Source organism: Nesoenas mayeri (assembly GCF_963082525.1).
Source record: "Nesoenas mayeri genome assembly, chromosome: 28".
Taxonomy (NCBI): Eukaryota; Metazoa; Chordata; class Aves; order Columbiformes; family Columbidae; genus Nesoenas; species Nesoenas mayeri.
In genome coordinates this window covers 1,241,796-1,378,144 of record NC_137558.1, presented here as the reverse complement: position 1 = coordinate 1,378,144, position 136,349 = coordinate 1,241,796, and the positions used below count along the sequence as shown (strand labels likewise).

General features: G+C 64.2%; 12 protein-coding genes across 21 annotated transcripts in view; 4 read left to right on the top strand and 8 right to left on the bottom strand.

The window, feature by feature from the left end:
* IKZF4 (IKAROS family zinc finger 4) overlaps positions 1–10,605 on the bottom strand; it is a 20,416-nt gene extending 9,811 nt beyond the window's left edge. The window contains 3 exon segments of the mRNA XM_080360466.1: positions 1,910–2,014; positions 6,090–6,144; positions 10,468–10,605. Of these exon segments, the coding sequence (XP_080216592.1) occupies positions 1,910–2,014; positions 6,090–6,129 (145 nt within the window). The 5' untranslated portion in view covers positions 6,130–6,144; positions 10,468–10,605.
* Positions 10,606–12,511: 1,906 nt separating this feature from the next.
* On the bottom strand, positions 12,512–16,630 carry SUOX (sulfite oxidase). Of its 4 annotated transcripts, XM_080360463.1 has the most exons (5): positions 16,518–16,630; positions 15,691–15,752; positions 14,980–15,022; positions 14,746–14,893; positions 12,512–14,078 (listed from the first exon to the last, which is right to left on the bottom strand). In XM_080360463.1, the coding sequence occupies exons 3-5, from the start codon at positions 15,009–15,011 to the stop codon at positions 12,648–12,650; spliced, it is 1,611 nt and encodes a 536-aa protein (XP_080216589.1). In that variant the 5' UTR covers positions 15,012–15,022; positions 15,691–15,752; positions 16,518–16,630; the 3' UTR covers positions 12,512–12,647. The 4 variants fall into 4 exon arrangements, with proteins under 4 accessions (XP_080216589.1, XP_080216590.1, XP_080216591.1 ...); XM_080360464.1 differs by lacking the exon at positions 14,746–14,893; XM_080360465.1 differs by lacking the exons at positions 15,691–15,752; positions 16,518–16,630 and adding an exon at positions 15,223–15,376.
* A 56-nt stretch (positions 16,631–16,686) lies between these two features.
* On the bottom strand, positions 16,687–24,962 carry RAB5B (RAB5B, member RAS oncogene family). The gene is made up of 6 exons (XM_080360467.1): positions 24,911–24,962; positions 22,186–22,457; positions 20,056–20,207; positions 19,332–19,454; positions 19,132–19,225; positions 16,687–16,815 (listed from the first exon to the last, which is right to left on the bottom strand). Exons 2-6 carry the CDS (start codon positions 22,346–22,348, stop codon positions 16,700–16,702), a joined length of 648 nt encoding a protein of 215 aa, XP_080216593.1. The 5' UTR covers positions 22,349–22,457; positions 24,911–24,962; the 3' UTR covers positions 16,687–16,699.
* Positions 24,963–26,037: 1,075 nt separating this feature from the next.
* Positions 26,038–28,727, bottom strand: CDK2 (cyclin dependent kinase 2; the record flags this gene model as incomplete). 2 transcript variants are annotated; one of them, XM_080360616.1, is made up of 7 exons in its annotated part: positions 26,038–26,379; positions 26,478–26,681; positions 27,109–27,210; positions 27,289–27,459; positions 27,541–27,661; positions 28,458–28,535; positions 28,612–28,727. In XM_080360616.1, 7 exons carry the CDS (start codon positions 28,725–28,727, stop codon positions 26,275–26,277), a joined length of 897 nt encoding a protein of 298 aa, XP_080216742.1. In that variant the 3' UTR covers positions 26,038–26,274. The 2 variants fall into 2 exon arrangements, with proteins under 2 accessions (XP_080216742.1, XP_080216743.1); XM_080360617.1 differs by lacking the exon at positions 28,458–28,535.
* Positions 28,728–29,972: 1,245 nt separating this feature from the next.
* Positions 29,973–38,373, top strand: PMEL (premelanosome protein; the record flags this gene model as incomplete). Its single annotated transcript, XM_080360564.1, has 12 exons — positions 29,973–30,036; positions 31,188–31,316; positions 32,519–32,665; positions 32,737–32,877; positions 32,948–33,109; positions 34,321–34,701; positions 34,790–35,041; positions 35,578–35,697; positions 35,808–35,901; positions 35,982–36,184; positions 36,268–36,355; positions 38,211–38,373. The coding sequence occupies 12 exons, from the start codon at positions 29,973–29,975 to the stop codon at positions 38,371–38,373; spliced, it is 1,944 nt and encodes a 647-aa protein (XP_080216690.1).
* A 170-nt stretch (positions 38,374–38,543) lies between these two features.
* On the bottom strand, positions 38,544–46,721 carry DGKA (diacylglycerol kinase alpha). 4 transcript variants are annotated; one of them, XM_080360591.1, is made up of 24 exons: positions 46,684–46,721; positions 45,727–45,823; positions 45,503–45,579; positions 45,317–45,428; positions 45,153–45,233; positions 44,519–44,568; positions 44,359–44,433; positions 44,140–44,259; positions 43,946–44,063; positions 42,799–42,887; positions 41,658–41,777; positions 41,480–41,578; positions 41,315–41,404; positions 41,164–41,237; positions 41,001–41,075; positions 40,828–40,913; positions 40,267–40,356; positions 40,011–40,171; positions 39,841–39,905; positions 39,657–39,747; positions 39,382–39,556; positions 39,182–39,302; positions 39,023–39,083; positions 38,544–38,890 (listed from the first exon to the last, which is right to left on the bottom strand). In XM_080360591.1, exons 2-24 carry the CDS (start codon positions 45,794–45,796, stop codon positions 38,792–38,794), a joined length of 2,199 nt encoding a protein of 732 aa, XP_080216717.1. In that variant the 5' UTR covers positions 45,797–45,823; positions 46,684–46,721; the 3' UTR covers positions 38,544–38,791. The 4 variants fall into 4 exon arrangements, with proteins under 4 accessions (XP_080216717.1, XP_080216718.1, XP_080216719.1 ...); XM_080360592.1 differs by lacking the exon at positions 41,001–41,075; XM_080360593.1 differs by lacking the exons at positions 41,480–41,578; positions 42,799–42,887 and having other exon boundaries at positions 41,001–41,095.
* Positions 46,722–48,909: 2,188 nt separating this feature from the next.
* On the bottom strand, positions 48,910–57,304 carry TESPA1 (thymocyte expressed, positive selection associated 1). 3 transcript variants are annotated; one of them, XM_080360408.1, is made up of 11 exons: positions 56,886–57,304; positions 54,451–54,688; positions 54,317–54,359; positions 53,964–54,001; positions 53,777–53,830; positions 53,543–53,575; positions 53,402–53,473; positions 52,318–52,527; positions 51,314–52,224; positions 50,928–51,030; positions 48,910–50,809 (listed from the first exon to the last, which is right to left on the bottom strand). In XM_080360408.1, the coding sequence occupies exons 2-11, from the start codon at positions 54,659–54,661 to the stop codon at positions 50,700–50,702; spliced, it is 1,785 nt and encodes a 594-aa protein (XP_080216534.1). In that variant the 5' UTR covers positions 54,662–54,688; positions 56,886–57,304; the 3' UTR covers positions 48,910–50,699. The 3 variants fall into 3 exon arrangements, with proteins under 3 accessions (XP_080216534.1, XP_080216536.1, XP_080216535.1); XM_080360410.1 differs by having other exon boundaries at positions 51,314–51,525; XM_080360409.1 differs by lacking the exons at positions 53,402–53,473; positions 53,543–53,575.
* A 3,616-nt stretch (positions 57,305–60,920) lies between these two features.
* On the top strand, positions 60,921–67,032 carry PPP1R1A (protein phosphatase 1 regulatory inhibitor subunit 1A). Its single transcript, XM_080360499.1, has 7 exons — positions 60,921–61,074; positions 64,094–64,154; positions 64,626–64,663; positions 64,746–64,809; positions 65,775–65,942; positions 66,021–66,115; positions 66,944–67,032. Exons 1-6 carry the CDS (start codon positions 60,994–60,996, stop codon positions 66,113–66,115), a joined length of 507 nt encoding a protein of 168 aa, XP_080216625.1. The 5' UTR covers positions 60,921–60,993; the 3' UTR covers positions 66,944–67,032.
* Positions 67,033–69,854: 2,822 nt separating this feature from the next.
* On the bottom strand, positions 69,855–75,948 carry PDE1B (phosphodiesterase 1B; the record flags this gene model as incomplete). The annotated part of the gene is made up of 13 exons (XM_080360563.1): positions 75,835–75,948; positions 75,572–75,757; positions 74,785–74,851; positions 73,783–73,899; positions 73,537–73,677; positions 73,102–73,202; positions 72,077–72,202; positions 71,889–71,990; positions 71,679–71,799; positions 71,524–71,605; positions 71,306–71,432; positions 70,138–70,274; positions 69,855–69,943 (listed from the first exon to the last, which is right to left on the bottom strand). Exons 1-13 carry the CDS (start codon positions 75,936–75,938, stop codon positions 69,855–69,857), a joined length of 1,500 nt encoding a protein of 499 aa, XP_080216689.1. The 5' UTR covers positions 75,939–75,948.
* A 9,051-nt stretch (positions 75,949–84,999) lies between these two features.
* NCKAP1L (NCK associated protein 1 like) lies at positions 85,000–103,000 on the bottom strand (the record flags this gene model as incomplete). The annotated part of the gene is made up of 31 exons (XM_080360702.1): positions 85,000–85,125; positions 86,448–86,537; positions 87,477–87,586; positions 88,693–88,809; positions 88,894–88,987; positions 89,187–89,267; positions 89,389–89,471; positions 89,561–89,654; positions 90,482–90,579; positions 90,666–90,796; positions 90,875–91,093; positions 91,417–91,548; positions 91,653–91,792; positions 93,915–94,034; positions 95,468–95,600; positions 95,683–95,828; positions 97,098–97,156; positions 97,695–97,776; positions 97,859–97,991; positions 98,076–98,185; positions 99,000–99,096; positions 99,320–99,376; positions 100,118–100,274; positions 101,224–101,272; positions 101,364–101,501; positions 101,580–101,670; positions 101,754–101,896; positions 101,980–102,036; positions 102,157–102,249; positions 102,552–102,662; positions 102,899–103,000. The coding sequence occupies 31 exons, from the start codon at positions 102,998–103,000 to the stop codon at positions 85,000–85,002; spliced, it is 3,393 nt and encodes a 1,130-aa protein (XP_080216828.1).
* Positions 103,001–104,459: 1,459 nt separating this feature from the next.
* Positions 104,460–105,552, top strand: GTSF1 (gametocyte specific factor 1; the record flags this gene model as incomplete). Its single annotated transcript, XM_080360562.1, has 5 exons — positions 104,460–104,625; positions 104,767–104,893; positions 104,983–105,072; positions 105,177–105,252; positions 105,351–105,552. The coding sequence occupies exons 1-5, from the start codon at positions 104,533–104,535 to the stop codon at positions 105,550–105,552; spliced, it is 588 nt and encodes a 195-aa protein (XP_080216688.1). The 5' UTR covers positions 104,460–104,532.
* An 8,006-nt stretch (positions 105,553–113,558) lies between these two features.
* ITGA5 (integrin subunit alpha 5) lies at positions 113,559–136,003 on the top strand (the record flags this gene model as incomplete). Its single annotated transcript, XM_080360713.1, has 30 exons — positions 113,559–113,764; positions 114,749–114,876; positions 115,427–115,539; positions 115,621–115,747; positions 116,405–116,466; positions 116,683–116,728; positions 118,030–118,155; positions 119,194–119,238; positions 119,337–119,380; positions 119,747–119,803; positions 120,392–120,444; positions 120,553–120,785; positions 121,470–121,661; positions 122,869–122,914; positions 122,993–123,100; positions 123,649–123,704; positions 123,829–123,998; positions 124,076–124,213; positions 125,942–126,009; positions 126,154–126,304; positions 127,288–127,380; positions 127,458–127,537; positions 128,534–128,614; positions 128,704–128,809; positions 130,819–130,971; positions 131,923–132,042; positions 132,893–133,006; positions 134,263–134,364; positions 135,483–135,602; positions 135,884–136,003. The coding sequence occupies 30 exons, from the start codon at positions 113,559–113,561 to the stop codon at positions 135,965–135,967; spliced, it is 3,222 nt and encodes a 1,073-aa protein (XP_080216839.1). The 3' UTR covers positions 135,968–136,003.
* Between the last annotated feature and the right edge of the window lie 346 nt (positions 136,004–136,349).

Genomic DNA, 136,349 nt, shown 5'->3' with positions numbered 1-136,349 from the left:
CACCCCAAGGCGTGAAGATATTTAGAGCGCTGCATTCAAAGAGCCACTCGTGCCCATAAATTGCAGCAGAGGAAGGGAAGACACCAAATTTTGACTCTCTGAAGCAATAAAAGCTCGAAAAGCAGCAGCACAAAGAGCCCAATGAGCGTCTTGCGGTTGGTCAGTGAATCTTGGCTCGCTAAGGACGTTGTTTCACAGTGAGTTTCCATCTTTGCTGCACGATCCGCTATGGAAAGGTATAAAAAGCCACTCATGGGGGTGGCTGGATGCACCGGTCGGTGCCTCCCCAGCTCCGTCCCCTCCGTCCCAAACCGGGGACAGCGATAAACCCTCGCTCGTCGCACAAAAGCGAAGTGAAAAGCTCCATCAACATTCACCGCGCTTCGATTCTTCTCATCGCATTTCTTTTTAAGCATCTTTCCCCCTCCTTGTTTCCCCGGGGACTTATTTCATTTTCCCGGGCGGGCAACTATTGTTCGGTGATTCTCTTTTCAGAAGGAGCGCGGTGAGGAGCCGGCGCGGAGCGGAACAGGTTATATAACCCTCCAGCTCCTCCGGGCACGACGTTGGCGGCCGGGGAGTCACGTCGGATCAGCGGCGCCGAGGGGAAGGGAGCGGAATTGTCCTCCCGGCCCCTTCGCTTCTCATCAAGCTCTCAGAAGCCAGAAACAAACACAAAGCGCCCGGGTCGCGTTTCTTTGCGGAGCGTCCGAGCGGCTTCGGGGGGCGGGTGGAAAGTAAAGGGGGGGAATGGCAGCGGAGATGATGCGGGGCTGGAAATGGAGTGGTTTTGGGGGGGTTTTTTAGGTTGGGTTGGAAGGAGCGAGCGTCAGGCGTTGGGGTTTAAGTGGGGGTGTCGCGAGTGTATGCGCTGGGCACATGTGGGGAGTGATGGTGGAGTTTCTGTGCTGTGGGAAAGGGGTGAATGGATGGGAAAGGGGTGGATGGATGGGAAAGGGGTGGATGGATGGGAAAAGCACAGTGGGAAAGGGATGGACAGATGGATGGGAAAGGAACAGATGGAAAAGGGATGGATGGATGGATGGAAAAGGGATGGATGGAAAAGGGATGGATGGAAAAGGGATGGATGGAAAAGGGACGGACGGATGGGAAGGGGACGGACGGATGGATGGGAAAGGGACACATGGAAAAGGGATGGATGGATGAGAAAGGGAGGGATGGGAAATGGACAGATGGGAAAAGGAACAGATGGGAAAAGGAACAGATGGATGGATAAGGGACGGATGGAAAAGGGACGGATGGAAAAGGGACGGATGGAAAAGGGACGGACGGATGGAAAAGGGACGGACGGATGGAAAAGGGACGGACGGATGGATGGGAAAGGAACAGATGGGAAAAGGACGGATGGATGGGGAAGGGACGGATGGATGGGAAAGGGACAGATGGATGGGAAGGGGACAGATGGATGGGAAGGGGACAGATGGATGGGAAGGGGACAGATGGAAAAGGGATGGATGGATGGATGGATGGATGGGAAAGGGAGGGATGGGAAATGGACAGATGGGAAAGGAACAGATGGGAAAAGGATGGATGGATGGAAAAGGGACGGATGGAAAAGGGGTGGATGGATGGAAAAGGGATGGATGGAAAAGGGATGGATGGAAAAGGGATGGATGGAAAAGGGATGGATGGAAAAGGGATGGATGGAAAAGGGATGGACGGATGGGAAAGGGAAGGACAGATGGAAAAGGGATGGATGGATGGGAAAGGGACGGATGGGAAATGGACAGATGGGAAAGGAACAGATGGGAAAAGGATGGATGGATGGAAAAGGGACAGACGGAAAAGGGACAGACGGAAAAGGGATGGATGAATGGATGGAAAAGGGACGGATGGATGGGAAAACGATGGGTTTTGGGGCGAAAACAGGGCTTTTTGGGGTACTCACCGCTGAGCGAGCGGCTCGGGGAGGAGTGCTGGCTGTTGGGGGTGCTCACCGTGGCCCCCACGATGGCCGAGCTGAACTCCTTCTCCAGCGAGGAATCCCCGCTGCCTTCGGGAGGGGAAACACACATCAGCGGCGCCCCAAAACCCCCGTGGGGCCCCCCAGGTTTAAAAGGGGGTGCTGCGGGGCCGGGGGACACAGCGTCACCCCCACCGCACCGTCCCTCCCGGAGCTCGGTGCCTTCTGGATCGCGCTCCTCCTGCCGCCACCACCCCCAGAACCCACCCCGGTGACAATGGTGACAATCCCAGGTGCCACTCGCACACAGGGACACCCCGATGGGCCCGTTCACACTAAAAGTGAATTCGGTTTGCGCGGCACCTCCGACTCATTCTTTCCCCCTCGGGGCGCAGCCGGTTTCTGTTCCGGTGACACCGTCTGGGGGGCCCCGCCAGCCCCCCCATGTCCCCAAGGTGCCGGGATGGGGACAGCGGGACTCACAGGGGCCCTCAGTGCAGCTGGGAACGTTATAGTGGAATATTCCCACCTGCAGAAACTCTTCTCCTGGGGTTCCCAGTTCAGCCCAGGGTCCCCAGTTCAGCCCAGTGCCCCCAGTTCAGCCCTGGGTCCCCACTTCAGCCCTGGGTCCCCAGTTTGGCCCAGGGCTCCCAGTTTGGTCCAGGGCCCCCAGTTTGGCCCAGTGCTCCCAGTTCAACCCTGGGTTCCCAGTTCAACCTGGGGCTCCCAGTTCAACCCGGGGCTCCCAGTTCAACCTGGGGCTCCCAGTTCAACCTGGGACCCCAGATCAGCCCAGTGCTCCCAGATCAGCCCAGTGCTCCCAGATCAGCCCAGTGCTCCTAGTTCAGCCCTGGGCTCCCAGTTCAGCCCTGGGTCTCCAGTTCAAGCCTGGGTCCCCAGTTCAACCCAGTGCCCCCAGTTCAGCCCAGTGCCCCCAGTTCAACCCTGGGTCCACAGTTCAACCCTGGGTCCCCAGTTCGGCCCAGTGCCCCCAGTTCGGCCCAGTGCCCCCAGTTCAGCCCAGTGCCCCCAGTTCAGCCCAGGGCTCGACGGCGACCGGGACGCTGAGCTCAGCAACCGTCTCCTCAAACCACAATTCAGTCGGGACCCCCAGCCCCATTCACCCCCCCGGGGGTTGTTCTTTCCTTCCGTGGTCACAGATTTGGTGACCCTCCCCCAGCCCGATGAATCTGAGTCTCCTGAAGCTGCCACGACACACACGGGGTTAACGAGAAAGCTGAGTAACGAGCTTCGTGGAGCGGGGGGAGAGCCCCTCTCCCCATCACTCCAGGGACCAAAACCCCCCCTAGGCGCCCACATTCAATTCCATAAGCACTGTGGGGGGGTCTGGGCTATTTCCCCGCTCCCCGCCAACACTGGGGGTTCAAACCCCCCAATATCGGCGGGATCGGCTCCCTGCGCATCCCCCTGCGTGCGGCACCGAGTTATCTCCATCTCCCCCCCCCAATGTTATGTGATTCTCCCCATACCTCGATGCCCCGGAGCGCTATCGCATTGAACTCCTTGGAAACCGGGGCCGCGGCGCTGCCGGGGCGCACGCAGCCGCGCACCTTCCAGGAAGAGCGGATTATTCCTGGAAACCAGGGAAAAACCGCCGCCGGTTTTACCGGCAGAGAGCACCGGGGAGCGGGAACCGTGCGGGGGACATGGGGGTTCAACGCAGGACCCGAAACGCGAGCGGGAAACGGAGGGTGCGACGGGTAACGCGACGACGGCACCGTCGACGGCTCCGGGAATGGAGGAGCCATCGGGACCCCCCCGGGATGCGGGGAGATGGTCGGGGGCAAAAAGAGGCGATGCCGGCAGCGGGAACCCCCGTTTGGCAGCCCGTTCCCCGTCCCGACGCCTCGGGGAGGGGTTCGGCACCCCAAACTTGAGCTGAAGTTCAGCGCTGAGAGGAATTGAAGCCGAAAAGTGGGATTTCGCCTCGGTTCTTTGGGGTGCAAAGGTTGGATGCAGTGGCGTGTTCTCTGCGCCAAACTCAGCTCCGCTACCCTCTGGATCCCAGAGGATCCCCCTCGGCACAAAGGATCCCTCTTGTAGCCCAAAGGATCCCTGTTTAACCCAAAGGATCCCCCTTTTCCCCAAAGGATCTCCCTTGTATCCCAAAGGATCCCTGTTTAACCCAAAGGATCCCTGTTTATCCCAAAGGATCCCCCTTGTATCCCAAAGGATCCCTGTTTAACCAAAAGGATCCCCCTAATCCCAAAGGTCCCTCTAACCCCAAAGGTTCCCCCTAATCCCAAAGGATCCCCCTTGTATCCCAAAGGATCCCCCAACCTCAAAGGTTCTCCCTAATCCCAAAGGTTCCCCCTATTCCCAAAGGATCCCCCTTGTATCCCAAAGGATCCCTGTTTATCCCAAAGGATCCCTGTTTAACCAAAAGGATCCCTCTTGTATCCCAAAGGATCCCCCTAACCCCAAAGGATCCCCCTTGTATCCCAAAGGATCCCTGTTTAACCCAAAATATCCCCCTTTTACCCCAAAGGATCTCCCTAACCCCAAAGGATCCCTGTTTAACCCAAAGGATCCCCCTTGTATCCCAAAGGATCCCTGTTTAACCCAAAGGATCCCTCTAACCCCAAAGGTTATCCCTAATCCCAAAGGTTCCCTCTATTCTCAAAGGATCTCCCTTGTATCCCAAAGGATCCCTGTTTATCCCAAAGGATCCCCCTTGTATCCCAAAGGATCCCCCTTTTACCCCAAAGGATCACCCTTGTATCCCAAAGGATCCCTGTTTACCTCAAAGGATCCCTGTTTAACTCAAAGGACCCCCCTTGTATCCGAAAGGATCCCTGTTTAACCCAAAATATCCCCCTTTTACCCCAAAGGATCCCACTAACCCCAAAGGTTCCCCCTATTCCCAAAGGATCCTTCTTGTATCCCAAAGGATCCCTGTTTAACCCAAAGGATCCCCCTTGTATCCCAAAGGATCCCTGTTTACCTCAAAGGATCCCTGTTTAATCCAAAGGATCCCCCTTGTATCCCAAAGGATCCCTGTTTACCTCAAAGGATCCCCCTAACCTCAAAGATTCCCCCTAATCCCAAAGGATCCCCCTAACTCCAAAGGATCCCCCTAACCCCAAAGGATCCCCTTTGATCCCAAAGGATCCCCCGGGGTATCCGAGCCGATCCCACCACCAAACCTCCCCAAATTCGGGCTCCCCCAGCAACTCCCCTCCCCAAAAACTCCTCAGACGCGGCAATTTCGGGCGACATTCGGTTCGCTCCCCAAGGAACACGCTCTGAGCGACCCCCGCACCCAAACTCCCTTTTTTTGGGGGGGGTTTTTTGGGGATCCCCCGCGCTACCGACTCCATCCCACCCCGAGCCATTTCAAAACCGCCCTGTTTTCCGGTGAAGAATTCAAAGGCAAAAACACCCCACGTTTCGCATGAGTTTCCGGGCTTTCAGTTGACGAGCTTTTTCTTAAGAGCTCGTTTAATTAAAACTCGTTTCGCAGAACCGAGTTTCGAGACTCCGCTCCGTTTCCTCCGCTCAGCCGCCAAAGCTTAATTAGCAGGCGCTGACCTAACGATGAGCTGAGCTTTGTTAGGCCGGTACCAACCTCTGGGGCGGGGGATTCGCTCCCCAAGCGCCACACAAGCGCAGGATCGTCGGGGAGACCCTTGAGCTCCTTCTGCCTTTGCCGCTTCTAAACCTGCGCCAAGTTTGACCCGAATCCTCCATTTTTAAGATGGACAAAGCGAAGGGTTCGCACCCCAAACAAGCCGATCAACCTAAATACCAAATTGCGGGCTCAACATCCCCAAGATTGGGACTGAACCCCCGTTTTGGGAGCCCCAAAGGACCAACCTCCCCGACACCTCCTGCTGTCGAGAGGGAAAATCAGGTTTTCTTCCCATTTCAGAACGTCCCCAAGGCACATAACCTGAGCCTAAACTTCCTAAGCTCAGCCTAAACTTCCTAGGCTCAGCCTAAACTTCCTAGGCTCAGCCTAAATACCGCTCCTTTCAAATGAGCTGTTTATTACGCTTCTCAGGTACTTAAGGAAAGATGCTGATGTCCTGAATGTTGTTCAACACTTAATCCGTGACGGCGAAGCGACCGAGATGGGGACAGATTGACAAACGCGAGCGTCACCGACCCGAAAACGCCGGTAAAACGGAGACGGGGGACGTACCAGATATGTAAGATCGGCCATTACAGTCTTCTATGTCCATCCTTCAGGTGCTTTGCTGAAAGAGAAAAGCAGAGCTGGGTCAGAGCTGCTTAAACTGCCCCCCCTTGAGTTAAAACCGGCTTTTGGAGCTGGTTTTTACACCAGGAAACACGGCGGGTCCGTCCCAAGGCGAAGGTTTTGGCTTATCTATGAGAAACCACAGGGTTTTGGGTATGAGATGCTGTCCCGACAGCAAAGAATCAGCCACATGTGTTGCTCGCCCCATTTGGGGAGATAACGAATGTTTTATGCATTGAAACAGGTTTTATTTGGTGATTATTGCGGCGGTTGAAGAACCAAAACAAGCCCGGTTTGAGAAACGAGGGGTTTGCTGTTGAGGGCGGGAAATGGAGGGTTTGCTGCGGAGAATAATTAAAAATGAAGCAATAATTAGCGGGGATGAATCTCCTCGTAAAGGGGAATCGTGTGGTGGCTCCTTTTCCCCATTTCTCCACCAGCCCCGGGGGGTTTTTGGGGTGTTTTGGTGCCTTTTTAGAATGGAAAGACACCGGTCGCTGCCTTTTGATGCCGCCCCTTTGAAACAAGGATTTACTCCTATAATAACTTCTTGAATGGTACAAACCACACCGCGGGGTAAGCACAGATGCAGACGAGGTGCCTTAAGCCGGGCTTAGCGCCCCTAAACTGGGCTTAGCGCCCCGGAATGTAAGATGAACGGAGACGACCGTAATTCAGGTCGGAATCTCTTAAACGTCGCACAATTTAAAGAGTAATAAAATAAAGAGCGAGGGCCAAGCGCCCGATGGGTGAACACGGAACAACCCGTCACAGCGGGACCTGAGAACACCGATAACGAGATGTTAATTTTCATAGAATCAGCCAATAATGACCCAAATCCAACGGAGCTGACGAGCCTGTTCCACACGCTCCTCCTCGTTAAAAGAGATCGATTCCGAACTCCTTTTGTATTTTAAAATGAAATAGTAATTAAATGAAGCACCGGGGTCGTTTCAGGATCCCCACGCCGGGTGTTATTTGGTATCACGACAGGGAGTTACAACTTGTGTGTGTGACGCCGATTGGGGTAGAACCTCCCGGTTTGGGGCCGAACGTCCTGGTTTGGGGTCGAACCTCCTGGTTTCGGGCTGAACGTCCCGGTTTGGGGTCGAACCTCCTGGTTTGGGGCTGAACCTCCTGGTTTGGGGTTGAACCTCCCGCTTTGGGGCTGAACCTCCTGGTTTAGGGTCGAACCTCCAGGTTTGGGGCTGAACCTCCAGGTTTGGGGCTGAACCTCCAGGTTTGGGGCTGAACCTCCTGGTTTGGGGCCGAACATCCCGGTTTGGGGTCGAACCTCCTGGTTTGGGGCTGAACCTCCTGGCTTGGGGCTGAACGTCCTGGTTTGGGGTTGAACCTCCTAGTTTGGGGCTGAACCTCCTGGTTTAGGGTCGAACCTCCTGGTTTGGGGCTGAACGTCCCGGTTTGGGGTTGAACGTCCTGGTTTGGGGCTGAACGTCCCGGTTTGGGGTTGAACCTCCTGGTTTGGGGCTGAACGTCCCGGTTTGGGGTTGAACCTCCTGGTTTGGGGCCGAACCTCCTGGTTTGGGGCTGAACGTCCCGGTTTGGGGTTGAACCTCCTGGTTTGGGGCCGAACCTCCTGGTTTGGGGCTGAACGTCCCGGTTTGGGGCTGAACCTCCTGGTTTAGGGTCGAACCTCCTGGTTTGGGGCCGAATGTCCTGGTTTGGGGTTGAACCTCCTGGTTTGGGGTCAAAACTCCCGGTTTGGGGCCATCTCAGGTTCTTCATCAGGTGGGATCATCAGCTTGGGAAGCGCAGCCTGAAACACGCAGGGAAATGAGAGCAGAACGGCGCCCTCCCCTCCAAAATCAGGACTTTGCCCCAAGTGGCGACGCTCAAGGAATAAGGAATAAAAAATAACTCCTCAGAATTAACCCAATTTATAAAAAACACGCTCCGTCTGGGCGGGATGTAATTAGCAAACGTCCTTCGTGCTAATAACGAGCTGTTAATAACGCGCTCCGAGCGATGGTAGAATACCCCAAAATGCCACGTTTTCCCCCTATTTTCCCATTTAGGGGATGACGCTCGACACGAGCATCGCCCGCTCGCTGATGTGATTCCGCTTCAAAGCCGCCGATGGCAAAAAGCACCACAAACCGTAATAAATGGCTCGTTTTAAAGATGTTTCCAAGGTCCGGCGGCCGCCACTGAGTTGGAATCACCGGCCAAGCGGGAATTTGGGCTTTGTTGGGTGTCACCAAATAACAAGCGGAGCCCCCAAGAGAGGGGAAGATGCGGGAGGATGGAGAAGCTGCTTCTTCTTCAGTGTTTGTTCAGACAGACAGACGGACGGAGGGATGGACGCGTTTGCTAACGATGCTCAGGTTTTAAATGGAATCGATTCGCTGGGAGTGGAGGAAAATTCCCCCCCCTGGGTTTGATGGTGAAATTCCCTGATCCTGAAATTGTGTGAATGCGGCGGGCGCTGGGGACACTGAGGGTTTGGGGACACTGAGGGTTTGGGGACACTGAGGGGTTTGGGGGACATTGAGGGGTTTGGGGGACATTGAGGGGTTTGGGGGACATTGAGGGTTTGGGGGACATTGAGGGTTTTGGGACACTGAGGGTTTGGGGGACACTGAGGGTTTGGGGGGACACTGAGGGGTTGGGGACACTGAGGGGTTGGGGGACACTGAGGGGTTGGGGGACACTGAGGGGTTTGGGGGACATTGAGGGGTTTGGGGACACTGAGGGTTTGGGGACACTGAGGGTTTGGGGGACACTGAGGGTTTGGGGGACACTGAGGGTTGTGGGGACACCGAGGGTTTAGGGGACACCGAGGGTCTGGGGGACATTGAGGGTTTGGGGGACATTGAGGGTTTGGGGACATTGAGGGTTTGGGGGACACCGAGGGTTTGGGGGACACCGAGGGTTTGGGGGACATTGAGGGTTTTGGGGACATTGAGGGTTTGAGGGCATTGAGGGTTTGGGGACACTGAGGGGTTTGGGGGACACTGAGGGTTTGGGGACACTGAGGGTTTAGGGACACCGAGGGTTTTGGGGACACTGGGGTGCCCCTGAGCGCTTGCAAGTAAAAGGTAAAATGGGGACAAACCCCATAATCTGGGGGCACCAGGGAGATGGGACCCACAAGTGTCCCCCCCAAAAAGTCGGTGTCCAAGGAGAGCCCCCCCACGTAAGCTGCACTTCAGGAAGGAGCAACGGGAGCCTCGTCCTGTCCCCTTTGGGGACCCCCCCCAGGGTTTGGGGGTGAGCAAATGGAGTGGGTTGGTGGCACCGGGGTTTTTGGGGGGGCCCCCACAATGTCCCCAGAGCTGCTGTGGAGCCAATAATGGGGGGGACACGTAGAAATGGGGGGGAACATATAGAAATGGGGGAGACACGTAGAAACGGGGGGGACACGTAGAAATGGGGGGGACACGTAGAAATGGGGGGGGACATGTAGAAACAGGGGGGACATGTAGAAATGGGGGGGAACATATAGAAATGGGGGGACATGCAGAAACGGGGGGGGGACACATAGAAATGGGTGGAACATATAGAAATGGGGGGGACACATAGAAATGGGGGGAACATATAGGAATGGGGGGGACACATAGAAATGGAAGGGAACACGTAGAAATAGGGGGGGACACGTAGAAATAGGGGGGGACATATAGAAACGGGGGGGACATATAGAAATGGGGGGGACATATAGAAACGGGGGGGACACGTAGAAATAGGGGGGAACACGTAGAAATAGGGGGGGATATATAGAAATGGGAGGAACATATAGAAATAGGGGGGACACGTAGAAATGGGGGGGAACACATAGAAATGGGGGGGGATATATAGAAATGGGGGGACACGTAGAAATGGGGGGGAACACATAGAAATGGGGGGGAACACATAGAAATGGGGGGAACATATAGAAATGGGGGGAACATATAGAAATGGGGGGACACGTAGAAATAGAGGGGGACACGTAGAAATGGGGGGGAACATATAGAAACGGGGGGGGACACGCAGAAACGGGGGGGACACGTAGAAACAGGGGGGGGACCCCACACCTGAGCACCTCCCCCACATCAGCGGGGGGGCAAGAGGACCCCCCCCCAAAACCCCAAGGCGGGAAACGCTGCCCAATGCAGACGGACAGACGGACCCCACCACAACCCCCCCCCGCGCTGGGGAAAGGGCTACGGGGGGATTTCAGGGCTCCCCCCCCCAAAAGCGACCCCGGGGTGGGGGTTGGGGCCTCCCCAAAGCCCTGACACCCCCAACACACGGGCCCAAAGCAGGACCCCCCCAACCCCCCCCGCGCCCTGACAGCCCCCCCCGCCGCCCCCCGTTGTCTCACCGGCGGGGCGCGGGGAGGCCCCCCCGGGCCGGCCCGGCCGCGGGGCTCAGGGAGCGGCGGGGGGGGCTCAGGGCCGCGGCGGCTCCAGCGGCGGCTCCATCGGCGGCTCCACCGGCGGCGGCTTCACCTGAGGAGCGCCCGGGCCCCCCCGAGCCACTTCCGGCCCCCGCGCGCCGCCAGCCCGCGCGGCCGAGCGCCGAGCGCCTCGAGCAGGGGGGCGCCGCCGCCGCCATGGGGGGGGGGAAGGGAGGGGGGGGGGAGGGGGGGGGGGGGCGGGAGGGCGCGCTCAGCCGAGCGCCGGCGCATCGAGCGGCCGCACAGGGGAGGGCAGCGGAGCGCCGAGTGGAGTACGGGGGAGCGCCGAGGGCATCGATGGAGGTGGGAGTTGGGGGTGTTGAGCGGGGGTGATCGATAGGCGGTGATCGATAGGCAGTGATTGATAGGCGGTGATTGATAGGCGGTGATCAATACGCGATGATCCATAGGCCATGATTGATAGGCGTGATCGATAGGTGGTGATCAATACGTGATGACCCATAGGCCATGATCGATAGGCGGTGATCGATAGGCGGTGATCAATACGCGATGATCCATAGGCCATGATCGATAGGCGGTGATCGATAGGCGGTGATTGATAGGCAGTGATCAATACGCGATGATCCATAGGCCATGATTGATAGGCGGTGATCGATAGGCGGTGATCAATACGCGATGATCCATAGGCCGTGATCGATAGGCGGTGATCAATACGCGATGATCCATAGGCCGTGATCGATAGGCGGTGATCAATACGGGATGATCAATATGCGATGATCCATAGGCCATGATCGATAGGCGGTGATCAATACACGATGATCAATACACGATGATCCATAGGCCATGATCGATAGGCGGTGATCAGTAGGCGGTGACTGATGCGTGTTGATCAAGTGGCGGTGATCAATAGGTGGTAATCGATAGGTGATAATTAGGCAATAATTGATAACAGATAAGGGTCCTATAAGGTCAGGGGGTCCCACGGGGTCAGGGGTTATATGAGGTCAGGGGGTCCCATAAGGTCAGGGGGTGCCATAGGGCCAGGGGTCATGTGGGGTCAGGGGTCCTGTGGGGTCACGTGGATCCCATAAGGTCAGGGGGGGTCCCATAGGGCCAGGGGGTCCTATAGGGCTGGGGGATCCTATAGGGTCAGAGGAGTCCCATAGGGTCAGGGGTTATATGGGGTGAGGGGGTCTTGTGGGGTCAAATGGGTCCCATAGGGTTGGGGGGATCCCACAAGGTCAGGGGGTCCCATAGGGTCAGGGGTTATATGGGGTCAGGGGGTCCCATAAGTCAGGGGGTCCCATAGAGTCAGGGGTTATATGGGGTCAGGGGGTCCCATAGGGACAGGGGTCATTTAGGGTCCCAGGGTCCCATAAGGTCAGGGAGGTCCCATAGGGCCAGGGGGTCCCATAGGGTCCCAGGGGTCAGGTGGTCCCATAAGGTCGAGGGGGTCCCATAGAGTCAGGGGTTATATGGGGTCAGGGGGTCCCATAGGGCCAGGGGTCACTTAGGGTCCCAGGGGTCAGGGGGTCCCATAAGGTCGAGAGGGTCCCATAGAGTCAGGGGTTATATGGGGTCAGGGGGTCCCATAAGGTCAGGGGTCACTTAGGGTCCCAGGGTCCCATGGGGTCAGGGGGTCCCATAAGGTCGAGGGGGCCCCATAGAGTCAGGGGTTATATGGGGTCAGTGGGTCCCATAAGTCAGGGGGGGTCCCAGGGCCAAGTGGGGTCAGGGGGTCCCACAGGCTCAGGGGCACTGTGGGGTCCCAGGGTCACCTGGGGACACCGGGGGGGTCCCAGTGGGGCTGTGGGGGCTCCCCGTGGCCACCCCCGTGTCCCCAACCCCCCTGTGTCCCCGTGTCCTCGTCCCCCCCACGGCCACCCCCATGTCCCCATCCCCCCTGTGTCCCCGTCCCCCCCAGGGCCACCCCCATGTCCCTGTCCCCCTGTCCCCCCCCGTGTCCCCGTCCCCCCCGTGTCCCCACGTTGCCCCCGGAAACCACCAAGTCAATAAACCCACAATCTTTATGGAGCCACTTTCACACATCGGGGACCATAAAACACGGCGACCTTTGAGCCGCCGAGCGGGCGGGGGGGCCAGACAGACAGCCGGACAGCCGGCCGGCCACGCACCGCGCGTGCTCAGCGGGTGACGGTGACCCGCACGCGGTGCCAGGCGTTGCTCAGCACCCCGCGCAGGTTCCAGATGGCGGCCACCCCGTCGGGCTGCACGTTGTAGCTCCCGTCCACCGCCTTGCACACGATCTCCAGCTCCGTCCCCGCCGCCACCGGCGCCCGCAGCTCCCACAGCCGCCAAGCCCACGCGCGCCCCGGCGCCGGCCGCTCGCCCGTCAGCCGCGCCACCCGCCAGCTGCGCCCGCCGTCCAGCGACACGTCCACCCGCACCACCTCCCGCCCGCCCCCGCTCCACGCGTAGCCCTTGACCGTCAGCTCCCCCGCCGGCACCGCGGCGCCGGGGCGCGGCTGCGTGATGGCCGACTGCACCGGCAGCTCCTGGATGGCCGGCGCCGTCGTGTAGTCCACGCTGTCCCAGTCCACGCAGGGGGAGAAGCCCTTGTAGTCGTTCTGCTGCCAGTGGCTGGGGCTCTCGGCCGCGCTCACGGCCACGCGCCGCAGCCACTTGACGCTGCGCGCGCCCACCACGCCGGGCACCACGACGCGCACCGGGAAGCCGTGGTCGCGCGGCAGCTCGCGCCCGTTCATCTCGTACGCCAGCAGCACGTCGGCGCCGGCGCTGAGCGCGCGGGCGTACGGGATGGACGCGCCGTACGGGGCCCCCCCGGCGTCGGCGTCCAGCCCTTCGAAGCAAACGTGCCACTCGCCGTCCCGCTCGGGCGGGAAGCCGGCGTGGAGCAGCACGTCGCGCAGCCGCGCCCCCCCCCAGCGCGCCGTGCCGATGGCGCCGATGTCCCACGGCAGCCCCTTGACGGGGCGCACGCGGCTCATCTCGGCGCGCCGGTTGCCGGCGCACTGCAGCGTGGCCGTCACCTCGTGCTTGGGGAAGCGGGTGCGGAGCTCCGGGAGGGACAGCGATAACGACGCCCCCCCCGGACCCTCCACCTGCAGCCGGTAGGTCTCGGGGTCCACGGCCGGCACCGGGAGGTGGTTGCGGGTGAAGAAGAGCTCGTTGGGCGTCAGGAATTGCTCGGCCAGCAGCTCGGCCGGCGGCTCCGCGTTGAACGGCTTCTGGCTGTTGACGTGCAAACCGGGGTGCCGCGGGGGGTCCCCGGCGAAGGGGTCCCGCGTGTCGGCGGGGGCCGGCGGCGCCTCGTTGGGGTCCAGCTCCCCCACTTTGTACTCGCGCAGCAGCTCCAGGACGTGGGGCTGGTTGTGGACGCCGTAGAGGGCCCAGAAGGGCTCGAGGGCTCCGCCGGCCGCCAGCAGCAGCTTGTCGGGCCCCCCCGGGTGCAGCTCCACGAAGTCGGTGACGTCGAAGACCTCGGTGCCGTGGGTCACCCAGACGCGGTCGCGGGGGGTGCGGTGCCGCCCCACCTCCTCCCGCGTGTACACGGGGAACCGGGGGGGCGGGGGGGCCTGGGCCGCCTGGGCGACCTGGGGGACCCCGTGATGTCAGTGGGGAAGCTGCACCCCAGGGACCCCCCCCATTACCATCACTCTGGGGTGACCAGGGGGATGTGGCACCCCCCGACCCCCCCACCCTGAGATATTGGGGGGGGGGTCCTAGACAACCTGGACACCCCAGTTCTGCCCCCCCAGTGCTGCACCCCGTGCACCCCATCTCTCCATGACTCTGGGGTGTCCCCCCCAAACCAGCACCCCCGGGGGGTCACGGGGGGATGTGCCCCCCCAGGTACCTCTGAGAAGAGTCATGGGGGTCCCAGAGGACCTGAACACCCCGGTTCTGCCCCCCCCCGGGACCTGCTGTCCTGGTTCCGCCCCCCCCCCGCCCCCCGAGCATTCAGCCCGTCCCCCTGGCCGGGATTCAAACCTTCCCCCCGGGACCCCCAAATCCCGGTGCTGCCCCCCCCGGGACCCCCAAATCCCGGCGCTGACCCCTCGGGACCCCCAAATCCCGGTGCTGCCCCCCCCGGGACCCTCCTATCCCGGTGCTGTCCCCCCGGGACCCCCAAATCCCGGTGCTGCCCCCCCCGGGACCCTCCTATCCCGGTGCTGTCCCCCCCCCCCCCCGAAATTCAGCCCCCCCCAGGGTATCCGCCCCCCTCGGAGGCATCCGGTGCCGCCCCCTGGTCCCGCTCACCCGCCGCCGCCGTTCTCCGTAGGCCAGCGCGGCCCCCAGGCCCAGCAGCGCCGCCAGCACCGGGGCCGCCCCCCGCCGCCCCCCCGCGGCCGGGCTGCCGGTGTGGGAGCGGGCGCAGGGCCGGCGGGGCGGCGGCAGCGGCGGGAGCCTGCGGGAGAACGGCGCTGAGACCGCGAACGGGCACCGGGGGTCGGCACCGCGCTCCGCGGGGACCCCCGAGGGGGCGGCTCGTACCTGCGCCCGGTAACGGCTCGGAGCAGCAGCATCGCGGCGGCACCTGCACGGGAGAGCGCGGCTGTGGCGGCCACCGGGGACCGGGCACCGTTATCGGGAAGCGGCACCGGCGGAGCCGTCGCTGCCCCGCGAAAAGCGGCCACCGGGACCCTCGCGGGGCATCCCCGCTCCTCGCCTCCCCCCCTTCGCTCCGGTGTCGCCGCCCCCAGCCCCGGCCCGGCCCCGGTTCGCCCCGTTACGCACCTGCGTTACGGCTCCGGTAGCGGCACCTCCCGCCGCTCCCTGCCTCTTTAAGAGAGGGGCGATGGGCGTGGCCTCGCCCGCTGGCCACGCCCCCTCCCGCGCCTGGAGGGGCTGTGTGGGCGTGGCTTAACCTCCGTGGTGGGGTCCGCCGGGGCGGGGCTTAAAGGGGCAACAGCGGCGAGCGGCTTAAAGGGGCAACGCGGCGGGGATTTAAAGGGCCAGCGCTGCCACGGGGACAAGGGGGAAACCGGGGCAAACCGGGGCCGGTCACGTTTTTCTCCCCGGTCGACCGAGGAGCCGCCGTCGAGCTGGAGGGACCGAAAAGCTTATCGGGGCGAGGCCGGGGCGTCTCAGCGGCTGGTGGCACCGGGCGGGAGGTGTCGCGAAGCCAAAGTCAACCCCCCCCCGCCCCCAAATCCAACAAGGACCTTGTTTTCCTTCCATTTTTTTTTTTCCTCGTTTACTTACATTAAATACAGCGGTTGTTGAGTTCTGTTATCATGATTTGTTATTTGAACGTGACGGAGGAGCTTTCTCAAAGAAACCAAAATTAAAACCCAAAGAGGAATTAATGATGGGAAAAAGAAGCGAGAAAGAGCGAGAAAAGCTGCAGCGTCCCCCGTTTGGTCCGGGGTGGGGGGGGCGCGGGAGGATGGGGGTCACCGCTTGGGGTCCCCATGCACCCTGGTTAACGAGTCATCAATATTATGGGAGTGGGGCTCCACCAACCGGACCCCACCCCAAAGCAAAACAAAGCCCAAACCGTTGCCTATAGGGGTGGGGAGGGGGGTTCTCTACCCACCCCCCCCCACCCGGGGAGGGGGTTTCATTGGGGACGGGTCCCTCCACCCCACAATCCCCCCCACCCCGCCCAGGACCAAAGGAAAAACCACCCAAAAATGGGGTATTTCCAGGAGTAAAGTGCAAACCAGAGATCGGGGAGGGGGGCACGGGGTACCCCCCCCCCCTAAATTAAACACCCCCAGGCACGTCCGATCCTCCAGCAAAAAACAACAAGAAAAAGGCCACCCGGGAAGAAATTGGGGACGCTGCAGCTTTTCTGCCCCCCCAGCAGCAAAATGGGAGAAACGTGGGGGGGAAACAAACCAAAAATAATACAAATTATAAAGGAATCCACACCAGGACCCCCCGAGTTTTTCGGGGTCTCCGGTTCGTCCAACATGAAAAAGCAGAGGGGGGGGGTGGGGAAGGGAAAATGATGGAGAAAAAAAAAACCCAACAAAAAGAACCCCAAAATGACCCAAAAATGAGAATATCGGGGGCGCTATTTGCACCTATAATACAAAGTGAAGAAGAGTTTGTCGTCCTCGGTTGGTTTCTCCACGTTAAGTCCCCGGCGGCTCTCGGTGCTGACGGTGTCTGGTGGCGGTTTCGAAGCGTTAAAAAGTGCCGTTAAAGGAGGGAGGTTGTATTTTTGGGGTGGGGGGGGATCGGGGGGGGCGCTTCGGGCTCTTCCTCAGTTGCTACAGCACTGGCTCCGGCTCTGCGGGTTCTGCTCGTGCAGGTCGACCCCCCGGCTGCGGCCCCCGGCGCCCCCCGTGCTCTGCGGCTCCGTCTTTGGCAGCTTCTTGGCTATAGGGGGGGGAAAAATGGGGGTGATGGGGATGGTGATGGTCACCGCGGTCATGGAGCGCCCCCCCCGGGGATGAGGAGCCGTCACCTTCGAGCTCTGGGAGGGAAAAGGCTCCGGCTCTGATCAGCCCCCCCAAAAAAACCCTCTGGAGCTCGGGTAGACCCCCCAAAAACCCCTCCCTGGTCCCTTATTGATGGCCAAGAGGTCATTGATGTCCATGGCCAACAAGCCCCCCTGGGGCTGAGGAGCCGTTACCTTCGAGCTCTGGGAGGGAAAAGGCTCCGGCTCTGTTCAGCCCCCCCCAAAAACCCCTCTGGAGCTCGGGTGGACCCCCCAAAACCCCTCCTTGGTCCCTCATTGATGGCCAACAAGATGTTGGTGAGTCCATGGCCAACAACCCCCCCTAGGGATTGAGAAGCTGTTTCCTTTGAGCTCTTGGAGGGAAAAGGCTCCAGCTCTGCTTGCCCCCTCAAAAATATCCCTCTGGACCCCCCCAAAACCCCTCTGGTAGACCCCCAAAAACCCCTCCCTGGTCCCTCATTGATGGCCAAGAGGTCATTGATGTTCATGGCCAACAACTCTCCCTGGGGATGAGGAGCTGTTTCCTTCAAGCTCTCAGAGGGAAGAGGCTCCAGTTCAGTTCAGCCCCCCCAAAAAACCCCTCTGGACTTCGGGTAGACCCCCCAAAACCCCTTCTTGGTTCCCCCCTGGCTCTCATTGATAGCCAAGAGGTCATTGATGTTCATGGCCAACAATCCTCCCTGGGGACAAGGAGCCGTTACCTTCGAGCTCTGGGAGGGAAAAGGCTCCAGCTCTGTTCAGCCCCCCCAAAAACCCCTCTGGAGCTTGGGTGGACCCCCCAAAACCCCTCCTTGGTCCCTCATTGATGGCCAAGAGGTCATTGATGGCCAACAAGATGTTGGTGAGTCCATGGCCAACAACCCCCTCTAGGGATTGAGAAGATGTTTCCTTTGAGCTCTTGGAGGGAAAAGTCTCCAGCTCTGCTTGGCCCCCCCCAAAAAACCCCTCTGGACCTCGGGTGGACCCCCCAAAAACCCCTCCCTGGTCCCTCATCGATGGCCAAGAGGTCATTGATGTCCATGGCCAACAACCCTCCCTGGGGACGAGGAGCTGTTTCCTTCTAGCTCTCAGAGGGAAGAAGCTCCAGTTCAGTTCAGCCACCCCAAAAACCCCTCTGGAGCTCAGGTGGGCCCCCCAAAACCCCTCCTTGGTCCCTCATTGATGGCCAAGAGGTCATTGATGGCCAACAAGATGTTGGTGATGTTCATGGACAACAACCCCCTCCAGGGATTGAGAAGCTGTTTCCTTTGAGCTCTTGGAGGGAAAAGGCTCCAGCTCTGCTTGGCCCCCCCAAAACCCCTCTGGACCTTGGGTAGACCCCCCAAAACCCCTCCTTGGGCCCTCATTGATGGCCAAGAGGCCACTGATGTCCATGGCCAACAACCCTCCCTGGGGACGAGGAGCTGTTTCCTTCCAGCTCTCAGAGGGAAGAAGCTCCAGTTCAGTTCAGCCACCCCAAAAACCCCTCTGGAGCTCAGGTGGGCCCCCCAAAACCCCTCCTTGGTCCCTCATTGATGGCCAAGAGGTCATTGATGGCCAACAAGATGTTGGTGATGTTCATGGTCAACAACCCCCTCTAGGGATTGAGAAGCTGTTTCCTTCCAGCTCTCAGAGGGAAGAGGCTCCAGCTCTGTTCAGCCCCCCCAAAAACCCCTCTGGACCTCGGGTGGACCCCCCAAAACCCCTCCTTGGTCCCTCAATGATGGCCAAGAGGCCACTGATGTCCATGGCCAACAACCCCCCTGGGGCTGAGGAGCTGTTACCTTCGAGCTCTTGGAGGGAAAAGGTTCCAGCTCTGCTTGTCCCCCCAAAAAAACCCCTCTGGACCCCCAAAACCCCTCTGGACTTTGGGTAGACCCCCCAAAACCCCTCCTTGGTCCCTCATTGATGGCCAAGAGGTCATTGATGTTCATGGCCAACAACTCTCCCTGGGGATGAGGAGCCGTTACCTTCGAGCTCTGGGAGGGAAAAGGCTCCAGCTCTGTTCAGCCCCCCCAAAAACCCCTCTGGACCTCGGGTAGACCCCCCAAAACCCCTCCTTGGTCCCTCATTGATGGCCAAGAGGCCATTGATGTCCATGGCCAACAACCCTCCCTGGGGATGAGGAGCCGTTTCCTTCAAACTCTTGGAGGGAAAAGGCTCCAGCTTTGCTTGGCCCCCCCAAAACCCCTATGGACCCTGTGCAGACCCCTCCCAAAACCTCACCCCTCCCCCTGACCCCTCCAGCCCCTCACCGATGGCCAAGAAGAGATCATTGACGTTCATGGCCGTCTTGGCCGACGTCTCCATGAACAAGAGGCTGTTGTCGTCGGCGTACGCCTGCGCCTCCTGCGAGAGATGGGCGAGGGGCCCGTTACCGAATTCCGCCCCCCCCATGGCGGGGACGGGGATGGGGACAGGAGGTGACAGTGTCCCCGGGGGGGGTGACACTCACCTCGTACTCCACCATGCGCTTGCTGGCCAGGTCGGCCTTGTTGCCGGCCAGGGCGATGACGATGCTGGGGCTGGCCTGGCGCTGCAGCTCCTTCACCCAGGTCTTGGCGCGCGCGAAGGTTTCCTGCAAATTATGGGGGGGTCAGCGCAAGGGGGGGACATAGAGACCCCCCCCAAGACACCAGCACCCCCGGAGCCGCATGGGTTTTGCTACCGGGGGTTTTAACCACAGCGCTGCTTGTTTAATTGGTTAATTAATGAATGATTGACAGAGTGAACGCTCAGCAAGATGAGTTCAGGGAAGGGCAGTGGAGCTGGGGATGGAGGTTGAGGTTGGAAATTAGGGAAAATGTGTTAATTAAAGGGTCATTAGGCATTGAACAGGCTGCTCAGGGTAGTGGTGGAGTCACCATCCCCAGGGGGGTTGAAGAGACGAGGGGACACTTTAGTGACAGTGTTGGGGTAACAGTTGGACTCAATATTTGGGCTTTTCCACCCAAAATGATCCAGTGATTCCACGAGACAAAGACACTGGGGGCTCTGGAGCATCTTCCTGAGTGGGAAAAGACGTGAGAGCTGCGGAGAAGCCGAGAGGGACCGTGTTGGTGTGAGAAACACCTTGAGATGATGGAGCCAACTTTGAGCATGAGGGGCGACGGGCACAGACCAAAATGTAGGGGGGAGTGAGTGGGTGACCCCCAAGCTGTCCGTGAGTCTGTCCCCACCTGGTTGGTGATGTCGTAGACCACGATGGCGGCCTGAGCCCCCCGGTAGTACATGGGGGCCAGGCTGTGGTACCGCTCCTGCCCAGCCGTGTCCCAGATCTCGAACTTCACCGTCGTATCGTCCAGGCAGACGGATTGTGTGAGAAACGCGGCTGTGGAATGGGGGGAGGAAACAAAAACAACAGCGTTAGCATCGCCCCGCTCACCCCAACGCGCAGCGGGGACCTTCCACACCCCAAATGCAGAGCTGGGGACACCCCGACCCCTCAATGGAACCGGTTGGTGGAGGAGGCGTCAGTGACGTTGTGACAAGTCACATAGATCGGGGGGGTCGGCGTTTTGCTCCAAACCAAATCTCCACGATGCGCGTCAGTTGCGGGTTATGCCAGCGCAATTAAAAGCCTTTGAAAATGAACCAAAAGACGTTCGTTTGGCCCCTAACGCAGCTCAGAATCCGCTCCCGCTGCTGCTAAAGTGCCCAAGACCGCGGGACAGCGCTCGGTGGTGCTTAACACCGATAAAACACATGGTTATAGTGTAAAAATACATCACAGTATCACAGTATGTTTGGGATTGGAAGGGACCTGGAAAGCTCATCCAGTGCAATCCCCCCATGGAGCAGGAACACCCAGATGAGGTTACACAGGAACCAGGCGGGTTGGAATGTCTGCACAGAAGGAGACTCCACAACCCCCTGGGCAGCCTGTTCAGGCTCTGCCACCCTCACCACCAACAAGTTTCTGCTCAGATTTAAGTGGAACCTCCTGTGTTCCAGTTTGCACCCATTGCCCCTTGTCCTGTCCCTGGTTGTCACCAAGAAGAGCCTGGCTCCATCCTCCTGACACTCACCCTTTATATATTTATAAACATTAATAAGGTCCCCCCTCAGTCTCCTCTTCTCCAAACTAAAGAGCCCCAGCTCCCTCAGCCTTTCCTCACACGGGAGATGCTCCACTCCCTCCAGCATCTTGGTGGCTGCGCTGGACTCTCTGCAGCAGTTCCCTGTCCTGCTGGAACTGAGGGGCCACAGCTGGACACAAGATTCCAGGTGTGGTCTCCCCAGGGCAGAGCAGAGGGGCAGGAGAACCTCTCTGACCTACTGACCACCCCCTTCTAACCCACCCCAGGTCCCATTGGCTTCCTGGCCACAAGGGCCCAGTGCTGGCTCAGCCCACAGCACCCAGGATTCCCAGCTGGTCTCCCATCCAAGTACTGACCGGGCCCGACCCTGCTTAGCTTCCCAGATGGGGCATTCTCAGGGTGCCATGGCTGTGTATATTATATACATATATATACGTTCCCCAGGTATATCCTGATAATATCTGAACTAAACCCTTTTCTCAAGGGCAGAGCAGAGGGGCAGGAGAACCTCTCTGACCTACTGACCACCCCCTTCTAACTCACCCCAGGTCCCACTGGCTTCCTGGCCACAAGGGCCAGTGCTGGCTCATGGTCACCCTGCTGTCCCCAGGACCCCCAGCTCCCTTTCCCCTACACTGCTCTCTAATATGTAATTTCCCAACCTATACTGGACCCTGGGGCTGTTCCTGCCCAGATCAAGACTCTACACTTGCCCTTGTTAAATTCCATCAGGTTATTCCCCGCCCAGCTCTCCAGCCTGTCCAGGTCTCTGATGGCAGCACAGCTCCCAGTGTCACCCACTCCTCCCAGCTCGGTGTCACCAGCAAACCTGCTGATAGTCACTCTATTCCCTCATCTAAATCGTTAATGAATATATTGAATAATACTGGCCCCAGCACTGCCCCCTGAGGCACCGCACTGGATACTGGCCTCAACTGGACTCCGCACCATTGACCACCACTCTCTGGCTTCTCTCCTTAAGCCAGTTTGCAACCCACCTCACTATATTGTCCAGACCACCCCTCCTCAACTCAGCTGTGAGGATGCTGCGGAGACCGTGTCGAAGGCTTTGCTGAGGTCAAGAAACGGCATTAAAATCAACGAAATCAATCAACATCGAAATGGCATTAAAACCAACGGCGGCGCGTTTCCTAACGCCTCTCGCTTGAGACCCAACGCGCTCCCCGTGTTGATGTGCAACTCGGGGTGTCCCACGGGGGTTCAGATTGAACGGGGTGTTCAACCGGGGTACAACCACATCCGACTCACCGCCGATGGTGCTCTCCTGGTACTCGTGGAACTGGCCCTTGACGAAGCGCAGCACCAGGCTGGATTTGCCCACCGCCGACTCGCCCAGTAGCACCAGTTTGAACTGGCAGATCTTACTGGGCTGGGACTGCCCGTTCGGCCGGGCGGCTCCTCGGCTGCTCATGGCCTGGTCGCTGCTGCCGCTGCTGCCGGCGCCGCGCGCCCGGGGAACCGGAGAGCCGGGAAGGCACCGAGGGGTCGCTGGGTGCGGGGCTGGGGTGCGCTGGGCTGTCCTGCAGAGATTTTGGGTGGAAAACACCAAAGATTGAGTCCAATTATTCACCATCACCAAACAACCCCAAGAACCTCGTGTGTTCGACCCTCCACGGATGGCGACTCCACTACAGCCTGTTCAACACCCGACAGCCCTTTGGGGCAGAAATCACCCCAAATTTGCCCCCTCAGCATCCACTGGTGCAACGTGAGGCTGTTGCCTCTTCTACAAGTTGTTTTCCCGGTTTCTCCAGCATCACCTTTAATTTCATGGAATCACAGAATCATTTTGGTTGGAACAGACACTCAGGATCATCGATCCAACCAGAACCCAACTCCAGCACTAAACCTAAACTCTAAACCTCGTCTAAACGCCTTTTAAACCCTCTGGGGATGGCGACTCCAGCGCTGCCCTGGGCAACCTGTTCCAATGCCCAACAGCCCTTTAATGGATAAAACCTCCCTAATTTCCAGGGATCTGAGCCCATTTTCCCAAAGCCATGGCCAAGAAAACAGGGATTTGAGCCCCTCATCTAAACGCCCTTTAAACCCTCCGGGGATGGCGACTCCAGCCTGTTCAATGCCCAACAGGCTTTAATGGATAAATCCTCCCTAATTTCCAACCTCAACCCCCTTCTCCAGCTCCGTTCCCTTCTCCGAACTCCCTCCAGCACCTCAAATGTTCTCTCCATCCTCCTCCAAGGGATTAAGATGAGATCCCCCAAATTCACCTCCTTACAGACCACCTGGGGGTCCAGACAAGCCGCAGCCCCCCAAGATAAGGGGATTTTCCCCCCCAAACCATCGCGGCACCGGGTGAAACTCAGCGGCCGCGCTATAGGACCCCGCGGCTCTTTTTGGCGCAGCCACGATCGCCACGAGCCGCCGGTTGAGCGAGATTTAAGAACCAGGGTGAACCCCCCATCCCAGGGAGGCAGCAAAAGGCTCCCCCGGTGCCCAACGAGGTTTGGGGAGCCCCATGGAGCCCCCTCGCTCCATCCTGGACCCCCGACGGCACCGGGAACACCGAGGGCAGCACCGGGAGCTGCGGATTCCTGGCTGGGGAGGGTTGTGACGTCCCCCCTTCCCACCCCCAGCGACACTTTCCCCCATCCCAACCGCATTCGAGGGCTCAGCCCCATGCGGGTTCACCCGGTGGGTGCTGGAGGGTCCCCTGTTATGGGGGTTCCCGGTGTTTGCAAACGGAGCCGGTAGAGCTGCCAAGCCCCCTATAGTTGCCCCCCATGGCTCTTGGAATCGCTCCCCAGCGAAGGATCTTCTTGGGGGGGGGTGAGAGCAGCATCCGTGGGTCCCCCAGCAGCATTGGGGGGTCCCCAGCAGCGTCCATGGGTCCCCGGTAGCATCGGGGGGTCCCCAGCAGCGGCCATGGGTCACCCAACAGCGTCCATGGGTCCCCAGCAGCATCAGGGGGTCCCCCAACAGCATCGGGGGGTCCCCCAACAGTGTCCATGGGTCCCCCAGAAGCATCAGGGGGTCCCCAACAGCATCCATGGGTCCCCCAGCAGCGTCAGGGGGTCCCCCAGAAGCATCGGAGGGTCCCCCAGAAGCAGCGTCTATGGGTCCCCAGCAGCATCTGTGGGTCCCCAGCAGCATCGGGGGGGTCCCCCAGCAGCATCTGTGGGTCCCCAGAAGCATTGGGGGGTCCCCCAGAAGTGTCTATGGGTCCCCCAGAAGCGTCCATGGGTCTCCAACAGTGTCCATGGGTCCCCCAGCAGCATGGGGAGTCACTAGCAGCGTCGGGGGGTCCCCAGCAGCGTCGGGGGGTCCCCCAGAAGCATCGGGGGGTCCCCAACAGAGCCCATGGGTCCCCAGCAGCGTCAGGGGGTCCCCCAGAAGCATCGGGGACCCCCGGCAGCATCTGTGGGTCCCCCAGCACCATCGGGGGGTCCCCCAACAGTGTCTATGGGTCCCCCAGAAGCATCCGTGGGTCCCCCAGCAGCACCGGGGGGTCCCCAACAGAGTCCATGGGTCCCCAGCAGCACCGGGGGGTCCCCCCGTGTCACCCCGCCCGGCAGCGGCTCCGGAGCACAAACAGGTGCGGGACGGAGCCCCCGGGTCCCAACACGGGGGGTGTGTGTGTGTGTGGGGGGGACACGGTGGCCCCGCAGCCCCCCCGGGTCCCCCCGGGGGCTCCGCCGCTCCCTCCCCCGCTCCCCAAACGGGCGGCTTTGACACCGCAGCCCGCACACCTGGGGGGGGGGGGTCCTGGACCCCCACACACCAGCACCGCGGGGACACCGGGAACCCCGTGACACGGGCCGCCCCCCCCCCCCCGAAAGGACCGAGACCCCCCCGGGGGCGGCCGAGCTCCCGGCAGCCCCGGTCAGCGGGACACGGCCCGGCCCGCCGCCCCCCCCCCGGCCCCGCCCGGGCCCTGGCGCCGCCCCGACCCTCCCGCGGCCCCCGGAGCCGCCTCCGGCGCCGCCCGGTCCCGGCCCGGCCCCCCCGGTACCTCGGCCCGGCCCGTCGCGGCCCCCGAGCGCACAAACAGCAGCTCAACCAAACCCTCCTGGCGCGGGGCGGGATTAAGAGGCGGCTCCACCAATCGGCGGCTCGCAGCGGGGCGGCGGGCTCGCCCCTTCCTCTAGGCTGAGCCAATGGGAAAAGAGGAGAGCGCGTCGCTGCCCCGCCCCGTGTAGGAGAGCCAGTTGACGGCGGGGAAGGGGAGGATGGGCAGCGCCTCGAAGCCAATGGGCGCGAAGGGAGCGGCTGGCCAATGGTCAAGGTGAACGTCACGTAAGAGGCGGGGTTTAAAGTGAGTGAAGGGGAGCGAGGCCAACAGGAAGCGCTGTAGAGTAGGGGGGCGGCACCAACAACAAATAAGGTGACTTAAGGGGGAGGAACCCCGCGGGGGCAGAAGCCAATTAAACGCAGGACACCGCCGCGCTGCCCAATCACAGGGCAGAAAGCGCCCAGGCCGACCAGCCCGAGGCCAGCGGCGCCATGAGTGGCGCGCCCGCTGGGCGGTGCCTCGCGGCCAATCACAGGCGCCGCTCCCCGTGATTGGCAGCTCGGGAACCGCGACCTCGGACCCCGTGGCGGCAGCGCCCTCGTCTGGGGGGGGCGGGGCCGGGCCCGGCCAATCACGACGCTCCAGAGCGGCGGTGGGCGTGGCCACCCCAGGGTGTGGCGGTGGGCGGAGCCTCGCGGCGGTGGGCGGGGCCTCGCGGCGGTGGGCGGGGCGGAGGGGGCGCTGGGGGCTCCGATGGGGACATATAGCGGTTGGGGGGGACACATATGGGGCTATATAGAGCCACGGGGGCACCGATAAGACCTGTGTGGAGCCACAGGGGCTGGGGGGGGGGTCTGGGCACCACTGGGGGCCCCCCAGGACACCTTTGGAGGGGGGGGGGGGACGACACACATGGGACAGACCCTGTGGGGTGACAGTGACACGGCTGTAGCCCCCCCCCACCCCCCCCTCCCCAAACACAGAGTCGGATTTTGGGTACAAAATAGCAAAAGTTACAAAAAATCGGCGAAGAAAACACGGGGGGGGCTGCAGGGGACCCCCCCATCGACCCCCCAACAATAGGAGGAGGATGGGGGGACAAAGGTGCTCACCCCCCCCCCCCCCACCCAGCGCTGCTCCCAGGGGCCCCCCTGGGGGGGGGGGTGTGTAAGTGCCGAAAGTCCAGGCGAGGTGGGGGCGTGGGGGGCGGTCCCCACACCCCCTGTCCCGGGTTGGGGTGTGGGGAGGGTCCTGAGCCCCCCCGGACATCCGTCACCTCTCCCAGCGCAGCGATGGGGGGGGGGGGGGCACAGAGTCAGCTGGGACCCCCTCATATAGGGTGTGGGGGGGCCGGGGGGGGACGCTCAGAGCCGCAGGTGGGGGACAGCCCTGGTGACATCGCGGAAGAAGGGGTGTCCCAGCGCCGCCTTGGCCGAGATGCGCTTGTTGGGGTCGTAGTGCAGCATTTGCTGGGGGACGAGGGGACAGTGAGGAAGGGGTGGGGGGGTCCCAAATACCCCCCACCCCCCCCCCCCAATTTAATTCCCCCCCACTCCAATTTTCTCACCGCCAGCAGCTTCCGCCCCTCCTCGTCCAGGGGGGGCACGACTTTGCCGAAGTCCTGCCGTGCCCACTTGGGGAAGCTGGGCTTGTAGTCGGGCATGGCGGTGACCCCGGGCCAGGCGGCCTCGTCCGGCGTCCCCAGCGTGCGGAAGATGCGGAACAGCTGGTCGATCTCCGAGTCCCCCGGGAACAGCGCGCGGCGGGTGATCTGGGGGGGGTCACACCCACTGGGGTCACTGTGACACCCTCAAAAAGAACCGGGTCCCCCCGCGGTGTTGGCGGCACCCGGGATGTCCTGCCCGTTGGGTGGTGTGGTTAGGTGGTTCCATCTGTGTAAGGGGGGGGGGTCACATGCGGCCCCCCCACCCCGTGAGTCCTCACGCTGGCCCCTCGTGACCCCGTTTCCCCCCCCCTCAGGGTGGTGGCGCGTGACGCTGACCTCTGGGGGGGGCTCACGTGGGCCCCCCCCCCGCCCCGCGCCCACAAAGCCCCTTTATTCCCGGTGACGCCAGGGCTGAGCCGCAGCGGCGTCACCGCCACGCATCCTGGGGACACCCCGATGTGTGGTGACCCCCGTATCACCCCAGGGTGGGGGGGGTCCAGGGGGGTCGTGCACCCCCCTCCCCATCACTCACCATCTCGGCGAAGATGCAGCCCAAGCTCCAGATGTCAACAGCTGTCGAGTAGTACTTGCAGCCCAACAGGATCTCGGGCGCTCGGTACCAAAGCGTCACCACCTACCGTGGGGACAAGTGACACACCATAGGCAAAGTGTCCCCCATAAACCGCCCCCCACGCCCCCCCCCGGCACCCACCTCGTGGGTGTAGGTGCGCACGGGCACCCCGAAGGCGCGGGCCAGCCCGAAATCCGCCAGCTTGATGGCGCCGTCGGCGTTGATGAGCAGGTTCTGGGGCTTGAGGTCGCGGTGCAGCACGCGGTGAGCGTGGCAGAACGCCAGCCCCTGCAGCAGCTGGAACAGGTAGCTCTGCGGGGACCGGGGTGGGGGGTCAGCGGGGATGGGGGGGGGTCAGGAGTGCCCCCCACCCGAGGCTGGGACCCCCCACACCTTGATGAGGGGCAGCGCGATGCCGCTGATGGAGGCTGAGTCCATGAACTTCTTCAGGTCCTGGTGCAGGAACTCGAAGACCAGGTAGAGCTTGTTCTCTGTGTGGATCACGTCCAGCAGCCTGGGGGGCACAAAAGGGGGGCAGCGCCTGGGCCACGGGCACCCCATGGTCCCGGGACACCCCATGGTCCCCCATAGGCAACCCCACGGCCATAGGACACCCCATTGCTATAGTCACCCCATGGCCACCAGGCACCCCACGGTCCCCCATAGGCAACCCCATGGCCATAGGACACTCCATTGCTATAGTCACCCCATGGCCACCAGACACCCCACGGTCCCCCATAGGCAACCCCACGGCCATAGGACACCCCATTGCTGTAGTCACCCCATGGCCACCAGACACCCCATGGCCATGGGACACCCCACAACCCTCCATGGCCACCAGACACCCCATTGCTATGGTCACCCCATGGCCACAGCAACCCACAGTCACCCTACAGCCATGAGACACCCCACATCCCCCCCTAGACACCCCATGGCCACAGCACCCCATGGTCACAACCCCCCACAGCCATGGGACACCCCACATCTTCCCATGGCCACCAGACATCCCATGGTCACCCCATAGCCATGGGACCCCCCATTACTATGGTCACCCCATGGCCACAGCGACCCACAGTCACCCCACAACCCCCCACAGTCACCCCACAGCCATGGGACACCCCACATCTCCCCACGGCCACCAGACACCCCATGGTCACCCCACAGCCATAGGACCCCCCATTGCTATGGTCACCCCATGGCCACAGCACCCCACGGTCACCCCCCAGCCATGGGACACCCCACGGCCCCCCCAAGGCAGCACCAGCGCCGTGACACCCCCAGCCCCCCCGGAACCCCCTGGCCCCGCTCACTTGACGATATTGGGGTGATTAAGCTCCTTGAGCAGCGAGATCTCCCGGATCGCGGTGCTGGGGACCCCCTCGGTTTCCCTGCGGGGACACGGGCTGAGCTCCGGTGCCCCCCCCTCCCGGTGCCCCCCCCGGCCCCGGACCCCCCCGGATTTACGTGTCCAGCCGGATCTTCTTCAGCGCCACCACCTCCCCCGTCACCTTGTTCCGGGCCTTGTACACGACCCCGTACGTGCCCTCCCCGATCTTCTCCACCTTCTGGAAGTTCTCCATGGGGGGGCGGCTCCGGGGGGACCCCCGCTTGGGGGGACCCCGGGCCGGGGAGGGGCCGGGGCGGCCGCGGGGGGGGGGTGTGTGGGGGTGTTGTCCCCAAGTTGGGCGGGGGGGTGTCCCCGGGGGTCCGTGGGCGGGGGGGGGGGGGCGGTCCGGGGTGCGTGGAACGATCGCGGCCGCCGCTTCCCCCCCGATCGCGCAACAACGTTGGCGGCGGCTCCGCCCACCTCCCCCCCCGCCGCTTCCCGCCTTCCGCCGGCCACGCCCCCCCCGCGCCCTCCCATTGGTTGGGCTCGCCGTGACGTTGCGAGCGGCGCGGGAGATCCCTTAAAGCGACAGGCACGCCCGCGCGGGGCGGGGCGGCGGGGTTGATCCCGCACCGGGCGGGGGGCCATGAGGGGGGGTCTCGGAACCGGCTGTGCCCGATCCCGCCTGGGTCAGCGGGCGGTACCGGAGGAACCATCGCGGGCCCAGAACCAGCCCCACGGACGGGGCCGCGGCGGCATCGCGGGGGGGACACACGGGGCTTTCGGGGTGTCCCGGCACCGTCCCGCACACGGCGCCCCACGGGCACGGTCCCGTACACGCGGTCCCACGGAATCAGACCCGGGCACGGGTGGGATCCCACGGGCTGGGGCCGGTTTGAAGCTGGAAACGCGCCCCCCCCCCCCCAACAGGAAAAATCGGGGTCCCCCGGCGTCTGGGGGACGGGGGGTCCCTGTTTGTGTGTGACTTGGGTCCCCTGTGGCTGAGGGATCAGGGTCCCCCCGTGTGTGCTGGACGGGGGGTCCATCTGAGGGGGGGGTGGTCCCCCGTGTACGCAGAGTTGGGGTCCCCAATGTTGGGGAAATCGGGGTCCCCCTGCACCCCATCGTGCACAACAGGGTGGCCCAGGCTCGGTGGGTCCCCATCCCCATCTCCCAGGGCATGGGGACAAATCCATGTCCCGGGGGCTCCCAGGACATGCTGAGCAGGGGGTGACACCCCCAAATCCCCTCCCCAAGCTGGGGGGGGGAGGTCCCTGTGTCCCCCAAAAAGGCCCCGGGGCGTGTGCCCGGGGCCGAGCGGAGACCGCACACACGTGTACACATGTGCCCCCCACGCAACCGAGCGGGGGGGGACCTGGGTCCCCCCACCCTTTTTGGGGTGGGACTATGCAAACGAAAGCCCCTTCAAATCCTGGCGTCCCCGCGTCCGCAGCCCCGGCAGCGCCCGAACGCGGGGGGGAACGAGGACTTTGTGACCATGAGGGTGCAGGGGGTGCTGGCGGTTTTGGGGACCCTCCTGGTCCTGGGTGCTGCTCAGCGGCGTAAGTGGGGTTTGGGGGGGATGCAGGGTGGGAGGGGGTTACGAGGCTCTTTGGTGGGAGTGGACACCCCCTAAACGCCAAATTCCATGGGAAGCACGATGAGACCCCCTAATTCCCTGGAGGGGCTGCTTGGGAGCCGGGGGGGGGTCATTGTGGGGTCCCCATCCTTCTGCTGGGTGTTGGGGGGGATTTACAGCCCCCCCAGGAGTGTGGTGGGATGTGGGGGGGATCTGCATTGGTGCATCTTCTGTAAATTGGAGGGACCCCCATGCAGCTTGTAAATGGGGGGCACCACATAAACGGGGGAGCCCCGTCTTTCTGCGAGCGAAGGGACACGGAGGGGACACAACAGCTCCCTGAGGGTTGGGGGGGGCACAGTGGGTACCTGGCAGCCCCCATGATGGGGGTCACAGGGTAGACCTGGCAACCCCCCGGGCGGGGGTGGCGACCACAGGGTAGACCTGGAACCCCCAGAATGGGGGTCACAGGGTAGACCCGGCAGCCCCCATTCTGGGGGTCACAGGGTAGACTTGGCAGCCCCCATTCTGGGGGTCACAGGGTAGACCTGGCAGCCCCCATTCTGGGGGTCACAGGGTAGACTCAGCAGCCCTCATTCTGGGGGTCACAGGGTAGACCTGGCAGCCCCCAGGATGGGGGGACACAGGGTAGACCTGACAGCGCCCAGAATGGGGGTCACAGGGTAGACCCGGCAGCCCCCATTCTGGGGGTCACAGGGTAGACTTGGCAGCCCCCATTCTGGGGGTCACAGGGTAGACTCGGCAGCGCCCAGAATGGGGGTCACAGGGTAGACCCAGCAGCCCCCAGAATGGGGGGGTCACAGGGTAGACCTGGCAGCCCCCATGATGGGGGGACACAGGGTGGACCCGGCAGCTTCTGGGAGTGGGGGCCACGGGGGGATCATCCCCACTGGGGCTGCCAGCACCGGCTCAGCTGAGCATCACATGCAAAGGCTTTGGGCAGCGCCGGCACCATGTGATGGGCTTTGCCCCACGCGCCGCTCGGCCCCGGCCCGTCACGTGTCCCCCCGGGGTCCCCAGGGGTCCCTGCGGCTGGGGGGGACCTGGCTGGGTGCCCCACGGCGGTGTCACCGGTGTGGGTGCCACACGTGCCCTCTCACCCTCGTCCTGCAGGATCCGGTGGCCGCGGCGCTGGCCGGGGACAGCCCTGGAGCGGGCGGCCGGCGCCGTTCCGCACCTGGGACACGGGGCTGTACCGGCCGTGGCAGGAGGGGACGCCGCAGCAGCGGGACTGCTGGCGAGGTGGGTGCCGGGCCAGGGACTTGCAGGTGACACCCCCGGGTGGCACCCCCGGGTGACATCCCCGGGTGACGTGACATCCCCAGGTGACACCCCTGGGTGACATCCCCAGGTGACATCCCCGGGTGACACCCCTGGGTGAGATCCCTGGGTGACATCCCCGGGTGACGTGACACCCCTGGGTGACATCCCCGGGTGACATCCCTGGGTGACACCCCTGGGTGACATCCCTGGGTGACATCCCCGGGTGACGTGACATCCCCGGGTGACATCCCCGGGTGACATCCCTGGGTGACATCCCCGGGTGACATGACACCCCTGGGTGACATCCCTGGGTGACATCCCCGGGTGACGTGACATCCCCGGGTGACACCCCTGGGTGACACCCCTGGGTGACATCCCTGGGTGACATCCCCGGGTGACGTGACATCCCCAGGTGACACCCCCGGGTGACATCCCTGGGTGACATCCCCGGGTGACGTGACATCCCCGGGTGACATCCCCGGGTGACATCTCCGGGTGACGTGACATCCCTGGGTGACGTGACATCCCCGGGTGACGTGACATCCCCGGGTGACATCCCCGGGTGACATCCCCAGGTGACGTGACATCCCTGGGTGACATCCCCGGGTGACGTGACATCCCCGGGTGACATCCCCGGGTGACATCCCCAGGTGACGTGACATCCCTGGGTGACATGACATCCCCGGGTGACATCCCCGGGTGACACCCCTGGGTGACACCCCTGGGTAACATCCCTGGGTGACATCCCCGGGTGACGTGACATCCCCGGGTGACACCCCTGGGTGAGATCCCCGGGTGACATCCCCGGGTGACGTGACATCCCCGGGTGACATCCCCGGGTGACATCCCCAGGTGACGTGACATCCCTGGGTGACATGACATCCCCGGGTGACACCCCTGGGTGACACCCCTGGGTGACACCCCTGGGTGACATCCCTGGGTGACATCCCCGGGTGACGTGACATCCCCGGGTGACACCCCTGGGTGAGATCCCCGGGTGACATCCCCGGTTGACACCCCTGGGTGACACCCCGGGTGACATCCCCGGGTGACATGACATCCCTGGGTGACATCCCCGGGTGACGTGACATCCCTGGGTGACATCCCTGGGTGACATCCCCGGGTGACATCCCCGGGTGAAGTGACATCCCCGGGTGACGTGACACCCCGTGCCTTGTCAGGCGGCGACGTCACCTTCGACATCAGCAACGACGCTCCCACCATGGCGGGCGCCGACGCCACCTTCTCCATCGCCCTGCGCTTCCCCGGCACGCAGGCGGTGCTGCCCGACGGCCGCGTCGTCTGGAGCCAGAACTGCACCGTCAACGGTCTGCACCCCCAAACCCCCCTGTGCCCCCCGACCCGCAGCACCCGCCCCCTCACCGCCCGCTCTCTGCAGGCACCCGCGTCACCCAGGGGGACCCCGTTTTCCCGGAGCAGGCGGCCGATGGTGCCGACGGCGTCTTCCCCGATGGGGAACCCTTCCCCGAAAGCGCCCGGGACAAGCGTGGAAGATTCGTCTATGTCTGGTGGACGTGGGGTGAGGGCAACGGCTCCCACCGGGGTCCGGGGGGGTCCCCAGAGCCGTGTCTGACCCCCCCGTCCCGCAGGGCGCTACTGGCAGGTGGTGGACGGTGCCACGTCCCAACTGACGGTGGGGACGGCGGGGGTGGCCCTGGGCTCCTACACCATGGAGGTTGTCGTCTACCATTACCGCGGCCGCCAGAAGTTCGTCCCCATCGGCCGCGCCAGCACCCAGTTCAGCATCACCGGTGGGTGCCAGGGCTGGGGACACGGGGGGACAAGGTGGGGACACAGGTGCTTATGGTGGCCTCTGTGTCCCCAACCCAACCAGGTGCCCTTTGCAGTGGTGCCAGGGCTGGGGGTGTGAGCTGGGGTGTCCCCAACCTAACCGGGTGTCCCTTGCAGTGGGTGCCAGGGCTGGGACATGGTGGGGACACATGAGCTGATGGTGTCACTGTTGTCCCGACTCAGACCATGTGCCATTCGTGGTGGCATCAGGGCTGGGGATGGAGGGGAACACATGAGTTGACGTTGTCCTGTGTGTCCCCAACCAGACCAGGTGTCTTTTGTGGTGGTGCCAGGGTTGGGGACATGGTGGGGACACATGAGTTGATGTCATCCCATGTGTCCCCAACCAGACCGAGTGTCTTTTGTGGTGGCCCCAGGGTTGGGACACGGTAGGGACACATGAGTTGATGTCATCCCATGTGTCCCCAACCAGACCAGGTGTCTTTTGTGGTGGTGCCAGGGTTGGGGACACAGTGGGGACACATGAGCTGATGGTGTCCTGTGTGTCCCCAAGCAGACCAGGTGCCATTCGTGTTGGCCCCAGGGCTGTGGACAGGGGGGGACACATGAGTTGATGTCATCCCATGTGTCCCCAACCAGACCAGGTGTCTTTTGTGGTGGTGCCAGGGTTGGGGACACGGTAGGGACACATGAGTTGACATCATCCCTTGTGTCCCCAACCAAACCAGGTGTCTTTTGTGGTGGTGCCAGGGTTGGAGACACAGTAGGGATACATGAGCTGATGGTGTCCTGTGTGTCCCCAACCAGACCAGGTGTCTTTTGTGGTGGTGCAGGGTTGGGGACACAGTGGGGACACGTGAGTTGATGTCATCCCATGTGTCCCCAACCAAACCAGGTGTCTTTTGTGGTGGTGCCAGGGTTGGGGACACAGTGGGGACACATGAGTTGATGTTGTCCTGTGTGTCCCCAACCAGACCAGGTGTCTTTTGTGGTGGTGCCAGGGTTGGGGACACATGAGCTGACGTCATCCCGTGTGTCCCCACCCAGACCAGGTGCCACTCATGCTGCCCCCAGGGCTGTGGACAGAGGGGACACACGAGTTGACATGAACCTGCATGTCCCCACCCACACCAGGCGCCCATTGCAGCGGGGACAGCGGCCACCCGACGTGTCCGCGAGACCTGAGGGTGTCCCCGTTGTCCCCCCGCAGACCAGGTGCCGTTCGCGGTGGAGGTGACGCAGGTGCAGGACGCGGCGGGCGCCGGGCGCTTCGTGCGGAACCGCGCCGTGGCCTTTGCCGTGCGGCTGCACGACCCCAGCGGGTACCTGCGCCACGCCGACGTCGCCTACTCCTGGGACTTCGGGGACCAGAGCGGGACCCTCATCTCCCGCAGCGCCACCGTCACCCACACCTACCTGGACACCGGCTCCTTCACCGCCCGCCTGGTGCTGCAGGCGGCCATCCCCGTCACCCCCTGCGGCACCTCGGTGGCCCCCGCCGGGGACCCCACCACGCAGCCCTCGGTGACAACGCAGCCCGCTGGTGGCACCACGCCGGGCGGGGGGAGCACGGCCGGGGTGACCAGCACCGGTAAGGGAGCGCTGAGCAGCCCGCGATGCGGGTGACGAGTGGCACCGGGGTGTCGCTGGTCACCTCCCCAATGTCATTGTCCCCACAGAACCTGAAGGCTCCGGCACGTCAGCGGAGCCCACGGGGGGATCGGTGGCCGCGCCATCGGAGCTGGCTGTCACCGAGCCCTCGGTCCCCGTGGTCACTGAGAACTCAGTCCCCATGGTCACCGACCCCGTCCTCCCGGTGCTCAGCACCTCGGCGGGTACCGACCCCCAGCTCCCCGCCTCGGTGGCCGCGGCCGGGGACACGCCGGTCACCTCGGTCCCCACGGCCGCGCAGGGGACGGTGGCGGCTGCAGGTGGGTGCTGATAGTGTCCCCAAGGGCTTGGTGTCCCCAAAGGCCTTCCCCAGCATCTTCCCGATGTCCTGCAGATGTGGCGACATCTGGATCAACATCTGGGTGCTGATAATGTCCCCAAGGGATTGGTGTCCCCAAAGCCCTTCTCCAGCCTCTTCCTAATGTCATGCAGATGTAGCAATATCTGGATGCACATCTGGATCCTGCTAATGTCCCCAAGGGCTTGGTGTCCCCAAAGCCCTTCCCTGGCCTCTTCCCAATGTCCTGCAGATGTGGCAACATCTGGATCAACATCTGGGTGCTGATAATATCCCCAAGGGATTGGTGTCCCCACAGCCCTTCCCCAGCCTCTTCCTTACGTCCTTCAGATGCGGTGACATCTGGATCCACATCTGGAGCAACGGCAGCACCCGCAGCCGGAACCACAGCTGGAATCCTGGTTGAAGCCACAGCTGGAGTGACCACAGGGGACACAGCTGTATCCATGGGCACCTCCACATCTGGAGCCGCAACTGTGGGCACATCTGGACCCACAGCTGTCCCCGAGGCCACCGCCGAGCCGCTGGTGCTGGTGAAGCGCCAGGCGCCGGCCGACGAGCCCACCGGCTGCGTCCTGTACCGCTACGGCACCTTCACCACCCAGCTCGAGATTGTCCGTGAGTGGGGGGTCCTGGGGGGGTCCCAGGGGGTCCCAAAGGTCCTGAGGGGTCCCAAAGGTCCTGGGGGGTCCCAGAGGGGCCAAACCCAACCCCACATCCCATTGCAGAGGGGATCGAGAGCGTGGCCATCGTGCAGGTGGTGCCGGTGGCAGCGGCGAGCGGCGAGAGCGGCGTGGAGCTGACAGTGACGTGCGAGGGGAGGTGAGGACACGGCGGTGACACCACAGCACAGGGACACTGTGGGGAGGCCATGGTGACCTGTGTGTCCCCCCCCTCCGCAGCCCCCCGGAAGAGGTTTGCACCGTGGTGGCGGACGCCGAGTGCCAGACGGCGCAGGCGCAGACGTGCTCGGCGGTGGCGGCGGCGCCCGGGTGTCACCTCGTCCTGCGCCAGGACTTCAACGGCTCCGGCGTCTTCTGCCTCAACGTGTCCCTGGCCAACGCCAACGGGCTGGCGGTTGCCAGCGCCCGCGTGGCTGTGGGAGGTGGGACCGCGGCGTTGGGTGGGTGGGGGCTGGGGGGGACATAGGGGGATGTGGGGGGTGCTGAGCTGGTGCTGTCCCCGCAGGTGACGTCCCCGCCGCCGGCAGGACCACGCTCGTGGTGGGGCTGGTGCTGATCGCGGCTGCGCTGGGCACTGCAGCGTATACGTACCGGTGAGGGGGGGTCACCGTGGCATGGGGGGGCACCAGGATGTGGGGGGACAGCGTGGGGTGGGGGGTCCACCATGATCTGGGGGGACACTAGGATGTGGGGGGTTCCCCAAGACCTGGGGGGCACCATGGGCTTGGGGGGGACACCAGAATATGGGGGGGACATCATGGGGTGGGGGGACACTATAGATGGGGGGACACTATAGATGGAGGGCACCATGGGCTGGGGGGGACACCAGAATATGGGGGGGACATCATGGAGTGGGGGGACACTATAGATGTGGGGACACTATAGATGGGGGGCACCATGGGCCAGGGGGACATCATGGGCTGGGAGATCCCCCAAGACCTGGGGGGCACCATGGGCTTGGGGGGGCCACCAGGATATGGGGGGACACTATAGATGGGGTGACACCAGGACCTGATAGGGGGAACCATGGGCTGGGGATCCCCCAGGACATGTGGGACACCATAGGCTGGGGGGACATCATGGGCTGGGGGGGTCCCCCAAGACCTGGGGGGCACCATGGGCTGGGGGGAACATCAGGACCTGGGGGGGACAATAGGATTTGGGGGGGACATCATGGCATGGGGAAGGGGGGGGGGGGTGGTGTACCAAGACCTTGGGATCCACTAGGACATGGGGGGCACCATGGGCTGGGGATTCCCCAAGACTTAGGAGGCACCATGGGTTGGGGGGACATCATGGGCTGGGGGGTCCCCCAAGACCTGGGGGGCACCATGGGCTTGGGGGGGACACCAGGATATGGGGGGACAGTGTGGGGTGGGGGGACACTATAGATATGGGGACACTATAGATGGGGGGCACTATGGGCTGGGGGGACATCATGGGCTGGGGGGTCCCCCAAGACCTGGGGGGCACCATGGGCTTGGGGGGGACACCAGGATATGGGGGGACAGCGTGGGGTGGGGGGACACTATAGATATGGGGACACTATAGATGGGGGGCACCATGGGCTGGGGGGACCCCCAAGACCTGGGGGGCACCATGGGCTTGGGGGGGACACCAGGATATGGGGGGACAGCGTGGGGTGGGGGGACACTATAGATATGGGGACACTATAGATGGGGGGCCATCATGGGCTGGGGGGTCCCCCAAGACCTGGGCGGCACCATGGGCTTGGGGGGGACACCAGAATATGGGGGGGACATCATGGGGTGGGGGGGACACTATAGATGGGAGGACACCAGGACCTGATGGGGGCAACATGGGCTGGGGATCCCCCAGGACTTGGAAGGCACCATGGGTTGGGGGGTCCCGCAAGACCTGGGGGGCACCATGGGCTTCGGGGGGGACACCAGGATATGGGGGGACACTATAGATGGGGGGACACTATAGATGGGGGGACACCAGGACCTGATGGGGGAAACCATGAGCAGGGAGACATCATGGGCTGGGGGTCCCCCAAGACCTGGGGGGCACCATGGGCTTGGGGGGACATTATCGCATGTGGGACACCATGGGGTGGGGGGGCACTATAGATGGGGGGACACCAGGACCTGATGCGGGGAACCATGGGCTGGGGGGACACCAGGACTTAGGGGACCCCAGGGGCTCTGGGTGGGGGGGGGGAGGGCACCATGGCATGGGGGTCCATCAGGTCCTGGGAGCCACCACCATGACTTAGGGGGGGGGTCACCACCACGACTTGGGAGTGGGGGGGGAGGCACCACCATGACTTGGAGGGGGGGTCACCACCACGACTTGGGAGGGAGGGGGTCACCACCACGACTTGGGAGTCACCACCACGACTTGGGGGTCACCACCATGACTTGGTGGGGGGGGGGGTCACCACCATGACCCCCCCTCCTCTTCTCCTTCCCCCCCCCCCCACAGCCGTGTGACGTACACCCCGCTGCTGGCTGCGGCCCCCCCGGCGCCCCCCCGTTCGCGGGGCTGGTTGCCCCCCGGCTCTGCCCTGCGGCTCCTGCTGCGCCAGGCGTTCGGGGGGGGCCCCAGCGGGGAGAGCAGCCCCCTGCTCCGCGCCAACACCGTCTGAGGGGGGGCCCCGCGCCGCCCCCCCGGGAGCCGGGGGGCTGCGGTTGTGGGGGGGGGACACACGCGGCACCCCCGACATTAAAGACTCAACTGGTCCCTCTGCATGGTTGTGTTTTGGGGGACCTACGGGGGGGTCTTAACCCGCTGCCCCCCCCATCACCACAACCAGCGCACGTCTCATCATTTTATTACTGTGATAGGCACTTGGAATTGGGGAGGGGGGGAATAAATAGGGGGGGGGGGGGTCTGGGGTGAGGTGGGGGGGGTGTGTTCAGCCCCCCCCAAGCAGCACCCACAGGCTGAGCACCCCTTGGTGGGGGGGACACAGGTGCCACCCACCCCTGTGGGGACACACAGTGCGGGGGGGCTGGTCTGTGTCCCACCTCGGGGGGGCCCTTCACCCTCCCCACCCGGGCCCCTCACACCTCGGGGGGGCCCTTTTTGAGGCCAAAGAATCCAGAGGCGCGGGGGGGGGGACCCATCAGCATCAGCGCTTGGTTCTTATGGGTGATCTTGATCTGCAAAGGAAACACTGGGGGAGGTCCCGGGGGGGTCCCCCCACACCTGGGGGGGGGTCACAAGAAGCCGGGGGGCGGGGGGGGGACCAGCACCCCACTTCTTTTTGCGGTGGCGGGGGGGGAACCACGTACCGTGCAGGGTGGCTGCATCCAGGGCTCCCCATCGATCTGCATGGGCAGGGGCTTCAGCGTCCTGCAAAATTGCAACCCCCCCGCATCATAACTCAATAAATGCCCCCCCCAGGATGTCCCCTGTCCCACCCCCCCCCCGTCCCCCAGACCCCCCCTCACCGCAGGGTGAGCTCGGAGCACGTCGCCAACCGCGTCCCCGCGCTCTTCAGCCCCGTGTAGATCTGCCCCATCTCCAGCACCCCCTCCAGCCCCACCACCTCCAGCCGCCCGTCGCTCACATCTGGGGGGCAAATAGACACATTGGGGGGCAGCGTGGAGTGGGAAGGGGGGGGGGGAAAAGGGGGGGGCTCCCCACGCACCCTGCACGCAGGTCTTGAGGGTCTCGGCGTCAGTGATGGCACCTGGGGGGCTCCGCGCACCCCCCGGCGCTCGCTTGGTGTCCCCCCAAAGGTTGGAGCCTCCGTGGGTGCTGGGGATGTTGAGCACCGCCAGCCCCGCCAGCGCCGCGCTCAGCGCCACGGGGGTGCCGCAGCACTGAGGGGGGACACGTCGGGGTGGGGGGGGCACGTTTAGATGGGGGGGACATCACCCCCGACCCCCCCACCTCCCCAACCCGGGATGGGGACCCCCTCACCTCCACGCTCAGAACCTCCTTCAGCTTCTTGCAGGTGGCAAAGATGGTCTCGGAGGTGGCGAATTCCAGGTACCACAGCTTGTTCTTCATCCTGGGGGGGGGGAAAGAGTAAAAGGGGGGGGTGGGGACACAGTGGGGGTGTGGGGACATTACGAGGGACACAGCGGGGGTGTCCCCACCCCACCTGCTGTTGAACTTCTCGGGGTATTTCTCCCGCATGACGTGGAACCGGTGGGCGATGGAGGCGTCCTGGTGGGGGGGGGGCGGAATGAACGGGGGGGTGGTGAGGTCCTGGGATGGGGGGGGGATAACCCCCCATACACACCCCCAGACCCCCCCCCCCCCACCACGCACCACCCCGATGGAGAAATAGTTGTTGATGATGTCGTAGGGCACCGGGTCCCCCGCGGCCGCCGCGTCCTCGGGGACAACGTGGATGCGCCAGCGGTCCAGGGGCACCGCGCTGCTGCCCTCCAGCTCCTGCAGGAGGCGCCCCAGGTCCTCCCCCGCGTACCCTGGGGGGGGCCGAGGGGTGTGAAATGGGGTGGGGGGGTCAGGGGGTGCAGGGGACCCCCCCCATCCCCCCCAAATCAAACCGCAGCGCGCTCACCTCCCCCCCAGCGCAGGCAGCGCGCCAGGTCGTTCCCGGTCCCCAAGGGCAGGATGGCGACGGGGGGGGGGCGGGGCAGCTTGGCTTTGTCTGGAAGGAAAGGGGGGGGTCAAGGGGGTGAGCCCGGCCCTTCCGGGAGCGGCCCCCGCCACAGGGCGAGGGGCGGGTGGGGAGCGGGACCCCTCCGAGGGGACCCCCGGGGGTCCCGCTCCCGCAGCCTAAAATCGGCGCCGATAGCTGCGGGGGGCGCAGGTGCCTCTGCCCGGGGGCGGGACAGCGAGTCCCGGCCCCGCCGGTGCCACCGACCGACCCACAGCCCGGGGGGGCTTTGCCGGTCCCGGTGCCCCCGCGGCCGTTGGGATCCCCCCAGCCAGGTCGCGGCGCTGGGGACCGGGGCGGGGGGTCCCGGGCGGCCACAGCGACGGCATCGCGCCCACGGGACCCCCGAGACCCCCGAGCGCTCCTGTCCCCGCAAGAGCCCCCATGACCGTCACCCATCCCAGGACCCCCGAGCAGCATCTGGGGGGGTTCTGGGGGGGTTTGGGGGGGGTCAGCACCCACCGATGGCATCCAGGATCCAGCCCACGGTGCCGTCCCCGCCGCACACCAGGATGCGAAAATCCGGCACGTCCCGGAAGAAATTGAGGCTGGGGGGACAAGGTGGGGGGGGGGATCAGACGACAATCCCCCCCCCCCACCAAAGCGGGGTATCCCACCCCCCCCAACACACTCACCCGGGGGTGGGTCCTCCCTGCTGCAGGTTATAAACCTGCCGGGGGTTGAGCAGATACTGGAACTTGCGCAGCACCCTGGGAGGGGCAGAGGGGGGCTGGGGGGGGGCCGGGCAGCCACCCCCCCAATTGAGAACCCCCCCGGGACCCCCATTTCCCCCCTTACCTCTCCCCCTGCTTCCCTCCGCTCTTGGGGTTGACGAAGACGAGGAGCGGGTGGGTGTTCGGGACGGGGCTGATCTGTGGGTGGGGGGGTCAGGACTGAGCCCCCCGGTCCCTGGGTGGGGGGGGGACACAGGGGGGGACACACGGCTCACCCGCAGCACCTGCCCCTCGGGGGTGCTGAAACCCTGGGGGGGCTCGTCCCCCGTTGTCCCGCTGCCGTCCCGTTGGCTGTCCTGCCGCTCCTGGGGACACCCCGATTCAGGGGGGGTCGGTAGGAGTTGGGGGGGGGGAGCACCCATGGGACCCCCCCCACTCACCAGCAGGACGGGGTAGATGGCGGCGGGGGGCAGGATGTGGTCCCGCAGCGCCCCGCAGTCACAGGCGGGGGGGACGAGGGACACGCACTCCTCGTGGATCTGGGGACAGGGAAGGGGGGTGAGGGCATTGGGGGGGACACAGGGACCCCCCCCACCCCCCAATGCGGGGACACCCCACCTTGAGGTGGCACCACACGCAGTGCAGCCCCGTCAGGCTCTGGAAGCTCCGGATCTTCTTGTGGCAGCGCCCGCACTTGGCGGCGTCGCAGCCGCCCTGGACCCAGACGTGCGCCTGTACCTGCCAGTGTCACCAGTGTCACCCCCCTGTCACCCGGTCCCCTGCACATCACCCCCATGTCACACCCGTGTCACCCAGTCCCCTGCACATCACCCCCATGTCACCCAGTCCCCTGCACATCACCCCCATGTCACCCCCCTGTCACCTGGTCCCCTGCACATCACCTCCATGTCACACGGTCCCCTGCACATCACCCCCATGTCACACCCGTGTCACCAGTGTCACCCCCCTGTCACCCCTGTGTCACCCCCCGTCACTTGGTCCCCTGCACATCACCCCCATGTCACCCCCATGTCACCCGGTCCCCTGCACATCACCCCTGTGCCACACCCGTGTCACCTAGTCCCCTGCATATCACCCCCATGTCACCCGGTCCCCTGCACATCACCCCCATGTCACCCCCGTGTCAACCCCTGTCACCCGGTCCCCTGCACATCACCCCAATGTCACCCCCATGTCACCCGGTCCCCTGCACATCACCCCCATGTCACCCCCGTGTCAACCCCTGTCACCCGGTCCCCTGCACATCACCCCCATGTCACCCGGTCCCCTGCACATCACCCCCATGTCACCCCCGTGTCAACCCCTGTCACCTGGTCCCCTGCACATCACCCCCGTGTCACCCGGTCCCCTGCACATCACCCCTGTGTCACTCCCCTGTGTCACCTGGTCCCCTCGTTATCCCCCGTGTCACTCTATCATCCCCTGTGTCACCCTTTGTAAACCGCCCCACCTCCCCCCCCGCCATGTCCCCCCCTCACCCCCACAATGTGGGTCTGGGGGCAGGGAGGGGGAATCAGACACCGGGTACCCCCAGAGTGGGTGGACAGACGGACAGACAGATTCACAGACACTCAGCTCGGTGGACGAGCAGACGGGACAGATGGGCAGGTGGGGGGGACACTGCGGGGTGGCAGGTGGAGCAACAGGCGAGGGGATGGACAGCCGGACGGACAGATGGACGGATGGACAGACGGATGGATGGATGGACAGATGGACGGATGGACAGACGGACGCTCACCCCGGCCTCGCGGCGGGACTTGGCGTACGTGCTGACGCAGCTGGGGGGTGCGCGGCGCGCGCAGCGCTCGTGCACCGTGAACCTGCACACTGGGCGGGGCGGGGGGCGGGGCTAGACGCAGGCCACGCCCACTACCTCTCCACGGCCCCGCCCATCACATCACCTGTCCCTGCCCCCCCCCCGGCACACCCACCGACCACACCCTGTCACTGGCCACGCCCCTGCCACACCCTGTCCCCAACCCACCGCCCACGGGTGCAGCTCAGCCCCTGCTTGCGCAGCCCCAGCAGCAGCGCCCCGTCCCCATGTCCCCTGTCTCCATCCCTGTCCCCATGTCCCCACGCTGTCCCTGTGTCCCCACACTGTCTCCACGTCCCCACGCTGTTCCCATGTCCCCTGTGCCACTCACGGGTGCAGCTCAGCCCCTGCTTGTGCAGCCCCAGCAGCAGCACCCTGTCCCCATGTCTCCTGTCCCCACCCCTGTCCCTGTCCCCATGCTGTCCCCATGTCCCCACGCTGTCTCCAGTGCCACTCACGGGTGCAGCTCAGCCCCTGCTTGTGCAGCCCCAGCAGCAGCACCCCGTCCCCGTGTCCCCTGTCTCCATGTCCCCACGCTGTCCCCACGTCCCCAGTGCCACTCACGGGTGCAGCTCAGCCCTTGCTTGCGCAGCCCCAGCAGCAGCGCCTCGTCCCCATGTCCCCATGTCCCCATACTGCCCCCATGTCCCCATCCCTGTCCCCACGTCCCCAGTGCCACTCACGGGTGCAGCTCAGCCCCTGCTTGCGCAGCCCCAGCAGCAGCGCCCCGTCCCCATGTCCCCTGTCTCCATGTCCCCATACTGTCCCCATGTCCCCTGTGCCACTCACGGGTGCAGCTCAGCCCCTGCTTGCGCAGCCCCAGCAGCAGCGCCCCGTCTCCATGTCCCCTGTCTCCATGTCCCCATACTGTCCCCATGTCCCCATCCCTGTCCCCGTGTCCCCTGTGCCACTCACGGGTGCAGCTCAGCCCCTGCTTGCGCAGCCCCAGCAGCAGCGCCCTGTCCCCATGTCCCCTGTCCCTACCCCGTCCCTGTCCCCATGCTGTCCCTGTGTCCCCATCCCTGTCCCCATGTCCCCACGCTGTCCCCGTGTCCCCTGTGCCACTCACGGGTGCAGCTCAGCCCCTGCTTGCGCAGCCCCAGCAGCAGCGCCGCGCACACGTTGCAATACACGGGCCGGTTAAAATGCTTCAGCCGCCACCGGTGCTGCCCCTCGTCCTTCATGTGCTGGGGGGGGGCACACGGGGGGGGGTCAGAGCCAGGCCCGGGGGGGGTCCCTGCGCAGTGACACCCCCCGACTCACCCCCTCCAGGCCCAGCAGCACCAGCAGCGGGATGTTGGTGACCCCCCCCCGCAGCCACTCAGCCAGGGACACCGTCCCGCTGCCGTCGTAGTCGATCTCCCGCATCATCTCCTGCAGGATCTGGGATGGGGGGGGGGGGACACACGGGGCTCAGGATGGGGTGACAGGGTCTGTGTCCCCCCCCAACACCCTCCCCATGCCCCCCCCAGCCCCACTCACCGGCTTCAGCTCAGTGACGTCCCAGTCCAGGTACTGGGCCACCCGCATCATCTGGGTGATGATCCGATCCACCTCCTGGGGGGACAGTGTCAGCAGGATGGGGGGGTCCCCACAGCCCCCTAAAAACCCCCCCAAACCCCCCCAAGCCCCCCCCGCTCACCAAACTGTCCAGGAGCCCGTTTCCATCCTTGTCATACAGCTTGAAGGTGACTGGGGGGGGACAGAGGGGACAGGGGGGTTGAGGGAATCCCGGTAGGTCCCCGGGGACCCCCCCGTGGGGACACTCCCGTGGGGACACCCCCCCCCTCCTGCCCGTCCGTCCCGTCTGCTCATCCACCGAGCTGAGTGTCTGTGGATCTGTCTGTCCGTCTGTCCACCCGCTCGGGGGGTACCCGGCTTCTGAGTCCCCTCCCACCCCCAGACCCACATTGTGGGGGTGACAGGGGGGACATGGGGGGGGTTTACAAGGGGTGACACAGAGGATGACAGGGTGACACGGGGATAACAAGGGGTGGCCCAGGGGGTGACAGGGGTGACACAGGGGATGGTGGGAGGTGATAGGGGGGACATGGGGGGGTTTACAAGGGGTGACACAGGGGATGACAGGGTGACACGGGGATAACGAGGGGTGGCCCAGGGGGTGACACAGGGGATGGTGGGAGGTGACAGGGGTGACATGGGGGGTACTGAGGAGTGGCAGAGGTGACACGGGGGGGAGACAGACATGACATGGGGGTGATGTGCAGGGGACCGGGTGACACGGGTGTGACATGGGGGTGAGTGTCCCCACTCACACTCCAACTTGTCCTCAGGGCGCCCCCCCTCCAGCAGCGAGAAGTAGCAGGAGACATCCTTAATGCTGACGAGGTCGTTGCCTGTGGGGACAGACCCTGATGAGACCCCCCCCATAACAAGGTGCCCCCCCGGACCCCCATTTGTCCCCCCGACCCCCCCTCACCCCCTTGGCCGCTCTGGAAGGAGGCGAAGAGGTGGTGGCACAGCGTTTCGGGGACATCGTCGGCGTCCAGGTAACTGCGCAGGAACAGCCTGAACCCCTCGAAATCCAGGCACTGGGGGGCACAGGGGGGGTCAGGACGTGTCCCCCCCACTTGGGGACACCCCGGGGGACACACGGGGACCCCACCTCGCCCTGGCGGTGCTGCGAGAAGGTCCCCCCGTCGCGGAAATCCTGCAGCACGTCCTGCACCTTCCTGCTGCTGTCTGGGGACAGAGGCGGCCGCGGGGGCTGCACACGCGTGTAACCCCACCCACCCACGCGTGGAAATCCCCACGCACACGCGTGTGCAGGTGTGTATGGGTTGGCCGCCCCCCCCCAAAAAAAACAAGTGTCCCTCCCAAATCACTCACAGTCCAGGTACTTCTGCAGCTGCGCAAACTCCTGGGGGCTCAGGGTGGCCCACTCGGGGGCGACCTCCATGGTGGGGACACGGGGACACCCCCGGTTCTGCGGGTGACACGGGGACGCCCTCACCCACCCCGTTTCTCGGCACCCGCCCCCGGGGCGGCACCGGAGGCTCCGGGACTTCCCCGGTGCCTCTTCCTCCCCCTTCTCGGTCTCGCCCGTTCCCAGCCGTCCCGGACCCCCCACCCGGGGCATCCCCGTCCATCCGGTAGCGCCCAGTAGCGCCCGGTAACGTCCGGTTCCGCCCGGTGCTGCCCCGCCGGACCCCCCGGGCCATCCCGTACCCCACCCCGGTACCACCCGGTACCGCCCGTTAACGTCCGGTACCGCCCGGTATCGCCCTACCGGACCCTACCCCGGCGCATCCTGCGCCCCCGGTACAACCCGGTACCGCCCGGTACAACCCGGTACTTCCCGGTACCGCCCAGTGCAACCCAGTACAACCCGGTACTTCCCGGTACCGCCCGGTCCGGCCCCGTACAGGCCGGTAACGTCCGGTACAACCCGGTACTTCCCGGTACCGCCCAGTGCCGTCCGGTGCAACCCAGTACAACCCGGTACCGCCCGGTCCGGCCCCGTACAGACCAGTACTGTCCGGTACAACCCGGTACAACCCGATACTTCCCGGTGCCGCCCGGTCCGGCCCCGTACAGGCCGGTACCGTCCGGTACAACCCGGTACTTCCCGGTACAACCCGATACTTCCCGGTACCGTCCGGTACAACCCGGTACTTCCCGGTACCGCCCGGTCCGGCCCCGTACAGGCCGGTACCGTCCGGTACAACCCGGTACTTCCCGGTACAACCCGGTACTGCCCGGGTACAACCCGGCACTTCCCGGTACCGCCCGTTCCCAGCCGCCCCGCCCCGCCGGACCCCCCCGGTGCCGCCGCCCGGTCCGTACCTGGTGGGTCCCGGCAGCGGCTGTTCCCGGCCCGGCCCCGTGACATCAGAACCGGCGGGGCGGGGGCGGCACCGGCCGCACGTGCTGGGGATGAGGGGAACCACAGCCCCGCCCCGGGGACACCCCCCGGTATCACCCCCCCCCCCACCCCGGTACCGGAGCCGCCGCCGTTCCCTTCCGCAGCCGGGGGTGGGGGCGATGGGGGGGCACGGAGCGGGGAGCCCCCACCGCACCGGGGGGGCGGCGGGTACGGGGACCCCCCCCCCCCGGTTGGAAACACCCCGGTAGCGAACGGCGCCCACGGAGCCGCCCCCCCCGTCCATGGGGACCGGGGGGGGACACCTGAGGCTTTGGGGGACCCCCGGGGTGGCGTTGGGACTCGAAACCGCGTGTGGGAGCGGGGGGGGGACACACAGAAGGTGGGGGGGACAGGACGTTTGGGGACACACACGACATGGGGGACACGGGGTGGGGGGGGGACGTGACATCGCGGGGGACACACAGGACGCTCGAGGCCCCCGGGGGGGGGTCACGGAGGGGACAATTCGGGGACCCCCATTGCATCGCACCCCCCCCCGCGGCGGCGCCGCTTCCGCCCCCCCCCGCGCTATCTCGGGTGCGATCGGAGCCCGCGGTGGCGGTTTGGGGGTTCGCGTCCCGCAGGCGGCGGAACCTCGGGGGACGCGGGGGGGACACACAAACACACGTGTCCCCGCTGCCCCCCCAAGAACAAAAACCCCTCACATGGGGGGGCGCGGCCACTGAGCCCCTCCCCCCCAGGGCCGCGGGGGACAGAGGACGGGACTCGGGGGACACGGCGATGGGCACACGGAGGGGTGGTCCAAGCTGCGGTCGCTATGACAACGCCAGGGGGCTGGGGGGGGCTCGGCCGGTGTATGTCGGGAGTCGGGGCGCTGCCCCTTTAAAACCAAAATGGCCGCCGTCGCGGGGCGGGGCCTGAGAGGCCGGAAGTGTTGTGGCGCTCGCAAGATGGCGCCGCCCCCCCGCGCCGCCCGGGAACGGGGCTGGGGACACCCGTCCCGGCCAATCACAGCACGTGTCCCCGCCCCGGGCCTGGCCACGCCCCCAGCCACACCCTGTCACTGGCCACGCCCCTGCCACACCCTATCCCCAGCCCGCCGCCCGCCCGCGCAGCTCAGCCCCGGCCCCATGTCCCATGTCGCCGTATCCCGGTGTCCCCATGTCCCATGTCCCCATGTCCCCATATCCCCATATCACCATGTCCCCATGTCCCCATATTGCCATGTCCCATGTCCCTGTGTCCCCGTGTCCCCATGTCCCCATGTCCCCATATTGCCATGTCCCATATCACCATGTCCCCATATCACCATATCCCCATGTCTCCATGTCCCATATCCCTGTGTCCCCGTGTCCCCATATCCCCATTTCCCATATCGCCATGTCCCTGTGTCCCCATATCCCCATATTGCCATGTTCCCATGTCCCCATGTCCCCGTGTCCCCATGTCCCCATATCCCCATGTTGCCATGTTCCCATGTCCCCATGTCCACATGTCCCCATATTGCCATGTCCCATATCGCCATGTCCCCATATTGCCATGTCCCCGTGTCCCCATGTCCCATATCCCTGTGTCCCCATGTCCCCATATCCCCATATTGCCATGTTCCCATGTCCCTGTGTCCCCATGTCCCCCTGTCCCCATATTGCCATGTCCCATGTCTCCCTGTCCCATATCCCTGTGTCCCCATGTCCCCATATTGCCATGTCCCATATCGCCATGTCCCCATATCGCCATGTCCCCGTGTCCCCATGTCCCCCTGTCCCCATATTGCCATGTCCCATGTCTCCCTGTCCCATATCCCTGTGTCCCCATGTCCCCATATTGCCATGTCCCATATCGCCATGTCCCTGTGTCCCCATGTCCCCATATTGCCATGTTCCCATCTCCCCGTGTCCCTATGTTCCTCTGTCCCCATGTGTCCATGTCCCATATCCCTGTGTCCCCATGTCCCCATATCCCCATGTCCCATATCCCCATGTCCCCATGTCCCCATATCCCCATGCCCCCATATCCCATATCCTCATGTCCCCATCCCTGTCCCTGTCCCCATATCCCTGTCCCCATGTCCCCATGTCCCTCGACTCCCCAGCCAAACCAGCAGCATTTTGGTCCCAGAGGAGGGAAGGGACAGCCCCTGTGACAATAATATAGATAAAAAGTATACATAGACACATATAAATGTATATGTACAAATACATATATATATATATATACAAAGATACAATACATAGAAAAATATATATCAATAAATATATATATAAACGCATCTATTTGCATACAGATTGACCCGAGGCACTTTGCATATTCAACGGGCTTTTCGTTCTCTTTCTATTCCGCCCCGTGCGGAGAAGAGAGAAAGACAAGGTGACAAAGAGAGGGACAGGGAGACAGGCCAGGTGACACAGAGAGGGACAGGGAGAACGACCGGGTGACAAAGAGGGACAGGGAGAATGACCGGGTGACAAAGAGGGACAGGGAGAACGACCAGGTGACAGAGAGACAGGGAGAATGACCAGGTGACAAAGAGAGGGATGGGGAGAACGACCAGGTGACAAAGAGGGGGACAGCGAGAAAGACCAGGTGACAGAGAGAGGGACAGGGAGAATGACCAGGTGACAAAGAGAGGGACAGAGAGAACGACTGGGTGACAAAGAGAGGGACAGAGAGAAAGACCAGGTGACAAAGAGGGGGACAAGGAGAAAAAACAGGTGACAGGGAGAATGACCAGGTGACAGAGGGACAGGGAGACAGGCCAGGTGACAGAGAGAGGGACAGGGAGAATGACCGGGTGACAAAGAGGGACAGAGAGAAAGACCAGGTGACAAATAGAGGGACAGGGAGACAGGCCAGGTGACAGAGAGAGGGACAGGGAGAACAACCGGGTGACAGAGAGAGGGACAGGGAGAATGACCGGGTGACAAAGAGAGGGACAAAAGAGGTGAGGAGCAGGATGGAGATGGAGAAAAATCCTACGGTGGGTGGCAGGACAGACGGATGAAGGAGAAGCGGGTTGGGTGACATGTCCCCAGTGCCATCCCAGGTTGGGAGACACGTCCCCAGCACTGTCCTGGTCTGGGGGACACGTCCCCAGTGCCATCTCAGGTTGGGGTACATGTCCCCAGCACTGTCCCGGGTTGGGGGACGCATACCCATTGCTGTCCCGGGTTGGGTGATATGTCCCCAGTGCCATCCCAGGTTGGGGGACATGTCCCCAGTGCTGTCCCAATGCCAGGGCAGATGGGGGACATGTCCCCAGTGCTGTCCTGGGTTGGGGGACATGTCCCCAATGCTGTCCCGGTCTGGGTGACATGTCCCCAGTGCTGTCCCAATGCCAGGGCAGATGTCCCCAGTGCTGTCCCAGTCTGGGTGACATGTCCCCAGTGCTGTCCCAATGCCAGGGCAGATGGGGGACATGTCCCCAGTGCTGTCCTGGGTTGGGTGATATGTCCCCAATGCTGTCCCAGTCTGGGTGACATGTCCCCAGTGCTGTCCCAATGCCAGGGCAGATGTCCCCAGTGCTGTCCCAGTCTGGGTGACATGTCCCCAGTGCTGTCCCAATGCCAGGGCAGATGTCCCCAGTGCTGTCCCGGTCTGGGTGACATGTCCCCAGTGCTGTCCTGGGTTGGGGGACATATCCCCAATGCTGTCCCAGTCTGGGTGACGTGTCCCCAGTGCTGTCCCAATGCCAGGGCAGATGTCCCCAGTGCTGTCCTGGTGCGGTTGTGACCACCAGAGCCAGCAGGTTGGGGACATTGGGGACACGTGTGCTCCTTGGGACCAAAGTCCGGAGTTTTCCGTGCCAAACACCCCCACGTGCACAGGCAAACACACGCGTGCACACGCAAACACACGCGTGTGCGCTGAGCTGGGGCCGGTCCCTGTGTCCCAAACGCGGTGGCCCGGTGCAGTCCGTCTGTCCCCGGCCGCGGCTCCTGGCGTCGCAGGGACCAGCGCTGGTCCCTCTGCGGTGGCCTCAGGCCGTCTGGTCGGTGTCACAAAGCCGGGCGGGTGGGTGTCCCCACACCGGCTCCTCCACGAAGCCGCTGCTGTCGGACCGGCCGCTGCCACCGTGCAGCATGAAACCTGCGGCACGGGGACATGGGGACACACGGGGACACATGGGGACACACGCTGGCACTGGGCACCCGTGGGGCTGGCAGCCCTGCTGCCCCCCAAGACGAGGGGACGCCCCCCAACTCACTTCTCCGGATGCTGATGGAGGGACAGAGGGACCGACCGGATTCCTCGTGGGTGTCACCTTCGTTGTCATCGTCATCGTCATCGTCCTCGCTGGTGCTCGGGAGCTGCGGGCAGGACGTGGCGTGTCAGTGCACACGTGTGTGTCACGTGTGTGTGTGTGTGCACACGCGTGTGCAAGAGCCGCCGTCGTGGCACGAGTCCTGTGCCCCCTCCCACTCCGAAATCATTCAAAGCTTTAAAGCCAGGGAGCAACCTGGGGACATTTCCCACTCTGGGGACATTTCCCACTCTGGGGACATTTCCCCCCAGCGCACCCACCACCACTTGCAGCCAAAGGGACCTCCCCACTGTCCCCACTGTCCCCACCACCCCGGTGTCACTCCTCACCTCCTCCAGCTCGAAGGAGTCACCCGATTCCTGCCAGTGGGGACAGGGGGACATGGGGACCTTCCCAGGGGGGTGTCCGGTGTCCTCCAGGGGGCCCCCCAGGTGCTGGTCCCCACTCCAGTGTCTTCCAGTTCTTGGGGTGTCTGGGCTGGGGGAACGTGTCCCCATGGAGTCCTGGGGGTCCTTGGTGTAGGGGGACGGGGCACCCGGCGCTGGGGACAAGGTGACACCTGCAGCAGCGTCCAGCTGGTGCTCCCCCTGTCCTGTTCTCGGGGGCCACGGAGCGTCCCCGGTCCCCCCCGTGGGGCTGTCACCGCTGCCATGGGGACAGCACCGCTCTGCGTGTCCCCATGCAGCTCCAGTCAGTGTCCCCACTGCGGTTGGGCTTGGGGACATCACCCGCTCCCCCTCCCCACCACAGTGATGGGGACACACGGGGACACCCCACACCAGGCGAGGTGACAGCGGCACTTGGGGACCCCTCGTTGCTCCCCAAGGGTGCTGCACTGTCCCCGTGTTCCCATCCTCTCCCCAGCCCGTGGGGACATCGGTCACGTCCAACCCAAACGTCTCATCCCACATCCCCTTCCCCAGGGCAGGGGACACAGGGGACACCTGCCCGGTCCCCCACGGGTTGTCCCCATCCCGCAGATTGTCCTTGTCCCCCAGGCTGTCCCCGTTCCGCGGGGACACGTAGAGAGACATGGTGGATACGACCTTCTTCAGCCTCTCAACGGGCGAGAGGGTGGCGGGCTGGGCTGGGGGGGACACACGCGTGTCGGGGACGCGGGGACACGGCCAGGCGGGGCGGGGGGGACAGATGCACCGCACGGGGGTCCGTGAGACGTAGGAGTAGAGGCAGAAGAAGGTGTCGGCGGTGACAGCCAGAGCCCGCGCCTGCTGGAAGCGACCTGGGGGGCCAGGAGCCACGGTGGGGAAACTGAGGCACGGGGGCACCTTTCCCATCACCTCAACGGGGACATGGGGACCTGTGTGTCACCCACCGGCCAGCGCCAGCCCCGGTTCCTCCGTCTCCAGCCGCCGCGCTTGGGTGCGGAGGAAGAGCCCGACGTCGATGCCCCTGGCGCGGGAGGGGGCGGCCAGGAAGCGGGGGGGGGACGCGGGCCATGGCCCCCGGCTCGCTGCAAACGAAGCCCAAGCTGGCCAGGATCTCCTCGGCGTCCTCCTGCCGCCACGCCAGCACCGCCGCCACGCTGCGGGGGGGACAGCCGCGTGTCACCGCTGCCACGCTGTGGGGGGGACATCCCCGTGTCACCGCCCCACGCTGCGTGGGGGACAGCCCCGTGTCACCGCTGCCACGCTGCGGGGGGCACAGCCGCGTGTCACCGCCGCCACGCTGCGGGGGGCACAGCCCCGTGGCACCGCCGCCACGCTGCGGGGGGGACAGCCCCGTGGCACCGCTGATACATTGTGGGGGTGACAACCCCGTGTCACCGCCGCCACGCTGCGTGGAGGACAGCCCCGTGGCACCGCTGGCACATTGGTGGGGGGAACAGCCCCGTGTCACCGCCGCCACGCTGCGTGGAGGACAGCCGCATGTCACCGCCGCCACGCTGTGCGGGGGGGGACAGCCGCGTGTCACCGCTGCCACACTGGCGGGGGGGACAGCCCCGTGTCACCGCTGTCACGCTGCGGGGGGACAGCCCCGTGTCACTGCCCCACGCTGCGGGGGACAGCCCCGTGGCACCGCGGCCACGCTGCGGGGGGGACAGCCCTGTGTCACTGCTGCCACGCTGCGGGGGGGACAGCCCCGTGGCACCGCCGCCACGCTGCGGGGGGACAGCCGCGTGGCACCGCCGCCACGCTGCAGGGGGGACAGCCCCGTGTCACAGTCGCCACACTGAGGGGGGGACAGCCCCGTGGCACCGCTGCCACGCTGCGGGGGGGACAGCCCCGTGTCACCGCTGCCACGCTGTGGGGGGGCACAGCCCCGTGGCACCGCTGCCACGCTGCGGGGGGGACAGCCCCGTGTCACCTCTGCCACGCTGCGGGGGGACAGCCCCGTGTCACCCCCACGTGGACAAAGGGGTGACATAGACCCCCCCTCTGCTCCCCCCCAGCTCCTACCTGCAACTGGTCTTGGTGGGGAGGCTGGAGAGGGCGCTGGAGGCCACACTGGGGGGTTTGTCCCTCGGGGATCTGGGGGACAACGTGGTTGAGCGAAGGGGACAATGTCCCCAAACCCCCCGGACCCCAAAGCTCACCTGCCTGTAACCTCGTGGCTCCCCAGTAGCAGAAGGGCTGGGAAAAGGGAGCAGAGAGGGGACACGAGTGACACAGGGGGTTTGGAGACAGATGTCCTCCCCTGCTGCCACAGAGGGGACGCACAGCCTGGGGACATCCCACCAAAATTGGGGATGGTGGCTGCGTCCCCCCTGCTCTGCCTCTGGTCATGGGGTGACAGTGACACGGCAGGAGGGGACACCCAAGGGTGGCCGGTACCTTCAGCTCCCAGCGTCAGGTCGTCCTCGAAGCTGGTCCCGTTGTTCCCACACCCTGCAGGGACACCCCGAGCTGGGGACACGTCCGAGGTCCTCGGGGACCTCCCCACCCCACGGCCCGGGTGGCCTTTGAGGACACACAGGGACACGCAGCGCCCGGGAGAGCCATGGGGACCAAGGTGACGTACCCAAGGGACCCGGCGAGCCCGGCTCCTCCACCAGTGACCTGGGGGGGACAAACCCCATTACAGCCCCATCCCGGGGCGGGGGAAGGTGGGACAGGCGGTGGGGACAGAGGTGACAGGGCACAGGGTGCGGTGGGTGCCAGGGTGGGGTGTGCAAGGCGAGGGTCCCCTCAGAGACCCCCAAACCCCCCCCGGAGATCCTAGTGACCCCCCATGGCTACATGTCACCTGGGGTTGAGTGGCGAGGGGGGGGACACAGATGTCACCGTCCTGCTGGCACCCACAGCTTCCAAGAAGGGCCAAGGGGGTGTTGGTGTTGTCCCACCACGGTGACACCAACAGCCCCCCCAACTCACCCACACTCCTGCAGCCACATCTCGATCTTCCTGGAGGGGCTTCCTGGGGTGGGGGGGGGGGACACAAACACCCGTGAGGTGACACAGCACTGGGGACACCCCTGTCCCGTCTGCATCCCCAGGACTCCAGTGACCTTCAAGAAAAACGTCGTCCAGGTGGGGGGTCGGCAGCTCGGGGACATGGTGGGTGGCGGGGGCCACATCGTCCTCGTCGTGGGCCACATCGTCCTCGTCGGGGGCCACATCGTCCTCATCGGGGACTGTGGGTCGCCAGCTCCGGCTCTGCCGCGCCCACGCTCGCCGCTTCTCCCACCAGGACGGGCTCAGCACCGATGTCCCCTCCATGGCCGCAGCGCCAGGCGGGGGGTCACCCTGCAGGGACATGAGAGCTGTGACATGGGGTGACCACAGTGACATAACGTGACCACCGCAGGGTCCCCTTTGGGGTCCTTTGGCGCTGGGGTCGTGGGTGAAGTGAAGCCCCCCAGCTCCAAACCCGGTCCCTGGTCCTGGCTGGGGGTGCCAGTGTCACCCGCTGCGCCTGGGGCTGGGGGGGACGGGGACAGCGCTGCTGCAGCGAACGGAAGAGCTGACGGGACCAAGATAAGGTGCATGGGACCAAGATAAGATGCATGAGGCACCCAAGTGCTACCGGAGCACGAACATCCTGGTCCATCTGTCACCGAACGCTGCTGGAGCATGAACATCCCAGTTCCACCATCCCCAAGTGTTACTGGAGCGGGAACATCCCAGTTCCACCATCCCCAAGTGTTACTGGAGCATGAACATCCCAGTTCCACCATCCCCAAGAGTTACAGAGCAGGAACATCCCAGTTCCACCATCCCCAAGTGTTACAGAGCAGGAACATCCCAGTTCCACCATCCCCAAGTGTTACGGAGCAGGAACATCCCAGTTCCACCATCCCCAAGTGTTACGGAGCGGGAACATCCCAGTTCCACCATCCCCAAGAGTTACGGAGCGGGAACATCCCAGTTCCACCATCCCCAAGTGTTACTGGAGCGGGAACATCCCAGTTCCACCATCCCCAAGTGTTACAGAGCAGGAACATCCCAGTTCCACCATCTCCAAGTGTTACTGGAGCGGGAACATCCCAGTTCCACCATCCCCAAGTGTTACAGAGCAGGAACATCCCAGTTCCACCATCCCCAAGTGTTACGGAGCGGGAACATCCCAGTTCCACCATCCCCAAGTGTTACTGGAGCGGGAACATTCCAGTTCCACCATCCCCAAGTGTTACAGAGCAGGAACATCCCAGTTCCACCATCTCCAAGTGTTACTGGAGCGGGAACATCCCAGTTCCACCATCCCCAAGTGTTACTGGAGTGGGAACATCCCAGTTCCACCATCCCCAAGAGTTACTGGAGTGGGAACATCCCAGTTCCACCATCCCCAAGTGTTACTGGAGTGGGAACATCCCAGTTCCACCATCCCCAAGAGTTACTGGAGTGGGAACATCCCAGTTCCACCATCCCCAAGTGTTACTGGAGTGGGAACATCCCAGTTCCACCATCCCCAAGTGTTACGGAGCGGGAACATCCCAGTTCCACCATCCCCAAGTGTTACGGAGCGGGAACATCCCAGTTCCACCATCCCCAAGTGTTACGGAGCGGGAACATCCCAGTTCCACCATCCCCAAGTGTTACGGAGCAGGAATATCCCAGTTCCACCATCCCCAAGAGTTACGGAGCGGGAACATCCCAGTTCCACCATCCCCAAGTGTTACGGAGCGGGAACATCCCAGTTCCACCATCCCCAAGTGTTACTGGAGCAGGAACATCCCAGTTCCACCATCCCCAAGTGTTACTGGAGCAGGAACATCCCAGTTCCACCATCCCCAAGTGTTACTGGAGTGGGAACATCCCAGTTCTACCATCCCCAAGTGTTACTGGAGCAGGAACATCCCAGTTCCACCATCCCCAAGTGTTATGGAGCAGGAACATCCCAGTTCCATCATCACCAAGAGTTACGGAGCATGAACATCCCGGTCCAGCTGTCTCCTCCGTCATGGGAAGGGAAATGCTCTCGGGGCCACTATGGCGCCGTCCCCTCGTGCCCAAGGCCAGGGCGGTTCATCCCCCCCCGCAGTGCCACAGCTGCACCGAAAGTCCCCGGTGGAGGGGGGTGCAGGTGCCGCGTGTCCCTGTCACCATTTCCCCATTTCGCCCCTTGCTGGGACGGACACACATTGGGCTGACGTTCCAGACAGGATCCCACCCTGTGTGAGCATCAGTGTCCCCCAGAGGGGCACAAAGGGGCTTTGCAGGGGGGTGCACAAACTGGGGGTGGGGGGAGCACTGTCCCCTGCTGTCCCCAGCCCTGACCCCCCCTTGTCCCCACTCCACCCCCACAAAGAGCTTCTCCATTTTGCCCAGGGACGCAAATCATCCCCCCTGGGTGCCCGGTGTCCCCATGGTCCCCATGGCGCTATGTCTTCCTCCCCAAACCCAAATCCATCCACCCCCCCCCACCCACCCCAGTCCCCCCTTTTCCCGCAGCCCCTCCTGGGTCACAACCCCCCAAAACCCTTCGCGTGGATCCAACACTCACCGGCGCAGGGCGGGCAAGCTCTGCCTATCCCCGGCGAGGGGCCATCGACCGTGGCGTCCCGCCGCCCCCCCACCGCGCCCGGCCACCCCCTCCGGCATCTGTCGTCAGCGGGGAGGGAGGAAACTCGTCTGTTTTGAAGAGGAAATTTAAGAAGAATTCAACAGCGAAACCTCAAGCGTTGCCCCACATCCGCTGCCACAACGGGAGAAGCTTAATGAGCCGCCCACGTGGGCGAGCGTGGCTAATAATAGCCCGGGTGGCAAGCGAGCCACCCATGTCACCCCAGGGGACACTTGTCTTCTGGATGGGTCCCCTGTGCCATATCAGTGGCCGTGACACCCAACGGGGGGTCTCAAGACCACGAGGTGACTGGTGCGGTGTCCCCAAACAGCGTGATGTGCGGGGTGGACATTGCACAGGGGACATGAGGATGAGGAGGAGGAAGGTTCTTCGCACCCTGTTGCGTCCGTCACGCCGTGCCAAGCCGCCGGTGCCACCGCGGCGATAAGGGACGGCGTGGCACGCGTGGCTTATCACCGGCTGGCCAGGCTGGCCCAGCGCGGCCGCGATAAGGGGGACCCCCCCCTGCCCGTGGGGAGGGGGACAAGCCGGGCTGGGGTGACACTTGGTGGCTCTCTGGTGTGTCCAAGGAGGGTGACAGGTGGTTTTCCCCATGGGTTATTTGCCAATCGCACCCCCCCGCGTGTCCCCCAGCACACGGTGACAGGGTCGACCCCCCCGAGGACACCCCGATGTGGGGACACCGCGGTGACGTCCCTGGTCCCTCGTCCGTGGGTCCCCTGGGACCCCATTTTCGGTGCCGATTGTAGCTACAATCCCATCCCAAAAGGCAAAGCAGCTCCCGCACGGCGCTGGGACCACCCTGTGCCCCCCCCGGGGTGTTATCACCCTGAATTCACCATTCCCTCCACCTGCCCGGGGTTTTGGGGGGGGGCAGAAGATTTGGGAGCGTTTGCACGTCCCCCGGGGATGGGACACGTTGGCATCGCCCCTCTCTGGCTCCTCTTTGGGGGGGGGAGCAGGAAAACGGTCTCATTCTGCACCCCCCAGTCCCATCCAGCACCCACAGCCCAGCAGGGACATGTCGGGGGGGGTACGGACCCTGAGGACCAGGGGACATTGCATTTAGTGCCACCAAATATTGATGGTGCTGATGGTTGCGGGGGGGGGTCCCGGTTTAACCACATTGCCCCCCCGTATTTCACCTGCATTGTCCTTCTTGAGCCCCCCCCCACGTTGTATTTTGCTCTCGCTGCATCACCCCGATGGCATCAGGACCATCTGTGGGTGGGGGGGGTGCAGGGTTGGGGACCCTCCCTCATGCACCCACCATGGGGGTCCCTGGGTGGGGGGGGAGGGACACTCTATGGTCCCTTGGGGTGGGGGGGTCAGGTCAGTTTGGAGCATCCCTGGGTGGGGAGAGATGGGATGGGGCAGAATTGAACCCCGGGGGCAGGAACAGCCCTGGGGGGGTCAGCGGGGGGCCCTGGGTGGGTCACTGGGGGGCCCTAAAGGGGTCACCGGGGGGCCCTGGGGGGTCAGGGGGGGACACGGCGTCACGAGGCTGCGGTTCAGCGAGTGCTTTTGGCATCAATAATTCACGGCGGCTGCGGCAGATGGAGCGGGACACTGAAGTGGGGGGGTCACGGGGGGGGTTTGGGGGTCCCGCTGCCTTTTCAACCCGTGGACTAAGCTGGGGAGTGCCCCCCCCCCCACCACCACCATGTGCATCCTCATCCTCACCCCCAGCACCCCCCTCCCTGCACCCCCATTGGGGGTCCCCCCAGCACCCACTCTGTGCTGGGGGTGGGGGGGGGAACAACCAGGGCACCCCCGGGGATCAGGAGCCCCCCCCCGCTGCCCCCCCCCGCGTGACCTAGTTAGTGAACGGCTCCCGCAGCCCCGCGGCAGCCGCCCCCCCCGCCCGCATGAATAAGTGATGGGACCACTCAGAGCTGCTGCGGGGGGGCCCGCGGCCAACGCCCCCCCGGGCTCTGGGGCTGTGCTGGGGGGGTGTCACAGGGGGGGAACCCCCAGCGTGGGGTGGGGGGGGCACCGTGCAGAACCCCCCCCCCCCAGACCCCCACCCTGCGGCCTCCACGCTGTGCACCCCGTCTCACTGACCCCCACCCTGCGCCCCCCTTGGTCCGTCCTTCCGTCCATCCCCCTGTCCGTCCCTCTGTCTGTCCCTCTGTTCATCCTTCTGTCCACCCCTCTGTCCATCCCTCTGTCCATCCCTCTGTTCGTCATTCTGTCCACCCCTCTGTCTGTCCCTCTGTCCAACCCCCTGTCCGTCCTTCTGTCCGTCCTTGTGTTCATCCCTCTGTCCGTCCCTCTGTCCATCCCTCTGTCTGTCCTTCTGTCCATCCCCCTGTCCGTCCCTCTGTCCATCCCTCTGCTCATCCCTCTGTCTGTCCCTCTGTCCATCCCTCTGTCCATCCCCCTGTCTGTCCCTCTGTATATCCCTCTGTCCGTCCCTCTGTCCATCCCCCTGTCCGTCCCTCTGTCCATCCCCCTGTCTGTCCTTCTGTTCATGCTTCTGTCCATCACTCTGTCCATCCCCCTATCCATCCTTCTGTCCACCCTTCTGTCTGTCCCTCTGTCCGTCCTTCTGTCCATCCCCCTATCCATCCTTCTGTCCACCCTTCTGTCTGTCCCTCTGTCCATCCTTCTGTTCACCCCTCTGTCCATCCCTCTGTCCGTCCCTCTGTCCATCCCTCTGTCCTGCCCACTGGCACAGGGACAACCCGTGTCCCCCCCCAAGCCACGACTGTCACCCCCTGTGACACCTCCTCACACTTAACCAGCTGGGGGGGTGACACCGTGCCAAGCCCCCTGCCCACCGCCAATGGCCTCGTTGGGACAGACAGACGGACACAGGTGGCCACTGCGGGGGGGGGACGGTCCCCAAGAGCCACCAGCCTTGTCCCTAGCGATCAATGAGGAAACTGCCCCGTGTCACAACGGGCGCTGCTGGACTTTGTCCCCCCCGGGTGGCCCTGTCCTTGTCACCCCCCCAGCAGTGGCCCTGACCTGCGGGCATGTGTGGGGGTGCACGTGTGTGTCCTGCTGTCTGTCAGTCCAGCTGTGTGCCCCTGGGTCCATGTGCCTGTCTGTCTGTCCATGTGTCACCCATGTGTCTGTCCCAGCAGCTCTTTGTCCACATGCCGCTGTCTGTCCCACTGTCTGTCCCACTGTCTGTCCCACTGTCTCTCTGTCCCAGGGCCTGTGTGTCTGTCCCTGTGTCCTGGGATCTGTCCGTGTGTCCGTGTGTTTGCCCCAATGCCCCAGGGCCTGTCTGTGTGTCCATCCTTGGTTTTGTGTGTCTGTCTTTGTGTCCTGGGGTCTGTCCATGTGTCCATCCTTGTCTCCGTGTGTCCCGTGTGTCCATCGTCCTGCTCGCATGTCTTGTCTGGTGTCCTGGGGTCTGTCCTTGTGTCCATGTGTCTGTCCCAGTGTCCATTCTTGTGCCTGTGTGTCTGTCCCTTTGTCTCGAGGTCTGTCTGTGTGTCCGTCCTTGTCCTTGCATGTCTGTCCTGGTGTCCCGGGATCTGCCCATGTGTCCGTCCCCGTGTCTCAGGATCCGTCCGTGTGTCTGTCCCGGTGTCCGTGTGTCTCTCCCTGTGTCCCAGGATCCATCCATGTGTCTCACCCCGTGTCTGTGTGTCTGTCCCAGTGTCACGGGATCTGTCCACGTGTCTGTCCCAGGATCCGTCCGTGTGTCTGTCCCTGTGTCCGCCTCTGAGTCCCAGGGTCCGTCCGTGTGTCTGTCTCTGTGTCTGTGTGTCCGCCCCAGTGTCCCGGGATCTGTCTGTGTGTCTGCCCCTGTATCCGTGTGTCTGTTCCTGTGTCCATGTGTCTGTCCCAGCGTCCCGGGATCTGTCCGTGTGTCTGTCCCAGTGTCCCCGTGTCCACCCCTCTGTCCCCGCCTCTGTCCCGCCAGGTCCCACCGCGGGCGGGGACCGGGCACCGGGACCGGGCACCGGGGCGGGGCCGGGGCGGGGCCGGGGCGGGGCGGGCAGGGCCGGGAGCGCCGGAGCCGCCGGAGCCGCCGGAGCCGCCGGAGCCGCCGGAGCCGCCGCCCGTCATGGAGCCCAACAGCCCCCGCAAGATCCAGTTCACGGTGCCGCTGCTGGAGCCGCATCTGGACCCGGAGGCGGCCGAGCAGGTGGGGACACCGGGCACGGCGGGGGGGACACACCGGGGACGCACCGGGGACGCACTGGGGCTGGGGGGACCCGCCTGCTCCTGCCGGGGCCGGTGCGGGAGGCTGCGGGCACGGGGTGGGGGGGGACACACGGGGCGCCCGGTGTGACCGCGGCGGAGTCGAGGCGGTGGTGACACCCCCGGGCGCGGGGGACGGGGCGCTGGGTGACACGGGGGCGGTGGTGGCGTGGGGGGGACCCACCCGGGGGCTAGCAGGGGTGTTCGCCCCCCCGCGGTGTTGGCGACACCCCCAGTGCCACCCCCCGTGGGCTGGGGGCTGCCTGGCCCCGTGGTGGCCGTGGGGACTGAGGTGGCCGTGGGGACCGAGGTGACAGTGCCAGGGCCATGTGCTGGCTCAGCACGACACCGCGGGGGTGTCCCGGGGTGGGGGGAGGTGTTTGGTTACAGCCCCCCCCGGCGCCCCCAGGTCCCTCCAGCCCTTGCTCAACCCCTGCTCCTGCTGGAGGGGATCCCAGAATAGCACTGGGGACACTATGGCCTGGCCAAGGGACACGGCAGAGCTGCCCAGGGACAACCAGGGGCACCCCCGGGTCCCTGCGACCCCCCCCCGCCCGCATCACCCCCATCCCGCTGTGCCCCCCAACTCTGGGGGTTGCAGGGGACCACCCCCCACTCCCCGTTGTCACCAAGTGTGGGAAGCTCTACAAGGATGGTGAGGAGTTGGGGGGGTCCCGGCTGTGTGTGTCCCCCCCAGAATGGGGGTCCCCAGCAGCTGGGTGGCTCCCGGGGGGGGGGCAGCCCCTGTTGCCAGCGGCGCGGGGGCGAGCGGGGGCCGCCCGCTGGCGAGCATCTCGCTGTCGCTAAATACGGCCACGCACCATCTGGGGCTGCCACACGGCTCATTTGCAGCGCGCCCCCCCACCAGGAGAACCGGGGGGGGGCTGCTGGGTGGTGGGTGCGGGACCCCCGGCACCCACCGAGGCTGCAGTGGGGAGCGGGGGTGCCCGTGTGCCACCCCCCGGCACAGCCGGGATATGGGGTGCCCGGCGTGACCCTGCCCTGGGGTGTCACCTGCCTGTCCCTGCCTCAGTTTCCCCCCTCCAGCTGCATCTCGGCACCTGTTGGAGCCCCTGACAGTGTGACAGGGCCCTGACAGCAGGTGACAATGCTGATGTCCCCTCCCTGTGTTTACAGTTCCCCTGGTTTGGGGTGTCCCCGCAGGGGAAGAGCTGATGTGGGTCCCCCTCACACTGGTGAAGGGCTTGGCTGTGTCACCCCTATGTCCTGCAGGGTTGTCCCCAAGCCCATCCAGCCCCACCCTCTAGAAGGACCTTGTCCCCATGGGTCCCCCATGTCCCCAGAGGTCCCACAGCTCCTTGGCCCCTGTCTGCTGTGCACATCCACCCACCCATCCTGGTGTCACCCATGGGTGCCAGGCCTGGCCCAGGACTTAGTCCTGTGTCCCTGCCCAAGTCCCCAAGTCCACCCTGAGCGCAGCGTGTCCCCAAGGCTGGGGGGGGGGACAGTTGGGGGAGGGGGGGTGTTTTCTCCATCATGCTGAGATGAGCTTCACCCATCCCACTCTGATCCCCAACCCCATTCAGGTCCCCCATCCCATTCTGGTCCCAATCCCGTCCTAGTCCCGCTCCCAGCTCCCCCCAGATGACCCCCCAGGCCCAAGGGAGCGGCCCCCCCAGCGGCGCTCCCCCCACCGCGGGCCGCCGGGTTCCTGATGCTCTTGGCCGTGGCACTTTCTTAATCGATGGTGGAGATTGATCTAAAAATAGCGGCGGCAGGAGAGCGCGATGGCCCGGCCGAGCTGGGGGGGGATGGAGGGGAGGATGCAGGGAAGGATGCAGGGATGGATGCAGGGATGGATGCAGGGATGCAGGGACGCAGGGATGCAGGGATGGAGCAAGGACCAGAGCATCCCCCCCATAGGGAGTCAAGGCGGGAGCCGCCCGGACGCCTGGGTCCCCGGCCCAGTCTGGAGCAGCGAAACAAACACAGCTCAGCCCCGCCTGGGTGACCTTGAGCGGGTGACACCGATGTCCCCCACCCTGTCCCTGCGGACACAGCCCTGCCCGCCCCACACCCGGGGGTGGCTCTGGTGTCCCCAGGACACGTCACCGGGGACACCAGGACCAGCCCCAACCCCGGCGGGGGGGGCGCGACCCCTCCCAGCCCCATCTTTGGGCTTGGGGTGGGGGGGGGTGGTTGGACCCAGACCCCGGAGAGACGGGAGGTCCCTGAGTTGGGGGGGGGGAGGGCGTTTCCCGGCAATTCCCGGCAATTCCCGGCAATTCCCGGTTCCCTCTAATCTCCGTTTAAAACCCCGATCGCGGGTTTCTATGGCAACGGGGCCGACACGGAGAAGATTCGCCCGGGGGGGGTGAGGTCGGGGGGTGGGGTGGGGTGGGGGCGTCCTCCGCGTGCCTGCCTCATTAGCATCTCATTAGCATCTCATTAGGCAGCCTGCCTCATTAGGGAATCCTCGCCGGGAAATCGGTGTTTGCAGAGCAAACTGAGTTAGTGGGTCAGCGGGGAAAGGGGACGCGGGGTGCGGTGTCACCGCTGCCACCCGGCACGGCCACCAAGTCCTCTATTAGGGCCACAACCCCCCCACACACTGAAGTCACCAATGGGGGGTGGAATGTGGGGCAGGAGCAGCACAAGATGCTCCAGGTGACCTTGGGCAAGGACACTGTGTCCATAAAGGAAGGGCAGGTCCCTGCGGTGTCACCGAACCGATGTCACCGCGCCAATGTCACCGCACCGGTGTCGCCGGGCGCTTCCTGGGGCCGGGGTATAATTAGCACCCGTCTCTCATTAAGGCTAGTTGGGAAATGTTGATTTAAAAGACACGTGTGTCCGGCCACGGGAGCTGCGACACTCAGGGCCTGGCTGCTGTCCCCTGTCCCCACGGGGCCACCACCGCCCCGGGGACAAAGGCCATGGGGGGGGTGCTATGGGGCTGGGGGTGCAGCTGTGGGTCCCGACTCTCTGCTGTCCCCACCAAGATCCGAAGGCGCCGACCGACTCCGGCCAACCTGGTCCTGAGCAGCGATCAGTCGTCCCCAGGTGGGTCCTTGCGTGTGTCACCCCCCCGGGAACCCCCCCGATGTGACACTCAGGGTCCTCCGTATGTGACGCTCAGGGCACTTGGGTTGCAGCGGGTGTCATCTTGTCACAGCAGCACCGTGTCCCCCACCCTGGGACTGTCCCCATGTCCCCCCCTCCCCTCCTGTCCCTGCTGCAGGATCGGGCCCTGGGGCTCAGCCAATCCATCTGCGGGGGGAGCAGCTGCTCGTGTCACCCCCCGCGCAGGGGACACTGGGACGGGGACACCAGCTGTGACATTTAAGAGCTGCTCGGTCATTGACCCCACACCCGGCATGTGGCCTTTGGGGACAGTGCATGGCACCTGTGTCACAGTCCCCTGCCCCCCCTGAGCACCCGTGGGTGAGAGAGGGTGACACGGAGGGGCTGGGTTCATGGCAGGGGGGGCAGGATGGAGCTGAGCGCTGACCCGTCACCTTCTGTCCCCCCCAGAAATCGATGAGGACCGGCTGCCCAACCCCCTGCTGAAGGTGGGTGTCACCATGGGGGGGGTGGGGGGTCCAGGGGGTGTCCCCAACCCCCCGGTCACTGACACCCCCATGTCACTCGCAGTCGGGTCTGGCCATGTCACCCAGGCAGAGGAAGAAGGTTTCCCGCACCACCCCCACCATGAAAGGTACTGGGGGAGGGGACAGTCCCTTGGGTGACACAGGGGACAGGTGGGATGTCACCACCTTGGGATGTCACCACCTGGGCAATGGGGGGACAGGTGGGTTGGATGTCACCACCTTGGGATGTCACCACCTCGGCAATGTGGGGGGGACAGTCCCCTGGGTGACACAGGGGACAGGTAGGATGTCACCACCTTGAGGTGTCACCACCTGGGCAATGGGGAGACAGATGGGTTGGATGTCACCACCTTGGGATGTCACTACCTTGGGACGTCACCACCTTGGCAATGGCAGGAGGGAGAGTCCCCTGGGTGACACAGGGGATGGGTGGGTGGGATGTCACCACCTTGAGGTGTCACCACCTGGGCAATGAGGGGACAGGTGGGTTGGATGTCACCACCTTGTCATGTCACCACCTCGGCAATGGGGGGGGACAGTCCCCTGGGTGACACAGGAGACGGGTGGGTGAGATGTCACCACCTTGGGATGTCACCACCTGGGCAATGAGGGGACAGGTGGGTTGGATGTCACCACCTTGGGATGTCACCACCTGGGCAATGGGGGGACAGGTGGGTTGGATGTCACCACCTTGGGATGTCACCACCTTGGCAATGGGGGGACAGTCCCCTGGGTGACACAGGGGATGGGTGGCTTGGATGTCACCACCTTGGGATGTCACTACCTTGGGATGTCACCACCTTGGCAATGGTGGGGGAGAGTCCCCTGGGTGACACAGGGGATGGGTGAGTGGGATGTCACCACCTGGGGATGTCACCACCTTGGGACGTCACCACCTCGGCAATGGGGGGGGACAGTCCCCTGGGTGACACAGGGGACGGGTGGCTCGGATGTCACCACCTCGGCGCTGCCCTTGGAGCCACCCACATGGCAAATGCCAGCGGAGGGGACACGAGGCCCCCGCTGTCACCGGGAGCGTGGGGCCGGTCACGCTGTCCCCACGTCCCCGCAGAGCTGCAGATGATGGTGGAGCATCACCTGTGCAAGCAGGCGCAGGACGAGGACGAGGAGGCGGCCGCTGCCACCGGCTGCTGCCACCACGGTGACACCGAGCACAGCCACAGCCCCGGTGGCACCTGCCCGCTGGCCACACACGAGGGTGGCCCCGGCCCCGGCCAGCGTGAGTGACCCGTGTCACCCCCCCGGTCACCCCGAGCTGCGGGTTGGGGACATTGAGGTGACACCCTGGTGTCCACAGGGACCCACGGGGACGGGCGGCAGAGCCCGGGGGACGGGGACACCCATATAGCACCGAGGGACAGTGCCGGGCAGGGCGCGGGCAGCAGCCAGTAGGTGCGTGACTGGGGTGCTGGGGGGCGCTGGGGGGCACTGGGACAGTGACTTGGGCACTGGAGGGTACTGGGGACCTGTACTGGGACACTGTGGGGGTACTGGGACACACTACTGGGACACTGTGGGGGGTACTGGGGCACCGGGACAGTACTGGGACACTGAGGGGGGTACTGGGATACTCTACTGGGATACTGTACTTGGATACTGGGGGGTGTACTGGGATACTGTACTGGGACACTGGAAGGTGTACTGGGATGCTGGGGGGGTACTGGAACACAACACTGTACTGGGATACTGTACTGGGACACTAGGGGGTATACTGGGATGCTGGGAGGGGAACTGGGGTGCTGCACTGGGACACTGGGGGGTGTACTGGGATGCTGGGGGGGTACTGGGATACTGTACTGGGACACTGGGGTGGTATTGGGGCAATGGGAGCTGTACTGGGACACTGGGGGTGCACTGGGATGCTGGGGTTGTACTGGGGTACTGTACTGGGACACTGGGTGGGTACGGGGGCACTGTACTGGGGTGGTATTGGGGCAATGGGAGCAGCACTGGGGCATGGGGGGCGCTACTGGGATACTGCACTGGGATACTGGGGGGGGCTACTGGGATACCGCACTGGGATACCGGGGGGAAACTGGGGGGTACTGGGGCCCCATGGGGGTCACTGGGACACCGTCCTGGGGCACTGGGGGTACCCTGGTCCCCACAGCGGGGAGGGGGACAGCGCCACAGGGTGATGCTGGCACTGGGGACACAGCGCTGGCTTTGCCGGGGTCCCCGTCCCCTTCACGATGTCCCCGATGTCCCCTCTGTCCCCAGGGCCACCGCATCACCGAGGCCGCGCAGGAACCGGACGTCCCGGGGACTTTTTTACCTGTTTTCTAAGATTCCGCCGCCGCTTTGGGGCTCCCGGAGGGTTATTTTTTACTGCCACGGGCAGGTCCCCCCCCACCCCGGGTGGGGACTTTGGGGACAACGGCTGTGCCCATGTCCCCTCACCCCCCCCCGCGACCCAGGGCGGGTGACGCTGGCGACACCGCGCAGCGTCCCCTGGTGTCCCCCCCCTCCCCCCACCGCATCACTGCCACCCCCAGGGTGTCCCCAGGGCCACCGCACTGTCACCCCCCCCCCCCCCCCGCCCTGGGGAGCCGCACACACGTGTGCACGCACACGGGTTCTTGTGCACGCGTGTTTTTGGGGGGGGGGGGGTGCACATGCATGTACCTGGGGCTGAGGGGGGGACACACAGACACACGCACCCCCCAGGGTGTTTGCACCCACGGACACGGGGGGGGACACACTTTGCACGTGGGATTCGCATGGACGCAGCGCACGTGTGACACGTGGGGGGCGCAGGGACCCCCCCCCCCGCCTCAGTTGGTATTAAAGGGATCCCTTCCCCCCCCCGCCCCGCCTCCTCTTTGCCTTCACATGGGGGGGTGCAGGACCCCCCCAAACCTCTGAACCCACCCTGGGGTCCCATCCAGCTGTGTCAGCCACTCTGTCCCCATGGGAGGGGTCCTGGCCCCCCCCCCCCCGTCACCCCCCAACTCCCAGGCCAAGGGCACAGGAGCCGGGGGGGGTGGTGGTGGATGGTTTATTAATTGCTCGTTAGCGGCGGTGCTTCGTTTCACATGCGTGTGTGGGTGGAGCTGTGCCAGTGGGGAGGGGGGAAATGGGGGGGGGGGGGCACGGCGGGGGGGGCCGAGCCAGGGGGCCGGAGCTGGAGGATGCTCAAGGCACATGGGATGCGGGAGGATGCTCAAGGATGCTCTGGACACACTGGAACCAGGATGCCAGAGGATGCTCGAGATGCACCGGGATGCAGGAGGATGCTCAAGATACCCTGGGATGCAGGAGGATGCTCGAGATGCACCGGGATGCAGGAGGATGCTCGAGGATGCTTGAGATGCTCGAGGATGCTCAAGATGCACCGGGATGCAGGAGGATGCTTGAGGATGCTTGAGATACACCGGGATGCTGGAGGACGCTCAAGGATGCTTGAGATACCCTGGGATGCTGAAGGATGCTCAAGATACACCAGGATGCAGGAGGATGCTCGAGGATGCTTGAGATACCCTGGGATGCTGGAGGATGCTCAAGGATGCTCGAGATACACCGGGATGCTGGAGGATGCTCGAGGATGCTCGAGATGCACCAGGATGCTGGAGGATGCTCGAGGATGCTTGAGATACCCTGGGATGCTGGAGGATGCTCAAGATACACCAGGATGCTGGAGGATGCTCGAGATGCACCAGTATGCAGGAGGACACTTGAGGATGCTTGAGATACCCTGGGATGCTGGAGGATGCTCAAGGATGCTCGAGATACACCAGGATGCTTGAAGATGCTCAAGGCACACTGGAATCAGGACACCAGAGGATACTCGATGCACACCGGAATGCCAGAGGATACTCAAGGATGCTCGAGGCACACCAGAGCTGGGATGCTGGAGGATGCTTGAGGCAAACCAGGATGCTGGAGGACACCTGAGGATGCTCAAGATACACCAGGATGCTAGAGGATACTCGAGGATGCTCGAGGCACACTGCAATGCTGGAGGATGCTCAAGATACGCTGGAGCCGGGATGCTGGAGGATGCTTGAGCCAAACCAGGATGCCGGAGGCTGCTCAAGATACACTGGAGCCGGGATGCTGGAGGATGCTTGAGCCAAACCAGGATGCCGGAGGATGCTCAAGGATGCTCAAGGCATGCCAGAACTGCGATGTTGGAAGATGCTCAAGACACACTGGAACCAGGATGCCAGAGGATGCTTGAGGCACACCAGAGCCGAGATGCTGGAGGATGCTCGAGATACACCAGGATGCCAGAGGATGCTCGAGACACACGGGGATGCTGGAGGATGCTCGAGGGACAGCAGAGCCGGAATGGCAGAGGATGCTCAAGGGACACCGGGATGCAGGAGGATGCTCGAGCCGGAGGAAGCCGGGGGGGGGGATCCAGGGCGCACGCTGGAGCCGGAGATGCTGGAGCCACGAGGGGCTGGCACAGCCCTGGGGACACTGGGGCTGGCGCTGTCACCTCTGGGCCCGATCCTGCCCCCCCCCACCGCTGCCCCATCACCCCCCACCTCACCCACACCATGTGGGGCAGGACCCTGGGGGGACATGGGGACGGGCCCCACAGACACAGAGATCAGGGGACAGGGATGCTCCAGGCGCATAGGGCGGGATGGGGACATTTAGGGACATTTGGGGACACCCACCACGGTGTGGCCGCACTGACCCAGCAGGCACAGAGGGGACAACGGTGGCCCTCATGGTGACACAGCCCACATGGCTCCTCTGTCACCTGCTGTCCCCAGCGCCACCGCCATCGTCCCCACCCCGCCATGGGGTGGGAAGCAGCTTATGTAGAAAATCATAAGGGCAAAACCCAGCGTGGGGGGCCGGGAAGCCACTGGTGTGACAGCGAGACGGTCGGTGTCACCGTCACCAGTGGCCCCAGGTTTGGCACAGGTGGCCGGAGGTGGCCGGGCTGGGGGGAGACCAAGGGGACCGACCCCGGGGGTGCTGGTGGCACCGGCGCGAATCCTCCCTCCCCGCGAATGGTGCTGAACTCGATGGCGTCGGACACAGTGGGCGAGACGGCGTCACTCGGCCGGACGAGAACCTGTTGTTGCGGGGGGGACAGTCACAGCCGGGCCACCAACGCATCCCCTCCCCAGCCGGGTTGTCACCCCCAGCACCCACCTCGCTGCTCCCGCTGTTATTCCACGTCCCCGTTCTGGTTGTTTCTGGTGGCCGGTGGTTCCTCGCAGGGTGACAGCTCCTCGATGGACGCCTGGTTGGTGATGCCTGGGGGGGACACGGGGTGCGGGGACACTGAGAACACTGAGACCCCCCCTCAATCATCCCACCCACCCCACAAATCCAAGTGTCACCCACCCCCTGCTCCCCACCCAGAGACGCTCGGCACAGCCTCTCGTGTCCCCACGATGCTCCCTGTCCCCTCGCCGGGGGATGCGGTGGCCCTGGTGGCCGTCACCTACCGCTGGCCGCCCGCTCCTTCCACTTCTGCTTGTTCTCCTGGATGTACTTGGTCCAGGTGGAGCGGAACCCGGCCAGGTCGGATTTGATGTCCCCCAGCTCCAGGTGCTCATCCAGGGACGGCTGCCGCCACTGCGAGCTGCGGGACAGGGGCGGATGGGACAGGCACAGCGGGGATGGGGACAGTTGGGGACGGGGACGGGGACAGCAAGGGATGGGGACAGGCGGGCATGGTGACAATTGGGGATGGGGACAGCCGGGAATGGGGACAGGGACAGCTAGGGATGGGGACAGCCAGGCATGGGGACAGCTAGGGACGGGGACACATGGGGACGGGGACACATGGGGACGGGGACAGCCGGGGATGGGGACAGCTGGGGACAGGGATAGCCAGGGATGGGGACAGCCAGGGATGGGGATAGCCGGAGATGGGGACAGTTGGGCATGGTGACAGTTGGAGATGGGGACAGCTGGGGACAGAGATAGTCAGGGATGGGGACAGCCTAGGATGGAGACAGCCAGGGATGGAGACAGCCAGGGATGGAGACAGCCGGGGATGGGGACAGCCAGGGATGGGGACAGCCAGGGATGGGGACAGCTGGGGATGAGGATAGCCAGGGATGGGGACAGTTGGGCATGGGGACAGCCGGGGATGGGGACAGTTGGGGATGGGGACAGTTGGGGATGGGGACAGCTGGGGATGGGGACAGGGACAGCAAGGGATGGGGACAGCCGGGCATGGTGACAGTTGGGGATGGAGATGGCCAGGGATGAGGACACATGGGGATGGGGACACATAGGGATGGGGACACATGGGGATGGGGACACATGGGGATGGGGACACATGGGGATGGGGACAGGGACAGCCGGGGACAGCCAGGGACGGGGATAGCCGGGGACGGGGATAGCCGGGGACGGGGACAGTTGGGCATGGTGACAGTGGGGGATGGGGACAGCCAGGAACGGAGACAGTTGGGGACGGGGACAGCCAGGGATGGGGACAGGGATAGCCGGGGATGGGGACAGTTGGGCATGGTGACAGTTGGGGACGGGGACAGCCGGGGATGGGGACAGCCGGGGACGGGGACAGCCGGGGACGGGGACAGCCACCACCACCCCCTCCCCGTGCCCAAAACAAGAAGGGGAAACGGAGGCGGAGGGGTGGCCGACCTGGGCGGCTGGGTGGCCGCCGGGTTGCCCTTGGCCTTGGTGCCGTCCTCGGCGAGGGGCAGCACCAGCTTCTCGGCCACGTCGGTCAGCACCGAGAAGGTGGGTTCCACGATGAAGTCGATGAATCCTGCGGCGGGGAAGGGACACGGCGGCCATGGGGAGGGGACACGGCGGCGAGGGGGACGCGCCCTGGCTGGGGACGGGCTGGGGACACTCACCGATCTGCGACTGGGCCACCAGCGTCGAAGTGCGGTCGCAGAGCGGCGAGAAGGGCAGCCCCAGCTCGGCCTCCTTGTCCCCCTGGGAAGGCGAAGCGAGGGAGATGTGTCCCCAAGGGGTTGTCCCCCTGTCCCCATGGCCGTGGGGACCCTACCTGCCTGAAAAACTCCTCCATCAGCGCCTTGGTCCAGCGGCTGTGCACGGCCCATTGCTTGGTGGGGTGGCTGATATCAGCCGCGTGCAGCAGCAGCGACAGCACCTTGGACTTGTCGATCCTGCGGAGGGGACCCCGCTGCTGAGATTTGTCCCCGAAAGCCACATCATGTCCCCCCACGCTGGGGACTTCTCCCCAACCCGCACTCACCGCTCCAGCTGCTGCAGCGACGTCTTCATGGACTTGACCTGCTGGAAGTGGCAGGACATGTCGGTGGCCAGGACCATCTCGATCACCAGCGCCCGCAGCTCCCTGCGCCCCGGGGACGGGGGGGAAATGCCATCAGGGTCCGGTGTCCCCGCCGGGGACAGCGCCGGGGACAAGGACGGGGACCTTACGCAAACTCATCCTTGGTGAGGTTGACGAAGATGTTCATCTCGTCGTCCTGCATCATGCGGAACACGGCGCTGATGTGGTGGTTCTCCAGCACCGAGCGGTCATTGTAGAGGATGGCGCAGTCCGACCTGGGGACAGAGGGGACAGTGGGACGCCGGGGTGGTGGCAGGGAAGCTGAGACCCCTCCCCGTGGGGAGAGGGATGTCCCCAGCGTGCTGGGGGTGGCACTGAGTGTGTCTGAGGCGCCAGCATCTCTGTATCACAGCCATATTAGCGGCCATGGGTGTCCCCAGGGTGCCAGCACAGCTGTATCAATGGCCTGAGTGTCCCCAGGGTGCTGGCACATCTGCATCACAGCTGTATCAATGGCCTGGGTGTCCCCAAGGTGCCATTCCAGCTGTATCAATGGTCTGGGTGTCCCCAGGGTGCCAGAACATCTGCATCCCAGCTGTATCAATGGTCCGGGTGTCCCCAGGGTGCCAGCACATCTGCATCCCAGCTGTATCAATGGCCTGGGCGTCCCCACGGTGCCAGCACATCTGTATCAATGGCCTGGGTGTCCCCAGGATGCCACCACATCGCATCTCAGCTGTATCAATGACCTAGGTGTCCCCAGGGTGCCGTCACATCTGCACCACAGCTGTATCAATGGCCTGGGTGTCCCCAGGGTGCTGTCACATCTGCACCACAGCTGTATCAATGGCCTGTGTGTCCCCAGGGTGCCAGCACACCTGTATCCTGGCTGTTATCGGTGGCACCGAGTGTCCCCAGGGTGCTGGCACACACGTCTCCTGGCTGTACAGGTGTCACTGAGTGTCCCCAAGCTCCCAGCGCATCTGTGTCCCAGCCATAACAGTGACACTGGGTGTCCCCAGGGTGCCACCTTCCACACCTCACAGTGTCCCACGCATCGCCACGGCAGCTCCCCAGCCCTGCCCATGCCGTGCCACGTCACTCGCACCATGCCATGCCACGCCGTGCCACGCCACGTCACCCGTGCCACCCGCGCGGTGCCCCCCGCCCTCACTTGGTCTGGATGTGGAAGCTGTTGGTGGTGCCCGTGTGCTCGTAGTCGTGGATGGCGGCAGCGAAGATGGTGGCCAGGACCTCGATCTCCGTCAGGTAGTGCTGGGGGGACGCAGGTGGCACAGGGACGGTCACCAGGCGCCCCGGTGACACCCCACGAGGGACACGGGGCATGGGGTGTGGGATGCTCAACATGCAGGTGTTTGCACCACACGTGTGCACGGCCACGCGTGTGACGTGACGGGGACACCAGGACATGGACACACATCCCCCCACGCTGGGGTCACCCCATCATCCTGGTGACATCGTCATGACAACAGCGCTGTTGCTCCATGGTGCCGTCTCCATGGTAACAAGCATCACTAGACCCAGACACTACCCGGGACCCCCCGGTGTCCCTGTGGGAACCCCAAATATCCCCCAAAAGTCCCCGTACCAGCATCCCGGTGCGCAGCAGGAAGCAGTGGACGGTCTGGGTGACATCGGCGGCGTGGACCTGGTTGTGGTAGGGGTTGCGGTACTTGCCGTAACCGGTCTCCAGCGCGTCCAGCAGCGTGGTCAGGAAGACGGTGGGGATCTGCGGCGCAGGCACGCGTGCTCACGGCTGCACCCGTGCACCCGTCCCCCATCCCCACGGCACCCACGGGTGGGCACGGGCACCCACGGGTGGGCGCAGACGCACCTTGAAGCGGCTGTTGAGGTTGTGTCGGGTGAAGAGCTCAAAGACGATGGTGCGCAGAGAGTGATCGTCCGTCACCCGGTTCAGCGTGAAGACGTCGAAGCACCAAAGGTCGAGGCTCTGGAGGGGTTGGGGGGACACGGGGGTGTCGGCACAGGGCTGGGGCGAGACCAGTGCCTGGGGACACCCAGGGACACCCAGCTGTGCCCGGTGAGCAGCAAAGCCCAGCAAAACCCAGTAAAGACCAGCAAAGCCCAGCAAAGACCAGCAAAGCCCAGTGATGCCCAGCAAAGACCAACAAAGCCCAGTGATGCCCAGCAAAGATCAGTGATGCCCAGTGAAGCCCAGCGAAGACCAGCAAAGACCAGTGATGTCCAATGAAGCCCAATAAAGACCAGCAAACCGCAGTGATGCCCAGTAAAGCCCAGTGATGCCCAGCAAAGCCCAATAAAGACCAGCAAAGCCCAGTGAAGCCCAGCAAAGCCCAGTGATGCCCAGTGATGCCCAGCAAAGCCCAGTAAAGCCCATTGATACCCAGTGATGCCCAGTGATGACCAGCAAAGCCCAATAAAGACCAGCAAAGCACAGTGATACCCAGTAATACCCAGTGATACCCAGCAAAGCCCAGTGATGCCCAGTGAAGCCCAGTAATGACCAGCAAAGCCCAATAAAGACCAGCAAAGCCCAGTGATCCCCAGTGACACCCAGCACAGCCCAGTGATACCCAGTGAAGCCCAGTAATGACCAGCAAAGCCCAATAAAGACCAGCAAAGCCCAGTGATCCCCAGTGACACCCAGCAAAGCCCAGTGATACCCAGTGATGCCCAGCAAAGCCCAGTGATGCCCAGTGATCCCAGGTGATGCGCAGCAGCACTGGGTGCCATCTCCCATGGACAACCTGTGCCAGGCCAGGGGAGCACCCCAGGGCGGGGGAAATTGGGGTGCCCCGCACACCCCGGGGCAGCATCCCTGGGGTAACTGGGTGCCCCCCACACCCCAAGGTACCTTCAGGCAGTTGAGGACGGAGGTGGAGTAGCTGGGCCCCACGGCTGTGTACGTCCGGCGAAACATCCTGCAACAGACAGTGGACGTGGGTGCTGGGGGATCCACCTGGGTGCTCAGGGACTGACCTTGGGTGCCAGGGGACAAACCCTGGGGGCAGGAGACACGCCTGGGCACTGGGGTCACCCCAGGTGCTTTGGGACCCCGCTGGGCGCTGGGCACAACCCCTGGTGCCACAGGCCACCTGATTATAGATATGTAAAGGGTGAGAGCCGTGAAGATGATGGAGCGGAGCATCTCCAGTGTGAGGAAAGGCTGAGGGAGCTGGGGCTCTGGAGCTGGACAAGAGGACACTGAGGGGGGACTCATTGCTGGGGATCAATATGGAAAGGGGCAGTGTCAGGAGGATGGAGCCAGGCTCTTCTGGTGACAACCAGTGACAGGACAAGGGGCAATGGGTGCAAATTGGAACACAGGGGGTTCTGCTTAAATCTGAGCAGAAACTCGTTCGTGGTGAGGGTGGCAGAGCCTGAACAGGCTGCCCAGGGGGGTTGTGGAGTCTCCTTCTCTGCAGACATTCCAACTCGCCTGGTTCCTGTGTAACCTCATCTGGGTGTTCCTGCTCCATGGGGGGATTGCACTGGATGAGCTTTCCAGGTCCCTCCCAATCCCAACCATACTGTGACACTGTGGGTGTCCCTGCTCCAGAACAGACGATTTCCAAGGTCCCTTCCAACCGCTGTGACTCCATGACCACCCTCCCACGCCCCCCAACCCCCAAAGCACCCACCTCTCCACGAAGATTCCAGCCTGGACGGCGTGGACGATGCTGCGGAACTTGGGTTTCTCCTCGGCGCGGCGGCCCTTGGCGCGCGCCTGCTGCGTGAAGGTGGCCGCCAGCCAGTCCCGCACCTCGGAGGGGACGGCGGCGTCCGAGCCCATGGCCCGCAGCTCGTCCTCCGTGTCCAGCATCTGCCTGCGGGACGGGGGGTGACGGCGTCAGGGCAGGGTCATTGTCACCCTGTGTCACCCAGTGTCACCACGCGGCCACACCTGGTCTCGTCGATGCAAACGGCCTCGAGCAGCGAAGCCGCGTACTCCAGGTTCCTGCGCAGCTCCTCCACGTTCACCTCGCCTGTCTCCAGCTGCTTCACCATGAACCGCAGCCTGTAGGGGGGACAAAGGGGACAGTTTGGGGGGTCCCCAAGCGGCCCACGGCAGGATGCGTCCCCACCCATGGGGTCAGAGAGTCATCTGGGTTTGAAAGGACCCTCAAGATGAGTCCAACCGTGCACTCAACGCTGGCACTAAAATGTCCCCAAGAATGTCACCTGTTCACCCCCCCCAGGGATGGTGACACCAGCACTGGGCAGCCTGTTCAATACCCAACAGCCCTTTGGGGCAGAAATCACCCCAAATTTGCACCCTCAGCCTCCCCTGGTGCAATGTGAGGCTGTTTCCTCTGGTCCTGGCGCTTGTTGCATGTGTGCACACCCGCACGCACACACACGTGAACACACCGTGTGCGCACATGTGCACGTGAACACACACATGCGCGGACACAGACGTGCACACTTGCACATGCACGCACAGACATGCACGTGTCCACTTGCACATACACACACACACATGTGCACATATAAACACTTGTGCACACACGTGCACACACACGTGCACACTTGCACACACTTACTTGCACATACATGCACATGCACGCACTTACATGCACATGCACGCACATACATGTGTGCACACTTGCACATATGTGCCCATGCACAGTTGCACACGCATGCACACACACACACATGCACATACACGTATGCACACTTGCACACACATGCGTGCACATGCACATACAAGTATGCACACTTGCACATATATGCACATGCACACACATGCATGCACATACACACATGCACACTTGCACATATGTGCACATGCACAGTTGCACACACATGCACACACACACATGCACATACATGTATGCACACTTGCACACACATGCGTGCACATTCACATACAAGTATGCACACTTGCACATCTATGCACATGCACACTTGCACACACATGCATGCACATGCACATCCACATATGCACACTTGCACATATGTGCACATGCATGCACACACATGCATGCACATACACGTATGCACACTTGCACACGCATGCGTGCACATGCACATACACACATGCACACTTGCACATATATGCACTTGCACGCCCATGCAAACACATGCACGCACATGTGTGCACATGCACATACACAAGTGCACACTTGCACATACGTGCACATGCACATTTGCACACAAATACACACACGCGTGTGCACTTACACGTGCACATGCACGTTTGCACACACACACTTGCACCCGCCTCTCCACCAGCCCTCCCGTCTGCCACATGCCTGCACACGCGTGTGCGAGCAGCCGCCCGCCCCCACCCATCTGTCTGTGTGTCCGTCTGTCTGTCGGGGCGAAGGGGGGGGGTGGAATCCCATCTGTCGCCCGGGGGCTGGGGACGTGCCACCTCCACAGGCTGGCACGGGCTGTCACACGTTGTCACACGTTGTCACAGCCCCCCCAGTGCTCTGCCAGCTCCCCCCACATTGGGGCGAGGGACGTGGTGTTGGGGACACGGTGGCAGGGGACACCAGCCACCCTGTCCCCTCCCGGAGGCCTCGCTGTCACCGCCACTGCCACCTGCCAGGTCCCAAATGGTCCCCATTGCTGCCACCAGCACCCAGTGGGTCCCCAGCAGGGACCACCAGGTCTCCATCAGTCCCCTATGCACACTGTCCCCAAGGCCGGTGGCACTTGTCCCCACCATCAGCAGTGACACCGCCAGCCCGGCCCTCACTTTGGGGACACCTCCAGGTCCCCCCAAAACGTGGCCATAGGGAGGGTGACAGCACATGGTGACAGTCTCAGGGGATGGGGACACAGGCCACCACCCCCCCACGCCGTTCCCACGGCCAACCCCCGCGGTGGGACACGGTGTCCCCGTCATCCCGTGTCCCAGCAGCGGGGACGTCACCCCGGTCACAGTGTCCCCAGTGTGGGTGACACAAGCCACGCATGTCCCCACCTGCCACTTTGTCCCCAGCAGCCCAGCCCCTTGGGGAAACTGAGGCACAGCATGACGGGAGGGTCACAGTGTCCCCACCAGTGTCACAGTGTCCCCACCACGCTGGCTCCTTGGGGACCAGCCCAAGCCTGCGGCTCACCGGCTGAGATGCCGTGTCCCCTGTCCCTTGTCCCCTAGCGGCAGCTCCAAACCCCACGGGCAGGATGTGACCGGCAGTGACCCAGGAGGTGCTGGCACTTGTCCCCAACCCAGGGGACAGTCCCTGGGAGGGGACAGCGCCGTGACCCCCCCAGGAGGGGCCAGCGGGGCCGTGGGACCGTGTGGGGACAGGGACAGGGCTCCTGGTGACAAGCAGGGACAGGGGGACCCCCCATTGCTCCAGCAGGGGACAAAGTCCCCAAGGCTGGGGACACGGGGTGCTGGCAGCGGCTCCTGCAGGGTTTCCTGCCCTCTGATTGCAATTAACGTTAATTACTGAACTCGTGCCCTGAAAACGTCCCCAGGTCCCCAAGGTGGCGGCTGGTGGCCTTGTCCCAGCACAGCGACCGGACCCGCTTTGGTGGGTGGGGGCCACCGCGTCCCCAGCCAAGGTGACAGTGACAGTTGCCAGCGAGGGGGACGGCGGGGGGGCCACAAGACGTCACGTTCAGAGCCAGCACGAAGCTCCGGGGGAATGTGACCTTGGGAAGGCAATTGTCACCTTCCCATGCGCGCCACCCACCTTGGGGACACTCACCCTCAGGGACACCCATCCCTGGGGACCCCCACCCTCAGTGGCACCCTTGTGTCACTGGTTTGTCACAGCCGGCGCTGGGACCCCCGCATGGAGCGTGGGGACAAGGGACAGCCGCCCCCCGGCTGCGTCACGCTGCCAGGCAGGTGCCACCCGCGCCCACGGTCCCCACGGGCTGCCTGTCACCACCCACGGCCCCGCGCTGCCGCGGCCCCCCCCGGGCCACGGCCCAGGCCCCCGTGCACACGTGCTCCGTGCACGCTCAGGTGTGCACGTGCACATGTGTTCCCATGCACATGTGTTCCATGCACGCTCAGGTGTGCACGTGCACACGTGTTCCCATGCACATGTGTTCCATGCACGCTCAGGTGTGCACGTGCACACGTGTTCCCATGCACATGTGTTCCATCCACGCTCAGGTGTGCACGAGCACACGTTCCCGTGCACACGCACTCCATGCACGCTCAGGTGTGCACGTGCACACGTGCACACATTCCCATGCACGCTCAGGTGTGCACGTGCACACGTGTTCCTGTGCACATGTGCTCCATGCACGCCCAGGTGTGCACGGGCACGTGCGCACATTCCCATGCACATCTGCTCCATGCACGTGCACACGTGTTCCCGTGCACACGCACGCTCAGGTGTGCATGTGCACGTGCACACGTGTTCCCGTGCACACGCACGCTCAGGTGTGCATGTGCACGTGCACACGTGTTCCCACGCACATATGCTCCATACCTGCTCAGGTGTGCACAGGCACGTGCAGGCGTGTTCCCGTGCACGTGTGCACCATGCACGCTCAGGTGTGCACGGGCACGTGCACACGTTCCCATGCACATCTGCTCCATGCACGCTCAGATGCGCACGTGCACACGTTCCCATGCATGCTCGGGTGTGCACGTGCACATGTGTTCCCGTGCACACGCACTCCATGCATGCTCAGGTGTGCACGTGCACATGTGTTCCCATGCACATGCACTCCATGCACGCTCAGGTGTGCACGTGCACACGTTCCCGTGCACATGCACTCCATGCACGCTCAGGTGTGCACGTGCACGTGCACACGTTTCCGTGCACATGCACTCCATGCACGCTCAGGTGTGCACGTGCACACGTGTTCCCATGCACATGCACGCTCAGGTGTGCACGTGCACACATGTTCCCGTGCACACGCACTCCATGCACGCTCAGATGTGCATGTGCACACGTGTTCCCGTGCACACACACTCCATGCACGCTCAGGTGTGCACGTCCATGTGCCCACGTGTTTCCTGTGCACACTCAGGTGTGCGCATGGCTGTGCACGCGTTCCCGTGCACATGTGCACCACGCACGCTCAGGTGTGCATGCGCACACGTGATCCACACACGCTCAGGTGTGCACAGGTATGTGCCCACGTGTTTCTCATGCACACTCAGGCGTGCACGTGGCTGCACACATGTTCCTGTGCACACATGCTCCGTGCACACTCAGGTGTGCACGTGGGGCTGCACACGTGTTCCTGTGCATGCTCAGGTGTGCACGCGGGGCTGCACACGTGTTCCTGTGCACTCTCAGGTGTGCACACGCTTTTCCTTGCACGCTCAGGTGCGTTCCAACACACTGACCTGCTCCCACGGGTGCACAGTCACCCCCTGCGCACACCTGGGTGTGCACAGAGCACGTGTGCACACACATGGGCCAAACCCCAGGCCCCCACACGCACATTTGCACACTCCCAGCAACGTGCACAGCCCGTTGCACACTCAGGCTTTGCACGCACGTCCTGAGAACTCCAGCACCACCGTTTCACGCCCGGAGCGGCCTCGGCCACGCGTGAAACACACTCAGCTCACCAGCAAACGTGCAACACGGCCCCGTCCTTGTCCCCACGTCCCCTCGTGCGCCTTCGTGGGGCGCCACGTGCACCCCCTGCACGCCCCTTGCACGCCCACGCCGCACGAGGACCCACACGTGCCGTGGGGCGGCGAGGGGGCACACGCACTCGTGAGCACAACTGCACATGTTGGGGGCACCGACAGCCCCCCCGGAGAGGAGGGGAGCACCCACTGTCCCCCCACTCGGGGTTGGGGGCACCCCCAAAGTCACCCCAGGGTCATGGGTGGCCCCAGCCTGAGGGGGTGCAATGGGTGCTGGGGGGTCGTGCATTGGGGGGGTCCCCAGGGGCAGCTCAAAGTCCTGGGGGGGAGCGCAATGTGGGGGTCACTGGGGGTTCTTAGAGAAGGTTGGGAGGGGGTCCCCAAAGGGGGTGACAGGGGGTTTGATGGGGGGTGATAGGTGGGCTTAAGGGTCCAGTTTGGGGGTCCCAGTACAGGAGTGGGGGCCCCCCATTTAGGGGTCCCATTTTGGGGATGGGGTCCCAGTTTGGGGTGAGGGTTCGTGGTTTGGGGAGTCCCAGTTTGGGAGTGCAGGTCCCAGTTTGGTGGTCAAGGGGCCCAGTTTGGGGGTGGTGGGTCTCATTTTGGGGGTGCAGCTCCCAGTTCAGGGTGGGGGGGCCCCATTTAGGGGTGGAGGGTCCTCATTTAGCAGTGGGGGGGTTCTCCACCTGAGGGTCGCTCTTTAGGGGTGGCGGGTCCCCATTTGGGGGTCCAGGGTTCCTGCTTTGAGGGTTTGGGGTCCCTGCTTGGGGGCGGTCATTCCCAGTTTGGGGGTGCAGCTCCCAGTTTGGGGGTGGGGGCTCCTGCTTTAAGGATTTGGGGTCCCTGCTTGGGGGTGGTTGTTCCCAGTTTGGGGGTCCCAGTTTGGCAGTGGGGGGGGGTCCACCTTTGAGGGTTTGGGGTCCCTTGGGGGTGGTCATTCCCAGTTTGGGGGTGGGGGCTCCTGCTTTAAGGGTTTGGGGGCGGTTGTTCCTGGTTTGGGGGTCCCAGTTTGGCAGTGGGGGGGGGGGGTCTTCCTTTGAGGGTTTGGGGTCCCTGCTTGGGGGCGGTTGCTCCCAGTTTGGGGGTCCTAGTTTGGCAGTGGGGGGGGATCCTCCTTTGAGGGTTTGGGGTCCCTTGGGGGCGGTCATTCCCAGTTTGGGGGTGGTGAGTCCCATTTTGGGGGTGCAGCTCCCGGTTCCGGGGGGGTTCCCAGTTTTTTTTGGGGGGGGTCACTCACAGCGCTCGGAGCTTGACCCAAATCTTCTTGCTGGGGGCGGACTTGATCTCCAGCGGGGAGGGGCAGCAGCCGCCGGCCGGGTCCGGCCCCTCCCGCTCGGGCTGCAGCCCCGGGAGGCTCCGCGGCGGCTCCATGGCCCCTACCGGGGAACGCGGCCTCAGCCTCGGGGGGAACCGGGTCCCGAGCAGCCGCCGGTCCCGCCCCGCAGCCCCGGGAGGGGCCTCCCCGCACACCGCCCCCCCCCCGCCACCCCGCTCCTTTCGCCGCCCGGTACCCGGCGGCTGCGCAGGCGGCACCGGCCCGGGAGACGGAGCTAAGATGGATCCCGGGCACCGGGGGTGGGAGCGGCGGTGGGGGGCACCGGGGAGGGAGAACCGGGGGTGGGGGCAGCGGGGAGGGGGAGAAGCGGGATGGGGAGAAACGGAGGTGGGGGACACCGGGAGGGTGAGAACAAGGGGTTGGGGGGCGCCGCGGATGGGGAGAACCGGGAGGTGGGGAACCGGGATGCGGAGAAGCGAGAATGGGGAGAAGCGGGGATGGGGGAAGCGGAGGTGGGGGACACCGGGAGGGGGAGAACCGGGGGGAGAGCACCGGGAAGGGAGAATGGGGAGAACCGGGATGGGGAGCACTGGGAAGGGAGAATGGGGAGAACCGGGCTGGGGAGCACCGGGAAGGGAGAATGGGGAGAACCGGGATGGGGAGCACCGGGAAGGGAGAATGGGGAGAACCGGGCTGGGGAGCACCGGCGTGCGGGACCGGGGATGCTGCGCGCTCCTACCCGAGGATGCTCGGCCGGGAAGCGCCGGTGCTGCCGGTACCGCCGCGCTCGGTGCTGCCGTGTCCCGGTGCCGCCGGCTCCGTCTCCGCCGCCCGGGCTCCGTCGCAACTTTCCCCGAGCCGGCACCGGCGGGAGGGCGGGGAGGGGCGGGGGGAGCCGGGGGCGGGGGCCGGGAACCGGGGTCCGCCCAGCCCCGCTCAGCACCGGCACCGGGCGGGGGGGGCGGGACCCCCACGGGGCTGTGGGGAGGGCGGGGAGATGCCCCGGGACCCGCCGTGGGGAGCGTGTCCGGGACCCCCGTAAGGGCTGTTGGGGGAAAGGTCCCCAGGACCCCTTTGGGGGTACCCAGGGCTCCATGGGGTTATGGGGGGGACCGCAGGACCCATGTGGAGATGGGGGTTGCAGGTAACCCAGGGCTCCTGGGGGGTACCCCAAAACCCCTATGGGGGGAGAAGGTCCCTCAGGACCCCCAGGGCTCCTGTAGAGGGTGCCCCAAGACCCCTATGGGGCTATGGGGGGTGTACCCCAGGACCCTCAGGGGGTACCCAAGACCCCTATGGGGCTATGAGGGGTGTACCCCAGGACCCCTGGGGGGTACCTAGGACCCCTATGGGCCTATGGGGGGGTACCCCAGGACCCTCAGGGGGTACTCAAGACCCCCATGGGGCTATGGGGAGTACCCGAGGACCCCTGGGGAGTGCCCAGGACCCCTATGGGGCTATAGGGGGGCACCCCAGGACCCCTGGGGGGTACCCAAGACCCCCATGGGGCTATGGGGGGTACCCGAGGACCCCTGGGGAGTGCCCAAGACCCCTATGGGGCTATAATAGGGGGGCACCCCAGGACCCCTGGGGGGTACCAAGACCCCTATGGTGACACCATTGACTGTCCCCTCCTGCTGGACGCAGGGCAGCAACAGCCCCCAAATTATTGTAGGACCTACATAAACCCAGCGGGACTTCACCCCCCTGAGCTCGGGGGGGGGACACACACCGGGGGGGTGGGAGCCCCACGGTCCCCTTGTCACCCCCCCTGTGCCCCCCATCCCGTTCATGTCCCATTAGGCAACCAAGGATGGAACCAAAGGCCTGGGGGGCTCTGGGCACACACAGGGGGGGATTTGGGGGTGCCAGAGCCCTGGGGGGGGGTCCCAGCAATGAGGGGGGGCTGGCAGCCCCCGCACCACCTCCCCTAGCACACGCCGATCCGCAGCCCCCGCGCTAATTAATGACATTAATCAGCCTTTATGTAACGGCGGGGGCGTGCGCAGCACCCACGGCCGCAGCGCGGGGGGGGGGAACAGGTGGGACCCCCCCCCATTTCGGGGTGTCACCCCCCCCCCCTTGACCTGATGGCTTTGCCATGTCCCCACCTGCCACCAGGTCACCTTTGCTCGCTGGCACCCATGGGTGCTGCCAAGGGTGGGTGTCCCTTGACTCTCCCAAATAGGGACTGTGAACAAAAGGGGGGGGGGGTCCCAAAAACGGGGTGGGGGGGGGCGTGGGCAGATCCGCGAGATCCGCGAGACAAAGGCGGGGAGCTCGTTACCGCTTCGTATCGTGATTGATTGATTGATTGATTGATGAGCGCCAAAATAGACTTTTGCAGGAGATTCAGCAGGAGCTTCTGGGCGTTAATTCGGGGGAGTCGAACCCCCCCGGGAGCTCCAGGTGGGGGGGCGCGGGGGGGGGTCCAACCTGCTCCGGAGTGCTTTGTTTTCCCCTATCTCGGATGGATTAATAAATGAATTAGTGGCGGATGAGGCTGCGGGTTTGGTGATGGTTCCATTCGGGCTCCAGCAGCACCGGGACCCCCGTGTTGTAGCGGGGGGGCTCTGGGGGGGGTCGGGGGCCGCGGCAGCCGCTGTCCCCCCCCCGGGGTGACCGGTGAGTCATGGCGGAGCAGCCGGCGTGAGCAGAATGGCAAAGGCCCCCCCGCCGCCTCCTTCGCTCGCCCCATTAATTTTCCCCTAAGATGCTGCATGGGAGGAAAAATAAACACCCCACCCTGAGATTTGGGGGGGGGGAACGTGACTTCAAATGGGGGGGGAGAGGGGAAACTGAGGCACAGCGCTGGGGGTGGTGATATGAGAAACAGCTTTAATTAATGGTGTCACAGCCCCCCCCCCCCCCCGCCAAGGTCATGGTGCCCCCGGACCCACCTTTGGGTGCTGGGGAGCAAAACCCCCCCCCGAACGCCCCAGGGACACAGCCCCAAATAGTCCCCAGTTTCCACCCCCCCCCGAACATAAGTCGGACGCATCTGTTGGGGGAAAAGTGGTTTAGTGAAGGTTGGGGACAGTTGGGGACATTGGGGACACTGTGGTGACATCCAGCAGGCAAGGGGGGGGACAGGCTAGAGGGGGTTGATATGGGGGGGGGCACAGAGGGGTGGCTCAGTGATAGCGGGGGGACAGGAAAGAGACACTTGGGGACAGGCCGGGGACACTTGGGGACACCGCGGTGGCATCCGGTGGCCAAAGAAGGACCTGGGGGTGCTCGGGGTTTGCTGGGGGGGGGTCGTGTCAGTGCGGGGGGGCCCTGGCCAGCAGGTTTTCCCGGCACACCTCGCGATAGGCGTTGCGGAGCAGCACGTATGGGAAGCAGCTCTCCAGCATGTCCAGCGTCAGGAACGACGACTCGGCCACCATCTGCCGGAGGGGACATGAGGACGGTGTCATCACCCCCCCATTGCCTCAGTTTCCCCCCCCCCCCTGCAGTGCTGGGTGTTCCCTCCCCAGCTCCGGATTGAAATATTTGCATTTAAATTGCTGCGCAGCGCGGGCGAGCGCTCCCGGAATATCAACACCCCCCCATATACCCCCCCCACCCGGGGCCAAGTGGAGCTGTGGGGCTGAGCACCCACAGCAGGGGGCAGCTGGAGCCCCCCCAGGGGCACCCACAGCCACCCAGGACCCAGGGACACCCCACAACTCACCCAGGGGCACCTTAAACCCACCCAGGATCTAAGGACACCCCACAACCCGCCCAGGACCTGGGACACCCCACAGTTCCCCAAGGACAACCCATAATCCCCCAAGGACACCCCACAACCCACCCAGGACCTGGGACACCCCACAGTTCCCCAAGGACACCCCATAATCCCCCAAGGACACTCCACAACCCACCCAGGACCTGGGGCACCCCAAAGACACCCCACAACCCACCCAAGACACAGAGACACCCCACAACCCACCAAGGGGCACCCTACAACCCACCCAGGACCTGGGACACCCCACAGTTCCCCAAGGACACCCCACAATCCCCCAAGGACACCCCACAACCCACCCAGGACCTGGGGCACCCCACAGCTTCCCCGGGACACCCCACAACCCACCCAAGACCCAGAGACACCCCACAACCCACCAAGGGGCACCCTACAACCCACCCAGGACCTGAGGCACCCCACAATCCCCCAAGGACACCCCACAACCCACCCAAGACCCAGAGACATCCCAAAACCCACCAAGGGGCACCTTACAACCCACCTAGGACCTGGGACACCCCAAAACCCACCAAGGGGCACCCTACAACCCACCCAGGACCTGGGACACCCCACAGTTCCCCAAGGACACCCCACAATCCCCCAAGGACACCCCACAACCCACCCAGGACCTGGGGTACCCCACAGCTCCCCAAAGACACTCCACAACCCACCCAAGACACAGAGACACCCCACAACCCACCCAGGACCTGGGGCACCCCACAGTTCCCCAAGGACACCCCACAATCCCCCAAGGACACCCCACAACCCACCCAGGACCTGGGGCACCCCACAGCTCCCCAAAGACACCCCACGACCCCCCAAGGACCCAGGGGCACCCCACAGCCCCCTTAGGACCCAGAGACACCCCAAAACCTACCGGGGCGGGGCACCCCACAGCCCCCAGGACCCCGGGGCACCCCAAAACCCACTGAGGGGCACCCCAAAGGACAGAGGGACACCCCAGGACTCCCGCCCCCCCGGCCGCACCAGCTGCAGCAGCAGGGACACGGAGTCGCGGTTCCTGGCGCGGAGCTTGTCCGGATCCTGGCCCAGCTGCAGGAGCCTGGCGGAGGCCAACTGGGGACACGGGGACAGCTGGGGACAGTCCCCACCCCCGGGGACAGGGGGAGCCCCGGGGACAGCAGGGATCCCCCGGGGACAGAGGTGACCCCAAAGGGACAGAGGGGACCCCCCCAGGGTCAGTGGGGACCCCCCAGGGACAGCAGGGACCCGCAGGGACAGAGGTGACCCCAAAGGGACACTGGGGACCCCAAAGGGACAGTGGGGATCCCCCAGGGACAGAGGTGACCCCCCAGGGACAGCAGGGACCCGCAGGGACAGAGGTGACCCCAAAGGGACAGAGGTGACCCCCCAGGGACAGCAGGGACCCCCTGGGGACAGAGGTGACCCCAAAGGGACAGCAGTGACCCCCCCAGGGTCAGTGGGGACCCATGGGGACAATGGAGACCCCAAAGGGACAGTGGGGACCCACAGGGACAGAGGTGACCCCAAAGGGACAGAGGTGACCCCCCAGGGACAGTGGGGACCCCTGGGGACAATGGAGACCCCAAAGGGACAGTGGGGACGCCTCAGGGACAGCAGGGACCCACAGGGACATAGGTGACCCCAAAGGGACAGAGGTGACCCCCCAGGGTCAGTGGGGACCCCTGGGGACAATGGAGACCCCAAAGGGACAGTGGGAACCCCAAAGGGACAGTGAGGATCCCCCGTGGACAGGGGTGACCCCAAAGGGACAGAGGTGACCCCCAGAGACGGAGGTGACTCCAAAGGGACAGCAGGGACCCCCCAGGGACATTGGGGACCTGCAGGGAGAGAGGTGACCCCCAAGGTGTAGTGGAGACCCCAGGGGACAGGGGGGAACCCAAAAGGGACAGTGGGGACCCCTAGGAACCACAGGGAGCCATGGGGACACAGGTGACTGATCCCCGGGGACAGAGGTGACCCCCCAGGGACAGCAAGGACCCCCCAGGGACAGGGGTGACCCCGGGGACCCACCAGCAGGAACTCCTTGAGGTGGGTCTCGATGTTCTTGTTGTGGACGGTGAAGAGCGCGGCCGAGACGTGCACGATGGCCTTGGCCAGGCAGTGGATGTTGTTGGCGTAGCCTGGGGACAGGGGCAGGTTGGGGACACAGGAAGGTTGGGGACAGAAGAAGGTTGGGGACACAGGTAAGCTGGGACACAGGAAGGTTGGGGACACAGCAAGGTTGGGGAAGGGGAAGGTTGGGGACAGAAGTAGTTTGGGGACACAGGTAAGCTGGGACCCAGCAAGGTTGGGGACACAGGAAGGTTGGGGACAGGGGCAGGTTGGGGACACAGGAAGGCTGGGGACAGAAGAAGGTTGGGGACACAGGTAAGCTGGGACATGGGAAGGTTGGGGACACAGCAAGCTTGGGGACAGGGGAAGGTTGGGGACACAGGTAAGCTGGGACACAGCAAGGTTGGGGACAGGGGCAGGTTGGGGACACAGCAAGGTTGGGGAAGGGGAAGGTTGGGGACAGAAGTAGTTTGGGGACACAGGTAAGCTGGGACCCAGCAAGGTTGGGGACACAGGAAGGTTGGGGACAGGGGCAGGTTGGGGACACAGGAAGGCTGGGGACAGAAGAAGGTTGGGGACACAGGTAAGCTGGGACATAGGAAGGTTGGGGACACAGCAAGGTTGGGGACACAGGAAGGTTGGGGACACAGGAAGGTTGGGGACAGAAGAAGGTTGGAGACACAGGTAAGCTGGGACACAGCAAGGTTGGGGACCCAGCAAGGTTGGGGACACAGGAAGGTTGGGGACAGGGGCAGGTTGGGGACACAGGAAGGTTGGGGACACAGGAAGGTTGGGGACAGAAGAAGGCTGGGGACACAGGTAAGCTGGGACACAGGAAGGTCAGGGACACAGCAAGGTTGGGGAAGGGGAAGGTTGGGGACAGAAGTAGTTTGGGGACATAGGTAAGCTGGGACACAGCAAGGTTGGGGACCCAGCAAGGTTGGGGAAGGGGAAGGTTGGGGACAGAAGAAATTTGGGGACACAGGAAGGTTGGGGACAGCACAGGGTCTCCTCCCTTGGCTGCAGTTCCTGGTCACCAGCCCTGGGGTCCTGCTGTCCCCACCGCTGTCCCCACCGCCCCTCAGCCGTGCTTGTGTGGCACCGCTGCCCCCGGCACACAGCGGGTGTGACACCTCGGGCTCAGGGACACGGGGACAGAGGGACGCGGGCTCACCGTCCAGCTCGGTGTTGTAGAGGGACGCGGGGTCGGCGGCCAGCAGGGGCAGGGACACGGCCACGAAGACCAGGAGCAGACAGGCCACCTTGTAGTCCTCCTCTGGGGACGAGCCCTCTGCGGGGAGCCAGGGGACACTGGAGGGGACCGCGGGGGTCCCAGATCCTAGGGACGACCCCTGTGTCCCCCATGTCCCCATACCTGTCTTGCTGCCAGCGAGGACGGTGACCAGCGCGGGGTCGACCTCGCAGGGGATCCCTGCGGCCGAGGCCACCTCGAAGATGCTCAGGGTGACCTGGGGGGACACGCAGGTTCGAGGTTGGGGACACATGGTGACAGCCGGGACCGTGCAATGCCACACGGTGCCACACGATGCCACTCAGTGCCTGTAGCACCATGCAGTGACACACAGTGACACACAGGATACAGGACAGCAGCTTGGGGACAGTGTTCCAAGCACTGGAAGTGCCACCCCTGTCCCTGTCCCCACCAACCTGGATGTCGGTGTCGGGGGTGACAACGTCCGTCAGACACTCGATGGGGCCCATCAGGAAGGGACAGTGGTGGGAGAAGACCTGGGGAGAGAAGGTGGGTGCTCCTGGTGTCCCCTGGGGCTGCTGGGTGGGGGTCCCGGCGGTGGGGGACACGCAGGTGGGGGACACATGGGTGGGGGACACGTGGGTGGGGGACACGCACCTCGCGCAGTCCCTGCTGGGCCATGGCGCGGAAGCTCAGGATCTCCCCGATGATCGTCATTCGCTTCAGGACGTTTTCAGCCGCTGCAGGAGGAAAGGGGACAGTGGGGACACGTGTGTGTCTGTGTCCCCAGCCGCGTGTGGCAGTGTCCCCAGGTCCCCCCCGGGCTCACAGGTGAGGCGGGGCAGCAGAGCCGCCATCTGCTCGGGCTGGCCGGAGCTGGAGCGCAGCTGCACCAGCGTGTCCATGTTCTCGTTGACCAGCTTCTGCGGGGACACGGGGCTGGTGGCAGCGGGGACACGGCCAGGAAGGATGTCCTGTCCCCTCTGTGTCCCTTCCAGGCTGGCTGGCAGGCCCAAGGGACAGGCAGGGGACGGGGATGGTCCCTGGGGTGGCCCTGGCTGCCCTGTCACACTGCGCTCCAGAGCCTGGTCCCTTGTGTGCCAACCCTGGTCCCTGTCCCCTGACCTCGGTCCCTGTCACTTGATGCTGGTTCCTGTCCCCCAACCCTGGTCCCTGTCCCCGGATCTCAGTCTTGGTCCCCCAACCCCAGTCCCCATCCCCTGATCCTGATCTCAGTACCCAGACCCCAGTCCCTGTCCCCTGACCCTGATCTCGGTCCCCTGATCCGTGTTCTTGTCCCCTGATCTGTGTTCTTGTCCCCTGATCCCAGTCTTGGTCCCCTGATCCCAGTCCCTGTCCCCTGACCCCAGTCTTGGTCCCCTGAGCCCAGTCTCGGTCCCCCAATCCCAGTCCCCATCCCCTGATCCTGATCTCAGTACCCAGACCCCAGTCCCTGTCCCCTGACCCTGATCTCGGTCCCCTGACCTGTGTTCTTGTCCCCTGATCCCAGTCTTGGTCCCCTGAGCCCAGTCCCTGTCCCCTGATCCCAGTCTTGGTCCCCTGACCCCAGTCCCTGTCCCCTGAGCCCAGTCTTGGTCCCCTGACCCCAGTCTTGTTCCCCAGACCACAGTCCCTGTCCCTTGATCCCACTCTCAGTCCTCCAACCCCAGTCCCTGTCCCCTGTTCCTGTTCTGTCCCCTGGCTCTGGTCCATGTCCCCCGACCCTGATCACTGTCCCCTGGTCCCCCACCTTCAGCTCGGTGACCTGGGAGCCCACGTGCCACATGAGGTTGTCACTCAGGAACTTCATGCCGTAGGGCCCCAGGAGCTCGGCCAGCGCCCGCATCTCTGCGGAGAGGGTGACAAGGACCGGGACATCAACGCGACTGGGAGAGGTGACAATCCCACCCCCGCAGCGTCCCCGCGTCCCTCACCTGTGACATCGGAGAACTCAGCGGCGCTGAAGGGCGGCTCGCCCTCCCGTGACACCGTGACAAAAGCCTGTGTGGCGGGGGCCAGGACGATGGCCCCGGTGCTGGCTTGGCGCAGCAGGGCCTCCAGGTACCTGGGGACATCAAGTCGCTGTCACCAAGACCCACAACACCCCAGGGCCACCCACTCCGGGTCCCGGCGTGTCACCCACCAGTTGGTGTAGATGGTGGTGAGGGTCTGGTCGCCGGCGGCGTCGCGCGGCTGCGTCTGCTGCAGGAGGACACTGCGGATGAGCCGGCCCGTGTCCAGGGCCACCAAGTGTCCCAGCGACTGGATGAAGGTCACATAGGCGCTCAGCCCCACCAGCACCTCCGAGGGACGGGCCACCTCCTGCGTGGTCTGGCTGTAGCCCGCCATGGCCACGATGGCTCTGTGGGGCCACAGAGATACTGAAGGTGACGGAGACCTCAAAGGTCATGGAGACCACAGAGACCCCAAAGGCCACAGAGATACTGAAGGTGATGGAGACCTCAAAGGTCATGGAGACCACAGAGACCCCAAAGGCCACAGAGATACTGAAGGTGATGGAGACCTCAAAGGTCATGGAGACCACAGAGACCCCAAAGGCCACAGAGACCACAGGGACCCCAAAGGCCACAGAGATACTGAAGGTGATGGAGATGGTGGCTGTCGGGGGGCCGTGGCCAAGTGTCCCCTCCCCTCCACGTCCCACGTCCCCAGCGCGGTCCCTACTTGGCGAGACGTGTCTCCAGGTGGCTGCTGAGGTACTCGGCCGGTGTCACCGTGTGCTCGAAGACGGTGAAGTTGGGGACGTGGTTGAGGCTGAGGGACAGCTCGGCCAGCACCAGGTGCAGCTTGTCCATGCTGGGGCGAGGGGACAAGCGCCGTTAGCCACCCCGTGGGGACAACACCACGGTCACAGTGTGCCCATTGGTGGCCACCACACCCTGGCCAGCCCCAGGTCTCACTTGGTGGTCAAGGTCCGGTCCCTCCTCTGGCTCTCAGTCCCCGGTTTGTCCCGCTCGGGCTCCCCCTTCTTGGTTGGTGGCTTTGGGGTCTTCTTGCCACGGGCCTTGCTGATGGTGGAGGCGCAGTGCTTGGGCAGCAGCTGTTGGCCACCAGCAGTGGGTCATCACGGGCCACGGCACCGGGGACACCAATCGCGGCCTCCGGGGCCACAAAGGTCACTGTCCCCAAGGTTGAATTGGGGACTTGACCTCCCAGGTCTTCCCTGCATGGCCTTTGTTGTCCCAAGGCCTTGGAGAACATGGAGGCCAAGGAGGTCCCAGGGGACAAAGAGGCCACAGAGAGCTCAGAGGTCATGGGTACCACAAAGGTCATGGAGAGCACAGAGGTGCCAAGGGCCACAGACACCATGGAGACCCTAAAGGTCACAGAGATCCTGAAGGTCACGGAGACCTCAAAGGCTACAGAGACCATGGAGACCACAGAAGCTATGGAGATCCTGGAGACCACAGAGATCCCAAAGGCCACAGAGATGCTGAAGGTGATAGAGACCTCAAAGGCTACAGAGACCATGGAGACAATGGAGACCCCAAAGGCTACGGAGACCATGGAGACCACAGAAGCTATGGAGATCCTGGAGACCACAGAGACCCCAAAGGCCACAGAGATACTGAAGGTGATAGAGACCTCAAAGGCTACAGAGATCCTGGAGACCACAGAGACACCAAAGGCCACAGAGATACTGAAGGTGATGGAGACCTCAGAGGTCATGGAGACCACAGAGATCCCAAAGGCCACAGAGATACTGAAGGTGATGGAGACCTCAGAGGTCATGGAGACCACAGAGATCCCAAAGGCCACAGAGATACTGAAGGTGATGGAGACCTCAGAGGTCATGGAGACCACAGAGACCTCAAAGGCCACAGAGATAATGAAGGTGATGGAGACCTCAAAGGCTACAGAGATCCTGGAGACCACAGAGACACCAAAGGCCACAGAGATACTGAAGGTGATGGAGACCTCAAAGGTCATGGAAACCACAGAGACCCCAAAGGCCACAGAGATACTGAAGGTGATGGAGACCTCAAAGGTCATGGAGACCACAGAGACCCCAAAGGCCATAGAGATACTGAAGGTGATGGAGACCTCAAAGGTCATGGAGACCACAGAGACCCCAAAGGCCACAGAGATACTGAAGGTGATAGAGACCTCAAAGGCTACAGAGATCCTGGAGACCACAGAGACACCAAAGGCCACAGAGATACTCAAGGTGATGGAGACCTCAGAGGTCATGGAGACCACAGAGACCCCAAAGGCCACAGAGATACTGAAGGTGATGGAGACCTCAAAGGTCATGGAGACCACAGAGACCCCAAAGGCCACAGAGATACTGAAGGTGATAGAGACCTCAAAGGCTACAGAGATCCTGGAGACCACAGAGACACCAAAGGCCACAGAGATACTCAAGGTGATGGAGACCTCAGAGGTCATGGAGACCACAGAGACCCCAAAGGCATCAGAGATCCTGAAGGTGATGGAGACCTCAAAGGTCATGGAGACCACAGAGATCCCAAAGGCCACAGAGATGCTGAAGGTGATAGAGACCTCAAAGGCTACAGAGATACAGGAGAACACAGAGACCCCAAAGGCCACAGAGATACTCAAGGTGATGGAGACCTCAAAGGTCATGGAGACCACAGAGACCCCAAAGGCCACGGAGATACTGAAGGTGATGGAGACCTCAAAGGTCATGGAGACCACAGAGACCCCAAAGGCCACAGAGATGATGAAGGTGATAGAGACCTCAAAGGCTACAGAGATACAGGAGAACACAGAGACCCCAAAGGCCACAGAGATACTCAAGGTGATGGAGACCTCAAAGGTCATGGAGACCACAGAGACCCCAAAGGCCACGGAGATACTGAAGGTGATGGAGACCTCAAAGGTCATGGAGACCACAGAGACCCCAAAGGCCACAGAGATGATGAAGGTGATAGAGACCTCAAAGGCTACAGAGATACAGGAGAACACAGAGACCCCAAAGGCCACAGAGATACTCAAGGTGATGGAGACCTCAAAGGTCATGGAGACCACAGAGACCCCAAAGGCCACGGAGATACTGAAGGTGATGGAGACCTCAAAGGTCATGGAGACCACAGAGACCCCAAAGGCCACAGAGATACTGAAGGTGACAGAGACCCCAAAGGCCACAGAGACCCTGAAGGTGATGGAGGCCCCAAAGGCCGCAGAGACGCGTCCCTCACCTGCTCGCTGAGGTTGTGCTGCTCGGCGCAGGCGTCCATGATGCAGGCGCTGGTTTGCCGGGCCATCTCCTCCAGGAACCTGTTGCACAGCCCCAGCGCCGTGGCCTTCAGGTGGGGATACTGTGGGGAACAAAGCCACGGGACCCTCACTCCACCTGCACGAGAATTCGCTTCGGGTGGTTTCTCACCTGATCTTAAGACCACTGGGTTAGAGAGCTGGCTTGAAACCTCTATAACTCCGCCCTTAGTATAGAATATATACAGTTATTTAAATATTAGCCAGTAAAACTTCTTTAGATTCCAAGATAATCCTACAGCAATATTGTTGATGACCATCTCTCCTAAAACCCCCTGCAGATAGTTCTTCCTGCTTAGGGTTCTGATTCTGAGCGGAACCATTTCATTAAGACGGTGCAATTAATTCCCCATCTTCTGATTATCTTAAAAGTTCATCATTCTGAAAAACACTGATGGGATTTTCTGGGTTCTTTTCCAGTTTCTTATTTCCCCTCAACTTCATTTGAACATCTCGGAGACTGTTTTGGTAAAATGATCAAGATATAACATAGCACCATAATGTGTGAGGTCATAGATGCATTTGGGATTAAAATATGCACGTTAAGATAATAATCCTTCCCCTTTTCTTATAGAGATTTGGTGCTGCTTCACAACGCCTGTCCCTATGGTCATTACGAAATAACAGCTTCTAGTAAAGTTTGGTCTTTGAAGAGCTTAAATTGCGTATTATTAACTAATAGGGGACAAAGCCACGACATTGTCACACCCCACGGCACATGGGTCACCCCCACATCTGCAGCTTCCTCATGGCCATTGTCCCTGACTCCGACATGCCTGCGGTGTCCCCATGTCCCCCGTGTCCCCAAGTTCCCCGTGTCACCCCCACATCTGCAGCTTCCTCATGGCCATTGTCCCCAACTCGGACATGCCTGCGGTGTCCCCATATCCCCCGTGTCCCCATGTCCTCCGTGTCACCCCCACATCTGCAGCTGCCTCATGTCCATTGTCCCCGACTCCGACATGCCTGCGGTGTCCCCATGTCCCCTGTGTCCCCATGTCCCCCATGTCACCCCCACATCTGCAGCTGCCTCATGTCCATTGTCCCCGACTCCGACATGCCTGCGGTGTCCCCATGTCCCCTGTGTCCCCATGTCCCCCGTGTCCCCATGTTCCCCGTGTCACCCCCACATCTGCAGCTGCCTCATGTCCATTGTCCCCGACTCCGACATGCCTGCGGTGTCCCCATGTCCCCTGTGTCCCCATGTCCCCCATGTCCCCATGTTCCCCGTGTCACCCCCACATCTGCAGCTGCCTCATGTCCATTGTCCCCGACTCCAACATGCCTGTGGTGTCCCCATGTCCCCTGTGTCCCCATGTCCCCCATGTCCCCATGTTCCCCGTGTCACCCCCACATCTGCAGCTTCCTCATGGCCATTGTCCCCAACTCTGACATGCCTGCAGTGTCTCCATGTCCCCCGTGTCCCCATGTCCCCCGTGTCCCCATGTCCCCCGTGTCACCCCCCAGCAGGACCCACCTCCTCGGGACACATGGGGTGGAGGCAGCGGGAGAAGTGGCCGCAGAGCAGCGGGAAGGCGATGCTGTAGCGCAGCATCGATGGCTCCTCCAGCGTCGCCACGAACATCTTCTCCACGGGCCGGGGGTAGAAACTGCCGGCGTGGGGACAAAGGACGTGGCTTGAAGTCCCTCATTCAGGGTGGGGATTGTGGGGCAACTGAGGCAGGGGCTCACCAGAGGTCAGAGAGGTCCGAGGTCTCGGCCAGCAGCTCCTCCAGCGAGTCCAGCAGTTTGGTGTGGAAGACGATGAGGTTCATGACGCGACCCACGTCGGGGTTGGAGCCCAGCGGCAGAGACGCCTTGGCCACGCTGGTGTAGGCCTGTGGGGACATGGGGACATGGGGACGGCGGTGGTGGGGACGTGGCAGGAGAGGGATGGGGACGGTAATAGGGAAGAGGTTGAGGAGAGAGGAAGAGGACTGGGATGCGGACAGGGAGAGGAACAGGGACAAGGATGGGGAGAGAGGATGGGGTTGGGGACGGGGACAAGGAGAGGGACAGGGACAAGGACAAGGACAGGGATGGGGAGATAGGAAGGGGATGGATGGGAATTAGGATCAGGACAGGGACAAGGAGGGGACAGGGATGGGGACAGGAACAAGGACAGGGATGGGGAGACAAGAAGGGGATTGGGATGGGGACAGGGACAAAGATGGGGACAGGGACAAGGATGGGGAGAGAGGACGGGGTTGGGGACAGGGACAAGGAGAGGGACAGGGGCAAAGACAGGGACAGGGATGGGGAGATAGGAAGGGGATGGAGACAGGAGAAAGGATGGGAATTAGGATCAGGACAGGGACAAGGAGGGGGACAGGGATGGGGACAGGGATGGGGAGACAGGAAGGGGATTGGGATGGGGACAGGGACAAAGATGGGGACAGGGACAAGGATGGGGAGAGAGGATGGGGTTGGGGAGAGAGGATGGGGTTGGGGACAGGGACAAGGAGAGGGACAGGGGCAAAGATAGGGACAGTGACAAGGACAGAGATGGGGAGATAAGAAGGCGGTGGAGACAGGAGAAAGGATGGGAATTAGGATCAGGACAGGGACAAGGAGGGGGACAGGGTTGGGGACAGGAACAAGGTCAGGTACAGGGATGGGGAGACAGGAAGGGGATTGGGATGGGGACAGGGACAAGGAGAGGGACAGGGGCAAAGATAGGGACAGGGACAAGGACAGGGATGGCGAGATAAGAAGGGGATGGAGATAGGAAAAAGGATGGGAATTAGGATCAGGACAGGGACAAGGCGGAGGACAGGGTTGGGGACAGGGATGGGGAGACAGGAAGGGGATTGGGATGGGGACAGGGACAAAGATGGGGACAGGGACAAGGATGGGGAGAGAGGACGGGGTTGGGGACAGGGACAAGGAGAGGGACAGGGGCAAAGACAGGGACAGGGATGGGGAGATAGGAAGGGGATGGAGACAGGAGAAAGGATGGGAATTAGGATCAGGACAGGGACAAGGGGGGGGACAGGGATGGGGACAGGGATGGGGAAACAGGAAGGGGATTGGGATGGGGACAGGGACAAAGATGGGGACAGGGACAAGGATGGGGACAAGGACAAGGCGAGGGACGGGAGCAGCACCTGCAGCCGGAACCAGTCCAGACGGAGCGCTGTGAAATCAAACTGCTCCTTGTCGTCAGCTGGGGGGAAACAGAAATAGGGGGAGATGTGGCCATGGGGAGCGGGGTGAGGGTGACAGTGTGCCCCCCCAGGACCCCCAGCAGCTGTCACCTCCTCACTGTCCCCCCAGCATGGCCCAGGGCTCCCAGGGGGACATCTGTGCCTGCGCAGTGACAAGGACACACCAGAGGGGACACTGGTCCCCATGCAGTGCCAGTGACACACTGGGGGGACATGGGGCTCTGCACAGTGCCAGGGACACATTGGGGGGACATTGGTCCCTGGACAGTGCCAGGGACACACCAGGGGGACACTGGTCCCCAGGTAGTGCCAGTGACACACTGGGGGGACATCGGTCCCTGGGTGGTGACAGGGACACTCCAGGGGGGACACTGGTCCCCATGCAGTGCCAGTGACACACTGGGGGGACATCGGTCCCTGGACAGTGCCAGGGACACACCAGGGGGGACACTGGTCCCCAGGAAGCACCAGGAACATGCTGGGAGACACATGTCCCTGGGTGGTGACAGGGACAGGCCAGGGGGGCACAGTCAGTACCTTCCTTGCCAGCAAGAGCCGAGAGGGAGCTGACGAAGGCCGAGAGGATGACGGACTCCTCCTCGGGACACACGGAGAGGTTCTGCGGGGACGGGGACAGCGTGAGGGACGGCCAGGACAGGGCAGAGCGCACAGGACCAGCCCCCAGCACCGTCCCCAGTTACCTGGATGACATCGCTGAGCAACAGGGCGTCGAAACGAGCCAGGTAGGGGACGTGGTATCGCCGCAGGACCCCGACCCGCCGCCGCACCAGCTCCCGCAGCTGCTCCGTGAGGAAGAGGAGCTCGGCCACGCAGCTGCGCCGGGGGCAGCGTCAGCGCCGGGGTCCCCAAAACTGCCCCCCCCAGGGTTGGGGGGTCCCCCATGGGTGGCCGTGGTACCTGTCGGTGAAGTCCTCGGGTGTTCTGGTCTTGGTGACGTGCTCGGCGTGGCGCAGCAGCCAGGTGAGCTCGTCGCGGCAGAAGGAAAGTGCCATGAAGACAAAGAGCGCCTGGGGGAAGGGGACGGGGATGGGGTGATGGCCCCACACACAGAGCACAGGGCAGCCGGGTCACAGCCCCGCGCACGGGCAGAGCTACAGCACCCCAACTGCACCCCAAACCTGCAGCCAAACGTGCATCCCAAACTGCAGCCCAAACCTGCACCCAAACTGCATCCCAAACCTGCACCCCAACTGCACCCCAAACCTGCAGCCAAACGTGCATCCCAAACTGCAGCCCAAACCTGCACCCAAACTGCATCCCAACTGCATCCAAACCTGCAGCCAAACTGCATCCCAAACCTGCACCCCAAACTGCATCCCAAACCTGCACCCCAACTGCATCCCAACTGCATCCCAAACCTGCACCCCAACTGCATCCCAAACTGCATCCCAAACTGCATCCCAAACCTGCACCCAAACTGCATCCCAAACCTGCACCCAAACTGCACCCAAACAGCACCCCAAACTGCACCCAAACCTGCACCCCAACTGCATCCAAACCTGCGCCCCAACTGCATCGCAACTGCATCCCAAACCTGCACCCAAACTGCACCCAAACCTGCACCTAAACCTTCACCCAAACCTGCACCCAAACTGCACCCCAAACCTGCACCCAAACCTGCACCTAAACCTTCACCCAAACCCTGTACCCCAAACCCTGCACCCCAACCCCTTCATCCAGGCAACCCCAACATCCCCAACCCCGCACCCCAAACCCCGCACCCCAACCCCTTCACCCAGGCAACACCAACACCCCAAACCCCGCACCCCACCCCCCGCACCCCACCCCCGCTCCGCAGCCCCCATCCTGCTCGCCCCGCACCTTGGGCCCCAGCAGCCCGGGCTGATCCTCCAGCAGAGCCGCCAGCTCCCGCAGCGCCCCCCGCAGGAACGAGCGCCGCCCCCGGTGCAGGGACCCGCTGCGGGTGGGGTGGGGGTCAGGGTGGGGGGCAACGCCACCCAAGCCCCCCCCAGCCCCCCCTGTCACACAGCGGGGGCTGAGACATTGGGGCGAGTGCAGATCTAATTGGGGCACCCCCATACACACAGAGGGTGCTGACACCCGCCCCCCCCCCCCAACGCCCTTTGGGACCCTCCCTAGCGCCCCCCAACCTGGTTTGCTCCCCCCATGGAGCCCCCAACCTGTGAGCCGCGGCGTGTTCCTTGCACTCCTTGAGATCGGCCACCCGCTTCCCGTACCTGCCGGGGGACACGGGCTGCCAGGGCCGGGAACGGCATCCGGGGGGCCCTGGCACCCCCAGAGCCCCCCCAGAGTCCCCCCAGAGCGCCAGAAAACCCCTAAAGCCCCTGGAACCCCCCAGATCCCCCCCAGAAACCCCCCAGAGCTCCAGGGACCCCCCAGAGCCCCTGACACCCCCACAGAGTCATTGGCACCCAGGGGAGTCCCAGGCACCCCCAGAGCCCCCCCCAGAAACCCTGCAGAGCTCCAGGAAACCCCAAAGCCCCTGGCACCCCCATAGGGCTTCTGACACCCCCCCAGAGCTCTGGGCACCCCCACATTGCCCCTGGGAACCCCCAGAGCCCCTGACACCCCCACAGAGGCCCTGACACCCCCAGAGAGCCCTGGGCACCCCCACATTGCTCCTGGGAACCCCCAGAGCCCCTGACACCCCCACAGAGCCCTGGGCACCCCCACATTGCCCCTGGGCACCCCCACATTGCTCCTGGGAACCCCCAGAGCCCCTGACACCCCCACAGAGCCCTGGGCACCCCCACAGAGCCCTGGGCACCCCCACATTGCCCCTGGGAACCCCCAGAGCCCCCGACACCCCACAGAGCCTCCAGCACCCTTACAGGGTCATTGGCACCCAGGGGAGCCCCAGGCACCCCCACAGAGCCTCTGGCACCCAAGATACCAGCTGGCAGAGCCCCCAGCCCCTGGCACCCCCCATGACACCCCCCATGGCACCCCCCAATTACCCTTTGAGGCCACCAAGCAGCTCCTCGGTGACCTTATGGACCTGGATGGCCTCGTCGCGGAGCAGGGTGACATAGAGCGAGCCCTGCAGCGCCAGCCGCCACAGCTCCAGGCACTGTGGGGACGAGGCCAGCGCCCCGGGGCACACCAGGAACCCCACTGCGGGGACAGCGTCAGGGGACGGCCCGCGACCGGGGGACAGGCTGCCCAGGGGCGCTGGGGACACCGCACAGGGTTGGGGACACCGCACGGGGCTGGGGACACCGCACAGGGCTGGGGACACCGCACGGGGCTGGGTACACCGCATGGGGCTGGGGACACTGCATGGGGCTGAGAACGCTGCCCATGTGGGGCTGGGGACGTCTGTGTAGGGCTGGGGACACGTGCATTGTGCTGGGGACATTGTGCCCCTGTGGGGCTGGGGACACTGTGCCCATGTGAGGCTGGGGACACCTGTGTGGGGCTGGGGACACGTGCATTGTGCTGGGGACACTGTGCCCATGTGGGGCTGGGGACACCTGTGTGGGGCTGGGGACACTGTGGCCACATGGGGCTGGGGACACCTGTGTGGAGGTGAGGACACTGTGCCCATGTGGGGCTGGGGACACCTGTGTGGGGCTGGGGACACTGTGGCCACATGGGGCTGGGGACGCCTGTGTAGGGCTGGGGACACTGTGCCCATGTGGGGCTGGGGACACTGTGGCCACATGGGGCTGGGGACGCCTGTGTAGGGCTGGGGACACTGTGCCCATGTGGGGCTGGGGACGCCTGTGTAGGGCTGGGGACACTGTGCCCATGTGGGGCTGGGGACACCTGTGTGGGGCTGGGGACATTGTGCCCATGTGGGGCTGGGGACACCTGTGTGGGGCTGGGGACACTGTGGCTGTGTAGGGCTGGGGACACCTGTGTGGGGCTGGGGACACTGTGGCCACATGGGGCTGGGGACATTGTGCCCCTGTGAGGCCGGGGACACCTGTGTGGGGCTGGGGACATTGTGCCCATGTGGGGCTGGGGACACCTGTGTGGGGCTGGGGACACTGTGGCCACATGGGGCTAGGGACATTGTGGCCACATGGGGCTGGGGACCGTGGTCACCGCAAGGACTCACAGAGGATCCAACGCTCCATCACCTCCAGTGACAGGTACTCACAGGCCATCTGGGGACACAGGTGTCACCATGTCACTCCTCCAGCTGTCCCCCCCTGGGCACTGTCCCGTCCCCGCGCGGTGTCCCCGGGTGTCACTCACGGTGTCGGAGCTGGCGGGGCTGAGCATGGTGCCGGCGGTGCTGAGCAGGCTGAGCAGCTGGTCGCTGCGCCATTGCTCCGCGCTCTGGTTCCGTCGCGCGAAGAGGAAATGCAGGGACAGGAGGGCACTGGTGACAGCCTGGGGGACAAGGGGACATCACGGTGGGGGCTGTGGGACAGGATGAGGCCCCAGTGGTTACAGGGAACCCCGTCCCACCTTGGTGTGTGGCGCAAATTCCTCTGGCAGCTTCTTGAGGGGGTGATCGTATTCTAGAACCATCTGTCCCAGGCGGGCGAAGCTGGGGTCACTGCGGGGACGGTGACACGGGGGTTGGGGACAGCCCTCGGGGACAGCTGTGGTGGGGACAGCCCGTGGGGACAGCAGCCCCACCTGGCTCCGTGGCTCATCTCGTGGGCGCAATGGTACAAGCCGATGAGCAGCCGGCGGTCCTCGGTGCGGGCCAGCAGCAGGACAAGGGACACGTAGGTGACAACCAGGTCCAGGTAGCCCTTGGTGAAGTCGTAGTTGACATTCTAGGGGGGGGACACAGCCCGTGAGGGGGTGGGCACGGCTGTGGCACCCCCAAAATCCCCTCACCCAGGACCCCCCGACTCACGATGTCGAAGTAGCACTGGTTGGCATCGATGGTGTTCAGCAGCTCATAGACGTGGTCCTGACAGGGAGGGGACAATGGGATGTGTCACCGCTGTGTCCCCCAGGACTGAAAAGCCCCCCAAAACCCCCTCTGTCCCCCAAAGCCCTCCTGTTCCCCCCACCACGCGCCCCAGCTCACCCTGAACTCCAGGACGTCCAGGAAGGTGTGATAAAAGGGTCCCAGCGCCCGGGCGATGTCCCCTCTGTCCTTGTGCACCGGCCCCAGGTGTTGCTGCAGCGGGGACACCCGGGGTGGGGTGACACAGAGGGACACCCCGCGTGGGGTGACATGGGGCAGGGGGTGACAGGATGACCAAGAGAGGAGGATGGAGGGGAAGGCAGGTGGTAGAGACACAAAGCGAGGTGACACCGAGCAGGGTGACATGGGGGGTGATGCAAACAGTGGATGGGGACAACGTGGGGTGGGGACGGTGAGGACAATGGGGGTGGAGGGGACACCCCGGCAGGGCTGGCAGGGGGTGGGGACAGAGGGGACAGTGGGGTGGGGACAGAGGGGACATCCTGGTCACTCACCGTGCTGCTCCGCACGTCAAGATGGGGAAACTTCTTGCTGATGAACTTGAGGGACGGCTCCATGACTTTGTCACTCAGGAAGGGTGGTCGGGTCTTGGGGTCCGAGCAGCTCTGTGGGGACACCCCAATGTCAGACCCCCCAAAACCCTCAGACCCCTCCATCCGCAACGCCACCACTCCCCATTTCTTCATGTCACTCGTCACAGGCTATTACCCATAGATTGGTGGGGTACCCAGGTGTCATATTGGTGGGGTACCCTGGTGTCATATTGGTGGGGTACCCTTGTGTCCTGCACCCCAACCCTTCCCCTCGAGGGGACGCAGCCCCACTCCGACCCTCCACCCACCTTCTTGATGTTGTAGATGCGGACGAGGACACCCCGTCCCCGCTCATTGAGGATCGTCAGCTTCTCGGCGAACTTGTTTTGGTAGATGGAGGGCAGCGACATGGCAGCGACGCGCCGGGGGGGCCACCCTTGTGTCCCCCGCGTCCCCAACTTCCCCTTCTTGGGCTTCCGCACTGGGGCCACCACCCCGTGACACTGACGGCACCGCCACGTGACGCTGCCGGCGCCTGGTGACACGGTTGTGTGACACCATGGCTGCATGACATTGTCGCCATGGAGGTCCAGCCATGGCTGGCTGACACCGTTACAGTCACATAGCGCCAGTCCCAGCTGTTCTATACGACCAGGACCGTATAGCACTGTCTGTCACTGTGTGACAACAGCCATGTCCGGGTGACACCATCACAGCCACATAGCGCCAGTCCCAGCTGTTCTATATGACCAGGACCATATAGCACTGTCTGTCACTGTGTGACACCAGCCATGTCCGGGTGACACCGTTACAGCCACATAGCGCCAGTCCCAGCTGTTCTATACGACCAGGACCGTATAGCACTGTCTGTCACTGTGTGACACCAGCCATGTCCGGGTGACACCGTCACAGCCACATAGCGCCAGTCCCAGCTGTTCTATACGACCAGGACCGTATAGCACTGTCTGTCACTGTGTGACAACAGCCATGTCCGGGTGACACCATCACAGCCACATAGCGCCAGTCCCAGCTGTTCTATATGACCAGGACCGTATAGCACTGTCACTGTGTGACACCAGCCATGTCCGGGTGACACCGTTACAGCCACATAGCGCCAGTCCCAGCTGTTCTATATGACCAGGACCGTATAGCACTGTCACTGTGTGACACCAGCCATGTCCCTACAGCACCACCCAGGGCCATGCAGCACCAACCGCGACCCATATAGCAGCAACCAGGCCTGTATAGCACCACCCGTGGCACATATAGTGTTGTCTGGGCCCCTATATCACCATTCAGAGCCTATATATCACTCCTATAACACTGTCTGGGCTCATATGGCATCTCCTGGGGCTCATATAACACCGCCCAAGGCTCCTATAGTACCATCCAGAGCCCATATAGCACAGCCCACAGCCCACATAACATTGCCTGGCCCATATAGTGCAACCCTGTGACTATATAGCGCTTATATAACATTGTCTGGGCTCACACAGCATCTCCTGGGGCCCATGTAAATTTCCCTGGGCCCGCATGGCACCACGTGGGGGCACCTATAGCACCACCTGGGGCCCATGTAAGACTGTCCAGAGCTCCTATAGCACCACCTGGGGCACATATAGCAGAGCCCAGGGTTCATATAACATTATCTGGGCTAGTACAGCACCTCCTGGGGCCCACTCGCCACCGGCCGCGCCCACTCGGCCACGCCGCGGCCGCCCCACCAGGCCCCGTTGCCATGGTGACAGCGCCCTGCGCCGGAAGCCCCGCCCCGTTGCCGCGGCAACAGCGGCCTGCGCCGGAAGCCCCGCCCCGTTGCCGCGGCAACCGCGGCCTGCGCCGGAAGCCCCGCCCCGTCGCCATGGCGACGCGTCGGCGCCCGTTGCGTCTGGGAGTCGGTTGAGCGGGGGCGGCCGGGCCGGGTTGTGGTCTGGGCACCATAATGGACCCCGAGCAGCTCGTCCAGTGCCCCTACGATAAAAGCCACCAGATAAGGGCGGCCAGGCTGCCGTACCACCTGGTGAAGTGCGAGAAGGTGAGCGGCGGCCGGGAATGGCGCCTTCAAGGCCGGGTTTGGGGCCTTCAAGGCCGGGTTTGGTGCCTTCAAGGCCGAGTTCGGGGCTCAGCCGGCCCCCCCACAACCCAGCGCCTCTCACCCCTTCTCGCCCCCAACCAGAACAACCCGGGGGTGGCCCGAAAACTGGCCACCTGCCCCTTCAACGCCAGGCACAGGGTGCCCCGCGCCACCTTCCAGCACCACGTCGCCTCGTGCCCCGACAAGCGCAAGCTCGACCTCCCCCTCGGTACAGCGGGACCCCCCCACCCTGGCACCCAGCGGCCGCGCTCAGCTGTGTCCCCCGCCCACAACTGTCCCCTCTCTGTGTCCTCGCAGGGACGGACCCACCGCTCAGCAACACAACAGCGTGCAATGAGACCCCCACAGCTTGGCAGGCACCCCCGTGCCAGGAGGACTGGGAGGCTGGTGAGTGGCCCCCAGTGCCCCCCAACCCCAAGGTGTCACCCCAAGGTGTCACCTCAAGGTGTCACTCCGAGGTTGGCACGTCCCCGTCTCGCCCCCCTTTGCAGAGCTGCAGGACCTGGAGGAGCAGCCACCGTTCATCCTCAGAGCCGGGGCCAACAACCTGCTGCTCCCATCCCACAGGTAGGACCCTGCGGGGGTGACAATGTCCCCTCCCTGGATGTTCCCCCCTCAGGGTGCTGCCCACACCGACCCCCCCACGTCCTCTCTTGCCCCCTCAGCTCTGCCCCAGCAGCACTCACAAAGCAAAGCCATGATGAGGGAGCTGCAGGACACAGGGCGCACGAGGGACAAGTGACAGTGGCAGCGGGACAAGGACGGTGCCTGACGCTGCCCCAGGATTTGGGGGTCCGCGGTGCCAGGGGGGCTGTGCCCCTTCGGCCGCTGCTGGGGGGTGTAGTGCCCCCCACGGGTTTTAAATAGCTTTTATGCTGAAACCTTTAAATGTCATTTTAGTAAAGTATTTTGCATTTTAAAGTGTGCAGTGACTTGTCACCCGGGGGGGGGGACAGAGGGGATACTGTGGGGTGGGGACTGGGGCACCCCCAGGAGACAGACGCTGGGGGGACCCAGGGGATGGGGACCCAGGGGATCATGTGACTTGGGGACGGGGACACCCTGGGGACCCCTGGCATGGCTCCCCCTCCTCCTGAGGGGGCTCTGGCAGCATGGGGGGGGCCAAGGGGGGCAACAGCTCCAGTGCACAGTGTGGGTCCCTGTCGCCTCCCAAGATGGCCCCATAAGCCCCCAGTGTGTCTCTGTCACTCTCCCAGTGTATCCCCATAACCCCCCAGTATGTCCCTGTCACCCCCCCAGTGTATCCCCATAAACCTCCAGTATGTCCCTGTCACCCCCCAATGTGTCCCCATAACCCCCCTGTATGTCCCTGTCACCCCCCAGTGTATCCCCATAAACCTCCAGTATGTCCCTGTCACCCCCCAATGTGTCCCCATAACCCCCCAGTATGTCCCTGTCACCCCCCCAGTGTATCCCCATAAACCTCCAGTATGTCCCTGTCACCCCCCAATGTGTCCCCATAACCCCCCTGTATGTCCCTGTCACCCCCCCAGTGTATCCCCATAAACCTCCAGTATGTCCCTGTCACCCCACAATGTGTCCCCATAACCCCCCTGTATGTCCCTGTCACCCCCCCAATGTGTCCCCATAAACCTCCAGTATGTCCCTGTCACCCACCCAGTGTGTCCCCATAACCCCCCAGTATGTCCCTTTCACCCCCCCAGTGTGTCTCCATAACCCCCCAGTATGTCCCTTTCACCCCCCCAGTGTGTCCCCATAAACCTCCAGTATGTCCCTGTCACCCCCCCAGTGTATCCCCATAAACCTCCAGTATGTCCCTTTCACCCCCCCAATGTGTCCACATAACCCCCCAATGTGTCCCCAAACCCCCCCAGTGCATCCCAGTCCCCCCCCCCCATCCCCCTGTCCCCAGCCACCCCCAAACTCTGACGGGGGGACAGTGACAAAAGAGACCGATTGTCACCAAACCAGCTCCAGCTGCCCCCAAACCCCCATTCCCAACAACTAGGGGGACTCCTGCTCCCCCCCCCAGGCCACCAGTGTGTCCCACCCAGTCTCTTTGCCACCAAAACAGGCGTTTCCAGGCACATTTTGGGCTCGGGGGGGGCTATTTTGGTGCCTCTTGCGCAACGTGGCTGCCTCATGTTCAGGCTCCCCTGGGTCCCCCCCCCGGGAAAGGGGCGGGGGGGAGGCTGGGGAAGCCTCATTAACCCCCCCGCCCTGTGCATTCCTCCCAAAAATGCGTCACATTGTCCCCCGTGTCCCCCCCCCGCTGCATGTCACACCCATGTGCCAGATGGGGGGTGTCCCCGATTCTCTGTGTGTCCCCCTAATTCTCTATGTGTCCCCCACCAATTCCTTCCCCACTTCAGGATATTTCAAGGACCCCCCCAGACCCTCTTTGTGAGGGGGGGGTGAGAAAAGGCTAAAACGTGACAAATTTGGGCTAATTCCTGTAGAAATAACAAACGTGTCACAGCAAAAATCTGAATTTGGGGGGGCAATCCTCATTTTCCTCCCATTCTTCCCCATTCAGGGGATGGGGAACGTCGTCCTGGCGTCCCCCCCCCGCCCCGTGTGTGTCCCCCCCGGCACGATCTGGTGTTGCAATTAATTCCTCCCCCGCCACAATTGCAGCTGCGGGACCGTTTTGTTGCACATCTGGCAGCAGCTGCACATCCCGGACCCGCCCGCCCGAGCGGCTCTTTCCTGAAAAGCCGGACGTTAAACATGAAGTTTTTCTCCAGCTTAAGTTTGTTTCTCAAGCTTAATTTTTACTTCTTTCCCCTTTTTTTTTCCTGAGCCGGAGCCTAAACACGACTCATCCCATTACACTTAAACCTGCCAAGCACAAACCTCACCCCGCCTTTAATTTTTAATATATGTTGGTTTTTTACCTCCTTAAACACGTTTTAAACCCATTTCTCGAATGGATAGGCGGGGTTTATCCCACCCTCTCCCCAAACCGCCCACTTGGGTTTATCTCCTTAAAACGGGTTTTATTCAGCATCCTCCCCGACCACAAATCTCTGTCCCCTCTCAGAACCGTTTCCCCCCCCCCAAACACCCCCTAAATGGTTAAAAACTTATCCCCCCCCCCCGTACTTTTTGGTTGTTGTTTCCTCACTCGTTTCAATCCGCATCTCTCCCCTGGGTTTTGCAAAAGTTCCATGTGCGTTCGAACTTTGCCAGGAGTTTTTACACCGAGGGGGGGTTGAATCCAACCAGGGGGGGGGGTTGGATGAACCCAGACCGGGGGGGGGATGGAAAAACCCGCTTTATTTTCATTAGGAAACCGGATGAGAATCCACAGGCGTTTCCCTTCGTTTTTCCACCTATTTTGCCTTGTTTTTACATTCGTGGCGGGGGGGGGAGCAGTTGCTGAGCTGCCCCCCCCCCCCCATTTAAAAGTGTGTGTGTGTGTGTCCCCCGCGCTGCGATTTTGGGGAGATTTGGTGCTTTTTTGGCCGTTTTCCCTGGTTTGTTCCGTGGAGGATGATCCATCCCGTTTACACCCCCATTTGCACGGCCCGAGGTGGGGGGGGGGGGGGGGGGCAAATGAGCCCCCCCTACACGGACAGGGGTGGCCCCACCCCGGGGACATAATTAACATATCAATTAATTAAAACTCGACCGTCAAACAGCGGCAGGAAAAGGAAAAGGAAAAGCGCAGGAACCGGCGCTTTGAAGTCGCCCGGGGGGGGGGGGAAACACACACTACTGGGGGGGGGGTTTGCAGCGTCTGCCCCCCCCCCCCTCGTCACTCGAGCACCAAACCTGCCCGTTTTGGCCTCAAAACGTCGTTAAACCCCGGTAGCCCCGGTTGGTGCGGCCGCGTTTTGGGGTGTTTTACCCAATATCGGCGTGTTGGAAAAGGTCAAAAAGTGGGGGACACCCCGGGAGGGGGGGTGTGGCCCGAAGTGACATCGGAGAGGGGGGCACCCTAGGGGGGGGGTGGCCCGAAGTGACATCGGGGTGTCACTTGGCTGCCTGGGAAGTGGGGGACAAAAATAGCGGGGTGAAATGTCCCCTGTGTCCCCAACCAACCGCTGCCTTTCTCTGGATCCCGGGGGGAGTGACAACCCCGGGCGGGGGGGTGACAACCCCAGAGGGGGTGACAACCCCAAGGGGGTGACAGCCCCATGGTGAGGGTGACAGCCACATGGGGGGGGTGGCCCGAAGTGACATCGGGGTGTCCCTTGGCTGCCTGGGAGGTGGGGGACAAAAATAGCGGGGTGAAATGTCCTCTGTGTCCCCAACCAACCGCTGCCTTTCTCTGGGCCCCGGGTGGGGTGACAACCCCGGGCGGGGGGGTGACAACCCCGAGGAGGAGGTGACAACCCCAAGGAGGTGACAGCCCCATGGTGAGGGTGACAGCCACATGGGGGGGGTGGCCCGAATTGACATCGGAGTGTCCCTTGGCTGCCTGGGAGGTGGGGGACAAAAATAGCGGGGTGAAATGTCCTCTGTGTCCCCAACCAACCGCTGCCTTTCTCTGGGCCCCGGGTGGGGTGACAACCTCGGGCGGGGGGGGTGACAACCCCGAGGAGGAGGTGACAACCCCAGAGAGGGTGACAGCCCCATGGTGGGGGTGACAGCCCCATGGTGGGGGTGACAGCCACATAGCAGGGGGTGGTGGCCCTGGGTGACATCGGGGGGTCGCACACCAGTGCTACGTGCGTCTCACCCCTTACAGTGTCACCTCTGTGTCCCTACCCTATGTGCCCCCCCCACCGCGTTTCGGGGGCCCCCCCCGGGCTGGCCCGGTGCCCGAATCCCCATGGCCCGCAGGCTCCAGCGCCTTTTTGGGAAGAGCAGGCGCCGCTCGGGCTCCGCGCCAGCCCGGGGCACCGCGCCAGCGGGGAAACTGAGGCACGCACCGGGTGTCCCCCCCCCGCACCCATAGGGGTGACTCAGTGTCACCCTTTGGCCTCCCAATACATGGGGGTGGCAGCCCAGCAACCCGAAAAGGGGGGGGGACACAGGGGTGACGTGGCCCCCGCTGCCCCGCCAGGCTATATAGGGGCTGGCGGCTGCGGTGAGTCAGGCCTGGGGCCCCCCCGGCCCCCCCGGTGACTCAGGGACGCTCCCCAGCACTGGCCATACTTAGCAAGGGGCACCCGAACCCTGACCCCGGGAGGGGGGGGGGCTGGGGATGGGGGGGGGACACATGTGGGGTGTCCCGGGGGTGGGGGGATGTGGGGTGTCCCCAGAGTGGGGATGGGGGACCTTGGGGTGCTCTGGGGATGGGGGGTGTCCCCAGAATGGGGATGGGGGACCTTGGGGTGCTCTGGGGATGGGGGGTGTCCCCAGAATGGGGATGGGGGACCATGGGGTGCTCTGGGGATGGGGGGGATGGGGGGTGTCCCCAGAGTAGGGATGGGGGACCTTGGGGTGCTCTGGGGATGAGGGGTGTCCCCAGAGTGGGGATGGGGGACCTTGGGGTGCTCTAGGGATGAGGGGTGTCCCCAGAATGGGGAAGGGGACCATGGGGTGTTCTGGGGATGAGGGGGATGAGGGGTGTCCCCAGAGTAGGGATGGGGGACCTTGGGGTGCTCTGGGGATGGGGAGTGTCCCCAGAATGGGGATGGGGGACCTTGAGGTGCTCTGGGGATGGGGGGACATGGGTTGGAATCCATGGGGTGTCCCCAGAATGGGGCTGTGGGGATGGGGGACCATGGGGTGCTCTGGGGATGGGGGGTGTCCCCAGAACGGGGATGGGGAACCATAGGGTGTTCTGGGGATGGTGAGGATGTAGGGTGTCCCCAGAATGGGGATGGGGGACCTTGGGGTGCTCTGGGGATGGGGGAGATGAGGGGTGTCCCCAGAATGGGGATGGGGGACCATGGGGTTTTCTGGGGATGGGGAGGATGTGGGGTGTCCCCAGAGTGGGGATGGGGACCTTGGGGTGTTCTGGGGATGGGGGGTATCAGGACAGTATCAGGACACGTGTGTGTGCACAAGGTCACAGTGTTGGGACACGCGTGTGTGCACAAAGGGACAGGTCAGGACACACACACGTGCACGAGGGGACCGTGTCAGCGCACACGGGGACGGTGTCAGGACACAAGGTGACGGTCACAGGACACGCGTGTGCACAAGGTGACGGTCTCGGGGCACACGCGTGTGCACAAGGTGATGGTCTCAGCGCACACACGTGTGCACAAGGTGATGGTCACAGGACACACGCGTGTGCACAAGGTGACGGTCTCAGCGCACACGCGTGTGCACAAGGTGATGGTCTCAGCGCACACACGTGTGCACAAGGTGATGGTCACAGGACACACGTGTGTGCACAAGGTGATGGTCTCAGGGCACACGCGTGTGCACAAGGTGACAGTCACGGGGCACACGCGTGTGCACAAGGTGATGGTCTCGGGGCACACGCATGTGCACAAGGTGACGGTCTCAGCGCACACGCCTGTGCACAAGGTGACGGTCTCGGGGCACACGCGTGTGCACAAGGTGATGGTCACAGGGCACACGTGTGCACAAGGTGATGGTCACAGGGCACACGTGTGTGCACAAGGTGATGGTCTCAGGGCACACGCGTGTGCACAAGGTGACGGTCTCGGGGCACACGCGTGTGCACAAGGTGACGGTCTCAGCACACACGCGTGTGCACAAGGTGACGGTCTCAGTGCACATGTGTGTGCACAAGGTGACGGTCTCGGGGCACACGTGTGTGCACAAGGTGACGGTCTCAGGGCACACGCATGTGCACAAGGTGACGGTCATGGGGCACACGCGTGTGCAGGGGGGCCGGGCGTGCAGGGGCAGGAAGGGCCCCGGCGCCAGCACATTGTTCACTGCCTGCCCGTCACTTCCCCCCCCCGGCCACGGAAATGTCCCCATTGTCCCCACGGGCACCGTGCCCACGGGGGGCACACGCAGCCCCGCACCCACACGCGTGTGCGAGCTCCCGCGATCCTCCCCCCGCCATGAGTGGGGGGCAGCACCCACGGCGGGGTGCTGGGCAGTGGACCCAGGCGTCCGGGCTTGGGGGTGTGGGGGGGAGGCCCCGGACGCCTGGGTCCCCCTGAGCCCCCCGAGCCCCCGGCCCAGCTGCGGCCCCATTGCATCAGCAGCACAGGAATGTGGCCCCCCCGCCGGCGGCGTGCGAGGCCCCCGGCCCCTCGCACGGGGCTGCTGGGGAGGGGGTCCCACTCGGGGGGGGGGGGTCCCACGCTGGTGGGATCCAAGGTTGGGGTGGGGAACCCACCTTTTGCACCTGGAGGGGCGCACGCTGGCGTGGGGACAACAAAGGTGACCCCAGGGGGGAGCACGCGCGGGTCCCCCCCGCCCCTCGCGGGGTCCTGGGGGGTGTGTGCGTGTCCCCTGCAGTGTCCCCCGTGTCCCCCCCCACCCAGCGCCGCGTGGGAACCGCTCCAGCTCCGGCCCTGTTTCCGCTGGTTCCTTCCAGGAAGCGGCAGCCGGATCCGCCCCCCCCGGCCCCCCTCTGTGTCCCCTTCCCCCTCCGTGTCCCCTTCCCCCTCCGCCCCCAGCCCCGTGTCCCCCGCGCTGTCCCATCCCCAGTGGCCCATTCCACGCCCACCCCCGTGTCCCGTGTCCCCACGTGTTCCCCCCGTGTCCCCTCATGCCAGTCTCACCTTGTGTCCCTTTGTCCCCTCAGTGTCCCAGGACCCCTAGTGTCCTGTGTCCCAGCACGCCCTGCTGTCCTGCTCCCCCCATGTCCCCCATGTCCCCTTGTCCCCCTGTTGTCCTGTTACCCCCCAAGTCACCTGGGGCCCCATCCCCCATCTCCCAGTCCCCTCACTGGTGTCCTGTGCAGTGTCCCAGTCCCCAGTGTCCCCTTGCCACCCGAGCCCTATCTCCCCTCATCTCCCAGTGTCCCCATAGTGTCCCATTCACCCCAGTGTGTCCCAGTCCTTCCCAGTGTCCCTCAAGTGTCCTGGTCCCCTCAGATGTCCCAATTCCTGGTGTTCCGGTCCCACTAGTGTCCCCTCAGTGTCCCTGTTCCCAGTGTCCAGTCCCTCCTGGAGTCACTGGTGTCCCTCGAGTGATTTTGTCCCCAGTATCCACTGTCCCCATGTCCTTTGGGTGTCCCCGTCCCTGGTGTCCTGGTGCCCTCGGGGTGTCCTGGCGCACATGAGTGTCCCCATCCCTGGTGTCCCAAGGTGTCCCAATGAGCCGGTGCCCCTGGGGTGCCCTTGTGTCCCAATCCCTGATGTCCCTATCCCTCCAGAGTGTCCCAGCGCATCTCAGTCCCCGACATCCTGGTCCCTCCGGTGTGTCCCAGTGTCCCTCGAGTGTCCCGGTCCCTGATGTCCTTGTGTTCCCGGGGTGTCCCAGTCCCTCATGTCCTTGTGTCCCCGGGATGTCCCAGTCCCTCATGTCCTTGTGCCCCTGGGGTGTCCCAGTCCCTCATGTCCTTGTGTCCCCGGGGTTCCCCGGTCCCTCATGTCCCGGTGCTCCCGGGTGTCCCAGTCCCTGATGTCCTTGTGTCCCCAGGGTTCCCCGGTCCCTGATGTCCCGCTCCCCTCAGGTTGTCCCGGTGTTCCCGGGGTGTCCCAGTCCCTGATGTCCTTGTGTCCCCGGTGTGTCCCAGTCCCTCATGTCCTTGTGTCCCCGGGGTTCCCCGGTTCCCGATGTCCCGGTGCCCCCGGGGTGTCCCAGTCCCTGATGTCCTTGTGTCCCCGGAGTTCCCCGGTCCCTAATGTCCCACTCCCCCCAGAATGTCCCTCTCCCCCCGGGATGTCCCCGCTCCCCGTGCCCCCGTCCCTCTCCGGTGAGGTGCGGGTGCCCGTCGGGGCTCTGGCTCCTCCCCGGTGAGTCACGGCGGGGCGGGGCGGCCCGGGCCCCCCCCGGGCACTTTCCGAGGGGACTCGGGAGCGGGAGGCAGCGCCGAGCCCGGCCAGCCCCGCTCCGCCATGGCCCCGGCCCCCCCGCGCCGCCCCCGGGCCCGGCCGCTGCCGGTGCTGCTGCCGGTGCTGCTGCCGGTGCTGCTGCCGGTGCTGCTGCCGGTGCTGCCGGTCGCTGCGTTCAACCTGGAGGCGTCGCGGCCCGTCGCCTTCCGCGGGGCCCCCGGGTCCCTCTTCGGCTTCGCGTTGGACTTTTACCTGCCCGAACCCCGCAGGTACCGGGAACGGCACCGGGAACGGCACCGGGAACGGGAACGGGACGGGGCGGGAGCGGCCCCGGGAACTGGGCAGCGGACAAGAAGCGGGGACACGGGGAGCGGGATGGGGAACGGGGAACGGGCGGGACCGGGAGCGGCCCCCGGAGCGGGGCGGGGAACGGGAACGGGAACCGGGAGCGGGGCGGGATAACGGGAATGGGGCAGCGGGAACCGGGAATGGGAAACCGGGACGGACGGAAGGATGGGAACGGGACAACGGGGCGGGAACCGGGGGAGCGGGGCGGGATAACGGGAATGGGGCAGCGGGAACTGGAAATGGGAAACCGGGACGAACGGACGAGAACGGGACACGGGGGCGGGACGGGGAAATGGGAACCGGGAATGGGAAGCAGGAACCGGGACTCGGGCAGGATAACGGGAACGGGGCGGGACCGGGGGGCTCCGGCGGGGCCTGAGGCACCGGGCGGGGACTCAACCCCGTTCCCGGCTCCGGTTCCGCCCCCCCCGCCCCGCGCCGGCCCCCGCCGGGGGTCCCGGGGCCCCGTTGCCCCCGGCCGGAGCGTTTCCTGTAACCGGAGCCGGGAGCTGCCCCGGGGGGCGGCGGAGGCTCCGGGGGAACCCAGGCGTCCGGGTACGGCCCTACGCCCCCCTCCGCCCACGCGTGACCCGCACCCAGGGGGGGGACCCAGGCGTCCCGGGCATGCTGGGCCCCCCCACCCAAGACACGGGAGGGGTGTCCCCGGCCCCTCTGCACCCACCATCCCCCGGATCCTGGGTGCTCCTGGGTGTTGTCCCTCCACCCCGGAAGGGGTCACCCCGGCCCGGCCCCGTGGGCTGGGACAGGGGGGCCCGTGGGGGACACACAAAGGTGTGTCGTCCCTCCCCCCAGGACACCCCCACCTCCTGGGTGCCCTGGGGTGACAGCCACCGTGTTCCCACGGGGACAGCCCCCACCCTGAGCATCCCCTGACCCCCTCACAGCGTCAGCATCCTGGTGGGTGCCCCCAAGGCCAACACGAGCCAGCCCAATGTCACCCAGGGGGGGGCCGTGTACCACTGCCCCTGGCCCCCCACTGGCGACTGCACCCCCATCGACTTCGACCACATCGGTACGGGGACACCGGGGGGACAGGGACACGGGTGGGGACGGGATGCCCTGGGCATGATGACAGGGTGGGGACGAGGACACTGGGGGGGGGCAGGACCCCCCCTTGGGCATGGGGACAGAATGGGGACACTGCGGGGGACAGGGACACAGGCGAGGACAGGACCCACCCCCCGTGCACGGGGAAAGGGACAAGGACACGGGTGGGGATGGGACCCCCTTGGGCAGGAGGGGGACGAGGACACACGTGGGGACAAGACCCCCCAGGCCTGGGGACAGACACTGCATGGGGACAGGGATGGGCATGACCGGGGACCGGGCCCCCAGCACCCATAGGACCCCAGTAGCCCCCCACGGGCCCCCCCCAGCCCCACGTCATCGTCCCCCACGGCCACGTGTCCCCTCCCATGGCCTTGTCCCTGCAACCAGGCGCTTGTCCCGCCTGGTTAATGATAAACCCAGAGTGGGGGGGGACACACATTAACCACGGGGGGGGTCCCATGGGTGCTGCAGCAGCAGGTGCCAGTGACCCCTGGTGTCCCCCCCACACACAGGGACCCGCACCCACGACTTTGGGGGCAACAGCACTGAGACCCCCGACCCCGTGGAGTTCAAGTCCCTGCAGTGGTTCGGGGCCACCGTGCGGGCGCATAACGGCTCCATCCTGGTACGAGGGGACACGGGGGATAACGGGGGGGGCAGGGGGTGTGTGCTCATCCCCTGTGACCCCCCCTTGTCCCCCTCCCAGGCCTGTGCCCCCCTGTACAGCTGGAGCCCCCCCAAGGAGGATGGGGGGGGCCAGGAGCCGGTGGGCACCTGTTTCCTCTCCATTGGCAACTTCTCCAAGTTCGTGGAATATGCGCCTTGTCGTTCAGGTGGGACCCCCCCGTGCCCCCCCCCGGCCCCCCCGGCACCCAAGGGTGGCACCGCTGGGCATCCCCCCCCCGGCTGGTACCCAGGGGTGGCACCTCCATAACCCCCATCAGCACCAATGGGCCCCCCACCTTGACACCCTGGCGGGGGTTGTACCCCCATCAGCACCCATGGGCCCCCCCCAGACTGACACCCTGGGGGGGGGTGACACCCCCATAACCCCCATCAGCACCCATGGGTCCCCACAACTGCCCCCCCCCTGTCCCCACAGCCCCCGCCATGAGCACCCAAGGCCCCCCCAAACTGACACCCTGAGGGGGGTTATACCTCCATCAGCACCCATGGGCCCCCCCAGACTGACACCCTGGAGGGGGGGGGTGACACCCCCATAACCCCCATCAGCACCCATGGGTGCTGCCCCCCCCGTCCCCACTGCCTCCCCCATGAGCACCCAAGGCGCCCCCAGCCTGACACCCTGGGGAGGGGGACACCCCCATAACACCCATCGGCACCAATGGGCCCCCCCCCAACCTGACACCCCCATAACCCCCATCAGCACCAATGGGCCCCCCCACCCTGACATTCTGGGGGGAGTAAGACCCCCATAACCCCTATCAGCACCCATAGACCCCCCCCAACCGCCCCCCATCTCCCCACAGACCTGAACTCTGCAGCCGGGCAGGGATATTGCCAGGGGGGGTTCAGCGCCGAATTCACCCAGGTGGGGGCACAGGGGGGGACATGGGGGGGACAAGGGGACATGGGGAGGGGCGTGGGGATGGGGGAGCAGGACCCATAGGGCTGGGGGAGGTTCGGGGGCAGGGATATGGGGGTAGTGGGGTGGGGGGGGGTCTCTAGGGGTCCGGGGTCATATAGGGGATGTGGGGGGTCCCTATGGGTGCCCCAGGCTCAGCCCCCCCCCCGGGTCTCTCTGCAGACGGGACGGGTGCTCCTGGGGGGGCCCGGCAGCTACTTCTGGCAAGGTGAGACCCCTGTCCCTGTGTCCCTGTGTCCTTATGTCCCCGTGTCCCCGTGTCTCTGTGTCCCTGTATCTCTGTGTCCCTGTCCCTGCCCATCCCTGTGTCCCTGTGTCCCTATGTCCCTCTGTCCCTGTTCCTGTGTCCCTGTCCCTGCCCATCCCTGTGTCCCCATGTCACTGTGTCCCTGTCCCCCTGTCCCTGCCTGTCCCTTTTTGTCCATGCCCATCCCTGTCCCCCTGCCCATCCCTGTCCCTTCTTGTCCCTGTCCCTGCCCATCCCTGTCCCTGCCTGTCCTTAAACACCCCTACCTGTCCCTACCTGTCCCTACCTGTCCCTACCTGTCCCTGCCTGTTCATAGTTGTCCCTAAACACCCCTACCTGTCCCTACCTGTCCCTACCTGTCCCTACCTGTCCATGCTTGTCCCTAAACACCCCTACCTGTCCCTACACACCCCTACCTGTCCCTAACTGTCCCTGCCTGTCCCTACCTGTCCATGCTTGTCCCTAAACACCTCTACCTGTCCCTAACTGTCCCTACCTGTCCATGGTTGTCCCTAAACACCCCTACCTGTCCCTAACTGTCCCTACCTGTCCATGCTTGTCCTTAAACACCCCTACCTGTCCCTACCTGTCCCTTCCTGTCCATGCTTGTCCCTAAAGACCCCTACCTGTCCCTACCTGTCCATGGTTGTCCCTAAACACCCCTAACTGTCCCTAACTGTCCCTACCTGTCCATGGTTGTCCCTAAACACCCCTACCTGTCCTTAACTGTCCCTACCTGTCCATGGTTGTCCCTAAACACCCCTACCTGTCCCTACCTGTCCCTACCTGTCCATGGTTGTCCCTAAACACCCCTACCTGTCCCTAAACACCCCTACCTGTCCCTAAACACCCCTAACTGTCCCTAACTGTCCCTACCTGTCCATGCTTGTCCCTAAACACCCCTACCTGTCCCTTCCTGTCCCTACCTGTCCATGCTTGTCCCTAAACACCCCTACCTGTCCCTAACTGTCCCTACCTGTCCATGCTTGTCCCTAAACACCCCTACCTGTCCCTTCCTGTCCTTACCTGTCCATGGTTGTCCCTAAACACCCCTACCTGTCCTTAACTGTCCCTGCCTGTCCCTACCTGTCCCTGCCTGTCCCTGTCCCCCTGCCTGCTCACAGTCCCTGCATGACAGACCCCCCGGGTTCTGGACCCCCCCGCCCCGGGTTCTGGACCCCCCCCCCCCCGGGCTCTGGACCCCCCCCGGGTTCTGGCCCCCCCTCCGTGTTCTGGCCCCCGTGCTGAGCCCCCGTCCCCAGGGCAGGTGATGTCGGCCACGCAGGAGCAGATCGCGGCCTCCAGCTACCCCGAGTATTTCATCCAGGAGGTGGCCGGGCAGCTGCAGACGCGCCAGGCGGCCCCCACGCACGATGACAGCTACATGGGTCTGGGGACACGGGCACCGGGCGGGGGGGATACGGGGACATGGGGTACACAGGCATGGGGTCATAAGGGACAGGGGCATGGGGACCTGGGGGGACAGGGGCATGGGGACCTGGGGGGACAGGGGCTTGGGGGCATGGGGACATGTGGCCACAGATAAGGGGATATGGGGACTCGGGCATGGGGACATGGGGGGGACAGGGGAATGGGGACATAGGGACATGGGAATGTGGGGACATGGGAGGACAGGGGCATGGGATCATAAGGGATATGGGCATGGGGACAGAGGGACATGGAGACACAGACAAGGAGACATGGGGACATGGGAGAACAGGGGTGTGGGGACATAGGGACATGGGGACACAGACAAGGAGACATGGGGACATGGGAAAACAGGGGTGTGGGGACATAGGGACATAGGAACACAGACAAGGGGACATGGGGGACATGGGCATGGGGACGTGGGAGGACAGGGGCATGGGGACATGAGGACATGAGAGGACAGGGGCATGGGATCATAAGGGACATGGACATGGGGACATAGGGACATGGGGACACAGACAAGGAGACATGGGGGACAGGAGCCTGGGGACATGGGAGAACAGGGGTGTGGGGACATAAGGACATGGGGACATGGGAAAACAGGGGTGTGGGGACATAGGGACATGGGGACACAGACAAGGGGACATGGGGTACATGGGCATGGGGACATGGGAGGACAGGGGCATGGGGTCATAAGGGACATGGACATGGGGACATGGGGTACTAGGACAGGGACATGGGGGGACAGAGAGAGGGGCATGGGGACACGGACAAGGGGACATGGGTACATGGGAACATGGGCGCGGGGACATGAGGGGACAGGGGATGGGGGACATGGGGGGACAGGGGACATGGGGGACATGAGGACACAGGGGTCGTGGGGACAAGGGGGACGTGAGGACACAGGAGATGGGGACGTGGGGGTACAAGGGCATGGGGACAGGGTGACATCAGTGGCACGGGTGACAATGCAGGTGACATCTCTCCCCCCCTCTCAGGTTACTCAGTGGCAGTCGGCGAGTTCAGCGGGGACACGACACAAGGTGAGTGTCACCAGGGTGCTGGGGGGTGACATGGGGGTGTCACAGCCCCCCCCCCCCGCCTGGGGACATCCCTGACGGGGTCACTTTGTCCCTTGTAGACTTCGTGGCTGGTGTCCCCAAGGGCAACCTCACCTATGGCTACGTAAGGCTGTGGGGACAGGGACACTGGGGGACGGGGACACGGGGGGAGCAGGGGACACAGGGGACATGGGGGACACAGCGGGGCCAGGGGACATGGGGGGGACAGGAGACATAGGGGGACAGGGGACACAGGGGGGTGGGGGACATGAGGAACACATGGGGACATGGGGGACAGGGGCATGTGGGACATGGAGGAATAGGGGACGTGGGGACAGGGGATGGGGGAACCTGGGGGCACAGGGGACATGAGGGGACACAGGTGGGCATGGGGGACATGTCTGGGGGGACAGGGGACATTGGGGGGCCTGGCTGCTCGGGTCCCGTGGCTGCAACCGCAATGTCCCCCTCTGTGTCCCCATGTCCCCAGGTCACCATCCTCAATGGCACCAACATGAGATCTCTCTACAACTTCTCGGGAGAGCAGGTGGGCCTGGGGGGGCTCTTTTAGGGTCCCCATACAGGGTGGGGGGCACCCATTGGAGGTGGGGGGCACCTATGTTTATTGGGAACACCCACAGAGAATAGGGGACCCCACAGAGGGTAGGGGGCACCCATTGAAGGTGGGGGGCACCATATTTATTGGGAGCACCCACAGTGGATGGGGGGCACCCATACAGGATGGGGGGCACCCATATTTATTGGGAGCACCCACAGTGGATGGGGGGGCCCCACAGAGGGTGGGGGGCACCCATGAAGGTGGGGGGCACCATATGTATTGGGAGCACCCACAGTGGAGGGGGGCACCCATACAGGATGGGGGGCACCCATACAGGATGGGGGGCACCCATATTTATTGGGAGCACCCACAGTGGATGGGGGGCACCCATACAGGATGGGGGGCACCCATATTTATTGGGAGCACCCACAGTGGATGGGGGGCACCCATACAGGATGGGGGGCACCCATATTTATTGGGAGCACCCACAGAGGATGGGGGGGCCCCACAGAGGGTGGGGGGCACCCATTAAGGGTGGGGGTGCCCCCCTTCACCCCACACCGACCCCCCCCCCAGATGGCAGCGTATTTCGGCTACGCGGTGGCAGCCACTGATGTAAACAATGATGGGTGAGTGTGTCCCCCCCCCAGCCCCCATCAGGCACCCATAGGTGCCCCCCTGCACCCCAGGGCTTCACAAGGGGGGTGCTGATTTTCTCCCCCCCCACCCCCCCCAAGGCTGACAGACCTGCTGGTGGGGGCCCCCCTGTTCATGGCGCGCAGCGGGGGGGGCCGGGTGCAGGAGGTGGGCAGGGTGTACCTGTACCTGCAGCGGGGGGGGGACACCCCACCCCCCGACCCCCCCGGCATGGCCCCCGCCCCCACCATGGAGCTCACGGGGACCCAGGAGTTCGGGCGTTTCGGCAGCGCCATCGCCCCCCTGGGTGACATTGACCTTGATGGGTTCAACGGTGGGTGCTGGGGGGGTGACATGGGGGTATGGGGGGGGCACAGAGGTGTTTGGGGAGGGGGGGAATAGGGGGGTCCCTGAGCTATAGAGTAACATGGGGGGGCACAGGGGTGCATGGGAGGGTCCCTGGGCTACAGGGTGACATGGGAGGATATGGGGGGGCACAGGGGGTTCAGAGTGGGGGGACATGGGGGTGTCCTTGGGCTATAGGGTGACACAGGGGGATATGGGGGAGCACAGGGGGGAATGGGGGGGGGCCCTGGGCTATAGGGTGATATAAGTGGGTACAGGCGGGGCACAGGGGGGTTTGGGGAGGGGGAGCGGGGGGGGGGGCCCTGGGCTGTAAGGTGACATGGGGGGGCACAGGGGGGTTCGGGGTGGGGAGGAGGATCAGGGGGGGTCCCTGGGCTGTAGGGTGACATGGGTGGGTACAGGGGGGTTCGAGGTGGGGGGGACCAGGGGGGTTCCCTGGGCTATAGGGTGACATGGGGGGGCACAGGGGGGTTCGGGGAGGGGGGCATCAGGGGGTTCCCTGGGCTATAGGGTGACATGGGGGGGCACAGGGGGGTTCGGGGAGGGGGGGATCAGGGGGTTCCCTGGGCTATAGGGTGACATGGGGGGGCACATGGAGGTTCGGGGGGGCCATGTCCCTTGTGCCCCCCCTTCACTGAGCATCTTGTTGCAGACGTGGCGGTGGGGGCCCCCCTGGGCGTGGAGGGCCAGCAGGGGGCGGTTTACATCTACCGTGGGGGGGCCACGGGGCTGCACCCAGAACCCGCCCAGCAGCTGCGGGGACACTGGGGACCCCGGCGTCACCCCGACTTCTTCGGAGCCGCCCTGCGCGGGGACACCGACCTGGACGGCAACGGCTACCCGGGTAAGGGGGGGACAGGCTGGAGAGCCGGGCGGGGAATGAAATAGAACAAGGGCAAGTGCAGAGTCTTGAATGTGGGCAGAACAACCCCAGGGTTCAGTGTAGCTTGGGGAATGAGCTGTTGGAGCGGTGAAAAGGGAGCTGGGGGTCCTGGGGACAGCAGAGTGACCATGAGCCAGCACTGGGCCCTTGTGGCCAGGAAGCCAATGGGACCTGGGGGGGGTTAGAAGGGGGGGTCAGTGGGTCAGAGAGGTTCTCCTGCCCCTCTAATGCCCTTGAAAAAAAGGGTTTAGTTCGGATACTACCAGGATATACTTGGCGAACATATATGTATGCATACATATATATACATATAATATATACAGCCATAGTACCCTGAGAATGCCTGATCTGGGAAGCTAAGCAGGGTCGGGCCCGGTCAGTGCTTGGATGGGAGACCAGCTGGGAATCCCAGGTGCTGTGGGCTGCGCCAGCACTGGGCCCTTGTGGCCAGGAAGCCAATGGGACCTGGGGGAGGTTAGAAGGGGGGGGGTCAGTAGGTCAGAGAGGTTCTCCCGCCCCTCTGCTCTGCCCTTGGAAAAAGGGTTTAGTTCGGATACTATCAGGATATACTTGGGGAACATACATATATATATGTATATAATATACACAGTCATAGCACCCTGAGAATGCCCGATCTCACCTGATCTGGGAAGCTAAGCAGGGTCGGGCCCGGTCAGTACTTGGATGGGAGACCAGCTGAGAATCCCGGGTGCTGTGGGCTGCGCCAGCACTGGGCCGTTGTGGCCAGGAAGCCAATGGGACCTGGGGGGGTTAGAAGGGGGGGCAGTAGGTCAGAGAGGTTCTCCTGCCCTTGAGAAAAGGGTTTAGTTCAGATATTATCAGGATATACTTGGGGAACATGTATATGTATATAATATATACAGCCATAGCACCCTGAGAATGCCCTTGGAAGCTAAGCAGGGTCAGGGCCGGTCAGTATGTGGATGGGAGACCAGCTGGGAATCCCGGGTGCTGTGGGCTGAGCCAGCACTGGCCCTTGTGGCCAGGAAGCCAATGGGACCTGGGGGGGGTTAGAAGGGGTGGTCAGTAGGTCAGAGAGGTTCTCCTGCCCCTCTGCTCTGCCCTGGGGAGACCACACCTGGAATATTGTGGCCACCCAGCCCCATATGTCCCCCATCTATTGACACCCCATCCCTTGTCCCCACAGATCTCCTGGTGGGTGCGTTTGGGGAGGACATGGCCGTGGTGTACAGGTGGGTGCCACCAGTGGGGGTGGATGTCCCCGGGGTGTCCCCGGGGTGTCCCCTCCATCCCTGACGCGCTGTCCCCAGGGGCCGCCCCATCGTCCACGCCAGCGCCGCGCTCAGCGTCTTCCCCACCATGTTCAACCCCGAGGAACGCGGCTGCGTCCTGGAGCCCACCGGCCACCACGTCCCCTGGTGGGTGACACCGCAGGGGACGCAGCCGCGGGGGTTCATGGGCAGGGGGACCGTGGGTGGGAGGGCTTGGGGACACCCAGGGTGTCCCCAGAGTCTCCAATGGCCACCAAGGGGTCAGGTGGGGGCTTGGGGATAGGAGGGACACTGGGGGGGGATATTATTGGGGGGGAGCCAAATGGCTGGGGACACTGGGGGGGACTCTGGGGGTCCTGGGTCTGCAGGGGGACACTGGGGGCCACTTGGGGTTTCCCAGGGACATGGGGACACTGAGGGGGACATGGGGGTGACACAGTGGGCTTGGGGACAACCCAGGGGACACAGGGGCACTGAGGGAGGTGGCCTGGGGGTAGCAAGGGGTCACAGGGGGGCTTGGGGACATTGGGAGACACCACTGGGGGGGGTGCCAGGGGGGGTCCCTGAGGAGAGGTGGGGACCTGGTGGCGACACACACCCAGGGGTGTTGGGGACAATTAGGGTTGGAATGGGGACACCGGGAGGGGGATGTGGGGTCCCATGGGTGCCCCCCCATGTGTGTGTCCCCCCCCCAGCATCAACGTCAGCTTCTGCCTCAACGCCTCGGGGCGTCACCTCCCGAGCTCCATCGGTGAGTCACGGGGGGGGGGGGGGAACAAGTGACATGGAGGGGGGGACAAGTGACATGGAATGGGGGGACACCCACATCAGGGCCACCTGACACGGGTGTGTTTGTGTCCCCCCTCAAAACAAAGGTTTTTCGGTGGAGCTGAGCGTGGACACGGCCAAGCCCGGGGGGGGGCGGCGGGCGCTGTTCCTGCGGGGGGGGCAGCCCACCCGCACCCTCACCCTGCCCGTCCCCAACGTCCCCAACGCCCCCAACGGCGCCGGCACCCGCTGCCGCACGCTGCCCGTGTTCCTGCGGGTATGCCGGGATTTGGGGGGGGTGGGATGGGACACCCCCGTCCCCGGTTTGTCACCGTGTGTCCCCCCACCCCGCAGAACGAGTCGGAGTTCAGGGACAAGCTGTCGCCCATCGCCGTGGGGCTGAGCTTCGCCCTGGACCCCCACGCGCCCCCCGACGCCCACGGGCTGCACCCGGTGCTGGCGGCGCAGACACGCACCCGCCTGGAGGCCAAGGTGACAGTCACCCCGTCACCCCGTCACCCCGTCACCCCCTCACCCCCTCACCCCGTCACCCCCTCACCCCCTCACCCCGTCGTCCTGTTACCCCGTCATCCTGTTACCCCGTCATCCCGTTACCCTGTCATCCCGTCACCCCATCACCCCGTCATCCCGTTACCCCGTCATCCTGTTACCCCGTTACCCCGTCATCCCATCACCCATCACCCCGTCATCCTGTTACCCCATCACCCCGTCACCCCGTCATCCCGTTACCCCGTCATCCTGTCACCCCGTCACCCCGTCATCCCGTTAACCTGTCACCCCATCACCCCGTCACCTCGTCACCCCGTCACCCCGTCACCCCGTCATCCCGTCACCCCGTTACCCCGTCACCCTGTCACCCCGTCACCCTGTCATCCCGTCACCCCGTCACCCCGTCATCCCGTCACCCCGTCATCCCATCACCCCGTCACCCCGTTACCCCGTCATCCCGTCACCCCATCACCCCATCATCCTGTTACCCCGTCATCCTGTTACCCCATCACCCCGTCACCCCGTCATCCCGTCACCCCGTCATCCCGTTACCCCGTCATCCCGTTACCCCGTCATCCCGTCACCCCATCATCCTGTTACCCCATCATCCTGTTACCCCGTCACCCCGTCACCCCGTCACCCATCACCCCGTCATCCTGTTACCCCGTCATCCTGTTACCCCGTCACCCCGTCACCCCGTCACCCCGTAACCCCGTCATCCCGTCATCCCGTCACCCCGTCACCCCGTTACCCCGTCACCCCGTCACCCTGTCACCCCGTCATCCTGTCACCCCGTCACCCCGTCACCCTGTCACCCCGTCATCCCATCACCCCGTCACCCCGTTACCCCGTCACCCCATCACCCCATCACCCCGTCATCCTGTTACCCTGTCATCCTGTTACCCCATCACCCCGTTACCCCGTCATCCCGTTACCCCATCATCCCGTCACCCCATCATCCTGTCACCCCGTCACCCCGTCACCCCGTCACCCATCACCCCGTCATCCTGTTACCCCGTCATCCTGTTACCTCGTCACCCTGTCATCCCGTCACCCCGTCACCCCGTCACCCCGTCACCCCTTTCACTCCCTGGCCACCTGCTGTCCCCTGCATCAGCTGTTGTCCCCTATCACCCATTGTCACTGCGCCACCCACTGCCCCTGTGTCACCCATTGTCCCCTGCATCACTCAGTGTCCCCATGTCCCCCTTGTCCCCCCGTCCCCATGTCCCCCATCACCCTCATGTCCCACATCATCCCCATGCCCCCCATTGTCCCCATGTCCCCCCTGTCCCTCCTGTCCCCCCTGTCCCCATGTCCCCCATCACCCTCATGTCCCCCATTGTCCCCATGCCCCCCATTGTCCCCCTGTCCCCATGACCCCATGTCCCCCCTGTCCCTCCTGTCCCCCCATCCCCATGTCCCCCATCATCCTCATGTCCCCCATCACCCCCCTGTCCCCATGTCCCCCATCAATCCCATGTCCCCATGTCCCACATCATCCCCATGTCCCCCTGTCCTCTTGTCACCCATCACCCCCCTGTCCCCATGTCCCCCCTGTCCCCCATCACCCCCATGTCCCCATCACCTGCGTGTCCTCATGTCCCCATGTCCCTGTGTCCCCCGCCTTGCCCTTGTGCCCCTATCAGCCCAATGTCCCCCATCACGCCCATGTCCCCCTGTGTCCCCATCATGTCCCCATGTCCCCAGGCTCACATCCAGCTGGACTGCGGGGAGGACAACATCTGTGTGCCCGACCTGCAGCTGGAGGCGTCTGCGTAAGGGGGGGGGACAGAGGGGACAAGTGGGTCCGAGGGTCCCAAGAAGTGGCCCTGGGTGGGGGTCTGGGTGTCCCACGGGGGTCTGGGGACACGGGGGACCCTGGCGCAGGGTGACTGTGACACAGTGTCCCCCCCCGGCAGGGACCGTCGCGCTGTGTACCTGGGGGACCGCAACAGCTTGAACTTGACCTTCAACGCCCGCAACCAGGGCGAGGGGGGGGCGTACGAGGCTGAGCTGCACGTGCGGCCCCCCCCGAACGCGCAGTACACGGGGGTGCTGCACCCACATGGGGTGGGTGCGGAGGGGTCCCTGGGGTGTCCCTGGGGGTGTCCCCGGGTATTGGGGGGGGCAGGGGGTCCTTGGGGGTGTCTCTGGGTGTTGGGGAGGTCATGGGGTGTCCTCTGGTCAGGGAGGGTTCAGAGGGTCCCTGGGGGGGTCCCTGGGTATTGGGGGGGTCAGGGGGTGTCCCCTGCTCCAGGGGGTGCCTGGGGGGGTCCCTGGGTATTGGGGGGTCCCTGGGTATTGGGGGGGTCAGGGGGTATCCCCTGCTCCAGGGGGTGCCTGGGGGTTCCCTGGGTATTGGGAGGGTCCCTGGGTTTTGGGGGGGTCAGGCGGTGTCCCCTGCTCCAGGGGGTGCCTGGGGGGGTCCCTGGGTTTTGGGGGAGTCAGGCGGTGTCCCCTACTCCAGGGGGTGCCTGGGGGGGTCTCTGGGTATTAGGGGGGTCAGGGGGTGTCCCCTGCTCCAGGGGGTGCCTGGGGGGGGTCCCTGGGTATTGGGGGGGTCCCTGGGTATTGGGGGGGTCAGGGGGTGTCCCCTGCTCCAGGGGGTGCCTGGGGGGGTCCCTGGGTATTGGGGGGGTCCCTGGGTATTGGGGGGGTCAGGGAGTGTCCCCTGCTCCAGGGGGTGCCTGGGGGGGTCCCTGGGTATTGGGGGGTCCCTGGGTATTGGGGGGGTCAGGAGGTGTCTTCTGCTCCGGGGGAGGTCAGGGGGGTCCCCAGGGGTATCCCTGGGTATTGGGGGGATCAGGGGGTGTCCTCTGCTCCAGGGGGGGGTCGGAGGTGCCTGGGGGTGCAGGGGGAGTCAGGAGAGTGTTGGGGGGACCCATGGGTGCTTGGGGGGGGGGGTCAGTGGGTGCCCCCCAGATATGGGGTGAGGTGCATCTGGGTGTCTCCTGAATACACAGGGGTGTCCCTGGGGAAGGGGGGGGTGCCTGTGGGTCCCCCCAACCCCTGCGGGTCCCAGCACCCCTGACACCCCCCCTGTGCCCCCCCAGAACTTCTCAGCACTGAGCTGTGAGCTGGGGGGGGGCAACGGCTCCAGCCCCCTCGTCTGCGACCTGGGCAACCCCATGAAGGCGGGGGCCAGTGTAAGTGGGGGGGACATGGCGTGGGGGGGGCAGGGGGTGCGGGAGGGGCCGGTCTGACCCCCCCATTCTGCCCACAGATCTGGGGGGGGCTGCGCTTCACCATCCCCCAGCTGAGCGACAGCAGCAAGAGCGTCCGGTTCGAGCTGCAGATCCGCAGGTGGGGGGGGCACATGGGGGGTCCCCAAAATTGGGGGGGAGGGTCCCAAAAATGAGGGTGTCCCTTTGGGGATGGGTTGGGGGGGGGGTCACGCTGGGCGGGGGCTTAGATTTGGGGTGTCCCCAAGGCGGGTGTCCCCAGTCCCTTTGGGGGTGTCCCCAATCCTAGGGGGTGTCCCCAATCCCAGGGGGTGTCCCCATTCCCAGTGGGGGTGTCTCCAATCCCAGTGGGGTGTCCCCAGTCCTGAGGGGGTGTCCCTGTTCCAAGTGGGGGTGTCCCCAATCCCAGTGGGGGGGTGTCCCCAATCCCTTTGGGGGTGTCCCCAATTCCAAGGGGTGTCATCATTCCCAGTGGGGGTATCCCCATTCCCAATGTGGGTGTCCCCAATCCCGAGGGGGTGCCCCCATTCCCAGTTGGGGTGTCCCCATACCCACTGGGGCTATCCCCATTCCCAATGTGGGTGTCCCCAATCCCAATGTGGGTGTCCCCAATCCCAGTGGGGGTGCCCCCGTTCCCAGTTGGGGTGTTCCCATTCCCAATGTGGGTGTCCCCAATCCCGAGGGGGTGCCCCTGTTCCCAGTGGAGGTGTCCCCATTCCCACTGGGGGTGTCCCCAATCCCAGTGTGGGTGTCCCCAATCCCAGTGGGGGTGCCCCCGTTCCCAGTTGGGGTGTTCCCATTCCCAATGTGGGTGTCCCCAATCCCAATGGGGGTGCCCCTGTTCCCAGTGGGGGTGTCCCCATACCCACCGGGGGTGTCCCCAATCCCAATATGGGTGTCCCCAATCCCAAGGGGGTGCCCCCGTTCCCAGTTGGGGTGTTCCCATTCCCAGTTGGGGTGTCCCCATTCCCACCGGGGGTATCCCCAATCCCAATGTGGGTGTCCCCAATCCCAATGGAGGTGCCCCCATTCCCAGTGGGGGTGTCTCCATTCCCACCGGGGGTATCCCCATTCCATGGGGGGGGGTTCATGCCATGACCCCCCCGTTACCCGGCAGCAAGAACGCCAACAACTCGCAGAGCGCGGTGGTGCCGGTGCCGCTGGAGGTGCGAGCGGCCACGCGCCTCTCGGTCTTCGGGTGAGTGTCACCCTGGGGACACGGGGGGACACGGGGGGACATGGGGCCATGGGCCCTGCCTGACCCCCCCGCGGTGTCCCCAACCTCAGGGTGTCCCGGCCTGACGTTGTCACCATCCCTGAGGGGGTGTGGGCATCCGAGCGGCCACCGCAGCGGCTGCAGGACCTGGGGCCACCCGTGGAGCACGTCTATGAGGTGGGGGTGTCCCCAACACCGGGGGGTCCCTGTCCCCAACACCGGCGTCCTGGTGTCCCCAACCCTAGGGTCCCTGTCCCCAACACCGGGGGGTCCCTGTCCCCAACACCGGGGTGTCCCTGTCCCCAACACCGGCGTCCCTGTGTCCCCAACACCAGGGGGTCCCTGTCCCCAACACCGGGGGTCCCTGTCCCCAGCACCAGGGGTGTCCCTGTCCCCAACACCGAGGGGTCCCTGTCCCCAACCCTAGGGTCCCTGTGTCTCCAACACCGGGGGTGTCCCTGTCCCCAGCACCAGGGTTGTCCCTGTCCCCAACACTGGGGTCCCTGTCCCCAACACCGGGGTGCCTGTGTCCCCAGCACCAGGGGTGTCCCTGTCCCCAACACCGAGGGGTCCCTGTCCCCAACCCTAGGGTCCCTGTGTCTCCAACACCGGGGGTGTCCCTGTCCCCAGCACCAGGGGTGTCCCTGTCCCCAACACCGGGGGTCCCTGTCCCCAACACCGGGGTGCCTGTGTCCCCAGCACCAGGGGTGTCCCTGTCCCCAACACCGGCGTCCTGGTGTCCCCAACCCTAGGGTCTCTGTCCCCAACACCGGGGGGTCCCTGTCCCCAACACTGGGGTCCCTGTGTCCCCAACCCTAGGGTCCCTGTGTCCCCAACACCGGGGTGTCCCTGTCCCCAACACCGGGGGGTCCCTGTCCCCAACACTGGGGTCCCTGTGTCCCCAACCCTAGGGTCCCTGTGTCCCCAACACCGGGGTGTCCCTGTCCCCAACACCGGGGGGTCCCTGTGTCCCCAACACCAGGGGGTCCCTGTCCCCAACACCGGGGGTCCCTGTCCCCAGCACCAGGGGTGTCCCTGTCCCCAACACCGAGGGGTCCCTGTCCCCAACCCTAGGGTCCCTGTGTCTCCAACACCGGGGGTGTCCCTGTCCCCAGCACCAGGGGTGTCCCTGTCCCCAACACCGGGGGTCCCTGTCCCCAACACCGGGGTGCCTGTGTCCCCAGCACCAGGGGTGTCCCTGTCCCCAACACCGGCGTCCTGGTGTCCCCAACCCTAGGGTCCCTGTCCCCAACACCGGGGGGTCCCTGTCCCCAACACTGGGGTCCCTGTGTCCCCAACCCTAGGGTCCCTGTGTCCCCAACACCGGGGTGTCCCTGTCCCCAACACCGGGGGGTCCCTGTGTCCCCAACACCAGGGGGTCCCTGTCCCCAACACCGGGGGTCCCTGTCCCCAGCACCAGGGGTGTCCCTGTCCCCAACACCGAGGGGTCCCTGTCCCCAACCCTAGGGTCCCTGTGTCTCCAACACCGGGGGTGTCCCTGTCCCCAGCACCAGGGGTGTCCCTGTCCCCAACACTGGGGTCCCTGTGTCCCCAACCCTAAGGTCCCTGTGTCCCCAACACCAGGGGTATCCCTGTCCCCAACACTGGGGTCCCTGTGTCCCCAACCCTAAGGTCCCTGTGTCCCCACCACCGAGGGTGTCCCTGTCTCCAACACCAGGGGTGTTCTTGTCCCCAACACTGGGGTCCGTGTGTCCCCAACCCTAGGGTCCCTGTGTCCCCAGCACTGGGCGGGTCCCTGTGTCCCCAACCCTAGGGTCCCTGTGCCCCCAACACCGGGGGTGTCCTTGTCCCCAACACTGGGGTCCTTGTGTCCCCAACCCTAGGGTCCCTGTGTCCCCAACACTTGGGGGTCACTGTGTCCCCAACACTGGGTGTGTCCCTGTCCCCACCACTGTGATCCCTGTGTCCCAAACCCTAGGATCCCCATGTCCCTGTCCCTATGGCTGTCCCATGTCCCAACCCTGGGCATCCCCATGTCCCCAAAACCAGGGCTGCCCATGTTCCCAGGCACACATCTGCCTGTGGGTCCCCATGTCCCCAAAACCCCAAAGTTGCTCCTGTCCCCAGTCCTGGGGGTCCCCATATCCCTGACCCCCAAGTGTTCCCGTGTCCCCACGCCATGGGTGACCCTCCAATGTCCCATGTCCCCTCCCTGGTACCACCAGGTGGTGAACGAGGGTCCCAGTGCCATCAGCCATGGGACCCTGGAGCTGAGCTGTCCCCTGAGCCACCGTGGCCACCCGCTGCTCTACGTCATCGGCCACTCGGGTCCCCGCAACTGCTCCGCCAGCCACCCCATGGACAGCCTGCGCCTGGCGGTGGGGACGCGGGGGACACTGGGGACATCGGGTGGCACTGGGAGATGGGGCACTGGGGGTACTAGAGGGGGCTGGGGACATTGGGTGGCACTGGCTGATAGAGGACTGGGGGACACTGGGGATACTGGGGACATTCGGGGACATTGGGTGGCACTGGGAGATGGGGCACTGGATGGCATTGGGGACATTGGGTAGCACTGGGGACATTGGGTGACACTGGCTGATAGGGGACTGGGGGACACTGGGTGACACTGGGGATATTGAGAGGCACTGGGGACATTCGGGGACATTGGGTGGCACTGGGAGATGGAGCACTGGATGGCACTGGGGACATTGGGTGGCACTGGGGACACTGGGTGACACTGGCTGATAGGGGACTGGGGGACACTGGGGATATCAAGAGGCACTGGGGACATTCAGGGACATTGGGTGGCACTGGGAGATGGGGCACTGGATGGCACTGGGGACATTGGGTGGCACTGGGGACACTGGGTGACACTGGCTGATAGGGGACTTGGGGACACTGAGGATATTGAGAGGCACTGGGGACATTCGGGGACATTGGGTGGCACTGGGAGATGGGGCACTGGATGGCACTGGGGACACTGGGTGGCACTGGCTGATAGAGGACTGGGGGCCACTGGGTGGCACTGGGGATATTGGGTGACACTGAGGACATTGAGTGGCACTGGGAGATGGGGCACTGGGGGACACCAGGGTTACTGGAGGGTGCTGGGGACATTGGGTGACACCAGGAAACAGGGCACTGGGGGTACTGGGTGCACCAGGTGGCATCAAGGCAGGTGACACTGGGTGACATGAGCAGCACTGGGAGGGCTGGGGGACACCGAGAGGGGACACGGGTGGCACAGGGAGGTGGTGGGGAGGGGGGACAGCAGTGGGTGCCAGGGCTGTCCCCAGAGCTGTCCCCAGAGCTGTCCCCCCCTACAGGAGCAGAGCCCGGAGTCGCACGTCCTGCAGCGCAGGGACACAGGGGACACTGTCACGAGGGACACGAGGGACACGAGGGACACATGGGGCAGTGTCCCCCCCACAGCCCCCCACACCCTGGTCAGTGCCTCCTCTCCCCATGTCCCCTCTTGTCTCTGTCCCCACTTGTGCCCATGTCACCCCTCCCCATGTCCCCATGTCCCCTACTGTCCCTGTCCCACCCTGTGACACCCCCAGGCTGGCACGTGCCTCCCCAGGGGTGCTGTCCCCAGGGGTGGGTGCTGTCCCCACCAAAGGCAGGTGACACACGGGGGGTGGGATGTCCCTGCTGTGGGTGACATGGGGGTTCACCCCACTTTGGGTGACGCTACTGTGAGTGACAGCTGGGGCCAGTGTCCCCATCGTGGGTGACATGGGGGGGTGTCCCTGCTATGGGTGACATGGGGGAATGTCCCCACTGTGGGTGACCCCTGGGGCTGCTGTCCCCACTGTGGGTGACATGGGGGGGGTGTCCCAGCTATAGGTGACCCCTGGGGCTGCTGTCCCCACTGTGGGTGACATGGGGGGGTGTCCCCACTATGGGTGACATGGGGGAATGTCCCCACTATGGGTGACCCCCGGGGCTTCTGTCCCTGCTGTTGGTGACCCCTGGGGCTGCTATCCCCACTGTGGGTGACACCGGTGTCCCCACTATGGGTGACATGGGGGAATGTCCCCACCATGGGTGACCCTTGGGGCTGCTGTCCCCACTGTGGGTGACATGGGCTGGGTGTCCCAGCTATGGGTGACCCCTGGGGCTGCTGTCCCCACTGTGGGTGACATGGGGGGGGGGGTGTCCCAGCTATGGGTGGCCCTTGGGGCTGCTGTCCCCACTGTGGGTGACATGGGGGGGAGTGTCCCAGCTATGGGTGGCCCTTGGGGCTGCTGTCCCCACTGTGGGTGACACGGTGGTGACATGGGGGTGACACAGGGGTGCCCCGAGGCCGAGTGTTTCCGGCTGAGCTGCCCTATGGGGGGGCTGGACAAGCAGCAGCGGGTGACCCTGCGCCTGGACCTGCGCCTGCACGCGCCCCCCCCCCGCCAGGTGAGACCCCCCGAGACCCCATAGAACCCCTGGGACCCCCCGGGACCCCCCCCATCCCAACCAGTCCCCTGAATCCTGCCCCCCCCTCCCCCCCCCCCTCGGGACCCCTTGTACCCCAGCCCCCCAGGGTGGGGGTGCCCTTGTCCCCCGTAGGGGGGGGGTCAGTGGGTCCCCTGGCACCCTGGGTGCCCACAGTCCTCTGTGGGTGTCCATGGGTGTTTTGGGATGTCTGTGGGTGTTTTGGGGTGTCCAGGGGTGTCTGTGGGTGTCTGGAGGTGTTTGGGGGTGTCTGAGGTTGGTTGTGGGTGTCCATGAGTGTTTAGGGGTGTCTATGGGTGTCTGTGGGTGTTTGTGGGAGTTCATGGGTGTTTGGGGGTGTCTGTGGGTGTTTGTGGGTGTCCATAGGTGTTTGGGGGTGTCTATGGGTGTCTGTGGGTGTTTGTGGGTGTCCATGGGTGTTTGGGGTTGCCCTGGGGGTGTTTGTGGGAGTTCATGGGTGTTTGGGGGTGTCTGTGGGTGTTTGTGGGTGTCCATGGGTGTTTAGGGGTGTCTATGGGTGTCTGTGGGTGTTTGTGGGTGTCCATGGGTGTTTGGGGTTGCCCTGGAGGTGTTTGGGGGTGTCCATAGGTGCCCCACAGGTGTCAGTGGGTGCCTTGTGGGTGTCCTGTGGGTGCTTGTGGGTCTCGGTGGGTGCCCATGAGTGTCAATGGGTGTCCGTGTGCACCCATGGGTGCTGCAGTACTGACGCTGGTGTCCATGCCCACCCATGGGTGCTGCGGTGCTGACACCAATGTCCATGCCCACCCGTGGGTGCTGTGGCACTGACACCATGTCCATGCGCACCCATGGGTGCCGTGGCACTGACACCATGTCCATGCCCCTCCGTGGGTGCCATGGCACTGACACCATGTCCATGCGCACCCATGGGTGCTGACACTGGTGTCCATGCCCACCCATGGGGGCCGTGGCACTGACACCATGTCCACGTGCACCCATGGGTGCCGTGGCACTGACACCATGTCCATGCGCACCCATGGGTGCTGACACCGGTGTCCATGCCCACCCGTGGGTGCCGTGGCACTGACACCATGTCCATGCCCACCCGTGGGTGCCGTGGCACTGACACCATGTCCATGCGCACCCATGGGTGCTGACACTGGTGTCCATGCATACCCATGGGTGCTGACATCTGTGTCCATGCGCACCCATGGGTGCCGTGGCACTGACACCATGTCCATGCGCACCCATGGGTGCAGGCGCAGGCGCGGGCGCAGTCCCTGCGCTGCGAGGCCGAGTTCCGGGTGCTGCGGCTGCCGTACCGAGTGCGTCCCCAGCACTACCCCCGGCAGCGGCTGCAGGTGACACGGGGGGACACACCGGGGGACATCAGAGGGTGGCGGGGGGGGGTCTCCCGAGGGTGCTGGGGGACGCTGGGGGTGACACTGGGGGTGACACTGTGGGTGGCAGGTGGTGACGGGGTGGTGGGCACAGGATGACACTGGGTGACACTGTGACAGGTGGTGACGGGGCTGCGGTGAGTACAGGGTGACACTGGGTGACGCTGCGTGATACTGGGTGACGCTGTGGGGTGCAGGGTGACACTGGGTGACACTGGGTGACACTGGGTGACACTGTGACCCCATGACAGGTGGTAACGGGGGTGCGGTGGGTTCGCAGTGACACTGGGTGACACTGTGTGATACTGGGTGACACTGTGGGGTGCAGGGTGGCACTGGGTGACACTGGGTGACACTGGGTGACACTGTGACCCCATGGCAGGTGGTGACGGGGCTGCAGTGGGTGCAGGGTGATGCTGGGTGACACTGTGACCCTGTGACAGGTAGTGACAGGGTTGCAGTGGGCACCAGGTGACACTAGGTGACGCTGGGTGGCACTGTGGGGCACAGGGTGGCACTGGGTGGCACTGGGTGACACTGTGGGACACTGGGTGACCCTGGGTGACACGGTGACCCTGTGACAGGTGGTGACGGGGTTGCAGTGGTCACCGGGTGACACTAGGTGACGCTGGGTGGCACTGTGGGGCACAGGGTGGCACTGGGTGACACTGGGTGACACTGTGGGACACTGGGTGACCCTGGGTGACACTGTGACCCTGTGACAGGGGGTGACGGGGCTGCAGTGGGCTCAGGGTGACACTGGGTGACACTGTGACCCCGTGACAGGTGGTGACGGGGTTGCAGTGGGCACCAGGTGACACTAGGTGACGCTGGGTGGCACTGGGTGACACTGGGTGACACTGGGTAACACTGGGTGACTGTGAGTGACACTGTGATCCTGTGACAGGTGGTGACGGGGCTGCAGTGGGCTCAGGGTGACACTGTGACCCCGTGACAGGTGGTGACGGGGTTGCAGTGGGCACCAGGTGACACTGAGTGACACTGGGTGGCACTGGGTGGCACTGGGTGGCACTGTGGGACACTGGGTGACCCTGGGTGACACTGTGACCCCGTGACAGGTGGTGACGGGGCTGCAGTGGGCGCAGGGTGACCCCACCGGGGTCCCCGTGTGGGTCGTGGTGCTGTCGGTGCTGCTGGGGCTGCTGCTGCTGGCCCTGCTGTGCTATGGACTCTATAAGGTGGGTCTGGGGGGGCTTGGGGCGGCATTTTGGGGACCACGGGGGTGCAGGGGACATGGGGACAGCGGGGGCATGGGGACACGAGGGCACAGGGGACATGGGAGGGGGAAAAGGGACACGGGTGGCACAGGAGACACGGGTGGCACTGGGGATGGGGTGGCACAGGGGGTGGAGGGCATGAGGTCCATGAGAAGGGGAAGGGGACATGTGGGGACACAGGGGACACTATGGGGGACCTCAGTGTCCCCCGGGGGTGACACGGCCCCTGTGTCCCCCCCCAGCTCGGTTTCTTCAAGCGCTCGGGCCCCTACGGCACCGCTATGGAGAAGGCGCAGCTGAAGCCACAGGCGGCCTCCGAGGCCTGAGCGTCACCGTGTCACCGGTGTCACCGTGTCACCCGTGTCACCGGGCACCAGGGACCTCCAGCTGGGGACTGTCACACCGGGCGGTCCTGGAAGCACCAGGACGGGTGTCACCGGTACAGGGGTGACACCGAGACAGGCACCGACCCCTTGGACACTGCCCGGGTGACACAACCTGCATGGGGCATTGTCACTGGGACACCGTGGGGACAGTGCCATGCTTGGACCCCGGGCAGCATGGGGACACTCAGGACACTGGTGGGGTGACAACACCGTCACCAAGCCAGGAACTGCCGTGCTGTCACCGTCACTGTCACCGCGCCGGAACAAGACCTGGGGACAGATGTGTCTGGTGGCACCTTGTCGCGGTGTCACCCGCCTGCGG

Excerpts from the sequence above, each read along its gene's own strand:
- SUOX (XM_080360462.1), bottom strand. Across the intron at positions 14,079-14,745 it reads ACGGAGAACGGCGGCGGCGG|GTCGCCCAGGCGGCCCAGGC; the intron begins GTGAGCGGGACC and ends GGGGTCCCCCAG.
- RAB5B (XM_080360467.1), bottom strand. The coding sequence starts at position 22,348 with ATGAGCAGCCGAGGAGCCGCCCGGCCGAACGGGCAGTCCCAGCCCAGT. Across the intron at positions 20,208-22,185 it reads CCAGGAGAGCACCATCGGCG|CCGCGTTTCTCACACAATCC; the intron begins GTGAGTCGGATG and ends CCCATTCCACAG. Across the intron at positions 19,226-19,331 it reads AGCGCATGGTGGAGTACGAG|GAGGCGCAGGCGTACGCCGA; the intron begins GTGAGTGTCACC and ends CATCTCTCGCAG.
- DGKA (XM_080360591.1), bottom strand. The coding sequence starts at position 45,796 with ATGGAGGTCGCCCCCGAGTGGGCCACCCTGAGCCCCCAGGAGTTTGCG. Across the intron at positions 45,429-45,502 it reads CGCAGCACCGCCAGGGCGAG|TGCCTGGATTTCGAGGGGTT; the intron begins GTGGGGTCCCCG and ends TGTGCCCCCCAG. Across the intron at positions 44,064-44,139 it reads TGCTGCTGGGCCTGGAGGGG|CACATGAAGGACGAGGGGCA; the intron begins GTGAGTCGGGGG and ends GCCCCCCCCCAG.
- TESPA1 (XM_080360408.1), bottom strand. The coding sequence starts at position 54,661 with ATGGAGGGGACATCGGTGCTGAGCCCGTCCTGGTGGGAGAAGCGGCGA. Across the intron at positions 53,474-53,542 it reads GGGGAGCCACGAGGTTACAG|ATCCCCGAGGGACAAACCCC; the intron begins GCAGGTGAGCTT and ends GTTGTCCCCCAG. Across the intron at positions 52,225-52,317 it reads ACCGGGGCTGGCGCTGGCCG|GTCGCTTCCAGCAGGCGCGG; the intron begins GTGGGTGACACA and ends CTGGCCCCCCAG.
- PPP1R1A (XM_080360499.1), top strand. The coding sequence starts at position 60,994 with ATGGAGCCCAACAGCCCCCGCAAGATCCAGTTCACGGTGCCGCTGCTG. Across the intron at positions 64,664-64,745 it reads TGCCCAACCCCCTGCTGAAG|TCGGGTCTGGCCATGTCACC; the intron begins GTGGGTGTCACC and ends TGTCACTCGCAG. Across the intron at positions 65,943-66,020 it reads TGGCCCCGGCCCCGGCCAGC|GGACCCACGGGGACGGGCGG; the intron begins GTGAGTGACCCG and ends TGGTGTCCACAG.